Source organism: Haliotis asinina, chromosome 5, assembly GCF_037392515.1.
Source record: "Haliotis asinina isolate JCU_RB_2024 chromosome 5, JCU_Hal_asi_v2, whole genome shotgun sequence".
NCBI lineage: Eukaryota > Metazoa > Mollusca > Gastropoda > Lepetellida > Haliotidae > Haliotis > Haliotis asinina.
Genome location: NC_090284.1, coordinates 35,413,755 through 35,557,933, shown reverse-complemented (window position 1 = coordinate 35,557,933; position 144,179 = coordinate 35,413,755). Strand labels below are relative to the sequence as shown.

At 41.9% G+C, this 144,179-nt stretch overlaps 3 protein-coding genes across 6 annotated transcripts; 1 reads left to right on the top strand and 2 right to left on the bottom strand.

Moving 5' to 3' along the window:
* Positions 1-45,131: 45,131 nt before the first annotated feature.
* Positions 45,132-94,930, bottom strand: LOC137284242 (broad substrate specificity ATP-binding cassette transporter ABCG2-like). Of its 2 annotated transcripts, none has more exons than XM_067815976.1 (18): positions 94,710-94,930; positions 83,246-83,472; positions 82,156-82,215; positions 79,148-79,262; positions 72,914-73,066; positions 66,851-67,008; positions 65,611-65,762; positions 65,309-65,416; positions 60,001-60,061; positions 58,612-58,720; positions 58,411-58,476; positions 55,389-55,474; positions 52,587-52,676; positions 52,249-52,373; positions 51,250-51,404; positions 51,065-51,154; positions 49,726-49,787; positions 45,132-46,873 (listed from the first exon to the last, which is right to left on the bottom strand). In XM_067815976.1, the coding sequence occupies exons 1-18, from the start codon at positions 94,728-94,730 to the stop codon at positions 46,723-46,725; spliced, it is 1,989 nt and encodes a 662-aa protein (XP_067672077.1). In that variant the 5' UTR covers positions 94,731-94,930; the 3' UTR covers positions 45,132-46,722. The 2 variants fall into 2 exon arrangements, with proteins under 2 accessions (XP_067672077.1, XP_067672076.1); XM_067815975.1 differs by lacking the exon at positions 94,710-94,930 and adding an exon at positions 87,382-87,463.
* A 5,654-nt stretch (positions 94,931-100,584) lies between these two features.
* Positions 100,585-122,004, bottom strand: LOC137283451 (uncharacterized). 3 transcript variants are annotated; one of them, XM_067814950.1, is made up of 14 exons: positions 121,811-122,004; positions 120,375-120,452; positions 119,061-119,120; positions 118,069-118,199; positions 116,486-116,590; positions 116,097-116,195; positions 109,743-109,905; positions 109,358-109,460; positions 108,688-108,822; positions 108,306-108,446; positions 105,269-105,403; positions 103,458-103,649; positions 102,628-102,871; positions 100,585-101,296 (listed from the first exon to the last, which is right to left on the bottom strand). In XM_067814950.1, the coding sequence occupies exons 2-14, from the start codon at positions 120,445-120,447 to the stop codon at positions 101,189-101,191; spliced, it is 1,689 nt and encodes a 562-aa protein (XP_067671051.1). In that variant the 5' UTR covers positions 120,448-120,452; positions 121,811-122,004; the 3' UTR covers positions 100,585-101,188. The 3 variants fall into 3 exon arrangements, with proteins under 3 accessions (XP_067671051.1, XP_067671052.1, XP_067671050.1); XM_067814951.1 differs by having other exon boundaries at positions 121,824-121,844; XM_067814949.1 differs by lacking the exon at positions 121,811-122,004 and adding an exon at positions 121,676-121,783.
* A 934-nt stretch (positions 122,005-122,938) lies between these two features.
* LOC137284929 (WD repeat-containing protein on Y chromosome-like) lies at positions 122,939-129,966 on the top strand. The gene is made up of 5 exons (XM_067816980.1): positions 122,939-123,034; positions 123,065-123,178; positions 123,528-124,962; positions 127,155-128,899; positions 129,598-129,966. Exons 1-5 carry the CDS (start codon positions 122,939-122,941, stop codon positions 129,964-129,966), a joined length of 3,759 nt encoding a protein of 1,252 aa, XP_067673081.1.
* The last annotated feature ends 14,213 nt before the right edge of the window (positions 129,967-144,179 follow it).

Genomic DNA, 144,179 nt, shown 5'->3' with positions numbered 1-144,179 from the left:
GATGTTTTGGTGTACTCATGTATGCCGGTGTCGGTGCGCAATGCATTGATGGATGTGATGGTGGTGTCTCATGTACATGTATAAGGGTGGTGGTGGCCAATGCATTGGTGAAAGTTGTGGTGTACTCAAGTATACCGGTGGTGGTGCGCCATGCATTGGTAAATGTTGTGGTGTACTCATGTATGCCGGTGGCCTTGCGCCATGGATTGGTGGATGTGATGGTAGTGTCTATTGTATGAGGGTGGTCTTGCCCCATGCATTTTTTATATGTTGTTATGTACTCATGTATGCCGGTGGCGGTGGGTCATGCATTGGTGGAAGTTGTGGCGTACTCATGTATGGCGGTGGCCTTGCGCCATGCATTGGTGGATGTGATGGTAGTGTCTATTGTATGAGGGTGGTGGTGCCCCATGCATTTTGTATATGTTGTGGTGTACTCGTGTATGCAGGTTTCGGTGCGCCATGCATTGGTGGGTGTTGGTGTACTCATGTATGCCAGTGGTGGTGCGATAGGCATTGGTGTATGTGATGGTGGTGTCTCATGTATATGTATGAGGGTGGTGGTGCGCGATGCATTGGTGGATGTTGTTGTGTCCTCATATATGCCGGAGGTCGTGGTGCACCATACAGTTGTGGATGTTGTGGTGTGCCCATGTATCCCGGTGGTGGTGCCCCATGCATTGGTGGATGTGATGGTGGTGGTTCATGTACGCCGATGGTGATGCCCCATGCATTGGTGGATGTGATGGTGGTGGCTCATGTATGCCGGTGGTGGTGCCCCATGCATTGGTGGATGTTGTGGTGTGCTCATGTGTGTCGGTGGCTGTGCGCTATGCATTGGTGGATGTGATGGTTGTCTCTTATGTATACCTGTTTTGTGCCCCATGCATTGGTGGATGTTTTTATGTATTCATGTATGCCAGTGGTGGTGGACGATCTATTAATGGATGTTGTGGTGTACTCATGTATACCGGTGGTGGTGTGCCATGCATTGGTGGATGTGATGGTGGTGTCTCTTGTATATGTATGAGGATGGTTTTGAACATTGCATTGGTGGATGTTGCGGTGTACTCATGTATACCGGTGGTGGTGTCCCATGTCGGTGGCGGTGTGCCATACATTGGTGGATGTGATAGTGGTGGTTCATGTATGCCGGTAGTGGTGAACCATGCATTGGTGGATGTTGTGGTATGCTCATGTATGTCGGTGACAGTACACGATGCATTAGTGGATGTTGTGGTGTACTCGTGTATGCCGGCAGTGGTGCACCATGCATTGGTGGATGTTGTGGTGGTGTCTCATATATATGTATGAGTGAGGTGATGGCCCATGCATTGGTGAATATTGTGGTGTACTCAACTATACCGTTGGCGTTGTACCATACATTGGTGGATGTGATGGTGGTGGCTTATGGATGCCTGTGGTGGTGCCCCAAGCATTGGTGAATGTTGTGGTGTACTTATGTATGCCGGTGGCGGTGTGCCATGCATTTTTGGTATGTGATCTTGGTGTCTCATGTATGAGGGTTGTGGTGCCCCATGCATTGGTGGATGTTGTGGTGTACTCACGTATGCAGGTGGTGGTGTACCATGCATTGGTGGATATTGTTATTTAGTTATGTATGCAAGCGGTGGTGCCCCATGCATTTTTGAATTTTGTGGTATACTTGTGTATGTCGGTGGTGATACACGATGCAATGGTGGATGTTGTGGTGTACTCACGTATACCGGTGGTGGTGCGCCATCCATTGGTGGATGTGATGGTGGTGGCTTATGGATGCCTGTGGTGGTGCCCCATGCATTGGTGGATGTTGTGGTGGACTCATGTATGGCGGTGGTTCTAATTCATGCATTGGTGGATATTGTGGTGTACTCATGCATGTCTGTGGCGCTACTCAATGCAATGGTGGATGTTCTGGTGTACTCGTGTATGTCGGTTTTCTTGCACCATACAATGGTGGATGTTGTGGTGTGCTCATATATGTCAGTGTCGGTATGCCATGCATTGGTGGATGTGATGGTGGTGTTTCTTGTATATGTATGAGGATGGTTTTGACCATTGCATTGGTGGATGTTGCGGTGTACTCATGTATACCGGTGGTGGTGTCCCATGTCGGTGGCGGTGTGCCATACATTGGTGGATGTGACAGTGGTGGTTCATGTATGCCGGTAGTGGTGAACCATGCATTGGTGGATGTTGTGGTGGACTCATGTATGCCGGTGGTTCTAGATGATGCATTGGTGGATATTGTGGTGTACTCATGTATGTCGGTGGCACTACACAATGCAATGGTGGATGTTCTGGTGTACTCGTGTATGCCGGTTTTCTTGCACCATACAATGGTGGTTGTTGTGGTGTGCTCATATATGTCAGTGTCGGTGTGCCATGCATTGGTGGATGTGATGGTGGTGTCTCTTGTATATGTATGAGGATGGTTTTGACCATTGCATTGGTGGATGTTGCGGTGTACTCATGTATACCGGTGGTGGTGTCCCATGTCGGTGGCGGTGTGCCATACATTGGTGGATGTGATAGTGGTGGTTCATGTATGCCGGTAGTGGTGAACCATGCATTGGTGGATGTTGTGGTGTCCTCATGTATGCTTGTGGCGGTACACCATGCATTGGTGGATGTTGTGGTATGCTCATGTATGTCGGTGACAGTACACGATGCATTAGTGGATGTTGTGGTGTACTCATGTATGCCGGCAGTGGTGCACCATGCATTGGTGGATGTTGTGGTGTACTCATGTATGTCGGTGGCATTGTCCCATGCATTTGTGCATGTGATGGTGGTGTCTCATATATATGTATGAGTGAGGTGATGGCCCATGCATTGGTGAATATTGTGGTGTACTCAACTATACCGTTGGCGTTGTACCATACATTGGTGGATGTGATGGTGGTGGTTCATGTATGCCGGTAGTGGTGAACCATGCACTTGTGGATGTTGTGGTGTCCTCATGTATGCCGGTGGCGGTGTGCCATGCATTTTTGGTATGTGATCTTGGTGTCTCATGTATGAGGGTAGTGGTGCCCCATGCATTGGTGGCTGTTGTGGTGTACTCACGTATGCAGGTGGTGGTGTACCATGCATTGGTGGATATTGTTATTTAGTTATATGTGCCAGCGGTGGTGCCCCATGCATTTTTGAATTTTGTGGTGTGCTCATGTATGTCGGTGGTGATACACGATGGAATGGTGGATGTTGTGGTGTACTCATGTATGACGGTGGGGGTGTGCCATGCATTGGTGGATGTGATCTTGGTGTCTCATGTATGAGGGTAATGGTGCCCCATGCATTGGTGGATGTGATGGTGATGTCTCATATATATGTATGAGTGAGGTGATGGCCCATGAATTGGTGAATATTGTGGTGTACTCAACTATACCGTTGGCGTTGTACCATACATTGGTGGATGTGATGGTGGTTCTTTATGGATGCCTGTGGTGGTGCCCCAAGCATTGGTGAATGTTGAGGTGTAGTTATGTATGCCGGTGGCGGTGTGCCATGCATTTTTGGTATGTGATCTTGGTGTCTCATGTATGAGGGTAGTGGTGCCCCATGCATTGGTGGATGTTGTGGTGTACTCACGTATGCAGGTGGTGGTGTACCATGCATTGGTGGATATTGTTATTTAGTTATGTATGCCAGCGGTGGTGCCCCATGCATTTTTGAATTTTGTGATGTGCTCATGTATGTCGGTGGTGATACACGATGCAATGGTGGATGTTGTGGTGTACTCATGTATGCCGGTGGCGGTGTCCCATGCATTGGTGGATGTGATCTTGGTGTCTCATGTATGAGGGTAATGGTGCCCCATGCATTGGTGGATGTGATGGTGGTGTCTCTTGTATATGTATGAGGATGGTTTTGACCATTGCATTGGTGGATGTTGCGGTGTACTCATGTATGCCGGTGGTGGTGTCCCATGTCGGTGACAGTGTGCCATACATTGGTGGATGTGATAGTGGTGGTTCATGCATGCCGGTAGTGGTGAACCATGCATTGGTGGATGTTGTGGTGGACTCATGTATGCTGGTGGTTCTAGATGATGCATTGGTGGATATTGTGGTGTACTCATGCATGTCGGTGGCGCTACACAATGCTTTGTGGAATGCTCATGTATGTCGGTGACAGTACACGATGCATTGGTGGATGTTGTGGTGTACTCACGCATGCCAGTGGCGGTGTGCCATGCATTGGTGGATGTGATGGTGGTGGCTTATGGATGCCTGTGGTGGTGCCCCATGCATTGGTGCATGTTGTGGTGGACTCATGTATGCCGGTGGTTGTACATGATGCATTGGTGGATATTGTGGTGTACTCATGCATGTCGGTGGCGCTACTCAATGCAATGGTGGATGTTCTGGTGTACTCGTGTATGTTGGTTTTCTTGCACCATACAATGGTGGTTGTTGTGGTGTGCTCATATATGTCAGTGTCGGTGTGCCATGCATTGGTGGATGTGATGGTGGTGTCTCTTGTATATGTATGAGGATGGTTTTGACCATTGCATTGGTGGATGTTGCGGTGTACTCATGTATACCGGTGGTGGTGTCCCATGTCGGTGGCGGTGTGCCATACATTGGTGGATGTGATAGTGGTGGTTCATGTATGCCGGTAGTGGTGAACCATGCATTGGTGGATGTTGTGGTGTCCTCATGTATGCCGGTGGCGGTACACCATGCATTGGTGGATGTTGTGGTATGCTCATGTATGTCGGTGACAGTACACGATGCATTAGTGGATGTTGTGGTGTACTCAGGTATGCCGGCAGTGGTATGCCATGCATTGGTGGATGTTGTGGTGTACTCATGTATGTCGGTGGCATTGTCCCATGCATTCGTGGATGTGATGGTGGTGTCTCATATATATGTATGAGTGAGGTGATGGCCCATGCATTGGTGAATATTGTGGTGTACTCAACTATACCGTTGGCGTTGTACCATACATTGGTGGATGTGATGGTGGTGGCTTATGGATGCCTGTGGTGGTGCCCCAAGCATTGGTGAATGTTGTGGTGTACTTATGTATGCCGGTTGCGGTGTGCCATGTATTTTTGGTATGTGATCTTGGTGTCTCATGTATGAGGGTAGTGGTGCCCCATGCATTGGTGGATGTTGTGGTGTACTCATGTATGCCGGTGGCGGTGCGCCATGCATTGGTGGATGTGATGGTGGTGGCTTATGGATGCCTGTGGTGGTGCGACATGTATTGGTGCATGTTGTGGTGGACTCATGTATGCCGGTGGTTCTAGATGATGCATTGGTGGACATTGTGGTGTACTCATGCATTTCGGTGGCGCTACACAATGCAATGGTGGATGTTCTGGTGTACTCGTGTATGCTGGTTTTCTTGCACCATACAATGGTGGTTGTTGTGGTGTGCTCATATATGTCAGTGTCGGTGTGCCATGCATTGGTGGATGTGATGGTGGTGTCTCTTGTATATGTATATGGGGATGGTTTTGACCATTGCATTGGTGGATGTTGCGGTGTACTCATGTATACCGGTGGTGGTGTCCCATGTCGGTGGCGGTGTACCATACATTGGTGGATGTGATAGTGGTGGTTCATGTATGCCAGTAGTGGTGAACCATGCATTAATGGATCTTGTGGTGACCTCATGTATGCCGGTAGTGGTGAACCATGCACTGGTGGATGTTGTGGTGTCCTCATCTATGCCGGTGGCGGTGTACCATGCATTTTTGTATGTGATCTTGGTGTCTCATGTATGAGGGTAGTGGTGCCCCATGCACTGGTTGATGTGATGGTGGTGTCTCTTGTATATGTATGAGGATGGTTTTGACCATTGCATTGGTGGATGTTGCGGTGTACTCATGTATACCGGTGGTGGTATCCCATGTCGGTGGCGGTGTGCCATGCATTGGTGGATGTGATAGTGGTGGTTCATGCATGCCGGTAGTGGTGAACCATGCATTGGTGGATGTTGTGGTGTCCTCATGGGGCACATGTCTCAGTGTCATGTATGCCCCATCCATTGGTGGATGTGATGGTGGTGTCTCTTGTATATGTATGAGGATGGTTTTGACCATTGCATTGGTGGATGTTGCGGTGTACTCATGTATACCGGTGGTGGTGTCCCATGTCGGTGGCGGTGTGCCATACATTGGTGGATGTGATAGTTGTGGTTCATGTATGCCGGTAGTGGTGAACCATGCATTGGTGGATGTTGTGGTGTCCTCATGTATGCTGGTGGCGGTACACCATGCATTGGTGGATGTTGTGGTATGCTCATGTATGTCGGTGACAGTACACGATGCATTAGTGGATGTTCTGGTGTACTCATGTATGCCGGCAGTGGTGCACCATGCATTGGTGGATGTTGTGGTGTACTCATGTATGTCGGTGGCATTGTCCCATGCATTTGTGCATGTGATGGTGGTGTCTCATATATATGTATGAGTGAGGTGATGGCCCATGCATTGGTGAATATTGTGGTGTACTCAACTATACCGTTGGCGTTGTACCATACATTGGTGGATGTGATGGTGGTGGTTCATGTATGCCGGTAGTGGTGAACCATGCACTTGTGGATGTTGTGGTGTCCTCATGTCTGCCGGTGGCGGTGTGCCATGCATTTTTGGTATGTGATCTTGGTGTCTCATGTATGAGGGTAGTGGTGCCCCATGCATTGGTGGCTGTTGTGGTGTACTCATGTATGCAGGTGGTGGTGTACCATGCATTGGTGGATATTGTTATTCAGTTATGTGTGCCAGCGGTGGTGCCCCATGCATTTTTGAATTTTGTGGTGTGCTCATGTATGTCGGTGGTGATACACGATGGAATGGTGGATGTTGTGGTGTACTCATGTATGACGGTGGCGGTGTGCCATGCATTGGTGGATGTGATCTTGGTGTCTCATGTATGAGGGTAATGGTGCCCCATGCATTGGTGGATGTGATGGTGGTGTCTCATATATATGTATGAGTGAGGTGATGGCCCATGAATTGGTGAATATTGTGGTGTACTCAACTATACCGTTGGCGTTGTACCATACATTGGTGGATGTGATGGTGGTTCTTTATGGATGCCTGTGGTGGTGCCCCAAGCATTGGTGAATGTTGAGGTGTAGTTATGTATGCCGGTGGCGGTGTGCCATGCATTTTTGGTATGTGATCTTGGTGTCTCATGTATGAGGGTAGTGGTGCCCCATGCATTGGTGGATGTTGTGGTGTACTCACGTAAGCAGGTGGTGGTGTACCATGCATTGGTGGATATTGTTATTTAGTTATGTATGCCAGCGGTGGTGCCCCATGCATTTTTGAATTTTGTGATGTGCTCATGTATGTCGGTGGTGATACACGATGCAATGGTGGATGTTCTGGTGTACTCATGTATGCCGGTGGCGGTGTCCCATGCATTGGTGGATGTGATCTTGGTGTCTCATGTATGAGGGTAATGGTGCCCCATGCATTGGTGGATGTGATGGTGGTGTCTCATATATATGTATGAGGATGGTTTTGACCATTGCATTGGTGGATGTTGCGGTGTACTCATGTATACCGGTGGTGGTGTCCCATGTCGGTGGCAGTGTGCCATACATTGGTGGATGTGATAGTGGTGGTTCATGCATGCCGGTAGTGCTGAACCATGCATTGGTGCATGTTGTGTTGGACTCATGTATGCCGGTGGTTGTAGATGATGCATTGGTGGATATTGTGGTGTACTCATGCATGTCGGTGGCGCTACTCAATGCAATGGTGGATGTTCTGGTGTACTCGTGTATGTCGGTTTTCTTGCACCATACAATGGTGGTTGTTGTGGTGTGCTCATATATGTCAGTGTCGGTGTGCCATTCATTGGTGGATGTGATGGTGGTGTCTCTTGTATATGTATGAGGATGGTTTTGACCATTGCATTGGTGGATGTTGTGGTGTACTCATGTATACCGGTGGTGGTGTCCCATGTCGGTGGCGGTGTGCCATACATTGGTGGATGTGATAGTGGTGGTTCATGTATGCCGGTAGTGGTGAACCATGCATTGGTGGATGTTGTGGTGTCCTCATGTATGCCGGTGGCGGTACACCATGCATTGGTGGATGTTGTGGTATGCTCATGTATGTCGGTGACAGTACACGATGCATTAGTGGATGTTGTGGTGTACTCAGGTATGCCGGCAGTGGTACGCCATGCATTGGTGGATGTTGTGGTGTCCTCATGTATGCCGGTGGCGGTGTACCATGCATTCGTGGATGTGATGGTGGTGTCTCATATATATGTATGAGTGAGGTGATTGCCCATGCATTGGTGAATATTGTGGTGTACTCAACTATACCGTTGGCGTTGTACCATACATTGGTGGATGTGATAGTGGTTGTTCATGTATGGCGGTAGTGGTGAACCATGCACTGGTGGATGTTCTGGTGTCCTCATGTATACCGGTGGCGGTGTGCCATGTTTTCTTGTATATAATGTTGGTGTCTCATGTATGAGGGTAGTGGTGCCCCATGCATTGGTGGAAGTGATGGTGGTGTCTCTTGTATATGTATGAGGATGGTTTTGACCATTGCATTGGTGGATGTTGCGGTGTACTCATGTATACCGGTGATGGTGTCCCATGTCGGTGTCGGTGTGCCATACATTGGTGGATGTGATAGTGGTGGTTCATGCATGCCGGTAGTGGTGAACCATGCATTGGTTGATGTTGTGGTGTCCTCATGGGGCATATATGTCAGTGTCATGTATGAACCATGCATTGGTGGATGTGATGGTGGTGTCTCTTGTATATGTATGAGGATGGTTTTGACCATTGCATTGGTGGATGTTGCGGTGTACTCATGTATACCGGTGGTGGTGTCCCATGTTGGTGTCGGTGTGCCATACATTGGTGGATGTGACAGTGGTGGTTCATGTATGCCGGTAGTGGTGAACCATGCATTGGTGGATGTTGTGGTAGGCTCATGTATGACGGTGACAGTACACGATGCATTAGTGGATGTTGTGGTGTACTCAGGTATGCCGGCAGTGGTGCACCATGCATTGGTGGATGTTGTGGTGTACTCATGTATGTCGGTGGCATTGTCCCATGCATTGGTGGATGTGATGGTGGTGTCTCATATATATGTATGAGTGAGGTGATGGCCCATGCATTGGTGAATATTGTGGTGTACTCAACTATACCGTTGGCGTTGTACCATACATTGGTGGATATGATTGTGGTTGTTCATGTATGCCGGTAGTGGTGAACCATGCACTGGTGGATGTTGTGGTGTCCTCATGTATGCCGGTGGGAGTGTGCCATGCATTTTTGTATGTGATCTTGGTGTCTCATGTATGAGGGTAGTGGTGCCCCATGCATTTTTGGATGTTGTGGTGTACTCACGTATGCAGGTGGTGGTGAACCATGTATTGTTGGATATTGTTATTTAGTTATGTATGCCAGCGGTGGTGTCCCATGCATTTTTTAATTTTGTGGTGTCCTCATGTATGCCGGTGGCGGTGTGCCATGCATTTTTAGTATGTGATCTTGGTGTCTGATGTATGAGGGTTGTGGTGCCCCATGCAATGGTGGATGTTGTGGTGTACTCATGTATGCCGGTGGCGGTGCGCCATGCATTGGTGGAAGTGATGGTGGTGGCTTATGGATGCCTGTGGTGGTGCCCCATGCATTGGTGGATGTTGTGGTGTACTCATGCATGTCGGTGGCGCTACACAATGCAATGGTGGATGTTCTGGTGTACTCGTGTATGCCAGTTTTCTCGCACCATACAATGGTGGTTGTTATGGTGTGCTCATATATGTCAGTGTCGGTGTGCCATGCATTGGTGGATGTGATGGTGGTGTCTCTTGTATATGTATGAGGATGGTTTTGACCATTGCATTGGTGGATGTTGCGGTGTACTCATGTATACCGGTGGTGGTGTCCCATGTCGGTGGCGGTGTGCCATACATTGGTGGATGTGACAGTGGTGGTTCATGTATGCCGGTAGTGGTGAACGATGCATTGGTGGATGTTGTGGTGTCCTCATGTATGCCGGTGGCGGTACACCATGCATTGGTGGATGTTGTGGTATGCTCATGTATGTCGGTGACAGTACACAATGCATTAGTGGATGTTGTGGTGTACTCATGTATACCGGCAGTGGTGCACCATGCATTGGTGGATGTTGTGGTGTACTCATGTATGTCGGTGGCATTGTCCCATGCATTCGTGGATGTGATGGTGGTGTCTCATATATATGTATGAGTGAGGTGATGGCCCATGCATTGGTGAATATTGTGGTGTACTCAACTATACCGTTGGCGTTGTACCATACATTGGTGGATGTGATGGTGGTGGCTTATGGATGCCTGTGGTGGTGCCCGAAGGATTGGTGAATGTTGTGGTGTATTTATGTATGCCGATGGCGATGTGCCATGCATTTTTGGTATGTTATCTTGGTGTCTCATGTATGAGGGTAGTGGTGCCCCATGCATTGATGGATGTTGTGGTGTACTCACGTATGCAGGTGGTGGTGTACCATGGATTTGTGGATATTATTATTTAGTTATGTATGGCAGCGGTGGTGCCCCATGCATTTTTTAAGTTTGTGGTGTAATCATGTATGTCGGTGGTGATACACGATGCAATGGTGGATGTTGTGGTGTACTGACGTATGCCGGTGGCTGTGCGCCATGCATTGGTGGATGTGATGGTGGTGGCTTATGGATGCCTGTGGTGGTGCCCCATGCATTGGTGGATGTTGTGGTGGACTCATGTATGCCGGTGGTTCTAGATCATGCATTGGTGGATGTTGTGGTGTATTCATGCATGTCGGTGGCGCTACACAATGCAATGGTGGATGTTCTGGTGTACTGGTGTATGCCGGTTTTCTTGCACCATACAATGGTGGTTGTTGTGGTGTGCTCATATATGTCAGTGTCGGTGTGCCATGCATTGGTGGATGTGATAGTGGTGTCTCTTGTATATGTATGAGGATGGTTTTGACCATTGCATTGGTGGATGTTGCGGTGTACTCATGTATACCGGTGGTGGTGTCCCATGTCGGTGGCGGTGTGCCATACATTGGTGGATGTGACAGTGGTGGCTCATGTATGCCGGTAGTGGTGAACCATGCATTGGTGGATGTTGTGGTGTCCTGATGTATGGCTGTGGTTCTAGATGATTGATTGGTGGATATTGTGGTGTACCCATGCATGTCGGTGGCGCTACACAATGCAATAGTGTATGTTCTGGTGTACTCGTGTATGCCGGTTTTCTTGCACCATACAATGGTGGTTGTTGTGGTGTGCTCATATATGTCAGTGTCGGTGTGCCATGCATTGGTGGATGTGATGGTGGTGTCTCTTGTATATGTATGAGGATGGTTTTGACCATTGCATTGGTGGATGTTGCGGTGTACTCATGTATACCGGTGGTGGTGTCCCATGTCGGTGGCGGTGTGCCATACATTGGTGGATGTGACAGTGGTGGTTCATGCATGCCGGAAGTGGTGAACCATGCATTGGTGGATGTTGTGCTGTCCTCATGTATGCCGGTGGCGGTACAACATGCATTGGTGGATGTTGTGGTATGCTCATGTATGTCGGTGACAGTACACGATGCATTTGTGGATGTTGTGGTGTACTCATGTATGCCGGCAGTGGTGCGCCATGCATTGGTGGATGTTGTGGTGTACTCATGTATGTTGGTGGAATTGTCCCATGCATTTGTGTATGTGATGGTGGTGTCTCATATATATGTATGAGTGAGGTGATGGCCCATGCATTGGTGAATATTGTGGTGTACTCAACTATACCGTTGGCGTTGTACCATACATTGGTGGATGTGATGGTGGTGGTTCATGTATGCCGGAAGTGGTGAACCATTCATTGGTGGATGTTGTGGTGTCCTCATGGGGCATATATGTCAGTGTCATGTATGAACCATGCATTGGTGGATGTGATGGTGGTGTCTCTTGTATATGTATGAGGATGGTTTTGACCATTGCATTGGTGGATGTTGCGGTGTACTCATGTATACCGGTGGTGGTGTCCCATGTCGGTGGCGGTGTGCCATACATTGGTGGATGTGACAGTGGTGGTTCATGTATGCCGGTAGTGGTGAACCATGCATTGGTGGATGTTGTGGTGTACTCAACTATACCGTTGGCGTTGTACCATACATTGGTGGATGTGATAGTGGTGGTTCATGTATGCCGGTAGTGGTGAACCATGCATTGGTGGATGTTGTGGTGTCCTCATGTCTGCCGGTGGCGGTGTGCCATGCATTTTTGTATGTGATCTTGGTGTCTCATGTATGAGGGTAGTGGTGCCCCATGCATTGGTGGATGTGATGGTGGTGTCTTGTATATGTATGAGGATGGTTTTGACCATTGGATTGGTGAATGTTGCGGTGTACTCATGTATACCGGTGGTGGTGTCCCATGCATTGGTGGATGTGATGGTGGTGTCTCATATATATGTATGAGTGAGGTGATGGCCCATGCATTGGTGAATATTGTGGTGTTCTCAGCTATACCGTTGGCGTTGTACCATACATTGGTGGATGTGATGGTGGTGGCTCATGGATGCCTGTGGTGGTGCCCCAAGCATTGGTGAATGTTGTGGTGTACTTACGTATGCCTGTGGCGGTGTGCCATGCAATTTTGGTATGTGATCTTGGTGTCTCATGTATGAGGGTTGTGCTTCCCCATGCATTTTTGGATATTGTGGTGTACTCACGTATGCAGGTGGTGGTGCACCATGCATTGGTGGATATTGTTATTTAGTTATGTATGCCAGCGGTGGTGCCCCATGCATTTTTGAATTTTGTGGTGTACTCATGTATGTCGGTGGTGATACACGATGCAATGGTGGATGTTGTGGTGTACTCATGTATGCCGGTTTTCTTGCACCATACAATGGTGGTTGTTGTGGTGTGCTCATATATGTCAGTGTCGGTGTGCCATGCATTGGTGGATGTGATGGTGGTGTCTCTTGTATATGTATGAGGATGGTTTTGACCATTGCATTGGTGGATGTTGCGGTGTACTCATGTATACCGGTGGTGGTGTCCCATGTCGGTGGCGGTGTGCCATACATTGGTGGATGTTGTGGTGTCCTCATGTATGCCGGTGGCGGTACACCATGCATTGGTGGATGTTGTGGTTTGCTCATGTATGTCGGTGACAGTACACGATGCATTAGTGGATGTTGTGGTGTACTCAGGTATGCCGGCAGTGGTCCGCCATGCATTGGTGGATGTTGTGGTGTACTCATGTGTGTCGGTGGCATTGTCCCATGCATTTGTGGATGTGATGGTGGTGTCTCATATATATGTATGAGTGAGGTGATGGCCCATGTATTGGTGAATATTGTGGTGTACTCAACTATACCGTTGGCGTTGTACCATACATTGGTGGATGTGATAGTGGTGGTTCATGTATGCTGGAAGTGGTGAACCATGCACTGGTGGATGTTCTGGTGTCCTCATGTATGGCGGTGGCGGTGTGCCATGTATTTTTGTATATGATGTTGGTGTCTCATGTATGAGGGTAGTGGTGCCCCATACATTGGTGGAACTGATGGTGGTGTCTCTTGTATATGTATGAGGATGGTTTTGACCATTGCATTGGTGGATGTTGTGGTGTACTCATGTATACCGGTGGTGGTGTCCCATGTCGGTGGCGGTGTGCCATACATTGGTGGATGTGACAGTGGTGGTTCATGTATGCCGGTCGTGGTGAACCATGCATTGGTGGATGTTGTGGTGTCCTCATGGGGCATATATGTCAGTGTCATGTATGCCCCATGCATTGGTGGATGTGATGGTGGTGTCTCTTGTATATGTATGAGGATGGTTTTGACCATTGCATTGGTGGATGTTGCGGTGTACTCATGTATACCGGTGGTGGTGTCCCATGTCGGTGGCGGTGTGCGATACATTGGTGGATGTGACAGTGGTGGTTCATGTATGCCGGTAGTGATGAACCATGCATTGGTGGATCTTGTGGTAGGCTCATTTATGTCGGTGACAGTACACGATGCAATAGTGGATGTTGTGGTGTACTCAGGTATGCCGGCAGTGGTGCACCATGCATTGGTGGATGTTGTGGTGTACTCATGTATGTCGGTGGCATTGTCCCATGCATTCGTGGACGTGATGGTGGTGTCTCATATATATGTATGAGTGAGGTGATGGCCCATGCATTGGTGAATATTGTGGTGTACTCAGCTATACCGTTGGCGTTGTACCATACATTGGTGGATATGATTGTGGTTGTTCATGTATGCCGGTAGTGGTGAACCATGCACTGCTGGATGTTGTGGTGTCCTCATGTATGCCGGTGTTGGTGTGCCATGCATTTTTGTATGTGATCTTGGTGTCTCATGTATGAGGGTAGTGGTGCCCCATGCATTTTTGGATGTTGTGGTGTACTCATGTATGCAGGTGGTGGTGAACCATGTATTGTTGGATATTGTTATTTAGTTATGTATGCCAGCGGTGGTGCCCCATGCATTTTTTAATTTTGTGGTGTCCTCATGTATGCCGGTGGCGGTGTGCCATGCATTTTTAGTATGTGATCTTGGTGTCTGATGTATGAGGGTAGTGGTGCCCCATGCATTGGTGGATGTTGTGGTGTACTCATGTATGCCGGTGGCGCTACACAATGCAATGGTGGATGTTCTGGTGTACTCGTGTATGCCAGTTTTCTTGCACCATACAATGGTGGTTGTTATGGTGTGGTCATATATGTCAGTTTCGGTGTGCCATGCATTGGTGGATGTGATGGTGGTGTCTCTTGTATATGTATGAGGATGGTTTTGACCATTGCATTGGTGGATGTTGCGGTGTACTCATGTATACCGGTGGTGGTGTCCCATGTCGGTGGCGGTGTGCCATACATTGGTGGATGTGATAGTGGTGGTTCATGTATGCCGGTAGTGGTGAACGATGCATTGGTGGATGTTGTGGTGTCCTCATGTATGCCGGTGGCGGTACACCATGCATTGGTGGATGTTGTGGTATGCTCATGTATGTCGGTGACAGTACACAATGCATTAGTGGATGTTGTGGTGTACTCATGTATGCCGGCAGTGGTGCACCATGCATTGGTGGATGTTGTGGTGTACTCATGTATGTCGGTGGCATTGTCCCATGCATTCGTGGATGTGATGGTGGTGTCTCATATATATGTATGAGTGAGGTGATGGCCCATGCATTGGTGAATATTGTGGTGTACTCAACTATACCGTTGGCGTTGTACCATACATTGGTGGATGTGATGGTGGTGGCTTATGGATGCCTGTGGTGGTGCCCGAAGGATTGGTGAATGTTGTGGTGTATTTATGTATGCCGATGGCGATGTGCCATGCATTTTTGGTATGTTATCTTGGTGTCTCATGTATGAGGGTAGTGGTGCCCCATGCATTGATGGATGTTGTGGTGTACTCACGTATGCAGGTGGTGGTGTACCATGGATTTGTGGATATTATTATTTAGTTATGTATGGCAGCGGTGGTGCCCCATGCATTTTTGAAGTTTGTGGTGTACTCATGTATGTCGGTGGTGATACACGATGCAATGGTGGATGTTGTGGTGTACTGACGTATGCCGGTGGCGGTGCGCCATGCATTGGTGGATGTGATGGTGGTGGCTTATGGATGCCTGTGGTGGTGCCCCATGCATTGGTGGATGTTGTGGTGGACTCATGTATGCCGGTGGTTCTAGATCATGCATTGGAGGATGTTGTGGTGTATTCATGCATGTCGGTGGCGCTACACAATGCAATGGTGGATGTTCTGGTGTACTGGTGTATGCCGGTTTTCTTGCACCACACAATGGTGGTTGTTGTGGTGTGCTCATATATGTCAGTGTCGGTGTGCCATGCATTGGTGGATGTGATGGTGGTGTCTCTTGTATATGTATGAGGATGGTTTTGACCATTGCATTGGTGGATGTTGCGGTGTACTCATGTATACCGGTGGTGGTGTCCCATGTCGGTGGCGGTGTGCCATACATTGGTGGATGTGACAGTGGTGGTTCATGTATGCCGGTAGTGGTGAACCATGCATTGGTGGATGTTGTGGTGTCCTGATGTATGGCTGTGGTTCTAGATGATGGATTGGTGGATATTGTGGTGTACCCATGCATGTCGGTGGCGCTACACAATGCAATGGTGTATGTTCTGGTGTACTCGTGTATGCCGGTTTTCTTGCACCATACAATGGTGGTTGTTGTGGTGTGCTCATATATGTCAGTGTCGGTGTGCCATGCATTGGTGGATGTGATGGTGGTGTCTCTTGTATATGTATGAGGATGGTTTTGACCATTGCATTGGTGGATGTTGCGGTGTACTCATGTATACCGGTGGTGGTGTCCCATGTCGGTGGCGGTGTGCCATACATTGGTGGATGTGATAGTGATGGTTCATGCATGCCGGAAGTGGTGAACCATGCATTGGTGGATGTTGTGCTGTCCTCATGTATGCTGGTGGCGGTACAACATGCATTGGTGGATGTTGTGGTATGCTCATGTATGTCGGTGACAGTACACGATGCATTTGTGGATGTTGTGGTGTACTCATGTATGCCGGCAGTGGTGCGCCATGCATTGGTGGATGTTGTGGTGTACTCATGTATGTTGGTGGAATTGTCCCATGCATTTGTGGATGTGATGGTGGTGTCTCATATATATGTATGAGTGAGGTGATGGCCCATGCATTGGTGAATATTGTGGTGTACTCAACTATACCGTTGGCGTTGTACCATACATTGGTGGATGTGATGGTGGTGGTTCATGTATGCCGGAAGTGGTGAACCATTCATTGGTGGATGTTGTGGTGTCCTCATGGGGCATATATGTCAGTGTCATGTATGAACCATGCATTGGTGGATGTGATGGTGGTGTCTCTTGTATATGTATGAGGATGGTTTTGACCATTGCATTGGTGGATGTTGCGGTGTAGTCATGTATACCGGTGGTGGTGTCCCATGTCGGTGGCGGTGTGCCATACATTGGTGGATGTGACAGTGGTGGTTCATGTATGCCGGTAGTGGTGAACCATGCATTGGTGGATGTTGTGGTTTGCTCATGTATGTCGGTGACAGTACACGATGCATTAGTGGATGTTGTGGTGTACTCAGGTATGCCGGCAGTGGTGCACCATGCATTGGTGGATGTTGTGGTGTACTCATGTATGTCGGTGGCATTGTCCCATGCATTCGTGGATGTGATGGTGGTGTCTCATATATATGTATGAGTGAGGTGATGGCCCATGCATTGGTGAATATTGTGGTGTACTCAACTATACCGTTGGCGTTGTACCATACATTGGTGGATATGATTGTGGTTGTTCATGTATGCCGGTAGTGGTGAACCATGCACTGGTGGATGTTGTGGTGTCCTCATGTATGCCGGTGGGGGTGTGCCATGCATTTTTGTATGTGATGGTGGTATCTCATGTATGAGGGTAGTGGTGCCCCATGCATTTTTGGATGTTGTGGTGTACTCACGTATGCAGGTGGTGGTGAACCATGTATTGTTGGATATTGTTATTTAGTTATGTATGCCAGCGGTGGTGCCCCATGCATTTTTTAATTTTGTGGTGTCCTCATGTATGCAGGTGGCGGTGTGCCATGCATTTTTAGTATGTGATCTTGGTGTCTCATGTATGAGGGTAGTGGTGACCCATGCATTGGTGGATGTTGTGGTGTACTCATGTATGCCGGTGGCGGTGCGCCATGCATTGGTGGATGTGATGGTGGTGGCTTATGGATGCCTGTGGTGGTGCCCCATGCATTGGTGGATATTGTGGTGTACTCATGCATGTCGGTGGCGCTACACAATGCAATGGTGGATGTTCTGGTGTAATCGTGTATGCCAGTTTTCTTGCACCATACAATGGTGGTTGTTGTGGTGTGCTCATATCTGTCAGTGTCGGTGTGCCATGCATTGGTGGATGTGATGGTGGTGTCTCTTGTATATGTATGAGGATGGTTTTGACCATTGCATTGGTGGATGTTGCGGTGTACTCATGTATACCGGTGGTGGTGTCCCATGTCGGTGGCGGTGTGCCATACATTGGTGGATGTGATAGTGGTGGTTCATGTATGCCAGTAGTGGTGAACCATGCATTGGTGGATGTTGTTGTGCACTCAGGTATGCCGGCAGTGGTGCGCCATTCATTGGTGGATGTTCTGGTGTACTCATGTATGTCGGTGGCATTGTCCCATGCATTTGTGGATGTGATGATGGTGTCTCATATATATGTATGAGTGAGGTGATGGCCCATGCATTGGTGAATATTGTGGTGTACTCAACTATACCGTTGGCGTTGTACCATACATTGGTGGATGTGATTGTGGTGGTTCATGTATGCCGGTAGTGGTGAACCATGCATTGGTGGATGTTGTGGTGTCCTCATGTATGCCGTTGTCGGTGTGCCATGCATTGTTGTATGTGATCTTGGTGTCTCATGTATGAGGGTAGTGGTGCCCCATGCATTGGTGGATGTGATGGTGGTGTCTCTTGTATATGTATGAGGATGGTTTTGACCATTGCATTGGTGGATGTTGCGGTGTACTCATGTATGTCGGTGGTGGTGTCCCATGCATTGGTGGATGTGATGGTTGTGTCTCATATATATGTATGAGTGAGGTGATGGCCCATGCATTGGTGAATATTGTGGTGTACTCAGCTATACCGTTGGCGTTGTACCATACATTGGTGGATGTGATGGTGGTGTCTCTTGTGTATGTATGAGGATGGTTTTGACCATTCCATTGGTGGATGTGATGGTGGTGGCTTATGGATGCCTGTGGTGGTGCCCCAAGGATTGGTGAATGTTGTGGTGTACTTACGTATGCCGGTGGCGGTGTGCCATGCAATTTTGGTATGTGATCTTGGTGTCTCATGTATGAGGGTTGTGGTGCCCCATGCATTGGTGGATGTTGTGGTGTACTCACGTATGCAGGTGGTGGTGTACCATGCATTGGTGGATATTGTTATTTAGTTATGTATGCCAGCGGTGGTGCCCCATGCATTTTTGAATTTTGTGGTGTACTCATGTATGTCGGTGGTGATACACGATGCAATGGTGGATGTTGTGGTGTACTCATGTATGCCGGTGGCGGTGTGCAATGCATTGGTGCATGTGATGGTGGTGTCTCTTGTATATGTATGAGGATGGTTTTGACCATTGCATTGGTGGATGTTGCGGTGTACTCATGTATACCGGTGGTGGTGTCCCATGTCGGTGGCGATGTGCCATACATTGGTGGATGTGATAGTGGTGGTTCATGTATGCCGGTAGTGGTGAACAATGCATTGGTGGATGTTGTGGTGTCCTCATGTATGCCGGTGGCGGTACACCATGCATTGGTGGATGTTGTGGTGTCCTCATGTATGTCGGTGACAGTACACGATGCATTAGTGGATGTTGTGGTGTACTCAGGTATGCCGGCAGTGGTCCGCCATGCATTGGTGGATGTTGTGGTGTACTCATGTATGTCGGTGGCATTGTCCCATGCATTTGTGGATGTGATGGTTGTGTCTCATATATATGTATGAGTGAGGTGATGGCCCATGCATTGGTGAATATTGTGGTGTACTCAACTATACCGTTGGCGTTGTACCATACATTGGTGGATGTGATTGTGGTGGTTCATGTATGCCGGTAGTGGTGAACCATGCACTGGTGGATGTTCTGGTGTCCTCATGTATGCCGGTGGCGGTGTGCCATGCATTTTTGTATGTGATCTTGGTGTCTCATGTATGAGGGTAGTGGTGCCCCATGCATTGGTGGATGTGATGGTGGTGTCTCTTGTATATGTATGAGGATGGTTTTGGCCATTGCATTTGTGGATGTTGCGGTGTACTCATGTATGTCGGTGGTGGTGTCCCATGCATTGGTGGATGTGATGGTTGTGTCTCATATATATGTATGAGTGAGGTGATGGCCCATGTATTGGTGAATATTGTGGTGTACTCAGCTATACCGTTGGCGTTGTACCATACATAGGTGGATGTGATGGTGGTGGCTTGTGGATGCCTGTGGTGGTGCCCCATGCATTGGTGGATGTTGTGGTGTACTCATGTATGCCGGTGTCAGTATCCCATCCATTGGTGAATGTTGTGGTGTACTCATGTATGCCGGTGGCGGTGTGATATGCATTGGTGTATGTGATGGTGGTGTCTCATGTATATGTATCCTGGTGGTGGTGGACCATGCATTGCTGGATGTTGTGGTGTACTCATGTATGCCGGTGGTGGTGCCCCATGCATTGGTGGATGTTGTGATGCACTCATGTATAGCGGTCGTTGTGCGATACACATTGGTGTGTGTGATGGTGGTGTCTCATGTATTTGTATGCTGGTGGTGGTGCGCCATGCATTGGTGGATGTTGTGGTGTTCTCATATATGCCAGTGGTGGTGCCCCATGCATTGTTGGATGTTTTGCTCTATTCATGTATACCGCTGATGGTCGACGATCCATTGGTTGATGTTGTGGTGTACTCATGTATACCGGTGGTTGTGTGGCATGCATTGGTGGATTTTGTGTTGTACTCACGTATGCCGGTGGTGGTGCACCATGCATTGGTGGATGTTGTTATTTACTTATGTATTCCATCGGTGGTGCGCCATGCATTGGTGAATGTGATGGTTGTGTCTATTGTATGAGGGTGGTGGTGCCTAATGCATATTGTATATTTTGTGGTGTACTTATGTATGCCGGTAGCGGTGCACCATGCATTGGTGCATGTTTTGGTGTATTCATGTATGCCGGTGGCGGTGGACGCTCTATTAGTGGATGTTGTGGTGTACTCACGTGTACCGGTGGTGGTGTGCCATGTATTGGTGGATGTTGTGTTGTACTCCTGTATGTTGGTGGCGGTGTGCCATACATCGGTGGGAGTGATTGTGTACTCACGTAAGAAAGTGGTTGTGCGTGATACATTGGTGGATGTGATGGTGGTGTCTCTTGTATAAGGGAGGTGGTGCCCCATGCATTGGTGGATGTTGTGGTGTATTTATGTTTGCGGGTGGTGGTCCGCCATACAATGGTGGATGTTGTTGTGTACACATGTATGTCGGTGTCGTTGTACCATGCATTGGTGGATGTGATGTTGGTGTCTGATGTACATGCATGAGGTTGCTGGTGGCCCATACATTGGTGGATGTTGTGGTGTACTCTTGTATGTTGTTGACGGTGTACCATGCATCGGTGGATGTGATTGTGTGCTCACGTAACCCAGTGGTTGTGCGTGATGCATTGGTTGATGTGATGGTGGTGTCTCTTGTATGATTGTGGTGGTGACCATTGCATTGGTGGATATTGTGCTGTATTCATGTATGCCGCTGATGATCCACGATCCATTGGTTGATGTTGTGGTGTACTCATATATGCCGGTTGTGCTGTGCCATGCATTGGTGGATGTTTTGTGTTGTACTCACGTATGCCAGTAGTGCTGTACTATGCATTTGTGGATGTTGTGGTGTATTCATGTATGCCGGTGGTGGTACACGATGCATTGGTGGATATTGTGGTGTACTCATGTATCTCGGAGGTGATGCCCCTTACAGTGGTGGATGTGATGGTGGTGTTCTCATGTATACCGGTGGTGGTGTGCCATCCATTGGTGGATGTTGTGGTGTACTCATGGATACCGCTGGTGGTGTGCCATGCATTGGTCGATGTTGTGGTGTACTCACGTATGCCGGTGATGGTGCACCATGCATTGGTGGATGTTGTTATGTACTTGTGGATGTCAGCGTGGTGGATGTGATGGTGGTGGCTTATGTATGCCTGTGGTGGAGCCCCATGCATTGATGGATGTTGTGATGTACTCATGTATGCCGGTGGTGGTACACGATGCATTGGTGGATGTCGTGGTGTACTCATGTATGCCTGTGGCTTTGTGTCATGCATTGGTGGATGTAATGGTGGTGTCTCATGTATATATATAAAGTGGTGGTGGCCCATACATTTGTGGATGTTGTGGTGTGCTCATGTATGCCACTGTCGGTGCCCCATGCATTGGTGTATGTGATGGTGGTGTCTGTTGTATATGTATGAGGCTGGTGGTGACCATTGCATTGGTTTATGTTGCGGTGTACTCATGTATGCCGGTGGCGGTACGCCATGCATTGGTGGATGTGATGGTGATGGCTTTTGTATGAATGTGGCCCATGGTGGTGCCCCATGCATTGGTGGATGTTGTGTTGTACACATGTATTCCCGTGGTGGTACATGATGCATTGGTGGATATTGTTTTGTGTCACTGGCGGTGCGCCATGCAGTATTTTTTGTGATGGTGGTGCCTCAATAGGCCGGTAGTGGTGCGCCATTCATTTGTGGATGTTGTTGTGTCCTCATGTAAGAGGGTGGTGGTGTCGAATGCAATGGTGGATGTTGTGGTGTACTCCTGTATGTCGGTGGTGGTGTGCCATGCATTGGTGGATGTCATGGTGTGGTCACGCATGCCAGTGGCTGTGCGCCATGCACTGGTGGATGTTGTGGTGTACTCATGTATGCCAGTGGTGGTGACCCATGCATCTGTGGATGTTGTGGTGTACTCATGTATGTCAGTGGCGGTGTGCCATGCATTGGTGGATGTGATGGTGGTGGCTCATGTATGCCGGTGGTGGTAAACAAAGCATTGGTGGATGTTGTGGTGTGCTCATGTATGCAGGTGGCTGTACACGATGCATTGGTGGATGTTGTGGTGTACTCATGTATGAGGTTGTTAGTGCAAGATGCATTTGTGGATGATTTGGTGTACTCATGTATGCCGGTGGTGGTGCCCTATGTCGGTGGCGGTGTACTCATGTATGAGGTTGTTAGTGCAAGATGCATTTGTGGATGATTGTGGTGTCTCATGTATGCCTGTGGTGGTGCCCCATGCATTGGTGACGTGGGGTCCTTGCATTGCTCACGACATCACCTCACCATGACAAAGTAATATTTTCCCCTAGGTCATGGTGTGAAAAATATGAACTCTGATATTTTCGATCTCGTAGCTCACGGGCGAATCTGGTAGAAATATTAATATTAATTCTTCTGCTGGAGCAGATCATCCAGGTATCCTTGGTGCTGTAAGTTGGAGACCCACTTGCGTTTAACTCGAATCAGCTGTTTTTGTTTCCTGTTTACTTCTAGAGTGACAGCATGTTATATGGAAAAAGATGGCCGCCATTGCAGTCTTACTACTTATACATACCAGAGGACTAAGTTTGTAAACAAGTAAACAAACAAACCAATGTAACAATGTAGCAAGCAATTCCTTTGATGTCAAATGTTTTATACAGTATCGAAAAAGACCTAAATTCCAATAGTATGGTTTATGAAAGCGTCATTTGCCTAATCATCCAAAGTGTTAGAAAGCTATTCTTCACGGCCCATAACTGCGTCTAAGCTCTGTCTGTACAGGGCCCAGGAAGCAGGGGTACACCTGCCCCCTATAATTTTTTTACAGGTTACTTTTTATGCATAAACGTATTGATTTAACATTCTTTTAATGTTGATAGTGCTCCCTTAAATGAGAAATGATAAATTCTGTCCTGTTGTAGCTATTCAAAGGGGTCTGACAGATAACTCTTGATCACTTTTGATACATTCAGAAGCTTACAATTAACTCTCCTCTTCACTTTCGTTCATATCATATGTTACATCATGTCAGAACTGGAGTCCTCTAAAAGCTAAAGCTGTTCGGGCAACAATCACATGTCATACAAAAAGACATGCCTCTGTGCTCAATAAATCAGTTCATCTGCATTGATATAGATCTCTCTGCTGGCAGTTCAACTAATCCACGGGGAGCAGCATCTCTCGACATCAGGATAAGATGGCCATCATAAATGCTCCAACCATGGTCAACTGGTGAAGGAATATGATAGGCTGCAGATACTGTTTCCAAACATGCACTCGGTAGTTTACTTGCTCAATGTGATATTCTAGACTAGATGGTGGTGGGAGCTTTTCATTGAATGTCTTGTCTCATCTACAGACATCACTGGATTGTTTGGTACTAAAAGTCTGTGCGATCTGGTAATGTTGATAGGCTTTTGTATTGTAAGTTCTGGTTTGTAGATATTATAATACGCCCGTGTACTGATGCATTTTTTGGACTTGTTTCTTGATGTGTTGGCAGTGTATGGCAAAAACAAGCACTACGCGGCGATAAAGACGGGCAGATTCGATTTCCATGGACAACAACCGTTCTTCGAGTTCACAACTTTCAAAAACAAAACAAAACAAACAAGTACAACTGGACCAGCTGGGCGGATTACGGTGTTTAATGTCATCAATCCTAACATGGAACAGAACCAGATCCTCGAACACCAGCGTTGTTGCCGCAGATTGTGTGTCTAAATTGACCTTGATCAAATTTGAGATTTGAACAAGGTCAAAAGGTAACTGAAGCCCGACACGTAAAACCAGAGATAAAAAAACTTTTTGGAGAAAAAACAACAACTCTGGAACCGTGTTCCCTCAACGTATGCAACGCTACCTATTCTACTGGAGGGTTTACAGTAGTAGACACGCAGAGTACATTGTCACATCCACATCCCGTCCCAGAAGAATCTTCTGTCCATGGAACGTCTTCTTGGCAGTCGTCCTGCCTCTGGGGGACTTCAGGGTCCATTTCCGCCCCCAGGACGATGGGCATCCATGCTCCTGATAATAAAGGAAAACACATATTACACCATTGGTACTGTGTGTATAAATGCAAAATATATGACTACACGAGAAAATATCTAAAACATGAAACTCAAGTTGTGACTTTGCAGTAGACGTCATGGGAAACAAGGAGGCATTTTATGTTTTCTTCAAAAGACCGTTTGAAAATACACAGTTGCTTCCGTGTGCGACGGTTCTACTAATAAAGGTAAATAGTATTCTGCATCTGTTATACTTCCCACGCAGATTAAGACTGCATGAGTGTTGTTTTTACACCGCTTTTAGCAATATTCCAGCTATATCACGTTGAGAAGCAACAAATATATTCTTCACACATCATTCCCATATGGAAAATTGAATTAGGGGTGTTTGGAGGGTCGTGAGCTGACGCTTTAACCATTCGGTTATTCGACGATCCCCTTACATTTAAATGCAAAACAAATATGTCGGGACATGAAAACAAAATTTAATCTAAATATTAAACTGAAATATTGAAATACTTTACCAGCAGTCGGCCAGTACACTGACTTTCAAAGTGACCATCCGGGACTTGCTTTGTCTCGAACTACCTATTGAAGGACGGAATGGTGGGTTAACACTAAGTTATACTATCTATAGATAGCATCGTACAGGGCATGCACGAAGGGGGCCCTATCTACACTAACCCCTAATCTACCAGTCAAGTGCAGTCAGCATTGGGTCTACTGGGGGTGCTGAAAAGACTGGGGCCACAGAGTGTGCCAACCCTAAACTAGCTGGGTTGCTGTAACAACCATCCTGACTGTACAGTCAGGCCCTAGCACCGAACCTACTCCATGTACGCTCGGCAGGGGGCTACGCGGAGAGCAGACGTACTATGGAGCCACCATGAGACAAAAGCTCATCCCATCGGTCCCTCGGAAAGCCAGTGTACTAAGTCCAGGTGGATGGGTTTAGAGGGACACAACACCAAATCCAGAGTGTGCCAGGGTTCCTGCGTCTGAAAGAGATGAGTCATGCATATGTTTAACACAGTTTAGAAAAAAACAAACTTCAATGTTATGGTTAATAAACGCTATACATTCCTAAACTATTTGATGAAATAGCAGTATCCAAAGTATTAGAAAACAATGCTTCACGATCGATAACTGCCTCTAAGCTCTCGTAGTAGCTATTCAAATGGTCTGTCAGATAACTGTTAATCACTTTTGATACATTCAGAAGCTTACAATTTGTTCAGTTTATCTGGTTTGATATAGATCTCTTTTTGATGGCATACTGACTTTATTGCATTTACTGTGTCAGTTCAACCAAACCATGGGGAGCAGCATCTCTCGACATCAGAACACAAGAATAGGGATACGCTGACCATCACAAATGCTCCAACCATGGTCAGCTGGTTAAGGAATATGATTGGCAAACATGCACTTGGTTGTTTACTTGCGCAATGTAATATTCTAGACTGTTGGATGTTGGTGGGAGCTTTTCATTTAATGTCTTGTCTCATCTACAGACACCACTGGATTGTTTAGGACATACATTGAAGTAAAGGTCTGTGCGATGTGATCTAGTAATGTTGATAGGCTTTTGTATTGGAAGTTCTGGTTTGTAGACATTAGAATACCCCCGTGTATTGATCTATTGTTTGAATGTTGGACTTGTTTCGTGATGTGTTTCTGTGTTGGCGGTGTTTAGCAGTGTATGGCAGCGTATGGCTAAAAACAAACACTCCTACAAGGCGATAAAGTCGTGCACATCCGATTTCCATGGACAAAAACAATTCTTCTCGAGTTCACAAGTTTCACAAACAAAACAGCAAAACAAACAAGTACAATTGGACCAGCTGTGCGGATTATGTTTTATTAATGTCATCATTCCCAACATGGTACAGTACCAAATCCTCGAACATAAACACCAACATTGTTGTAACAGAATGTGTGTCTAAATTGATCTTGATCAAATTTGAGATTTGAACAAGGTCAAAGGTAACTGAAGCCCGACACGTAAAACCAGAGATAAAAAACATTTTTGAGAAAAAAACTCTGGAACCGTGTTCCCTCAACGTATGCAACGCTACCTATTCTACTGGAGGGTTTACAGTAGTAGACACGCAGAGTACATTGTCACAAAATGTCCGAACAGTAAAACATCCACATGCTGCTCCAGAAGAATCCTTGATCCACTTCTGTCCATCAGTCCATGGAATGTCTTCTTGGCAGTCGTCCTGCCTCTGGAGGACTTCAGAGTCCATTTCCGCCCCCAGGACGATGGCATCCATGCTCCTGATAATAAAGGTAAACATATTTTACATCATTTGTACTGTGTGCATAAATGCAAAATATATGATTCCACGAGAACATAGACGTAGACGTCATCGTACACAAGGAGGCACTTTATGTTTTCTTTAAAAGATCGTTTCGAAAAACACAGTGGCTTCTGCTAATAAAGGTAAACAGTATTCTGTATCATAATTTATACTTCCAGTACATATCAAAACTGCATGAGTGTCGTTTTCACACTGCTTTTACCAGCATACCAGCTATATCACGGGGCAAAACAACAAATATCGGCTCCACTTATCATTCAGATATGGAAAATCGAAATAGGGTTGTTTGGAGCGTCATGAGCGAACGCTTTAACCATTCGGTTATTCGACGATCCCCTTACATTTAAATACAAAGCAAATATATCGGAACGTGAAAAACAAAATTTCATCTAAGTTTTAAACTGAAATAGTGAATGCTTTACCAGCAGTCGGCCAGTACACTGACTTTCAAAGTGACCATCCGGGACTTGCTTTGTCTCGAACTACCTATTGAAGGACGGAATGGTGGGTTAACACTAAGTTATACTATCTATAGATAGCATCGTACAGGGCATGCACGAAGGGGGCCCTATCTACACTAACCCCTAATCTACCAGTCAAGTGCAGTCAGCATTGGGTCTACTGGGGGTGCTGAAAAGACTGGGGCCACAGAGTGTGCCAACCCTAAACTAGCTGGGCTGCTGTAACAACCATCCTGACTGTACAGTCAGGCCCTAGCACCGAACCTACTCCATGTACGCTCGGCAGGGGGCTACGCGGAGAGCAGACGCACAATGGAGCCACCATGAGACAAAAGCTCATCCCATCGGACCCTCTGAAAGCCAGTGTACTAAAGTCCAGGTGGAAGGGTTTAGAGTGACACAACACCAAATCCAGAGTGTGCCAGGGTTCCTGCGTCTGAAAGAAATGAGTCATGCATAAGCATCAGTAATCACATTTCTCTCGGAAGTAGATTGGATTAACAACAGCGAGTAAGTGTGGTTTTCTGCCGCTTTGGGCACTTTTCCAACGACGGGCCTCATAAGTAGGCGTGGGACATAGTATTTAAGTGAGGACTCGAACAATGGTACTGAACATGACGTGCCAACACTTGAACAACCAGGCTACACTACCACTCCGTTTACATGCAGAAACCAGTATCAACCTTTCCCATCTATACCTAAATGGCTGTGACTATGCTTGTCGTAAGAGGCGACTAACGGGATCGGGTGGTCAGAGTCTCTGACTTCTTGGTTGAAACATGTCATCGGTTCCCATTTGCGCAGATCGATGCTCGTGTTGTTGATCACTGGATTGTCTTGTCCAAACTCGATTATTTACAGACCGTCACCTTATAGCTGAATATTGTTGAGTGCGACGTAAATCTAAACTCACTCACTCCTAAATGGCTGTATACTATGAGAGAATTAGTGTGCACTATATATGAAACAAATATTTTCTTCCAAAATGAGTTGAAAACACCTGCCTGTCTGGTCCTCTGTCACCCTTCCGAAGAATCCATGGTCCACGTCTATCCATAGAATATCTTCTTGGCAGTCGTCCTGCCTCTGGGGGACTTCAGGGTCCATTTCCGCCCCCAGGACGATGGCATCCACGTTCCTAATAGTAACGATAACGAATAGGTTAATGTTTCATATCACTGATACTTACTACATAGATAATAAATATTAAAAGCATATGCTTTTTGGTCAGGAAAACGCTGTAACCTGAAACACAAGTTGTGCTCATGACGTCATTGTCAACAAGAATGTATTGTATGTTGTCTTCAAAAGATAGTTTGGAGAACTTGCCTTCCTGGTAGTCTGGTGGCTTTGTGGTCGTTGTCCTGCCGCCAGAAGAGACCTTGATCCACTTCTGTCCACGGAATATCTTCTTGACAGTCGTCCTGCCTCTGGGGGACTTCAGGGTCCGTTTCCGCCCCCAGGAAGATGGCATCCCTGCTCATAACAGTACAGAGAATATAGTTTACATCGCTGGCACTTACTGTGTGCATAAATGCAACTTATATGCCTACACGTAAAATCTCAAACATGAAACTCAAGTTGTAGTTTTGCAGCAGACTTCATGATAAACAAGGATGCATGGCATGTTATGGTTTATTCAAAAGATTGTTTGAAAGGAACAGTTGCATGCGTAAGCAACGGTTCTACTTAAAAAGGCAAATAACACTTTACATAATTTATGCTTCTCACACAGATTATGACTGCATGAGTGTCCTTTTACACCGCTTTCAGCAATATACTAGCTATATCACGGTGAGAAAAACAAATAGATGCTTCACACATCATTCAGATATGGGAAATCGAAATAGGGTTGTTTGGAGCGTCATGAGCGAACGCTTTAACCATTCGGTTATTCGACGATCCCCTTACATTTATATACAAAGCAAATACGTCGGGACGTGAAAAACAAAATTTCATCTAAGTTTTAAACTGAAATAGTGAATGCTTTACCAGCAGGTGGCCAGTACACTGACTTTCAAAGTGACCATCCGGGACTTGCTTTGTCTCGAACTACCTATTGAAGGACGGAATGGTGGGTTAACACTAAGTTATACTATCTATAGATAGCATCGTACAGGGCATGCACGAAGGGGGCCCTATCTACACTAACCCCTAATCTACCAGTCAAGTGCAGTCAGCATTGGGTCTACTGGGGGTGCTGAAAAGACTGGGGCCACAGAGTGTGCCAACCCTAAACTAGCTGGGTTGCTGTAACAACCATCCTGACTGTACAGTCAGGCCCTAGCACCGAACCTACTCCATGTACGCTCGGCAGGGGGCTACGCGGAGAGCAGACGCACAATGGAGCCACCATGAGACAAAAGCTCATCCCATCGGACCCTCTGAAAGCCAGTGTACTAAAGTCCAGGTGGAAGGGTTTAGAGTGACACAACACCAAATCCAGAGTGTGCCAGGGTTCCTGCGTCTGAAAGAAATGAGTCATGCATAAGCATCAGTAATCACATTTCTCTCGGATGTAGATTGGATTAACAACAGCGAGTAAGTGTGGTTTTCTGCCGCTTTGGGCACTTTTCCAACGACGGGCCTCATAAGTAGGCGTGGGAAATAGTATTTAAGTGAGGACTCGAACAATGGTACTGAACATGACGTGCCAACACTTGAACAACCAGGCTACACTACCACTCCGTTTACATGCAGAAACCAGTATCAACCTTTCCCATCTATACCTAAATGGCTGTGACTATGCTTGTCGTAAGAGGCGACTAACGGGATCGGGTGGTCAGACTCTCTGATTTCTTGGTTGAAACATGTCATCGGTTCCCATTTGCGCAGATCGATGCTCGTGTTGTTGATCACTGGATTGTCTTGTCCAAACTCGATTATTTACAGACCGTCACCTTATAGCTGAATATTGTTGAGTGCGGCGTAAATCTAAACTCACTCACTCCTAAATGGCTGTATACTATGAGAGAATTAGTGTGCACTATATATGAAACAAATATTTTCTTCCAAAATGAGTTGAAAACACCTGCCTGTCTGGTCCTCTGTCACCCTTCCGAAGAATCCATGGTCCACGTCTATCCATAGAATATCTTCTTGGCAGTCGTCCTGCCTCTGGGGGACTTCAGGGTCCATTTCCGCCCCCAGGACGATGGCATCCACGTTCCTAATAGTAACGATAACGAATAGGTTAATGTTTCATATCACTGATACTTACTACATAGATAATAAATATTAAAAGCATATGCTTTTTGATCAGGAAAACGCTGTAACCTGAAACACAAGTTGTAACTTGCTCATGACGTCATTGTCAACAAGAATATGTTGTATCTTGTTTTCAAAAGATAGTTTGGAGAACTTGCCTTCCTGGTAGTCTGGTGGCTTTGTGGTCGTTGTCCTGCCGCCAGAAGAGACCTTGATCCACTTCTGTCCACGGAATATCTTCTTGACAGTCGTCCTGCCTCTGGGGGACTTCAGGGTCCGTTTCCGCCCCCAGGAAGATGGCATCCCTGCTCATAACAGTACAGAGAATATAGTTTACATCGCTGGCACTTACTGTGTGCATAAATGCAACTTATATGCCTACACGTAAAATCTCAAACATGAAACTCAAGTTGTAGTTTTGCAGAAGACGTCATGATAAACAAGGATGCATGGCATGTTATGGTTCATTCAAAACATTGTTTGAAAGGAACAGTTGCATGCGTAAGCAACGGTTCTACTTAAAAAGGCAAATAACACTTTACATAATTTATGCTTCTCACACAGATTATGACTGCATGAGTGTCCTTTTACACCGCTTTCAGCAATATACTAGCTATATCACGGTGAGAAAAACAAATAGATGCTTCACACATCATTCAGATATGGGAAATCGAAATAGGGTTGTTTGGAGCGTCATGAGCGAAAGCTTTAACCATTCGGTTATTCGACGATCCCCTTACATTTAAATACAAAGCAAATACGTCGGGACGTGAAAAACAAAATTTCATCTAAGTTTTAAACTGAAATAGTGAATGCTTTACCAGCAGTCGGCCAGTACACTGACTTTCAAAGTGACCATCCGGGACTTGCTTTGTCTCGAACTACCTATTGAAGGACGGAATGGTGGGTTAACACTAAGTTATACTATCTATAGATAGCATCGTACAGGGCATGCACGAAGGGGGCCCTATCTACACTAACCCCTAATCTACCAGTCAAGTGCAGTCAGCATTGGGTCTACTGGGGGTGCTGAAAAGACTGGGGCCACAGAGTGTGCCAACCCTAAACTAGCTGGGTTGCTGTAACAACCATCCTGACTGTACAGTCAGGCCCTAGCACCGAACCTACTCCATGTACGCTCGGCAGGGGGCTACGCGGAGAGCAGACGCACAATGGAGCCACCATGAGACAAAAGCTCATCCCATCGGACCCTCTGAAAGCCAGTGTACTAAAGTCCAGGTGGAAGGGTTTAGAGTGACACAACACCAAATCCAGAGTGTGCCAGGGTTCCTGCGTCTGAAAGAAATGAGTCATGCATAAGCATCAGTAATCACATTTCTCGCGTTTGTAGATAGGATTAACAACAGCGAGTAAGTGTGGTTTTCTGCCGCTTTGGGCAATATTCCAACGACGGGCCTCATAAGTAGGCGTGGAACATAGTACTTAAGTGAGGACTCGAACACTGACACTGAACATGACGTGCCAACACTTGAACAACTAGTCTACACTACCACTCCGTTTACATGCAGAAACCAGTATCAACCTTTCCCATCTATACCTAAATGGCTGTGTACTATGAGAGAATGAGTGTGCACTGTATATTAAACAAATATCCATGAAGATGCATATTTTCTTCCAAAGAGATATGGAAACACCTACCTGTCTGGTCCTCTGTCGCCCTTCCGAAGAATCCTCGAAGTCGTCCTACCTCTACAGGATTTCAAGACTTTCTGTGCCCACGACGAATATTTCACGTCACTATAGGTGGGTGCTCAAACTCCAAGCGTGCGTTTCGCTCGCTTACGCAACCTAATCCCAGTGGCCGAACCCGAAACAAAGGATTAGAGCTATTGAAAGCACCTCCATCAATCACAAGTGTTTGCACAGAGGCATGTTTCCTTATTTAGCGTGAGCCAAGACCTGGTGATATTTATTATTGAAACAAAACGAAACAAAATTTTCTTGCATTAATTACAGATTTATTTATGTAAGACAATATAGCTAAAGCACAATCAACGGCTAATACAATTACAGGTATAACCCATTGTAAATTTAAAATTACAAGTTAAACCCAAAGTGACATAGGTGTATGGAACATTCAATGTAAATGAATTAAAACAAACTGTTATTCTCACTCGTGTTATTCTGCGATTACAGTCCGTTTGCCGTGAAAGCGTACCGATGAATGTCTCTTTAAACAAAAACGTAAATCGAATAAAATGAAATGACGATGGCAAATTTCTTATAATTTTATACCTTGCCAATTGAACAATTTCTCAGAATTTTATTCAACTTAAGATGAAAGTTGTTAAACAAACGATCATAATTTCAAATCACTTTCTTTGTATTACAGGGGGTTTGGGGTGCACATTAAATAAAACGTCGAGAAGTTGGGTTGGTCTAAGTTAACGTACCGCGCGTGCACGTGTTTCACTGTTCTAACTGCTGCGCTTACCTCCTTGCAAAACAAACCAGTAATAACGATTTGAATCTACAATCGTTTGTCAATCTACAACTTTTATCCTACGTTGAATAAAATTCTAACACTTAAACTTTCAGTTGCAAGATAAAATGACGTGGATTCGAAATATTAATTTCACTGTGTCTGGTTTACGTTTTCTTTGAAATAAAAAAAATCATCTCAATATCGTACACCACAATACATGTAAATGAGACACCACCATTACATTCACCAATGCATGGCGCACCACCACCGGCATACATGAGTACACCACAACATTAAGCAATGCATAGGGAACCACAACCGGCATATATAAGCCACCACCATGACATCCACCAATCCATGGCGCACCGCCACCGGCATACATAAGTACACAACGACATCCACCAATGCATCATGTACCGCCACCGGCATACATGAGTACACCGCAACATCCACCAATGCATAGGGCAAAATTCCCAGCATAAATAAGCGACCACCATCACATCCACCAATGCATGGTGAACCGCCACCAGCATACATGAGTACACCACAACATCCACCAATGCATATTGCACCAAACCCGGCAAACATGAGTACACCACAATATTCACCAATGCATGGCGCACCACCACCCTCATACATGAGACACCACCATCATCTCCACCAATGCATGGGGCACCACTACCGATATACATGAGTGCATCACAACATCCACCAATGCATGGGGCAGCACCACCGGCATACATGAGCCACCACCATCACATCCACCAGTGCATGGCACACCGTCACCGGCATACATGAGACACCACCATCACATCCACCAATGCATGGCACACCGCCACTGGCATGGGGCAACACTACCGGTATACATGAGTGCATCACAACATCCACCAATGCATGGGGCAGCACCACCAGCATACATGAGCCACCAGCATCACATTAACCAGTGCATGGCACCATGCCACCGGCATACATGAGACACCACCATCACATCCACCAATGCATGGCACACAGACACTGGCATGGGGCACCACCACCGGTATACATGAGTGTATCACAACATCCACCAATGCATGGGGCACCACCACGGTCGTACATATACATGAGACACCACCATCACATCCACCAATGCATGGCATACCGCAACATGCATACATGAGTACAACACACCATCCACCATTTCATCGTGCCCCACCACCGGCATATGTGAGTACACCACAACATCCACCGATGCATGAGGCACCACCACCGGCACACATGAGTACACCAAAACATCTACACTTGCAATGGCCACCACCAACCTCATGCATATACATGAGAAACCACCATCACATCCACCAATGCATGACGTACCACCACCTTCATACATGAGCATACCACAACATCCACCAAAGCATGGAGCACCACTTTCGGTATACATGAGTACACTACAACATCCACAAATGTATTCAGCACCACGATCACCGGCATACATGAGTAGACCACATCATCCACAAAAGCATGGGGCACCAGTACCTTCATACATAATTACACTACAACATCCACCTATGCATGGGGCACCACCACCGGCATACATGAGCATACCACAACATGCACAAATTCATGTTGCACCACAACCGGCATACATGAGCTACCACCATCACATCCACCAATTCATGGCGCACCGCCACCGGTATACATGAGTTCACCACAACATCCACCAAAACATCGTGTATTGCCACCTGCATACATGAGCACACCACAACATCCACTAATGGATCGTCCACCGCCACTGCCATACATGAATACACCACAACATCCACCAATGCATGGGCCACCACCGGCATACATGAGCCACCACCATCACATCCACCAATGCATGGTGCACCACCAGCGGGATACATGAGTACACCACAACATCCACCAATACAAGGGTCAAAACCACCCTCGTACATTTACATGAGACACCACTATCACATCCACCAATGCATGGTGCAACGGCAGTGGCATACATGAGTACACCACAACATCCACAAATGCATGGCGCACTACCAACGTTCTACCACCATCACAACCACTACTGCATGGCGCACCACCACCCACATACATGAGCACACCACAACATTCACCAGTGGATGGGACACCGCCACTGGCATACATGAATACACCACAACATCCACCAATCCATTAGGCACCAAAACCTTCATACATGAACCACCACCATCACATCCACCAATGCATGGACCATCACCAACCTCATGCATGAGTACACTACAACATCCACCAGTGCATGGTGCACCGCCAAAAGCATACATGAGCACACCACAACATCCACCAATCCATTAGGCACCAAAACCTTCATACATGAACCACCACCATCACATCCACCAATGCATGGAACACCGCCACCGACATACATGAGTACACCACAATCTTCACCAATGGATGTGGCACTACCAACGGCATACATGAGTACACCACAACATCCACCAATGCAGGGGCACCACCACAGGCATCCATAAGCCACCACCATAACATACACCAATGCATGGCACAAAGCCATGAGTAAACATGAGTACAACGCCACCGACATATATCAGTACACCGCAACATTGACCAATGGATGGGCCACCGCCAACGGCATATGCATGAGTACACTACAACATCCTCTAGTGCATGGTGCACCGCCAAAGGCATACATGAGCACACCACAACATACACCAATGCATGGGACACCACCACCCTCATACATGAGACACCACCATCACATCCACCAATGCATCGCTCACAGCCACTGGCATACATCAGAACAAAACAACAACAACAACAATGGATCGTAAACCGCCACCGACATACATGAATACACCACAACATCCACCAATGCAAGGCGCAAGGCACCAGCATACATGAGGACACCACAACATCCACCAATGCATGGGACACCACCACAGGCATCCATAAGCCACCACCATCACATCCACCATTGCATCGTGTATCACAACCGACATACACGAGTACACCACAACATTCAAAAATGCATTTGGCACCACCGCTGACATACGTGAGGACACCACAACATCCACAAATGTATGGCGCACCACAACCACCTTGATCTATGAGGACACAAGAACATCCACCAATGTATGGCGCACCAACATCGGCATACAAGAGTACACCACAACACTCACCAATGCATCTGCCACCACCACCCTCATACATATACATGAGACACCACCATCACACCCGTCAATGCATGGCAAAGCGCCACCGACATACATGATTACCCCACAACATTCACCAATGCATGGGGCACCACCACCATACCTGAGTACACCACAAGATCAATCAATGGATCGGTCACCGCCTCCGGCATACATGAATACACCAGAACATCCACCAATGCATGGGGCACCACTGCAGGTATACATAAGCCACAACCATCACATCCACCATTGCATGGCGCACCGCCACCAGCATACATGAGTACACAACAACATATGGTGATGGTTGTGGATCATGCATGCCGGTGGTGGTTAACCATGCATTGGTGGATGTTGTGGTGTGCTCATGTACGTCGGTAGCGGTGTGCCATCCATTAGTGTATGTGATGGTGGTGTCTCATGTATGCTGGTGGTGGTGTCCCATGCATTGGTGGATGTTGTGGTGTACTCACGTATGCCGGTGGTGGTGCACCATGCATCTGTGGATGTTGTTATGAACTCAAGTATACCAGCGGCGGTGCTCCATGCATTGGTGGATGTGATGGTGGAGGCTTATGTATGAATGTGGTGGTGTCCAATGCATTGGTGGATGTTGCGGTGTGCTCATGTATGCCGGTGTCTGTGCCCCATCCATTGGTGAATGTTGTGGTGTATTCATGTATGCCGGTGGTGGTGGAACATGCATTGGTGGATGTTGTGGTATGCTCATGTATGGCGGTGGCGGTGCGCCATGCATTGGTGTATGTGATGTTGGAGGCTCATGTATGCCGGTGGTGCTGCCCCATGCATTGGTGGATGTTGTGATGCACTCATGTATACCGGTGGTGGTGCCCAATGCCAATAACGGTGTGAAATGCATTGGTGGATGTGATAGTGGTGCCCCATGCCAGTGGCGGTGCGCCATGCATTGGTGGATCTTGTGGTGTATTCATGTATGCCAGTGGCGGTGGACGATCCATTGGTGGATGTTGTTGTGTACTGATGTATGCCGGTTTTGGTGTGCAATGCATTGGTAGATGTTGTGGTGTACTCATCAAAGTCCGTGGCAGTGCGCCATGCATTGTTGGATGTTATGGTGGTGGCTTACATGCATTGGTGGATGTGATGGTGGTGGCTCCTGTATACCGGTGGTGGCGAACCATGCATTGGTGGATGTGATGGTGGTGGCTCCTGTATACCGGTGGTGGCGAACCATGCATTGGTGAATGTTGTGGTGTCCTCATGTATGCCGGTGGCGGTGCGCCATGCATTAGTGGATGTTGTAGTGCACTCATGTATGCCTGTGGCGGTGCGCCATGCATTGGTGGATGTAATGGTGGAGGCTCATGTATGCCGATGGTGCTGCCCCATGCATTGGTGGATGTTGTGATGCACTCATGTATACCGGTAGTGGTGCCCCATGCGAGTGGCGGTGCGCCATGCATTGGTGCATCTTGTGGTGTATTCATGTATGCCAGTGGCGGTGGACGATCTATTGGTGGATGTTGTTGTGTACTGATGTATGCCGGTTTTGGTGTGCAATGCATTGGCAGATGTTGTGGTGTACTCATGGATGTCGGTGGCAGTGCGCCATGCATTGGTGGATGTGATGGTGGTGGCTCATGTCTACCGGTGGTGCTTCCCCTATGCATTGGTGGATGTTGTGATGCACTCATGTATACTGGTAGTGGTGCCCCATGCCAGTGGCGGTGTTCCATGCATTGGTGGATGTGATGGTGGTGGCTCATGTATACCGGTGGTGCTGCCCCATGCATTGGTGGATGTTGTGATGCACTCATGTATACCGGTAGTGGTGCCCCATGCCAGTGGCGATGCGCCATGCATTGGTGGATGTGATGGTGCTTGCTTACATATGAATGTGGTGGTGCCCCATGCATTGGTGGATTTTGTGGTGTACTGATGTATGCCGGTGGCGGTACACAATGCAATGGTGGATGTTGTGGTGTGCTCATGTATGTCGGTGGCGGTGCACCATGCATTGGTGGATGTGATGGTGGTGTCTCATGTATATGTTTGAGGTTGGTGGTGGCTCATACATTTGTGGATGTTGTGGTGTCCTCATGTATGACAGTGTCGGTTGCCATGCATTGGTGGATGTGATGGTGGTGTCTCTTGCATATGTATGAGGATGGTTTTGACCATTGCATTGGTGGATGTTGCGGTGTACTCATGTATAACGGTGGTGGTGTCCCATGCCGGTGGCGGTGTGCCATACATTGGTGGACGTTGTGGTATGCTCATGTATGTCGGTGACAGTACACGATGCATTAGTGGATGTTGTGGTGTACTCAGGTATGTCGGTGGCATTGTCCCATGCATTCGTGGATGTGATGGTGGTGTCTCATGTATATGTATGAGTGAGATGATGGCCCATGCATTGGTGAATGTTGTGGTGTACTCATGTATGAACGTGGTGGTGCGCCATGCATTTGTGGATATTGTGGTGTACTCATCTATACTGTTGGCGTTGCGCCATGCATTGGTGGATGTAATGGTGGTGGGTTATGGATGCCGGTGGTGGTGCCCCAAGCATTGGTGGATGTTGTCTTGTACTCATGTATACAGGTGTCGGTGCCGCATCCATTGGTGAATGTTGTGGTGTACTTATGTATACCTGTGGTGTGCCCCATGCATAGGTGGATGTTTTTGTGTATTCATGTATGCCGGTGGCGGTGGACGATCTATTAGTGGATGTTGTGGTGTACTCATGTATGCCGGTGGCGGTGTGCCATGCATTGGTGAATTTGATGGTGTGCTCACGTAAGCCAGTGGCTGTACGTGATGCATTGGTGGATGTGATGGTGGTGTCTCTTGTATGATTGTGGTGGTGCCCCATGCATTGGTGGATCTTGTGGTGTATTCATGTATACCGGTGATGGTGGACGATCCATAATATTGGTGGATATTGTGGTGTACTCACGTATGCGATGGTGGTGCACCATGCATTGGTGGATGTTGTTTTCTACTCATGTATGCCAGCGGCGGTGCGCCATGCATTGTTGGATATGATGCTGGTGGCTTATGTATGCCTGTAGTGGTGCCCCATACATTGGTGGATGTTGTGGTGTACTCATGTATGCCGGTGGTGGTACATGATGCTTTGGTGGATGTTGTTGTATACTCATGTATCCCGGTGGTTGTACACGACGCAATGGTGGATGTTGTAGTGTAGTCATGTATGTCGGTGATGGTGTCCCATGCATTGGTGGATGTGATGGTGGTGTGTCATGTATATGTATGAGGGTGGTGGTGACCATTGCATTGTTGGATGTTGTGATGCACTCATGTATCCCGGTGGCGGTGGCCCATGCATGGGTGGATGTGATGGTGGTGGCTTATGTATGCCGGTGGTGGTGCCCCATGCATTGGTGGATGTTGTGGTATGCTCATGTATGCCGCTTGCTGTGCCCCATGCATTGGTAGATGTTGTAGTGTACAAATGAATGCCGGTACTGATAACATCTTTATACCGTACAGTATATTAAAAATATATCTCAGCTCAAACGTTGGTGAAAAGCTGTACGCATTATTCGTTGATTTTGCAAAACCTTGTGGAATAAACTATGGGGGTTTCGCACGGTCTTAGTAGTGGAATGAATAAAATGCTGAAGAGTATATACGAAAACGTTAATGTGTGTGTAAGGAATAAGCACGAATTATCTGGACCTTTCTATTGGTGAACTAAGTGTTAGAAAAGTCTGTATTTTGAAGCCCTCTCCTTTTTTCAATTCATTTTTCGTTAATGAATTGACAGTGCGCATATGTGACACATGTAAGAATGGGATCCAACGACACCCAGATACAATACAAGTGTTTCGGCTACTCTTTGCCGATGATGATGTATTATTTTAGTAATGTTAGCGTTTTACAGAAACAAATAGTTGAATTAGGAAACTTTTCTTGCAAATATAAATTGCGTGTATACAGAGACAAAACAAATTATTGTCTTTACGAAAGCAGGGAAACTTTTTAAATTAAAATAATGGTATTATAAAGGACATTTCTCCAAAGTACCAGTGTTTGTAAATACCTTGGCGTATATTTCTCTAATAGTCTTTCCTGGTCCAAACACAAAAACAAGCGTCAGTACAAGCCTTGAAAATTTAATCGGTGCTTGTAAAAATGCGAGATCTGTAGGGGTAACGTTCTTTAACACATTCTGTAAAGCGCTCGATATGAAGATAAGTCCAATACTCCCATACGAGGGCTGGTCAAAAATACGAAGGGTTGAGTTCAGAGTTGACAATTATGGTTGACATATTTTCGGGAATCACATTTCGAGTTCACACAAACAAAATCACCAAAACGGCTACCATTAAGATTCCCCAAAGTCAGGATTGTGTGTGGTCTCCATGGGCATCGGTGGGCGCGTTGCGTCGTCTGCATATGGAATGAATTAACCGGCTGATGAAGGCCATAGGCACTTGGGTCCATACTCTGCGAAATGCAGAACGAAATGCGAACAAAGTCCAGCCGCAGTTGTCTGACTTGGTTGGAGGTCATTCGGTCGTCTTTTAATCGCGTCCCAAAGGTGTGCTATTGTACGCCATTCCGGACCGAGTGCAAGCTATTGTAGGGGTTTGCTGGAATGTTGTCTTAGGAAGTCCAATATTACCCTAGTAGTGTGGGCACGAGCGTTGTCGGGCTGGAGTAAGTGAGTGAGTGAGTGAGTGAGTGAGTGAGTTTAGTTTTACGCCACACTCCGCAATAGTCCAACAATATGACCACCGATCTGCGCAATTGGGAACTGATGACATGTGTCAACCAAGTCAGCGAGTCCTGACCACCCGATCCCGTTAGTCGCCCCTTACGACAAGCATAGTGGCTTTTTATAGCAAGCATGGGTTTCTGAGGGCCTGTTCTTGCCCGGGACCTTCAGGGGGCTTTTGATTGTGAATTAAAGTGAATTAGAGCGCGTGCTTTGAAAAAAAAGGCTATCGGTGTGACATCATAAAAGAGATGATGAGGAGGACACGCGTAAAAATATGCACCTTGGTGAATTTAATAGGACATTCTGTGTCAAGAATTTACAGAACTTGAATAAACCTATGCCAGAATGATATATTAGGAAAATATGATAATTCATATATTTTCTTTGCTATTAATTCTAAATCAATTTCAAAAGGTGATTGAAGGATAGGTCTACTCTCGTTTAGCTTTAATTGGAAGCTACATGTTATTATGTGTGCATAACTGAGTAAACCCAGCAAATATTTATAGTATGAATGGTACATTTTCTTCGATTAAAATCTCAGCAACATTTAAAAACGGACTGAAATAATTAGATACATAACACATATTTTGAATGACAAACACAACAACCGTTTTCTTAAAACTTGAGGAATCATTTAATTTATGCTCCTTGTTGTGAGGGAGTCTAGTTTTACAATACACTCAGAGCTATTCCTGCTACATGACAGCGGTCTGTATACAACTCAATCTGGGCCAGACAATACGGGGATCAACACCATGACCATCTATCCACGCAAATGGGATACCATGACATGCTTCCGCCAAGTCAGTGAGTCTGACCCTCAGATCCCGTTAATATACTCTTACGTCCAGCTTAGGTTACTGACGATCAATTTTAACCGGGATCTTCACGAGTGCTAGATACTTGCTGAGGTTTTGAAAGTACCCACAGTATTGTCCTTTATACTGCCTGTCAGAACCTCCAGTAATAACGGTATGTTTGCAGCTGAAATTACTAAACATCTACTTTAAGTATTTCATGTACTCTAATAGTAGGTGATTCGTGACTGTATCAACCGTCTTAAAAGATTTACTTCACATCAGATGGTTTTACATGTCGTTGGGGTAATTGTCATAAAATCATGTGCAATTCGACATTCTGGTAAGTGAAAAATTGCCCGTTGAAGCAAATCATCTCAAATGTTCACGTTGACGTGAACACAACCGTTCAAAATACTGGATTTCTTTACTCAGAATATCTTCTGTTACAGTTAAGTTTTGTTTGGAATAGCATTCTCGATAAGCATGATACTCGCGTTCTTGTTCAGTTCTTACTATCTCTACTTAAAAACAGTAGGAGCTAAGTGCAACGCTTCTAAAAATGGGTGTACTCAAGGTGAGTTCATTCAGTTTGCAACAGATCTGTGAAGTGAATACTGCTGACTGTCAATCAGGTGACTGACAAGGTTACCTAGGTGTTCATGCGCTGAAAGGAAATGGTTCTCATATGTTCTTTGGTAAGCAATTCGTTCAGACTTTGCTGTCTTGGACAATTCATTTACAATGTAAAATGAATGACTAGATTGTGTCATTCTCTGTTTTGAGTCATTGTCACCCTCATTCTTATGATCAACCTGGATCCCAGACTCGAAACTGTATTTGCTCAACTTATGTGAGTGTGAACGCTCAGACAAAGAAGTGCAATGTCGGCAAGCCACATGTACAAGGTTAACCAGAGTCAAGAGATCTACACTGGTTGAATTTGACAGATAATATTGGATTTAATGTGAGAATGAGTTCCGCCCTGTGCCATCTAACCAGGTCTGCTTCAATTAGTTCCATGAGGTTACAGCAATTAAATAGTTAAATATCTTTGGAAATAAATACACTCTTAGTTTGGTAAGCCAAAACCTAGCGTCATGGACAAATACCGGGAGAGCAAAGGTGCCACTTAGTTTCTTAATTAAACTCCTACTGGCTTTGGAGTATACTACCATGGAGAAAGCTCAAGTTAATAAATGCACATCTCTATATCTTAAAACAGCGCGGGGCCCTAGTTTATATCCTGTTCCTCGGTCTGTGAAGAACGCAGAGAGACACCAATACTTCTTATGGATTCACCATATCTTGTAATCATGCAATAGCACTGTTTCTGTCGTGAACGCTTAATAGTTTGCGTTGTGGCATGTAGAAGAAAGTGTGAGGCTTTAATGCCGTTTGTAATTCTTTTAAAGGACACGTTGCCACAAGCTGCTTGGGAAGTCTGTCTGTCTTCCGCATGCACCAGTCTGTTGTGTTTGGACTTTTGAATCTAACACGTTGCTGGTGTGTTTCAGCACCCTTGTTTTTCGCTGTTTTTGAAAACGTTTCATTTCACTCAACCTCAACGATTATTGAATCAGCTGCGTCACTTCAAGCCCTAAGATGTTGCTGAAAGTGCCCATTAAGCATACAAAAAGTTGCATTTACCTTAGAGTATAAATGGCCATAACCTCAGAGTATAAATGACCATTACCTCAGAGTATAAATGATCAAAGCACGGTTAAGTGTATGTATGCCTATCAAATATTAGTGCATTCCCAAAGTTTTTTGTTTGTAGCATATAACTATTGTAAGACAGAACGGCGAAGGGAACAGAAACAAACATCGAGTGTACATGAACCCATGGGCCCCGAGGGACCAGTGAACAACGTATTTATCTAACTGAATATCTCAGTGTTAGTTCTGAGCTGTTTGAATCATGGGTATCTGATCGAACACTTCAGCCACCCTGAATCGACTGATTCGAATCTTGCTTTCTTTCCCGCAGGTATTGTCTTAGTAAAGTTGCTTTCATGAGACAGTAAGAAGAACTAAATTCCATGTTCCTAAAGTTATCTATTTATTTTCAGTCTTTCATCTATTGTATTAATCAATTCATAGGAATTTTCAAGTCAATGCATTAGTTCCGTGTGTCCTCCTTGCACATACATTTGAGTATTCTGAAAATTTCACCTTTTTACTTATGACTAAACATAGAGTAATTTGACTTTTCCAGACCATTTCTTAGAACCTCGTGTTCTTTGTTCAAATATACATTAAAACACCCATAAAAAGCACATGTGTGACTTAATATGAGATTTTAAAAGAATATTCACCGAAAATCTTCACTTTTCAAGTTTCTTGGCGACAAATAGGACTTGTCATATTTCAGTGGAGACATTACTCAGTAATGTCTGTTACATTTCTTTTGATGGTTTTGTGGTATTTTGATTGGATTAAAGGGAGATAACAGTGTTTGATCAAATGTCTTCGAGTGTCGAAATGAAATCTGGATCACTTTAGCCGCCACTTTGTACACGTGTGTTCCCAGTCCCTCTATCTGCATATGGCATACTTTCACTTCTTTAGTTTTCTTGAATTTGCCATGCACAAGATTAAGTGAGTTTAGTTTTACCCGCACTCAGCAGTATTCTAGCTATATGGCAGCGGCCGGGACCAGACAATCCAGTGATCGACAGCATGAACATGAACATCGATCTGTGCAATTGGGAACCGATGATATGTCAACCGAGCCTGACCACCCAATCCCGTTGGTCGCCTCTTACGACAAACTGAGTCGTCCTTTACAGCAAGCATGAGTTGCTGAAGGCCTATTCTACCCTGGACCTTCACGGGTCCCATGCACAAGAATTATTAAATGGTGTTTGTTCTTGCAACAAGCATGGACTATCGAAGACCAAGATATTCACGTGATACTATTGTGGAAGTTTTGTGAATATATCTTGCATCTACCATTATGATGCTGAGTGATGCTGAGTGAGTGAGTGAGTGAGTGAGTGAGTGAGTGAGTGAGTGAGAGTGTTCTTTCACGTCACTTTTATCACAATTCCTGCAACATCACGGTGGCGGGTACCTGACTTCAAAGGAGCAAATCTAACAAGTTAGCCTTTGGTCACAGTTCGCTGTAACAGGATATATTATACGTATGCTTCAATAGGAACCATAACGGGCAGTCAACTGAAGTATTTTGTAAATGCTCGAGAATGAATTCTGTATGATAATACAGGAAAGGATGTCTAACAGGCTGTTATCGAATTATTGAGTATGTACCAATGCACCCAAAATGGCTCCGGTGGTATGGAAAGCTATCCACAGGCAAGAGTTCATCCGGCAGACCAAAGAAAGGCTACAAAGACACGCTGAAGGGTACTCTCAAGAAGAAGTGGTTTATTCTCATGACTCACATGTAGTGACATAGTGCACATACAGATAATCAACAATGTGATCAGTATTAAATAAGAAAAATGGGAAAAGGGAAATATAAGTTGTTCACTGGTCACGAAGGGAGTATGGGTTGATGTACCCTCGATGTTTATGTACCCTGAGCGCCAACAACTTATAATATATCCCTTTTCTGAAATTTTCAACAAAATGATCTTCATACAAATGACAATCAAGTTCAGATTGGGAAATATTAAACGTCGACTACTTAACCCAGACATTTACATAACTTGATGAATCAACTGTTTAAAATTGTTAAATTGCTTCCCGATGAACGAAGTTAAAGGAACAGGGGAATCTAAATATACTTGTTGAATGCACGTGACTGTCACATGGAATATTTTCGGAGTTACATTCCTTGCTTTCATTCACTCTTTTGGGTGCAGGTACGTCCGCCCATGGTCCACGAGGACCTGTGAACAACCTATTTATCTCACCGAAGACCTCAATGTTAATTCAGAACTGTTTGAAGCATGGAGTGAATCAAACGAATCGAATCTTGCATCTTGCTGTTTTTCCCCCGCACGTAAATGTCTTATTACTGAAATGCCACATAATCGATAACCCTGCATCATGCGTGATTCAGTTTTATTTGAGATAAAGAAGTACCCCGAAGTATGGAATGTATTGCCATTGGAACCTGGGTACATATATGAACTGAGATCTCATGCTAAACAAACACAAATGTGAAACTGTAGTCTCACCTTTTATCCAGTGGGTTTGTTCAAAACTCCATCTCCACCAAGCAGAAAATGGGTACCCAGTGGGATCAGTCATGTAAATAAAGGAATGTGCTATTGCAGAAGCTTTTTTCACTATTTTACATCAGTATTCATTCAATGCCTAAGATATACCATATACATGAGCATAATGCTTCCGGTCATAAGTGTTACTGCAGGTGTTTCACTCCTGACAACCAGGTCATGACATAAGCTGGTAACTTTCACTCAAGGGAGCTAAACATAAACAAAAATACATTCTGTAAAAGTGAATACAAATATCTCTAATTTTATTTCTGTATGCAGTTCAAAGAGGATTTGCTAAGAAAGGTGCATACAAGGGTTGACACTCCAATGTCAGGTATAACCAAATATCACATTACGCTTCCTAACAAACAATCTCAACTATTCATTCCACAAAGATGGAAGATACACCAACCAGACTGACTATACAAAATTAACCAAATAATGTTGGAACAAACTGCTGAATAAACAAAGAAGCAAAAGACAAGAAAACTATATTCATGTGTTATATACTATACAGTTCCACTGATGAACCATTATTGTTGACAGCAGCATATCTGTCCCTGAGGAAAGTAAGATGAGGAGTTATGTCTGTCAGGTTATACGTGTCTTAAACAACATGCTTAGTCTTGTATGCTGCTGTATACTAAACCACTTAACCCCACATCAACACATGAAAATATATAAAAACTATACAGTCCTCTGATTAGGTCCACCCGTACATTTTAAGTGGAGCTTCTGTTTGTATTGCCACAAAGGTGCTCATTCTGGAAGCTGTATTATTTGAGCTTCTTGAGTCGACGCAGCTGTATATAGGACAGAATTAGAAAGACAAAGGCGATAGCTGCCAGTGCCACCTGGGGTACCCACAAGTCCCATGTTGTCTCGTAGGCGATACCTTGCTGACTGAGATACTCGTCCCCTGTTGTACTGTGTGAAGAGACACATCCATTGACATACATGTGATAAACATACACATTACCAGGTGAACAGGATATCCATGTTCAGCAGTTTAAAGAATTGAAAATTTCAACAATAAATTGTATATTTAGACTCATCCTATCTCAAGGTATGCACTTCTCTCTCCTACTTCGCTCATGTCATGGAAACCTGCTGTATGCTAGGTTGAATAAAATCTTATGCCTCTCTTACCCCATCTCTCCACCACTCCCATTCCAGGACATGTCAGACATCCCTGTAAAGCGTGTGAAGTGTGTCATATAATAATCTATGATGAGGGGAAAGTCAGGTGGGAATCCACTGCATGAGATAGGATAAGCATTATAAATATACAGTTTCCAAATTTTCCCCAAATTTCCAAATTATTAAACTTCTCCCATCTCAAGGTATGCATTTCTCCCACAGTTTGACGGTGGGCTGCTGAGTACTTTGTGTCAAACGTACTACAACATCATCTGCCTGAAGAAAGCAGTACCTCCTGATATGCATACTCCAGTACATGTGATGAGTTGCTTCTCAATGATAAACCCCTTGACTTACATGGCACAAAAACTCTTGGGAGAGGGCAGTCCTGAATCAATGTTGCTTCAACTATTGTTCAAGGCAAAAGGCTGTTGTTTGGCAAGTAAGTCCTGCCACCCTGCAGTTTCTCACAGACCTTAATCTGATCAGCCCCTGCTTCAAAACCATTCTCCACACACATGATGGAATGTGGTGAAACTTGCTTAACATTCAGTACCATTGAATCACTCCGAGATGAGAAAGGGCAATGTTGGGCGTGAAAGCATGGAGTCTTGAAGATCTGAGGATGCAGCTTCCACTCTGTTGTTGATGGCTGAGCTGACTGGGACAGCGAGTCTGCAATGACATTCTGCACCCCTGGGATATGCCTGAATGCTTCTGCAGGACAAGGAAAACTGGAGAGTAAAATACAATGAGTGTTGGGAGACGGGCTGAGCAATTCCACCATAAGGTTTGAATTGTTGCTCTCAGAACGGCTGACTGGGTTACGGGATATCTTCTTTGAACCAAGTGGAGCGTCAAGGGAGGGGAGCCTAGTAGAAAAAAATGAAATCTTCTGGAAAGTGTCAACAGAACGAATAGGTCATCCAGAACCCTCCATTTGTATGTATAAATGTCAAGTATTTTGCTGACTGCAGAAGTTCCTAGACGTGTACATGTGTTGATGTGAGTAAGTCACTGCTTGGAAGATCCTGCCACATGTGTCTGGTTGGACTGGATAGTGCTACGGGATCAGGTAAGTGTACAGATGCTTTTGGCACCTGAGATGGCTCAGGTAGGAGGGGTGACCTCGAAAATGATGATGACGAAAGTAGGTGCGGATTGTTGAGGAAGTAGAGCACTAGGTGTTGTTGTTGCAGAGGTATTCCATCTGTAGTTGTTGGAACTTCAGAAGTTCCACTGACATCCGTAGCTGAGCATCTTGCTTGACCTTGAAGCAGTCTTCTCAGAAGGACAGATTAAGGGGTACCCAATCCCTGAATGCTCTCAGATATGAGAAAAAATGGGCCACCTGATCCCAAACCAGCTGGAATTGTTCTCGCATCATCGCCATGCCTCCCCTCCCGATGTAGGCTTGTGATGTGAAGTCGTATGAGTGACCACCATAGCAACTGCCTTTGAGGCTGTGAGGATCATGTTGAACAGAGTCAATATTTTGCAGACTTCAGAATCCAGATGGGAGAATTCCTGATCCTCCACCATGAAAAGAGTGTAGGTACGCCGTTTAGTCCCCAACAACATGATATCATCATCATTGGGATGTAATCAGCGCAGAAGGTTGAACTGGGAAGTGGCAAACCATCCCTAACTTTCTGTAAAGTGTTAAAAGCATCATCCAATGATGCAGCCAAGGTGGGAAAGTGATCGTCAAATAATCATCGGGTTGTATGTCAAAGGAGGATAGCAGTTCTACTGGTGACCTGCTCCTTGGTAGTTTCAAATTATCAGCTATCCACATAAGAAGTTGTGATGTCTCACAGCATCTACACTACCACTTGGAGCTCAGACTGCCATTCTGGATGATTGAGAGGTTATCATGAGAGCCACTGGACATGACTGGAAAGTGAAGTATGAAGCACAACCACTCAAGTGGGAGAATCCGCAGAATCAACATCATAGATTTTCACTTGTGTCCAAATAATCCTCCTCTGCTGAGGGTGAAGAATGCCAAGCTGATATAAATGAAACATCCAGTTCACACTGTTTCGATGTTAAGGGACCCTCAGATGGTCTCTGATGATCCCTGTCTGCCACTCGCCTGCTACCAACTCTGCGATAGGTAGTAAATGCATCATCATCTAAGTTAGCACAGCATGGGTTGCTGAAGGCTTATTCTATTCAGGGGTCTCTAGGAATGGGAACGTTGGAGAGCGATTGGGTGGGTGAGTCCAGAAGATTTCATTCAAATTAGCCTACAGCATGTTTTCATGCAATGGCTTAAGTAGGAGAGTGAAGTACATAGTGTGAGATAGGATAGGATAAAAAATCTGGTTTTGATGGTAGACTGCCTTTTTCTACTATGATATGACTGTTCCCAGGGTAGGTGTTATATCACACTGGTCACACACTAGTCAGTTGGTGGGATTTGAAATTTACATACATTGCTGGAATATCGCTATCACAAGAAATATATTTTCATTACAAATAACTTCACAAAGTGAGGTGGATGTGACAAATGCCAAGTGCTTGTGACAAATCAAGCCTCAGTTACTTACATTTTAAGCTGGGAGACAGTTTGGGTACACTTACTTGTTCTACACAATCTAATGTTTTATAGATTCATAAAGTAATATACTCACCAAGTACCATTTGGCCCCATGTCACAGAAAACCTCACCAGAGAGCTCATTGATGCTGAGAGCCTGGAACAGCACACACAAAGTGATCATTGGACAAGGACTCAAGTGCACACAATGTGATCATTTAAAAAGGACTAAGGACACACAAAATTTCATCATTCAACAGGGACTCAAGTACACACAAAAAGATCATTCCACTGGACTCAAAAAATGATCATTCAACAGGGACTCAAGTACACAAAATGTGACCATTTGACAGGGACTCAAGTTCATTAAAGGTGTTCTTTCGACAGGGACTCCAAATACACAAAATGTGATCATTCAACAGGGACTTAAGGACTCAAAATGTGATAATCTGACAAGGACTCAAGTACACAAAATGTGATCATTCAACAGGGACTCAAGGACTCAAAATGTGATCATTCCACAGGACTCAAGGACTCAAAATGTGATCATCTGACAAGGACTCAAGTACACAAAATGTCATCATTCAATAGGCACTTGATCACATACAAAGTGATCATTCAACAGGACTCACGTACACAAAATGCCATCATTCGACATGGGCTCAAGTACACACAAGGTGATGATCAACTAAACATTCATCATTGTGCACTCATATGAGACAAACAACTAAACATAATTCATCATTGAAACAAGCACTCACATAAGACATTCAACTAAAGATAATTTAGCGGTGAGACAAACACTCACATTAGACAATAAATCAAACATCATTTAGCAGGGAGACAAACACTCACATCAGAATAAAAAATGAAACATCATTCATCCGGGAGAGAAGCACTCACATGATACAAGAAACTAAACACCATTCTGCTGTCTCACCAAGGATGCGATGAACATCATGGTTAGGTTGAAACACACAGACAGGACTGAGTGTATGCAACAGCTTCACTTCAGGAGTGATGAACATCATGGTTAGGTTGAAACACACAGACAGGACTGAGTGTATGCAACAGTTTCACTTAAGGAGTGATGAACATCAATGTCAAGATGACCTGTATTCATGAGGTCCATGTATGCATTCAGATCAACACTATGGCTGGACTAGCTTGATTATGTGTGCTCCCTCTATACACGGGTATCCGCTGTGATCATGGGATCATCAGCGAGAATTGGAGGGAAGCTGGCATGGACATCAAGTCATGTTCACTGATGAAGGAAGGCCCTCAGGCCACAACAACCACTGTCACAACAGTTGCCAGAGGTCTCTCGGCTCTACTGTGAAGACTTGCCCTCTAGGTGACAAAACCTGGACAACATTAAACCTAGTGTTACTATCACTGCCTCTGAATACCACATATATTTATCATACTTACATCAAGACTGTATCTGAAGATACTGAGCCACTTCAGCCACACCAACCAATCAGCAATGGAGCTCAGGTTCACCAACAGTCCACTGAACAACTGAAACATATCACAGTCAGTTTATTTTTCCAAATCCTCATTGAAAAACTGTAATGAAGAGTATCACCTTCCTGGCTTTTACTATGGATGCTCACCATCATAAATACATAGCACAGAGCGATGAGGAGGTTGGCAATGGCGAAGATGCGGACACTGGCACTGATGGCAAATGCTAATCCTGAGGCTGCCAGTGATGTTAAAAATAGGTCCAGCAAAAAGTAGAAGAAGTAGCTAGCGGCATTTCTTAGACCTGCAATGTAGAAAGCAGACTTGTCATAACATCTGACAGTGACAAAGTAGGGAGAGGACCTGTTGTAACCTCTGTATCATAGATGTTCTGACAGTGACAAAGTAGGGAGAGGACCTGTTGTAACCTCTGTATCATAGATGTTTTGACAGTGACAAAGTAGGGAGAGGACCTGTTGTAACCTCTGTATCATAGATGTTTTGACAGTGACAAAGTAGGGAGAGGACCTGTTGTAACCTCTGTATCATAGATGTTTTGACAGTGACAAAGTAGGGAGAGGACCTGTTGTAACCTCTGTATCATAGATGTTTTGACAGTGACAAAGTAGGGAGAGGACCTGTTGTAACCTCTGTATCATAGATGTTTTGACAGTGACAAAGTAGGGAGAGGACCTGTTGTAACCTCTGTATCATAGATGTTTTGACAGTGACAAAGTAGGGAGAGGACCTGTTGTAACCTCTGTATCATAGATGTTCTGACAGTGACAAAGTAGGGAGAGGGCCTGTCGTAACACCTGTGTGGTGGGTGTCTAGGTAGTGACAAGGTACGGAGACTCTTATGAGCAAGGTGTGTACAGCTATAAGTGGCATCAACTTCATCGTCATGCACTGCACATGCCCAAGCCTAGATCTGCTCTCCCTTTCAGAAGTCAAATAGGTTTGCTCACTGCCACGTACCTGCATTACCTTCTTCTTGAAAACTTGTTCTTTGTGGCACTCCAACTTATCCTTGTTTGCCAGTAAGTAATATCACAGACCCAATGCAGCTTATTGTCAATAAGGGTTATTTCAAACATTAGAATGAACACAGCACAAACACACCAAGGATCTGGTTGAGATGCACCCACCTATCATCCAGTAGACAATGGCGGTGAAAAAAGTTACTGGAACCAGCCTCATGGGAATGACATCACAGAAGACTTTAGCCAGGAAGTAGGCCGACACACGATAGAAGCCACTCACATTCTCGTGCCTGTAATGGCAGAGTCATACTGTCAAACTTTGGATCACTCGTTGAAAGGGAATTTAACTGTAATTGGGGTTCTATTCTTTGTGTTTGAAACCAAAATAAATATGAAAATATATACAGAACAGTCATCAGAACTATACTCCACAAATGACTTCACAGCCAGTAGAATTATAATGACTTTAAGCATCAAGGAAGCAAAATATCTTTTAAGCTTACATGAAAATAGCTCTCTCTTTGATGAAGAGCTCTACTGCGGACAAGTTGCCAAACACCTGGTTCATGATGATGAAGAAGAACGCCCCCACTCTGGAAGCAAACCAAACTCAACCGGTACAGACTAGCTTATTATTTACAAATGGAATAAATATCCAAGACTGAAATGGATATTTACACATTCTGACATCTTTTTAGCAAAGTTGTAAATAAAATGACAGTTCTTACTCCGTGTACTTTGATAAATGTGAACAATAACTACACAATAATGAAACAGTCAACATATCTATATGGCAGGTCCAGTGTGAACACGATGAAGGATACTTTAATTAATGAAGTACAAAGTCATAATCATGTGGGTATAACACTTCACAGAGAATGTTAATGGAAAATACAAATCAATAAACAAATTCTCTAGAAAGTAAGTCCAAGAATAAACTGCTTACGAAGAGCTACAAGTACAGACTGACCAGAAATGTTCCATTTTTGACTACAACTGTTATTACTCTAGAATTTGCATTTGGATGCCCCTGTATTCCATTATTCTAGAATTTGCATTTGGATGCCCTGAAAACTATTTGTGGGCAATTCGACAGCATATATGCCTTTATCTTACCTGACACATAAATGCCACTGTCTGATTGGCTGAACACTCATCTATTACTTTCAAAGTATCCCGTGTACAAGCGAGGTGTATTGCAATATACCCTGCTGCCAATTGCAACTCATTCAGTACTTCATGTTTTTTTTTACCTCGAGTAACATCAAATGATGCATGATGCATGATGCATGATGCACGATGCACGATGCACAGAAATTATATATGTTTTGCGAATGGAAATTGATGGAAGGGAGATAACTCTAAATCTGTTTTCCTTGTGTCGTCTGCAAAATCAAGCAATGACTCTTTCCAATAAGTAAGTATTGAAAAAAAATAAAATGTTCAAATGTAGTTTAAGTGAATAATAAGAAGGGGAATTACATTGCGGCAACTTTACTCAGACAATACCTATGGGAAATAACAGCAAGATGCAAGATTTGAATGGTTTGATTCACACAGGTTCGCTGAAGTATACGATCCAATAGCCATGCTTCAAACAGTTCAAAATTAACAATAAGGTGTCCAGTAAGATAAATACATTGTTCACTGGTCCCTCGGAGACCATGGGTTGAGATATCCTCAATGTTTGAGGGTGCATCAACCCATGCCCCCCGAGAGACCAGTCAACAATTCATAACACCATCTCTCAGTCCATACAGAGAGACAATACACACAAGGGAGGGATCTAACGGCAGATGAAACAACATAGGCAAGTCTCCTGACTCACCATCTCTCAGTCCATACAGAGAGACAATACACACAGAGGAGGGATCTAATGGCAGATGAAACAACATAGGCAAGTCTCCTGAATCACCATCTCTCAGTCCATACAGAGAGACAGTACATACAAAGGAGGGATCTAATGGCAGATGAAACGACATAGGCAAGTCTCCTGACTCACCATCTCTCAGTCCATACAGAGAGACAATACACACAAAGGAGGGATCTAATGGCAGATGAAACGACATAGGCAAGTCTCCTGAATCACCATCTCTCAGTCCATACAGAGAGACAGTACATACAAAGGAGGGATCTAATGGCAAATGAAACGACATAGGCAAGTCTCCTGACTCACCATCTCTCAGTCCATACAGAGAGACAATACACACAAAGGAGGGATCTAATGGCAGATGAAATGACATAGGCAAGTCTCCTGACTCACCATCTCTCAGTCCATACAGAGAGACAATACACACAGAGGAGGGATCTAACGGCAGATGAAACAACATTGGCAAGTCTCCTGACTCACCATCTCTCAGTCCATACAGAGAGACAGTACATACAAAGGAGGGATCTAATGGCAAATGAAACGACATAGGCAAGTCTCCTGACTCACCATCTCTCAGTCCATACAGAGAGACAATACACACAGAGGAGGGATCTAATGGCAGATGAAACAACATAGGCAAGTCTCCTGACTCACCATCTCTCAGTCCATACAGAGATACAATACACATAAGGGAGGGATCTAATGGCAGATGAAACAACATAGGCAAGTCTCCTGACGCACCATCTCTCAGTCCATACAGAGAGACAATACATACAAAGGAGGGATCTAATGACAGATGAAACAACAGAGGCAACTCTCCTGACTCACCATCTCTCAGTCCATACAGAGAGACAATACACATAAGGGAGGGATCTAATGGCAGATGAAACAACATAGGCAACTCTCCTGACTCACCATCTCTCAGTCCATACAGAGAGACAATACACATAAGGGAGGGATCTAATGGCAGATGAAACAACATAGGCAAGTCTCCTGACTCACCATCTCTCAGTCCATACAGAGAGACAATACACACAAGGGAGGGATCTAATGGCAGATGAAACAACATAGGCAAGTCTCCTGACTCACCATCTCTCAGTCCATTCAGAGGGACAATACATACAAAGGAGGGATCTAACGGCAGATGAAACAACATTGGCAAGTCTCCTGACTCACCATCTCTCAGTCCATACAGAGAGAATACATACAAAGGAGGGATCTAACGGCAGATGAAACAACAGAGGCAAGTCTCCTGACTCACCATCTCTCAGTCCATACAGAGAGACAATACATACAAAGGAGGGATCTAATGGCAGATGAAACAACAGAGGCAAGTCTCCTGACTCACCATCTCTCAGTCCATACAGAGAGACAATACATACAAAGGAGGGATCTAATGGCAGATGAAACAACAGAGGCAAGTCTCCTGACTCACCTGTTCTGAATCCCTGCTGATGCAGTGTTATCCACATCAAAGTAAATAGCACCAACAATTACTCCAAAGATTATCATTACGAACACCTGAAAACACAACAAAAATCATCTTGGGATGACAAAGAAACTGAACATATGTCAGGTTTTGGATTACATTTCCTTAGGTCAGTACACATTCTAGTTATTTTATTGCACTGTGTCCCAGCCCTGATTTTTTTTAAAGGGGCACTGATGCGGAGCAATTTCCGTGGACTGGTGTAAACTTTTGTTATTGTTTTTCTCCCGTGAGTACCCGGATGATATCACAGAATTCGTGACTGGTTCGTGACCTCTGCTGCGCAGTCCGTAAGCGCAATTGATAGTTTAATTATAGACAGATCAACTGAGGTGAAGTCATTTGTACTTCATTACAAATGTATTATGAAAACAAATGAAACACTTTGAAGGTTAATCATCTGCCAGTGGTAGAAATGGTAAAAAACTATTAGGACGGAAAAATAACGAAGCCAATGCACGTCTCTATATTTTGTCTCATAACCCTAATTAGTTTATTGTCGTATTTGTATGATTCTGAAAATTAATAAAAGAACACACGATTTGCTTATACTCATAGTAAATTTCTAACATAACAGCAACATTTATACAGTGTATAGATTGCCAATGTGGATCCTATTTCACACACATACGCGATCTAGTGTGTGTTTTCTGTCATACAGATTCTGCTGAATGCTACAACAAATAAATTAAAACAAAATGCAAATAATGAATGTAAAACAGACTAATTTTATAGCAACAATGTCAGGCTACTACCTTGTTCAGGAATGTATCCATCAATATCCACGTAAAAGAAATCATATTCCATTCATCTGCAGCTGGTAAATAATCCTGCTCTATGTCGCGTGTCTTACAACTGTCTAGTTTGCGAAAAAGTTACACATCGTTTCACGTCATTCGTTGGTGAAAACTAGATAAACCTCTGATTGGTCTCCCAAGATAGCACACCTGGCAACTAATTGTATGATGTCCACTATTCTAAGTAATTTAGTTAACCAATATTGAGCAATCAATCAATCAACGCAAGGGTGGTTAATTCTTTGAAGGGAGGATGTTGTTTTTGCACTCACACTTTACGACAGGGTGTAGTCATCTACACACTCTGCCTTTTGACAAATCCGCTAGAAGATAAAAGTAATTAATCAATCAGTGTGTTATCGGTTAATCCTTTGATCGATGTTTGTTTTTGTAACTCAGCTGATAAACCCTCTTGCATCACTTACATGCACATATTACATAACATACAACACATTTGCCATTACAGACCTTAATTTATAATGTTGAGTATTTACTCCAGACAGGAGAAATGCCAAATGGGAACCTGTGTTGAGTAACCGAAGTGGTGTTGCTACTAATTATACCTGTTATAAATTCATGAATTGACCATCAATTTAAGAGAATGATGACAAATAACACGTGTAGGTTTACACCATCAAACGCGAGTTACAGCAAGGAAGATGTAATCTCTGTGTCGCAGCCTGAAAACACTTATGGGCCGAAACTGTTTTGAGGATACCAACGGAATTTCGTTACATAAGGAATACACACAGGCATTTGCTGTGTACTTTGGTAAATAGGTGAAATAAGTTTTTTTTTACGTAAGACAATTTTCAGATTTCTCTACCAAAGGCAAAGTCATCGTTTTTTTCTGTTTACGAATTCAAATAAATCAATTGTGTGTTTTATTATCATAAATAATAAACCATTGTAGCTACTATAGCTACCAGAATTTACGTATGCTATTTGCTATTACAGCTCAACCAACACTCAAAACTACCTAAATATAAAGCTTTGCAATCTTCCGTACTGAAACAAATGGCTTGCTACGTGCCTGTAGACATCATATTTGCATGTAACATGATTAAATATCGAGGTTAAAAACACAGAAATAGGATCAAATTGGATCAGTAAGTATACCATCCAAGCATCCGAAAAGAACTACACTGCTGGGATATATGGTTACGATCAGACAAGGAATATCATGGATATTTTAAACAAATGGCATGTGATGGGCATCCGGCCTCCTGACTGTTTAGGTGAAGAAATTCTGCTAATATGGACAGGAGCCCAGTTCCTTTGTCCGTCACGGTCGAAGGAGTGGGCGCTGACCAATTTGCGGTCTGCTTTCGTAATTAGACCGTTGGCGAGAAGCATTATTCGCTCCGCATCAGTGCCCCTTTAAAGCCACTCCACACCTAATTGCACCAAATAAAGCCAGCCACCTAACCCACACAGCCAACATAAGAAGGGAAGTAGGACAACTGGTAGTCTAGACTGCGAACTTTGTGTACCCCTCTGATAAGTTGCCACAGCTCCCACAGCTGAAAGCAATGTTTATACAATGCCACTTAGAAAGTGGTCAAATGTAACATAGGTTATATATCAGCACACAAAGTCATGGTGGCTAAGTGGCTAAGCAGCTGACTTTGTGTGCTGGCAACTAGGTTGCAAACTCTGAGGGTGTGGGTTCGAATCCCGGATGGGACTTACCCAACTAAAGTACTAGAATCTGTATATGTTACATCTGACCATTTTCTAAATAGCACTGTAAAATCAAAACTTATAACACTTATAAAACTGACATGTATGGAAGTTCATAACTGTTCCCCTATTCGAACATTCCGACAGGCACACTTTATCACATTACTGACTTAAGAGTTACATAAACGAGTAACATAGTAAATGTTCTGTCCCTGTATTGCATGTTTAGATGATTGCAACTCTCTTACATATTAACATGGTCTCATAGAGGTCTCACATTGCTTGGTGGAATTGGCACGGGTCATAGAGATGAGCCCCTCAGGAGAAACCCGAGAACAGATTAAGGGGGACTTTGGACTTGAAGCCAAGATCACAAAATCATTCTTTTTGTGCTTTACCTTCCAATAGAGCTGCCAGGTGACATTATCTTATTTATAACCCTTCTTGATGCCTTGAAAATATACCAAAATATATAATAAGGCTTTCACCTGCAATATGGATGTCTGGGGATTTCGGATGATATTTCTTATTGTTCTTCCCGAGACAACCATCAGCTGAAACATTAAGATCATTTAATAATTCTGTTTCTCATTTCAATCAATCATTTGTCATCAGAATATAAAAACACCAAGAAAAAAGTGTAAAATATACTCATTTATACAAAGCAAAATAAGGTTTGTAATCGGTACCTGATTGAAGAAAGATGTGGCATATGGCACTCGTGGCATCCGAACAATTGTGCCGTTCTCATCATCCTTCACATACTTGTCATAGATCTCCGTGACCTCATTCATCAGTCTGGAATAATGATGCATTAGTTAGGCCTGGTGAAAGTTATTTGCACCTAGAAGCTGGATTGTTGAACATGATTCTTTGTTCAGTGAGCAAGATAATGGGACAGGGTGACTGAACTATCTGCCTTGAAACTTGAAATTCAGCTACCATTGTGATTTATGTTGCCAACATTTCATTGCCATTACGACATAAAGCCAACCTAAGTTATAATTCCACTATCTACTTGTACAGCCTATTACAGTAAGTATTCAAGTGGGCCCCAGCTCCATTTCTGAATCTTCATTCTCACCATATGACACACAACAATGATATTGCAGACCCTGACTGGCATTATTGTGGACAAAGATGTCTTGTCACAAATGTTATGTTGGGGATAGTATTAGTGTGCTGGTGATCAGATGCTTGACCCTGAGGGTTAGGGTTCAAATCCTAGACGGGACTCAACCCAACAAAAGTAGTAGAATTTGTTCTCCACTGAGAGAGTGTCCCAAATATAACGTTACATCCTCTGAACACATGGACGATAATGTTAGGTCACATTGTGTGGATGCCATCAGTGATTTCTTACTCCAAGGTGCTAGCGGCTCTACACTTTCCTTTCCTTTAGTGCAGATCTCAATCCCATAAAGCATGTTTGGTACATGATGTGTTGCACAATATGCCACAGAAATCCTGACCCAATACATTGGAACAAGCCCTACATGAAAAAGGGAATGGAATACCTAAACACCTCATAGATGTGAGAGGGGAGGAGGGTGAGGGAGGTTATTGCAGTTGGCAGAGGTTACACCAGAAAATGAAATTGTACTTGGTTGTTAATACTTATGTGCTTTCCTACGAGGCTATAATGAAGAATCTTGAAAATGACTGCCTGTGCTAAAGTCAAGCGACCACAGTTATCAGCACTATAAAATCAGTGGTTTGTCATGTTTGCTCCTAGGAATACACTTTCCTTAGTCATTATTTCAGCATTCAGATTTACCATCCAATTATTCCTCACTATCTAAACATTCCCTGAGGCCACATTTATAGAATAATTTATTAAACCGAGATTTAAGTTCCTGAGCCATGTTGTATAGTAACAAACTGATAGTATAAAAAGATGTGCGTTTTACGATACTTTGTCACGTGTGTATTTCACACATTGGATAATGCATAAGATAACAGACTAAACCTTGGAATAAAACCTCTGTCATAAACAAATAAATCTTCATCACTGTTTGTATCAGTATGTATTTGTAACATTGTTCAGATGTTATTCAATAGTACTGCAATATGCTTACTTGTCATGCCACTGTGACTGTCTAAAATTCTCTACAAGAGTTTCCTGAAGATTCTTGCTTTCTGAAAAAAAGTAAGTTTACATTAAATATAAGAATACTAAGAGTTCTTGCCGCAAGAAGGAGTTAAATCATGCATCATTTGCTATAGTCAGCACTGAATGGTGCAACAAATGTAAATAACCTGACTACAGGACAAATAGAGAACTAAACAAGTGACACAGAAAAGGGCAGACAACGCTGTTGTGACAGCTTTGAAAAAACGGTGCATGTGTGGAGATGTGGGTGCATGTGTGGGTGCATATACATAATTGTGCAATGGTCGACACTTAGGTTTGTTGGACTGACTGACAACTAATATCAGTTACAATACATTTTCAGGTTAAATGTTTAATTTACCACAGTCACATTTATCCGCAATACAATAATAATAACAACAAAATTTCAGCAAACATTAATAAAAGTTCTGAATGATATTATTTACCAATAAAACAAAGGAATTCCAGGACTCTATACAAGAATACAACCAATGGGCATTTTACCAATGGTTTCCAAGCTTGATTGGGTACTTAGTATCAGTATTTTCATTACCTAGTTCATTCTGGTATTTATGTATTCTTTATTACTGTCATATTGTTGATAGTGTAAATCCTTTCATTTGGCTGACAGCATCTGATACACGTTTTTAAGTTGTTTCTTAATTACACACATTTATTTTATTCAAATCGTAACAGTAATAATTAATGCATATATTATCTTCAGACAATTGTAAAATTTGCTTTTTTTTAAAAGAAAAACCCAAACTCTTTCCTATTTTACACAAAGACCCAGATCCAGGATTATAGCAGTTATGTTTGAATTGGAATGTCATTTTCAGTTATGTTTGAATTGGAATGTCATTTTCAGTTATGTTTGAATTGGAATGTCATTTTCAGTTATGTTTGAATTGGAATGTCATATTCAATGCAGTGGCAAGTTACTGGAACCCCATTTTGAAGCACACTACCAAAAAGTGGGAGGCTAGTGCCGACTGGAATCCCTTGTATTCAAACTCAATCACTGAAGTAAGCTGATGTTAACAGATAAAGTTACCTGGCAACACAAGAAAAAGACTCAGCACCATCATTAATCATCAATAATGTAAGCTATGCAGTAGGCTGGCCCTGTGGTTGTAGAGAGAGACATCCCTTGGCTATGTCCATCCAACAGTTTGGGGTTCATACCCCATTTTCTGGGATAGTGTCATGCTTTAACCACTAAGTTTCACTTGAGTTTTAATGTCTTCAATCTGCTCTTTTTTTAACTTAAGACTGTAGTAATTGTTTTTTCTTTTTTTTTCTAATAATTTATTCATTTCAGTGAGGCAGTTACATAGTTACATCTTCAAACAAGAATATGGATGTACAAGAGATTTGTAACAATAATTGCACCATGTGTTACCCAAATCATATGAGAAATATTCATTTCAGAAAGGCTGTTACACAAATGCAATTCTCATTATGTGTGCATATAGATGAATGAGGATGCTATAGCGCTATCTGGCATAATATATTTTAAAACGTGTAAAGAGTCTTCATTTCGGCGAGGCGGTTACGTAATTACCTCAGTAATTGTATGGGAATATAGGTGTACATAGGTATTGACATGGTATTAGCATAATATATTTCTATTTCATAATGGCTTTGTATACATATTCAAATAAAATACATTCAATACGTGAAAAGCAGTTCTCAAAATGTCCACAGTGAAAAGGTACATTCAGGCTACATGATGTTTATGTAATAATATAGTGTAATATAGGTGTGGCCAACATAACATTAACATGGCAGGTACACTGGGCAAAAAGTTACATCAGACGTTAGCACCGTTTACATATCCAAGATACACGCGGTGGGCAATATATACTGCACACTAGAAACAAATAGCTATGTACATCAAATAGTAGTGTTAACTCTGTGGGCCATTTTTGCTGGAAATTCGTCATAGTGTTATTTTTCCTGGCTATGTATCTTTTTAACTCGCATAAAAAATTGTCAAGAGTAAGCTTTCTCTCAGTTATACTAGCTAGGTATATGAACCGTTTTCCAGCAAGAATGATATTATTAACAAAAGGGTAGCCAGTGTTAATCCCTAATAATATTACAAAATCTGTGAATAAAATGTTAATATTAACAGTATTCTTAATATAGAGACTTAAGTCATTCCAAAAGGTCCGAACAATATCACAAGATGCAAACACGTGTACAATGTTTTCAGATTCTCTTTCACAGAATGTACAGCAGTCATTATCTATTACAGTATCTTCATTTTTATCAGTTCTTTCAGGTATAGATAACTTTATGAATAAATCTATACTGAAAAGGTAACAGTTTAATGTCTTTTGTACACTTTCTATAGTTTAGAAAAGTAGTGTACCAGGATGTATAAATATTTGTTAAAATTTCCCATTTCTTGCAAACTTCAGGCAATTTATCTGTTCCAATCAACTTATCATAAAGGATTCTGCAACCTTTGAAGGGTGTAAGCAACGTTAAAATCACTTCATTGATACCAAGATTCTGGTTTCCGACTTTATGATTGCTTATTGTAGTTCTCCAAGTCCAGGGAATATTTTTCAATAGTCTATTACAATCTAAAAAGGTACCCTTAACTGGGAATCTAGCTTTAAATTCGCTAAATGATAGAAACCTGTCAGAGTTACAAATATCTTTGATCTCGGTAACACCCATTTTAAACCAGTTACAAATCTAAAAAGAGGAGACTGCAAACTGATGGTTCAGCCATAGCGGTTCATAAAGTATTTTCTGAAAATCATCTGGACTAATTTTGAAAGAAGATCTGTATTTCTTCCATGCCTGAAAAACATCTTTCCAATATGGGTTATCCACTTTCATGAACTGATCAATATTAGGAATGTTGCAGGGGTTGTTACAGTTAGCTCTAGATAAAGATCTTTTTAGGGTGGCTATTTTGAGTGAGTCAATAAAAGAGGTAATATCTGTCATCCTAATTCCTCCTTCCTTATAGTCTTTTTTCAGTGTTACTCTCCTTATTGTATCTGGCTTTCCGTTCCATACAAAAGAGAACAACCTTTGTTCCAAGTCTTTAATAAATGTTTCAGGTGGATTGGGTAGAGCCGTAAATATATGAACCAGAGACAAGAGAGCTAGAGTTTTTATAACAGTAATTTTCCCCATAAGAGTCAACTTCATTCTTTGCCAGTTTCCTAAAATCTTCAAAATTGAAGTCAGTCTTGTTTTTAGTATTGATGACCCATAGATCCTTCAGGTTGGCATTCAGAAATATACCCAAAACCTCAAAATTTTCAGAAACCCAGTCTAACGTGAATTCCCTGCAGATGATATCCTTACAGTTGACCACAGGCCCTAGCCATATTGCTTTAGTCTTTTCCACATTAATTTTCAAACCTGAAATTTTATAAAATAGAGACAGCGCGTCTTTAGCAGCCTTGAGACTAGTATCAATGCCATCCAAGAATAGTTGAGTATTGTCTGCGTATTGACCTAATATATATTCCTTACAATTCAACACAATACCCTTGATATCTCTGTTCTCATGAATCATAATTCCTAAAATTTCAGCAACAAAGAGAAAGAGGTACGGTGAAATTGGATCACCTTGACGTCAGCCTCTTGAGTTAGAAAAGAAGTCTGATAGGTGGCTGCTTTGAATGACACATGACGTTGTGTTACTTGTCAAAAGAGTGATCCATTTTAGTATATTTGTGCCAAATCCAAACTTTTTCATGACAGCATAGATAAAAGGTTTTGAAACAGTATTAATTAATAGCAAGAGACCTTTCATATTTTGTTTTCTTGTCTCAAAAATGATGTCATACAGAAGTATTATATTTTTGCTAATGCACCTACCTGGAATAAAACCAGTCTGGTTTTCTTGTATTAAATAGTCTAGCGTACATTTCAGTCTATTAGTGATATGAGCACTAATCAATTTATACACAGAGTTTAGAAGGGATATAGGGCGCCAATGTTCTAGCAGTTTTCTATCCTTACCTTGCTTAGGTATGCAGGTTATTATCCCCTTGTTCATGGTTTAAGATAAATGGTTATTTTTAAATGTTTGATGTACCTAACGGAGAATTGATTTACCCAAATCATTCCAGAAAAATTTACAAAATTCTATTGGATATCCGCCAATAACAGGACTTCTATCATTTTTCACGGACTTCAGAACATTCAGTATTTCACTCCTATTAATGGGTTTTTCTAATTTTTCTGTCAAGGTTGCGGGAAGACTTGGAACATTAAGTGTAGATAGAACTATATTGTGGTCTATCTTACTACCTTTTTCAGCATATAGTTCTTGATAAAAATGTCTTTGCCTAGCCAAAATATCCGTTTGATCACTGATTAACTCACCTTCATCTGATAGAAGACAGTTCATTGATTTACTGATAAAATTTCTATTTTCAAGATTACAAAAATATTTTGTAGGTTTTTCCCCTTCTTCCTGCCACAATATTCCATTTCTGATCTGAATACCTTTAATCTCTTGTTCCTTAATTTTCTCCAGTTCCAACTTATATTTAGATAGCTCTGACAGAAGAGCTTTGTTAATGTTTTGGAAGTTATTACGAATTGTATCCTCAATATCAATTATTTTAGCTTACAGATATTTTGTTCTGTCTTTTTTCTGTCTCTTCAAGAAGGTACTGTAGGAGATTGATTTGCCTGTAATGTTCATCAGCAAAAAAAGACTATACTTAGAACTAAATCATTATCGTCAATATTCCTTATATCCTCGCTGCAATTACTTAGAGCATATTGCTCTAATTTTATCTTGGTCTTAACTATATTTATATACTCTTCATCTCGAAGAAACAAGGTGTTAAATTTCCACTTCTATTGTTGTTATTCGTGAAAGTAAGTGTAATAGCTGAATGATCAGATTTGCATCCCAGATGAATTTGAGCATCTACAGTGATATTGCCTATGTCCTGGGAGACTAGAAAGAAATCTAGTCTGGCTTGCTGTCTAGGATTTCTTTTCCACCAAGTGTATTTCCTTGTATTATCTTTTAGATCACGCCAGATGTCTATCAAATTGAACTGCTCAATTTTCTCTAAAATTATATTTCTAGCATTTGGGTTGTTAGTGTGTTTGTAATTCTCAAGATCAACAGTTGGGTCAAGTACAACATTCAACAAGACTGTAGTAATTCAACAAAACTCAAATGTGCACCATTTTGAAGTCAACACCTACTCACTCTCACAGTGCTTTATGTCTTACAGTGGTCACCAATATCTGTAGCTAGCAAAGATTCCACAAACCATTTTCTTTCTTGTCTGGGGCCTCAAAGTTATCAGTGGTATTGTAGTCGCCGTTGAGGACGTCCAGGAAGAAGTCCGGAGGGTTGTTGTGTTCCTCACAGATATAACCTGGATGAAAGAAATCTCATTTATAACTGCTCTCTGACTCCATGACAGTTCTAAATTGAAAAATATTTTCTCATGGAAATAATACAGAAATTGACATGCATGAACTGGTTAGTATGCTCTGCTTCTAAGAGCTCAGCAGACATGTAAGTAGAATGTTCGATATGAATCCTGAGTGACAGGAAGCTGGGACATACCTACTGACTGGAAGTACTCGAGAGCCTCAGGTGCAGCGCCATGGTAGACTACCTCACCCCCTGACAGCAGCATCAGGTTGTCAAACACTTTGTATATAGAGAAGCGAGGCTGGTGGATCGAGAACACGATGGTACGACCCTTCAGGGCCAGTCTGAAGTAAAAAAAACCCTCTGGTTTAAGGAAGAAATGACCAAACTATCTGGATTGTTATTAATGTACAATTTCTGTTGTTCCAGCATACAAATGGTATTTTTAATACCAATACTATCTGATCAAAGAGATAGCCATTTAGCTGTTGGTCTATTTGGGGAAATGCATCATCTTAACTAATGCTAATGCCACAAAGTCTTCAACTTTTCCCCGCCATGGCAAAGCAACCTGCATGAATATGCAAAGAAGTTATGATTAGGTATATAGAAGAATGGAAAGAGAGTAATGAAAGGTTTTTAAAGTTGAAAGGTGCACAATCACCAATTTCTGTCTAGTCATACATGTTGCCATGGAAATGCAAAAATATTTTAATAAGAATTCCAAATACCACTAGACCAAGCTTTAATATTCCAAGTTTGGTGAAATAACGAACAGTTCAAGAGTTCTACTCCGTAAAAGAGCACTACCACTAATTTCAGTTGAAGTCAAAGTTGTTGCCATTGAATTGCAAAAAATATTTTATTCAGAATTCCAAAACTATCAAAAGGCACCAATACACAAATAGTCCAAGTTATGTGCCATGTTTGGTGAAGAAACACTGAATGGCTTTAGAGTTCTGCTCCGGAAAAGAGCAATATCACCAATTTCAGGTGAAGTCAAACTTGTTGCCATGGAAACACAAAAAGTGTTTTTATCTGAATTAAAAAATTACCAAAAGGCACAAGTACACCAACACACCAATCTATGTGTCAAGTTTGGTGAAGAAATAGTGAACAGTTTCAGAGTTGGGTCTCCAGAAAAGAGCACTAACACCAATTTCAGTCAAATTCACACTTGTTGCCATGGAAACACAAAAAATACTTTATTCAGAATTCGAAACTATCAAAATGCACCAGAACACCACCACACCAATCTAAGTCTCAAGTTTGGTGAAGAAATAGTGAACAGTTTAAGAGGTCTGCTCTGAAAACAGACAGACAAATGGAGTGCATTTCAATACCCTCCTCCCTGCAAAACGCATTGCAGGAGATAAAATTAGGAGGTTGTGCATGCATTCATCTAGTCTGTGTCATCTTCGTTCCCTCTCACCTTCTAAGCAAGTACATGACTGCATTAGCCGTGCTGGCATCCAGGCCTGTGGTTGGTTCGTCCAGGAACAGCACGGGAGGGGAGATAATCAGCTCCATACCGATGTTTGTTCGCTTTCTCTCACCCCCAGACACACCCCGAATAAACTCATTACCAACCTAAATGAATGAATGAAAATTTTAACAATACACTGTAATATTTATAATACGGCTCCTATCTCATGGTATGCACTTACTTACTTCTACTTCGACCATGGCATGGAAACATGCTGTTGAATAAGATCTGCCTCACTCCCATCTGAATATTCCCCACTGCTCCCATTCATGAACACATCTATATCCTGCCAGACCTTACATTAAGGCTTAATCTGGACAGCCCCTGCTTCGAAACCATTTCCCACACACAAACGCTGAAAGGGTGTGAAAGGGAAGACAACTCAGTATTTAACTTGTTTAATGTTCAGTACAAATCAGTCATCCTAAGATGAGAAAGGGATTTGGACGTGGAATACTTTGAAAACCCCATAGGTAATCTGAAATAAACACCTTACTGACATAATTGCTGAGAGAGTAGAGGTCAGAAAGTGGAATGTTGAAATTTCCAAATTTTTCAACTTATCCTATCTCAAGGTATACATTTCTCCCACAGTTTGACGGTGGGGTGCAGAGTACTTTGTGTCAAACGTATAAGTGTGAAGCGGCATTGCACAGTGAGGCCTGGAGAAAGCACTAACTCCTGATATGCACACTCCAGAACATGTGATGAGTTGCTTCCCAATGACAAACGCCTTGACATACACAGCACAAAAACTCTTGTGAGTGGGCATTCCTGAATCAATGATACTGTCAGCTGCAACTATTGTTCAAGGCTTACGGATGCAGTTTGGCAAATAAGCCCTGCCTCCTTGTAATTTCTCTATGACCTTAATGGTAGACCCTTGCTTTGAAACCATTCTCCAGACACACTGCAAGGCCATTAAAGGGACAACCTGGTTTCAACTTGTTTAACATTCAGTACTAATCAGTCATGCCAAGATGAGAGGGGAGCTCATAAGCGAAATGCTTTGAAAATGAACACTTTACTAACTGCTCAGAGAGCAGAGGTCAGTAAGTGTAGTGGCGAGCCCTCTCTGCATGATGTACAAGACTGGCCTCACAGTCTATAGAGTCATTGGTATGACAGTACAAACATGCATCTGCTATGCCAGGTAAGGTGATCTGTGCCCAAGAAATTAAAAGTAGAACCAAACATCAATATATTTTATAGACGTACAAGACCAACATATAGCAGGCTGACACAAGTTGGTCTGCCAAACAGACCAAACTGGTGTAGACCCTCCACATTAATAACAGATATATCTCGGAGATAGTAAGAGGTGAAGTCCATATTGACTTCCAGGAGCAACATTCCATGATGGTGTCAAGGGAACAGTTACTCTGCAGCACCTTTGTTGAAGCCAAGGCTCTTATTATGCGCGTTAGCAGTAGTAAGCATTGGAAGGTCAGTGTAGACATAGTAGCCTAGGATGGTAGACCTTACCCAAATTTGTTGTATGCGAGACTTCTTCAAATGAAGATGTAGACAATGGAATAAAACGCATACGACAGTCTTGAGATGAAGCAAGATTCACTCATAGAGCCCAGACACGGATGGAGAGAATGAGTGTGTGCGACTGTCCTGGCAACTGATTGTTTGCAATAAGGTCCCACAATAAGCCAAGGAAAACATTGGCATGCCTTTTCGTTTCAAAACACACCCAGTTGACAGTTCCTAGATGCACGCAGCAGTGTTTGCAATACTTTAATTTACCAGTTGTCCATTGGGCCTGCTGCTATCTGCAGGCTTTAAAATATACAGGCTCTGAATGGAATCTGCAGGCCCATTTGGAAACCAATAAAAACAGACTACATTGTACACATTTTCACACTGTTTCTACAACATCAAGTGAAGCCTATGGCACACAGAGCAGTTTCTATTTGTAAGACAGGCGTTGACATTCCTACATCAAAACATAGTACCAGGATGTGAAACTTATCACAACATAATGAATCGTGGATGATTCCTGAACGTTATTAAAGAAAAGAAAGGGAAACATTCCAGCTGAAAAGTAATTGACAGATAATGTACTTGATGCCATTAGAGCCTGCACATATTTGAAACTGCCAGTCCAGTAGAATAACAACCGTCGCTGGTCCGGTGATTATTTTGAACGCTGGCATGCAGCAGTTGCAAGTGCTGTAAGGAAAAAGGTTTTGAGGGTGATTATCTCGAAATCTTTTGATGCCAAAGGTTCATATTCCTCTGAGAACAACCACAAGATCGCAGGGTGGATGCTGGAATTTTTGAGTATGGTACAGTAGAGACTGGAGTGCAGGGACAGAGACTTGAATACCCAAGGCTGTGACTATTATCGTATGTCCTGGCACTTGGACTAGAAGACTGAGGACAAAATAAACATCACGCATTTTCACTGAGATAAGAGTCCTACAAAACATCTAAGAAGTCCTTCTCCGGTGAGGAGCAAAAGAGAACTCAAAGCGCTATTCTAAGATGCTTCGGTTAAAGATCAAAGGCGCCAACAATACTTTATCAGATGATAATGCACACTTTTTGCATTACGTCACAATGTGTTGATGTCGCTGCACCATTCCAGTCTGCCCCCTTGTAATCAAACTTGTCAGTTGTCATCGCCTTGTACAGCCTCCCACAGTAAACAGCTTCGACGCATCCCGTTTCTTGGTTTGCAGTTGCATCAAACAGCTAACATCACTGGTGGAAACATTATGTTTATGTTTTCTGAAGGATAAAATGCCTCATAGTTCGACTAAAACTTTTGCAGAGTCACGTTCATGTTAAGTGTTCAGGACAGTCATATAACATCCAACTACTGTCATTCTCTTTCTTGTCACCCACAGGTGTGGATGTGTGTCTAAGCTCTGTCTGCCACTCATCCTTGTCTCTCATCATGGAAAAGAATTGAAGAGGAAATACTGTGTTTGCATTAATAGCATTTATCACAAGGTTGGTTTTGTCTGTTACAGGTCATAACCACTACAAGCTCATTTCTTGTCATGACTAAATTTACATCAAAGACTCAAGGAAATTTACGTTCCTAGTCTTCAGTAAATGCATTTTGTGTAAATTGAGAAAAAATCCTGAACAAACTATGTGTTTCTATATTTTTGTGCACTAACAAACATAACCAGTAGACTTTGATAAATGAAGCTAAGCAATTATTTTCGATAATCAATCGGTTAAATCATCACCTGTAAGATCTTAACCACTTCCCAATTCTTCTCAAGTCAAAGAGAGAAGTGCATACCATGACATAGGTTAAGTTAATCAATTCATATGATCTCATCAATAGCCACCTATATACTCACAACCTCATGACCAGCCCTAGGTGTCAGCTACAAACAATGGTGTTAATTTCACCCTGGTGTCAGCTATAAACAATCCTGTTAATTTAACCCTGGTGTCAGCTATAAACAATGGTGTTAATCTCACCCTGGTGTCAGCTATAAACAATCCTGTTAATCTAACCCTGGTGTCAGCTACAAACAATGGTGTTAATCTAACTCTGGTGTCAGCTACAAACAATGGTGTTAATCTAACCATGGTGTCAGCTACAAACAATGATGTTAATCTAACCCTGGTGTCAGCTAAAAACAATGGTGTTAATCTCACCTTGGTGTCAGCTATAAACATTCCTGTAAATCTCACCTTGGTGTCAGCCATAAACATTGCTGTTAATCTCACCCTGGTGTCAGCTACAAACAATGGTGTTAATCTAACCCTGGTGTCAACTATAAACAATGCTGTTAATCTCACCCTGGTATCAGCTACAAACAATGGTGTTAATCTAACCCAGGTGTCAGCTACAAACAATGATGTTAATCTAACCCTGGTGTCAGCTACAAACAATGGTGTTAATCTAACCCTGGTGTCAGCTACAAACAATGATGTTAATCTAACCCTGGTGTCAGCTATAAACAATGATGTTAATCTAACCCTGGTGTCAGCTACAAACAATGATGTTAATCTAACCCTGGTGTCAGCTATAAACAATGGTGTTAATCTAACCTTAGTGTCAGCTACAAACAATGGTGTTAATCTAACCCTGGTGTCAGCTACAAACAATGGTGTTAATCTAACCCTGGTGTCAGCTACAAACAATGATGTTAATCTAACCCTGGTGTCAGCTACAGACAGTGATGTTAATCTCACCTTGGTGTCAGCTACAAACAATGCTGTTAGTCTCACCTTGGTGTCAGCTACAAACAATGCTGTTAATCTCACCTTGGTGTCAGCTATAAACATTGCTGTTAATCTCACCCTGGTGTCAGCTACAAACAATGGTGTTAATCTAACCCTGGTGTCAACTATAAACAATGCTGTTAGTCTCACCTTGCTATCAGCTACAAACAATGGTGTTAATCCAACCCTGGTGTCAGCTATAAACATTGCTGTTAATCTAACCCTGGCGCCAGCTACAAACAATGATGTTAATCTCACCCAGGTGTCAGCTACAAACAATGGTGTTAATCTCACCCTGGTGTCAGCTACAAACAATGATGTTAATCTCACCCTGGTGTCAGCTACAAACAATGATGTTAATCTAACCCTGGTGTCAGCTACAAACAATGATGTTAATCTAACAATGGTGTCAGCTATAAACAATGATGTTAATCTAACCCTGGTGTCAGCTACAAACAATGATGTTAATCTAACCCAGGTGTCAGCTATAAACAATGGTGTTAATCTAACCTTAGTGTCAGCTACAAACAATGGTGTTAATCTAACCCTGGTGTCAGCTACAAACAATGGTGTTAATCTAACCCTGGTGTCAGCTACAAACAATGATGTTAATCTAACCCTGGTGTCAGCTACAGACAGTGATGTTAATCTCACCTTGGTGTCAGCTACAAACAATGCTGTTAGTCTCACCTTGGTGTCAGCTACAAACAATGCTGTTAGTCTCACCTTGGTGTCAGCTACAAACAATGCTGTTAATCTCACCTTGGTGTCAGCTACAGACAATGCTGTTAATCTCATCTTGGTGTCAGCTACAGACAGTGATGTTAATCTAACCCTGGTGTCAACTATAAACAATGCTGTTAATCTCACCCTGGTATCAGCTACAAACAATGGTGTTAATCCAACCCTGGTGTCAGCTATAAACAATGGTGTTAATCTAACCTTAGTGTCAGCTACAAACAATGGTGTTAATCTAACCCTGGCGTCAGCTACAAACAATGGTGTTAATCTCACCCTGGTGTCAGCTACAAACAATGATGTTAATCTAACCCTGGTGTCAGCTACAAACAATGATGTTAATCTCACCTTGGTGTCAGCTATAAACAATGCTGTTAATCTCACCCTGGTGTCAGCTACAAACATTGCTGTTAATCTCACCCTGGTGTCAGCTACAAACAATGATGTTAATCTCACCTGGGTGTCAGCTACAAACAATGGTGTTAATCTAACCCTGGTGTCAGCTATAAACAATGCTGTTAATCTCACCTTGGTGTCAGCTACAGACAATGATGTTAATCTCACCTGGGTGTCAGCTACAGACAATGCTGTTAGTCTCACCTTGGTGTCAGCTACAGACAGTGATGTTAATCTCACCTTGGTGTCAGCTACAAACAATGCTGTTAGTCTCACCTTGGTGTCAGCTACAAACAATGCTGTTAGTCTTACCTTGGTGTCAGCTACAAACAATGCTGTTAATCTCACCTTTGTGTCAGCTACAAACAATGCTGTTAGTCTCACCTTGGTGTCAGCTACAAACAATGCTGTTAGTCTCACCTTGGTGTCAGCTACAGACAGTGATGTTAATCTCTCCTTGGTGTCAGCTACAAACAATGCTGTTAGTCTCACCTTGGTGTCAGCTACAAACAATGCTGTTAGTCTCACCTTGGTGTCAGCTACAAACAATGCTGTTAATCTCACCTTGGTGTCAGCTACAGACAATGCTGTTAGTCTCACCTTGGTGTCAGCTACAGACAGTGATATTAATCTAACCCTGGTGTCGGGTACAAACAATGCTGTTAATCTCACCCTGGTGTCAGCACACCGAGTCAGCCCCAGTTCGTCTATCACAGCATTCACACGGGCATCTCTCTCCATCTTTGTAGTATCCGAGGGTAACCGCAAAGCTGCTGAGAACTGGAAATTCTCTCTCACTGTCAGCGTTCCCATGACGACATCATCCTAAGTTTGAATTGTAAAGCTAAGTAAACAACAGTTGACTTTTAGAAGAGATTTGCTGAAAGGTCTTATTGATGACGTTGTTCACACCTAAGACAAGGGCCAGAATCTGCATCACCATAGCTCCAATGGAGACACAAGAGTGTTTGTACCGGTAACAAAAATTAGTTAAGTACTAAGTGAAAAGGTTCGGTGACCTGTTGCCATTTAGCTAAATTAGATACAAATTAATGTGACCCACACTCACTAAAATAAACTATCAGTGCTAAAATACTGCATATTGTATACTGTATAAATTGTCATTATTTTGTTTGTCAAACCTGAACATTTTCATGGGAACCTGCATTCGTCAATAAATGTCCTCATGGGTTAGACAGAGGGGTATTCCCTGACCCTTGTACTGACATGCTTCATGAGCCGTCACAGTGGGTTAGATAGAGGGGTATTCCCTGACCATTGTACTGACTTGCTTCATGAGCCGTCACATTGGGTTAGACAGAGGGGTATTCCCTGACCCTTGTACTGACTTGCTTCATGAGCAGTAATTGTGGGTTAGATAGGGAGGTATTCCCTGACCCTTGTACTGACTTGCTTCATGAGCAGTAATTGTGGGTTAGATAGGGAGGTATTCCCTGACCCTTGTACTGACTTGCTTCATGAGCCGTCACATTGGGTTAGACAGAGGGGTATTCCCTGACCCTTGTACTGACTTGCTTCATGAGCAGTAATTGTGGGTTAGATAGGGAGGTATTCCCTGACCCTTGTACTGACATGCTTCATGAGCCGTCACAGTGGGATAGATAGGGAGGTATTCCCTGACCCTTGTACTGACTTGCTTCATGAGCCGTCACAGTGGGTTAGATAGAGGGGTATTCCCTGACCCTTGTACTGACTTGCTTCATGAGCAGTAATTGTGGGTTAGATAGGGAGGTATTCCCTGACCATTGTACTGACTTGCTTCATGAGCCGTCACATTGGGTTAGACAGAGGGGTATTCCCTGACCCTTGTACTGACTTGCTTCATGAGCAGTAATTGTAGGTTAGATAGGGAGGTATTCCCTGACCCTTGTACTGACATGCTTCATGAGCAGTAATTGTAGGTTAGACAGAGAGGTATTCCCTGACTTGCTTCATGAGCCGTCACATTGGGTTAGACAGAGAGGTATTCCCTGACTTGCTTCATGAGCCGTCACAGTGGGTTAGACAGAGGGGTATTCCCTGACTTGCTTCATGAGCCGTCACAGTGGGTTAGACAGAGGGGTATTCCCTGACTTGCTTCATGAGCCGTCACAGTGGGTTAGACAGAGAGGTATTCCCTGACTTGCTTCATGAGCCGTCACAGTGGGTTAGACAGAGGGGTATTCCCTGACTTGCTTCATGAGCCGTCACAGTGGGTTAGACAGAGAGGTATTCCCTGACTTGCTTCATGAGCCGTCACAGTGGGTTAGACAGAGAGGTATTCCCTGACTTGCTTCATGAGCCGTCACAGTGGGTTAGACAGAGGGGTATTCCCTGACTTCCTTCATGAGCCGTCACAGTGGGTTAGACAGAGGGGTATTCCCTGACTTCCTTCATGAGCCGTCACATTGGGTTAGACAGAGGGGTATTCCCTGACCCTTGTACTGACTTCCTTCTTGAGCCGTCACAGTGGGTTAGACAGAGAGATATTCCCTGACCCTTGTACTGACTTGCTTCATGAGCCGTCACAGTGGGTTAGACAGAGGGGTATTCCCTGACCCTTGTACTCACTTGCTTCATGAGCTGTCACATTGGGTTAGACAGAGGGGTATTCCCTGACCCTTGTACTGACTTCCTTCATGAGCCGTCACAGTGGGTTAGACAGAGAGATATTCCCTGACCATTGTACTGACTTGCTTCATGAGCCGTCTTAGTGGGTTAGACAGAGGGGTATTCCCTGACCCTTGTACTGACTTGCTTCATGAGCTGTCTTAGTGGGTTAGAGAGAGGGGTATTCCCTGACCCTTGTACTGACTTGCTTCATGAGCAGTAATTGTGGGTTAGATAGGGAGGTATTCCCTGACCCGTGTACGGACTTGCTTCATGAGCCATCACATTGGGTTAGACAGAGGCGTATTCCCTGACCCTTGTACTGACTTGCTTCATGAGCAGTAATTGTGTGTTAGATAGGGAGGTATTCCCTGACCCGTGTACGGACTTGCTTCATGAGCCGTCACATTGGGTTAGACAGAGAGATATTCCCTGACCCTTGTACTGACTTGCTTCATGAGCAGTAATTGTGGGTTAGATAGGGAGGTATTCCCTGACCCTTGTACTGACTTGCTTCATGAGCCATCACATTGGGTTAGACAGAGGCGTATTCCCTGACCCTTGTACTGACTTGCTTCATGAGCAGTAATTGTGTGTTAGATAGGGAGGTATTCCCTGACCTGTGTACGGACTTCCTTCATGAGCCGTCACATTGGGTTAGACAGAGAGATATTCCCTGACCCGTGTACTGACTTGCTTCATGAGCCGTCACATTGGGTTACACAGAGAGATATTCCCTGACCCTTGTACTGACTTGCTTCATGAGCCGTCACATTGGGTTACACAGAGAGATATTCCCTGACCCTTGTACTGACTTGTTTCATGAGGCGTCACATTGGGTTAGACAGAGGGGTATTCCCTGACCATTGTACTGACTTGCTTCATGAGCAGTAATTGTGGGTTAGACAGAGAGATATTACCTGACCCTTGTACTGACATGCTTCATGAGCCGTCACAGTGGGTTAGATAGGGAGGTATTCCCTGACCCTTGTACTGACATGCTTCATGAGCCGTCACAGTGGGTTAGACAGAGGGGTATTCCCTGACCCTTGTACTGACTTGCTTCATGAGCAGTAATTGTGGGTTAGATAGGGAGGTATTCCCTGACCCTTGTACTGACTTGCTTCATGAGCCGTCACATTGGGTTAGACAGAGGGGTATTCCCTGACCCTTGTACTGACTTGCTTCATGAGCAGTAATTGTGGGTTAGATAGGGAGGTATTCCCTGACCCTTGTACTGACATGCTTCATGAGCCGTCACAGTGGGATAGATAGGGAGGTATTCCCTGACCCTTGTACTGACTTGCTTCATGAGCCGTCACAGTGGGTTAGATAGAGGGGTATTCCCTGACCCTTGTACTGACTTGCTTCATGAGCAGTAATTGTGGGTTAGATAGGGAGGTATTCCCTGACCCTTGTACTGACATGCTTCATGAGCCGTCTTAGTGGGTTAGATAGGGAGGTATTCCCTGACCCTTGTACTGACTTGCTTCATGAGCCGTCACAGTGGGTTAGATAGAGGGGTATTCCCTGACCCTTGTACTGACTTGCTTCATGAGCAGTAATTGTGGGTTAGATAGGGAGGTATTCCCTGACCCTTGTACTGACATGCTTCATGAGCCGTCTTAGTGGGTTAGATAGGGAGGTATTCCCTGACCCTTGTACTGACTTGCTTCATGAGCCGTCACAGTGGGTTAGATAGGGAGGTATTCCCTGACCCTTGTACTGACATGCTTCATGAGCCGTCTTAGTGGGTTAGATAGGGAGGTATTCCCTGACCCTTGTACTGACTTGCTTCATGAGCAGTAATTGTGGGTTAGATAGGGAGGTATTCCCTGACCCTTGTACTGACTTGCTTCATGAGATGTCACATTGGGTTAGACAGAGGGGTATTCCCTGACCCTTGTACTGACTTGCTTCATGAGATGTCACATTGGGTTAGATAGAGGGGTATTCCCTGACCCTTGTAGTGACTTGCTTCATGAGCCGTCACATTGGGTTAGACAGAGGGGTATTCCCTGACCCTTGTACTGACTTGCTTCATGAGCCGTCACATTGGGTTAGACAGAGGGGTATTCCCTGACCCTTGTACTGACTTGCTTCATGAGATGTCACAGTGGGTTAGATAGGGAGGTATTCCCTGACCCTTGTACTGACTTGCTTCATGAGCCGTCACAGTGGGTTAGATAGAGGGGTATTCCCTGACCCTTGTACTGACTTGCTTCATGAGCAGTAATTGTGGGTTAGATAGGGAGGTATTCCCTGACCCTTGTACTGACTTGCTTCATGAGATGTCACACTGGGTTAGACAGAGGGGTATTCCCTGACCCTTGTACTGACTTGCTTCATGAGATGTCACATTGGGTTAGACAGAGGGGTATTCCCTGACCATTGTACTGACTTCCTTCATGAGCCGTCACATTGGGTTAGACAGAGGGGTATTCCCTGACCCTTGTACTGACTTGCTTCATGAGCCGTCACATTGGGTTAGACAGAGGGGTATTCCCTGACCCTTGTACTGACTTGCTTCATGAGCAGTAATTGTGGGTTAGATAGGGAGGTATTCCCTGACCCTTGTACTGACTTGCTTCATGAGCAGTAATTGTGGGTTAGATAGGGAGGTATTCCCTGACCCTTGTACTGACTTGCTTCATGAGCAGTAATTGTGGGTTAGATAGGGAGGTATTCCCTGACCCTTGTACTGACTGGCTTCATGAGATGTCACAGTGGGTTAGATAGAGGGGTATTCCCTGACCCTTGTACTGACTTGCTTCATGAGCCGTCACATTGGGTTAGACAGAGGGGTATTCCCTGACCCTTGTACTGACTTGCTTCATGAGCAGTAATTGTGGGTTAGATAGGGAGGTATTCCCTGACCCTTGTACTGACTTGCTTCATGAGCAGTAATTGTGGATTAGACAGGGAGGTATTCCCTGACCCTTGTACTGACTTGCTTCATGAGCAGTAATTGTGGGTTAGATAGGGAGGTATTCCCTGACCCTTGTACTGACTTGCTTCATGAGATGTCACAGTGGGTTAGACAGAGGGGTATTCCCTGACCCTTGTACTGACTTGCTTCATGAGCCGTCACATTGGGTTAGACAGAGGGGTATTCCCTGACCCTTGTACTGACTTGCTTCATGAGCAGTAATTGTGGGTTAGATAGGGAGGTATTCCCTGACCCTTGTACTGACTTGCTTCATGAGCAGTAATTGTGGGTTAGATAGGGAGGTATTCCCTGACCCTTGTACTGACTTGCTTCATGAGCAGTAATTGTGGGTTAGATAGGGAGGTATTCCCTGACCCTTGTACTGACTTGCTTCATGAGATGTCACAGTGGGTTAGGAAAGGAGATTTTTCATGTGTTACTAGCTGTCATAATTATGTAGACTAAATAGGGTGGTGTTCAATGAACTGTATACTTCCATGTGTGGGTGTGGGTTAAAGGTCAAAAGGTTAGGGGGAAATGCACCTCAGAGAACATTTTGTGGGGATGCAGAGGTTAAAAAAGTCCCATCGCTCTGAGCCTGGGATGACTCCGTTTTCATTTCGGACAATAACATCATGGTATCTTACTTGTCTTGTGCCACTTGATAATTTCCACTTATGGTTTCAAACTGCAAATAAACTTGGATTTCATGTCATATCTGCCCAAAATGTAGCCATTAAATTTCGCAATGATAATGAAGTACAGTATCTTTGTTTGCTATTTATCACTTTTTCTTAAATTGTCCAGTAAACATTAACATCAAATACCATATTGATTTATTCTTTCATAATTATATCATAATGATTATGTCATAAAAATCTGGGCAAGAAGAAAATTTATTAGGACAAGGTTGCTTTCTTAAAGTCACTCACTCTGTGGCAAGCTGCTTTTAAAAGATTATGAACCCCTGGGATGTGTGTGTGTGCGTGCGTGCATGCACCCCTCTGGATCCATCACTGGTATTCAATGTACCATACACTTTCATGCGTCACAAACCTTATCAGTAAACATGATAGGAAGGTATTCTATGAACCTTGTACCCGCATGTTACACAAGCCATTGTATTTGCCAAGATAAAGAGGTATCTTAGTGATAAAATGTTGGATAACAGTCCTAACCTAGCTATTCCCCTATAATACCTAGCTGTAAGAAATACATGTTTACCTCCAGCATTTAGAGGAAGATAAGAACACTTTTTATTGACACAGTGGTAAGAGCTATTGATAGTTCAAACATCAATATCAAGCTACAACAAATTGCTACATGCCAGTGTTTCCTATCACGTACCTACCCCGCAGAGTACCTACCTGCACAACATATCCCACCATGCATTTGAAGTTGTCAGGGGGTGGGGCACCATCCAATAGCAAGTTACCTCTAAGGCCAACTGGGTCTTTTCTGCCGGCCAACACATCTAGCAGTCTGAAACAATCACGTCTAAATATGGCACACATGTCATCAACCACGTTCCCTCATATCAAAGCGTTTATCCGACATTTCTGTCAATACGTGCACACGCAGTCCAAAATTACTGTAATCCATCATGGACTATGCAAATTTGTAATTTAGTTACTTCAGCACAGTCATGTATACATAAGTTTTATCACGACATTATTTGTAACATACTTATGGAGAGAAAGTGAAAGTTAGTTTTTTGAAAGGACCTGTTTCCAGTCTCTGCAGCACACAGAAGTATTGAATGTGTGCCCTGATGTTACATATTGTGGACACTAATCAAGTAATTATCACTTCATCAACATAAATATTCTGAGATGATCAGGGCTTGTAAAATGATGGATAATTGGAAATGTCATGAACATTGTGATATGGATAATATTGTACATTAATGTTTGTGACAGATAAAAACTTTAAAGGACCACTAAACTCAATTTTTTGGTACTCTTTTTATCACTGCATATGAAAGACTTTTGGTTAGTCATAAACAAAACACCATTTTCTTTTAAAAAAAACTTGTGGTTAATTAATACCACGCGCTTAAAAGTTGCAAAAAAGCCGTGTGCTTCTCTCTCGCCCGCAAACGAAACCGCAGACAGGTTACGTAACTCTCGTCGCCAGAGCCCTACAGTGACGTCATAGCAGGAACGGTTTCCAGTTAAATGTATAGAAAATGTGTAGTAAGCTCGTCATTTTCCTGATTTCTTGACGTCACCAAAGACATGCCAAATTGTTGTGTTGCCGTCAATTGTTCCTTGGGGTCGGGTGATGGTGTAACTATGCACAGATTTCCTCCAGACTCTGAAGTTTGTGCTTAAATTGGTTGTTAGTGTGTGAGAAGTGAGCTTTGTGGAAGCCTGTGGTGTATACTAAATCAGATGGTTCGCCCCCTACCACGCTTCCAGGATAGAAAATGGAGTTCAAGATTCATCGAGTTTATAAAATCAAGACTGCTTACTACACATTGTTGACCAAAAGGATTTTGCATGAAACGAGGTTGTGGTCGAAGTGACAAAATTATCGTAAGTAATATTATATATTGACCCCTTATATTGACTGATTCCTAGAGTGAAATTGTTATGTTATAAGCAATGTCATGTAAACTCCTAAAGTCCATCAATAAAATACATATTTTACTATGAGTAGAAAGTAATTGTCCTTTTGTAAGTCGGTGAAAACAAACTTAAATAGCATTCATCCCAAGACCAGACACCGCCATTTTTGAAAATCGTGAAGTCAAACTCATTTGAATTAATGAGATTATGTATGGTTTGTTCTCATCAACTTAGAAAATCAAAACTACATAAATATGTATTTGAATCATTACCAAAAGGAGTTGGCATGACACAACCTGTAACATAACCTAAGCGAGGTTGGGGTTGAAGTAAAAATACTGTGCGATAAATTTCTTCACTTGCTAAATTTACTTGGTTTCTAACGTTCACTCACCAGTATGTAGACACTTGTCAATAAACGTCTTTATACTTGGACTCATAATCCTAATTACTTTATAATCATACTTGTATGCATTTTGAAACTTAATAAAAAGAAGCGATCTGCGAATGTATAAGAGGAATGTAATATGTAGACATTTCATAGTTTTCCTATATGAATCATAATTCGCATCCACACCCTAGTGTATGTCGTCTGATGAAAACAATGATTCTGTTGAAAGCTACGACAACGTATTAAAAACAAAAATGCAAATATTATAATTAAAGTTATAGGAGCAATGTCAGGCTATTACCTTCTTCGAGGAATGTATCCATCAATATCCACAAAAAACAAGTGATATATAATTCATCTGCAGATTTCCCAAGTGATGTGTCTTTTAACAGTCTAATATACGAAAACGTGATGTATCGTTTCAGGTTTTTCACATTGCGGTATAGTTTCATTGATTACCCAAGAAAGCACACCTGGCAACTAATTGCATAATGTGTGTCATTCTTTTTAAAAAGTTATTTACTTAGCCAATAATGAGCAATCAATGTATTGGCGGTTAATCCTTTGAAAGAAGGGTGTTGTTTTACATAGACACAGACACGACAGAGTGTATTCAGTATAGATTAGTAAATGTACATACATAAACACTACCTTTTGATAAATCTCCCATTTAAATCCCCATAAAATTAATTAATCAATCAGCATGTTATCGGTTAATCCTTTGATCGATCCAGACAAAAGAAATGCCAAATGGGGGCCTTTGTCGGGTAATCTAAGTGGCGTTACCACTAATTATACCTGTTATAAATTCATTAACTGAGCATCAAGTGAATGATGACAAATAACGTGTAGGTTTATACCATTTAACACAGATTACGACTTCGCAACACCAAGTGATTTTGACAGAATCGTCTATGAAAACAAGGGTTGTAACTCAAAATCTATGCAAAGCAGGAGACAAAACTAAATGATAGTAGATTGTGAGAACATATAGCTTTCATTTTTCTCCACAGCTTTCGTGATTTCAGGTTTGCACAAACCTGTAAACGAAATAGTTCAACCCCTGAAATGTAGATGAATACTGCACAGACCCTCATTTCTATACCCACTATTACGTCACGGAGACGCGCCACTCTGATTGGTTGAAATTTCGTTTGCGGCCGAGAATTGTGCACTGTTGACAAAAAGGTCTATTTAAGGTAATTAAAGATCGAAATGAGCATTTTTAATGACAGGGTTTCATTTATAACGATGTCAGCAAGTGATTTTGCGTTTGTACCCTATTAGAGTATATGTGGCCTTTAATATTCTCATACAATATGCAGTTTTAGGACTTTCATGGTCTGTTTCTAAATTATTCACAGGGTGTTCTTTTTTGTTTGAACATTGCTCAAGACCTGACAGAAGTACTCACGATGACTTTCCACTTCCAGTTGGTCCAAGGATAGCATTCATGCCTGGCTTGAAGATGCCACTGAAACAATAGTGAATGAGTATGGTCTTTAGCTGCTTTTAGCAATATTCCAGCAAAATCAAGGCGAGGGACACCAGAAATTGTACACATGTGGGAATCGAATCAGGGTCTTCAGCATGACAAGTGAACACTTTAACTATTGGGCCACTCTACCGCCCCTCCACAGAATGATATCAATCCTATCACAGTTGCAGGAGAATGTTTCAATGAAACAGATTTAACTTGCACAAGAGGCATATTGACATTTTAACCAAAGTTAACAACACAAAACAAAGATGCACTCTGATCCCATAAAAATATCAAAATTTAAACAGAGATGCGTAACCTAGTGTAAATGGATACGAATCACAGATCTCTGATTTTACATGCAAAGTGAAATTTGTGTCAAATCACAAAAAGCCACATACAAAAATGTTGTGGTTCCAATTACACGGGATTTTTTTCAAAATCGTTTTTTTCAAAAGTAAAGTACAAACCAATAGACACTTTTATCAATGTGTAACTGTACAGTGTGGTGACAACAATATTACACACATTGATGGCACCCGAGTGCCACGCCTCCTGTCATGACATTATCATCAGACTGTGACAGAGCATGAAATGCAGGTGTCCTACCCCAACACATGGTCATGGTAACCCCGGTTCCTTGGAATTTTTACTATTCTCAACTTAACAGTTAATTTAATCAAGTTTGTGGCCATCATATCCACTTGCTCTATCAGTATGACCGATTTCCCTCGGTGCCAGGGGAATAAAACAATTGTATCTGAAAGCCTATTTATTCATACCATTTTAAAAATAATAAGAGTTAGTCCAGTAACTGGAAGCACATTTTCAGGCCTAGAACACATGGGATAGCCATGAAGTGTTGCAAATTGAAAATAAAAGAATAAAGAGTGTTCAAAGACCGTTGTAGAGTGAAACACTGAGGAAAGTTTGGACACAAAGTGGAAAGTGCCGATCTATAGAAACGAACAAGTCTGTGTTTATCGTTAACTAGGGCGACAACTGATATCCTAACCAAACTTACTTTAATCCTTTTAAAATGGTCTTCATTTCTGTCCTGCCGCAGCATGCTTTCGTCTTTACTGGTACAGAGTAGAAACAGTTGTGGATGGAGATCACAGAGGACTGAATGTTCTGAGAGCCGCTCAGACGAAAACCTGCCTCAGGGTCGAGGGTTGCACTGCCGTTGTCCGTGGTTCCATACCGTACAGACACACTCCCGTCCACAGGTGACTTGGAAATGAGCGCTTCCTGTCGTATAACGGGAGTCACTTTAATCAGTGTTGGTGCCGCAGAAGCTGTTTTTGTATCATCCATTGGGTCGAGTGGACGTTCTGATTTGACCAAAGGCCTTACCCTGAACCGGCAGGCCACGGGTAAGTCGATTTGGTTTGTAGGGGTGTCAACGCATATCAAATTTGACAACTTATCAGAATTCACTGAAGGGACTCTGTCCCCTTTAATGCAGATAATACAAGCCTCCACCACTATATTACAACTTACACACGCGTTGGTGGTTTATAGAGAGTAAAGAACTGCTTGAGTACGGATTGACAAGCAGGCATTAACCCAACCGAAAACACAATCTATTCACACCGACGGGTAGGCCTAAAACACTGTTGTTTCGCACGTGACGTAGGAATCTACAAATGTCCACCACCCAAGCTCTTGACAAGTGTTAACTGAATACTGTTTGGTATGTCATAATTTGATTTAGTGGGTGAAAGTTCCTCCCGTTCCCTTTTCACAAATAATATTTATAAACTTATTAACGAAGTCTAACACAACAATTACTAGAGGACTCGCACAAATAACTAAAACCCAATAAACTAACTACACTATACATGGGGCTGAACCACTTACTGTTACCTCTGTCAATCTGCGGAGGAAAGGAGATAGGGGAACGGAAGGGACTCTTTCCCATTTAGTACTTTAGTTATATTTATAACACGTATGCAACCTAAAGTTTACATTTTAAATTATCATTTTTCTTCGGCGTGGTTGCACGTGCACCTCCAAGGGATTTTCACCGCTGATGCGTGATGAACACCTCATGCATGACATCTGACGGCATCCCACTACTTAAACCGCACCAGCCTTTCGTCACGTTATATTAATAATGTTATCCCGCATTCTATTTCATTTGCCTATCCTCCCAACCTATATGATGTCACTACGGTCTAATTCTAGTATCATTCCATTCCCCACCCCACCCACTGGTTCCCCAAAAACAATATATATATTACAACTGAAATCACCTCTACCTGAAGATACACGATTGAAACATGTAGGAGTTGCATATGCAAAGTGAATGACAACCTCCACCCCCAAACTGCAATTACCCCCACCCCCACTTCTCAGATAATGTGTACAAGATTGATGACCAACAGCCGCCCGCACCCCAACCTGTGTTAAAATAATCATCACCACCCCTAGCCACTGAGACAGGAGTAGTAGTTCTTCGGTGGACGAGTCCACTTGCCTGTTGCACCCGTGTTGTACACTGATAGCATATAAAACCCCTATCTGCCCGTGCTATTTGTAGAGTGATAAACTTGACGGATAAATCTCCAGTCGCGTGAAAGCAACGAGTCCTGCAGTGTTAGTTGGCACGCCTCTATATGTGCTTGTATGATATATATTCTTGTTATTGGTTGCTTCCTATAGAGACACAATGTGCCACTGCACTAGCATATAATCAATCTGTCACATATTTCCACAACGCAGGGCAATCGTATCGGTATAAATTAAAGACATAGATATATAAATGTGTATGATATAATATATTTGAATATAAAATACGAAATATGTATGAAATTATACAGAAAGTAAATCCTACGCTTAAATATTTAGTGGTCAATTGCTATGATTATTTGAATAGGTATTATCTAAATGTATGTATGACAAAACATTTCTGAAAATATAAAGAACAGATATCATCATAATTATCATATCACAGCAAGGGGCCAGTATATATAAAAATTAAGTGGGCTTCATCTTCATCTCATAGTATTGTTGTTTAAAGGCTTTGATATATATTTGTGGACATACGCTTGGCTGCCTAAGTAATACTTCCTGTCGTTGGCTTTACACTTTCCCAAGACCCCACAAAACAGAGTATACTGACGCCCCGTTACCCGTACTGTTCGTTACTCTGTCCACGGATACCGCCCCAACCAAGCCCTTGTCTCTTATAATTAGTCTTAAAAGGTATATCTTGGTATCAGCAATGCTTCCATCCTACTCAAACAGGGGTAAGCTGGATCGACGCCTTTACTATAAACATGGACTGTACGAAATGAATCTGAACTTAAATAGGGGCGGTACCCCGGAACGACCCCAAAATATTCTCTTTTGAACCGACAAATGAAAAGGAAGAATGATATCAGCTGGTTATTGCCACTACTTCAGAGTGCTGTCTTTTCTTACTGGTGGCTATTGATGCGACCCCTGTTGTCCATCAAGCAAGACGGCATTGCACATACTGTGCCTCTCTGCTTTGTGCTGACGTTGCTTGAACTATACTCGGGGGCACACATTGTGTTGCCTTTTGAGCCAAGTGGAGGACGCACCATTTGTTTCCAGAGGTGATTAATGAACATTAGACTAAACATTCAATCTGCAGTATGAATCATAGTAACAATTTAAACTCTTTCTCGAACACATGAACTACCAAATGACAAAAACGATAAATTACCCTATCACGAACCAACAACACAAAACACCTCCCCCCCACCCCACCCCCACCCCCCCAAAAAAGAATAAGAAAACAAAACAAAAAAACCAAAAAAAAACAAAACAAAAACAAAGCAAAACAAACAAACACACACACACACAAAAAAACAAAACAAAAAAACCCAAACAAACCCAAAACAACCCCCTCCCCCCGAAAAGAAAACAACAAAAACAAAACAAACACACAAAAACCAAAACCAAAAAATCAAACAAACAAAAAAATAACCCAAAACAAAACAACAAAAAAACAAACAAAAAACAAAAATAACAACCCCACCCCCACCCCCCCCACCCCCCAAAACAACAACAAAAATACCCTCAAAAAACCAAAAAAAAAAACCATGGCTCTTCGGCTCGGGAGCCAACGCTTTGACCGCTATATAGGCTACCCTACCACTCCCCCTCACTCTATCGTATACCATTCAAAAACAGTAGGGGGGATTCCATTTTGCGAGCATACCACTAGCCAATGCCAATGCATATGAACAAAAGTAATATATATCCATTCAGATGAAACATTTCCAAAGGAATGGAATGCTAGTAAATTGTTTGTGACATTTTCCCTTAATTTCTCTTCATCTTCTGTTTCCTCTTTAGTTTCATCGTTTGCATTTTATCAATCTTGTAAATCCAGTATCCTCTACTTCTTTTAAATGCTATATATGAAAAACCAAAACGAACGAAAGAAAAAAATCAAAACAAACCAAAACAAACGCGCATCAAGTATGACACATGTTTCAGTGGAAGTAGGTCATGTAGAAGGTCACATGCGTATCTTGTGCCGACCTAACACGATATAAAGCCGCTGCCAGTCGCGTTAATGCCAGTTGGTTATACAAGGCAGTAAGTCAGGAGGGCTATTGTGTAAGAGGTTGCAGAAACCGATTACCTATCGGTGCTTGTCGCGGTTTTCACAGACCGCAAAGGAACCAGCCAGAGGCCCCCAGTGACCAACGCTTTGTCTCTGTTATATGTATATATTTCATAGATATATAAAAGGAGCCCCAGAGAGATTTAGTACGTGGGGAAATTTAGTCTTGCTTCATCGAAAGCTTCAACACTGCATGCAGAAAGGGCTGAGCGGAAGGGACAATATGTGAAACCAGAGATCATATACTCTATTATATGGTCTCTGTCATACCATACACGGGGAAGTGGCTACCGACCAACGCGGAAAAGAAAGACACAACCAGGTGGCAACCCTCTCGTATCACATTTGCTCTACACGTGTTTTAGCTGATTTTGAGTACATGATACAGCTAACGCATCATCAATTGCAAGTGTCCTATCACAATCATGCAAAAACACCTTCTAACATCTGCACCGCGCGGTGTCACCGGTGTCATTTTTCTGTAGTCTATAGTCATTACATCCTCGTGTTTACACAAAGCATGGGAGGTGCGGATAACTGTGTGCTCAACTCACATCATGTACTGGTGAATATAGCGGGGCCAAGTCTTCCAGTGAATTCGAATCCCGCGAAGAAGATGAATCCATGACAGTGATGTCCATGATTATACTCTTTGTAATATGGCATATGCAGTATGAGGAAGTCGGGACCGGCAGTTAGAGCGCTGCTCCCGAGCTGCTATGTACACAGACCTATTCACTTCACCAAAGCAGTGAATACTGAAACAAACCATCGACAAAACACGCGCTCCAAAAATCAATATATGAGTCAAAAGCTTCATGGGAGTTTCATAACAGGGAGATAACAGTGATTTTCGACCAAATGGTTGCGAGTTTCAGAATGAAATCTGGATTATTTTAGCTGACACTTGTGATGTACACGTATCCCCAGCTGCTCTATCAGCATACAACATATTTTTGTTCATACAAGAAGCATGGGCTAACGTTATTGAAGACCTAGATCTTCATGGAATACTATTGTGAACATAGCTTGTAACTATCACTATGATGCTAACGGAGAGAGTGAGTGAGTGAGTGAGTGAATTAGTTTACTGTTACGCCAATTTTAGTATAATTCCAGCAATATTACGTCAGGTGATACCCGATGGCTTCAAAAGGAACAAATCTATTCTAAGCCTCTGCTGACATTGTTCACTGTGGACTACAGACCTGTGAAGATATTGTACGTACGCTTCAGTAGCTATTACAACCGAAAGGGGCCGAGTTGAAAGAAGTACATCGAAAGTGCTCGAGAGTGCATTCTGTTAGTTAACACAGCATGTAGAATGTTTCACAGGCTGTTGATGTTGAACTATCGAGCATGTACCGATGTACCCCAAAATGGTTCTGGTGGTATGAAAGGAGACTGTCAAGCATTGTGACACTGGCCATTCCATCAGGCAAAAGACCGCTGAGGGCCGTGCCGTCTAGAGCTGCATCGTGAGTTCCGGAGTGTCTGTTTTTGAAGAGAGATGAATCAGGACAAAGAACAGAGATACCAGGAATGGAAAAACCGAGAGAGCTCCGACTCTCAACCAGGTTCAACCCCTGTCCTCACTGTAACAGACTTTTCTGGGCGAAGATCGGCCTCACGAATCCTCTCCACAACCCGGTCGATATACTGCACATGGCAACATCCTAACGCTCTTGATTTGAAAATCCTTGTTCCCATGTATCAAGTTTATTGAATCGACCCTGTCCATAGAAGAGTTAACACATAGACTAGTTGGAACATCAGCTACTGTCATACATAACGTCAAGTTGCCACGATATTGTCACATCGATCCTAAGCAGGCTGCAGGCAACCATGCACGAATACCTGATTACTTGCCAAGGCGACTTTAAATCACCAAAAAGCAAAACATGCCAGGCAATCAGCTGGGTGGCGACCAACGTGACGTAGATATCAGCCTTACTCACCCATTATCATACCTTTGGTTGAGTCCAGATTCCGGTTCAACAAGCTGGCTGCACAACATGTTCTTCAGTGTTCTAGAACCCCAGGCTTTCCGTTCTGAGTGGCGCTTAACTAGTCCACAGTTTTTCCAAGAAGACCCGTGAAGATTCGGGTTCAAACATATCTTCAGTAATCCATGCTTGTACGAAGCGACTATAACGGGATCGGGTGGTCAGGCTGGCTGACTTGGTTGACACATATCATCGGTTCCCAACCGCACTGATTGATGCTCATGATGTTGATCACTCGATTGCCTGGTCAAGACTCAGTTATTTACAGACAGCCGCCATACAGATGGAATATTGCTGAGTGCGGCTTAAACCTAAACTTGCTCCCTCTTCGAAGCAAGTATAGAGCGGAGATCATCCCGTCAACGCAGATCTGGATTAAGTACGATGACCACATTATTGCGACCTTGAATTCAGGTGACAAGGTAAGAAGGCATGGACTGGTGTGCGTGTGTGTGTACGTGCATACGTGAGTGCGTGGTAGTGAATGTAGGTGTGTCTGCGTTAGTGTTTCATGTAGGTATGGATAAATGAATGACAGACGCGTATTTTATGTCCTTTAAGAATAACCACAGTGCCGTTTAGGATGAACTGGATTTGGCACTTATGCGTTATTTTGATGTATGTTATTTACATATAGTTTTTTTATTTAAATGTACTAAATGAAACAAAGTGACAAATGTGCTTTTGCGTTTCGGTATTTTGTAAACTGAAATGTTGCACACTCGAGATGCCGTAATGATGGTGGGGTACGGTGACAAGCCTGAATTTTTATTGCATAACCATTCAATTTAGAAGAAGGGATTGTTGTTATGTACATTAATATGACTCATGTTTAATTTACACAATTAAAATTAAACGTCCAATACCTATACGGTATTGAAATAGAGTTGGGTTGTTTTCCTGACAATGTTTTACAGTTTTTAGTTTGAATTCTCGCTGCTTTTTGGTTTGTTGCTTAGTGGGCCTCCTGCAGCAAAGTGCAGAGTGGGTGCCTACCTCCCGAAGGAGAGCTCCACTGACATTGTTCTGTGCCAGCTTCTCCATTGGGAGCTTGTCGCCAGGATCGATCACCATTGTCGATATTGAATCACTCTGGTTGAGATGCGACATTTGCATTTTCGCAGGTATTGTGTAGTGCTACTGCAGCTGAAGCTAATATCGGAAAAAAGTCCACACTAACATCAATTCTTTCCAGAAATCTTCTCCAATGACCTTTGAAACAAAAGGTATTGCGATCGCCATACGAGCACTGCTGAGCCTAGCTGAAGTAAGTGAAAAGGGATGAGTCCTACAGAGTCCAACCTGGAACACACAGGATAGGGTAGGGTAGGTCCACATTCAAAACCCACTTGCATATCAAAATCATTGTTTTCACCACCTACAGGTTGAATCCATTCTCCTGATGTTGGATTGAGTGGATTGAGCAGCCTTTAGTTCCGAGTTTGTGAACAGTCTGGCATCATGGACGTGTCATCCAATACAGACGTCAGTAAGCCTGTAGCGGTCATCACATCACGTAGTCTGCATAGCTATACTTGGCCCAATGACTGGGACGTGAGTGGCATCTATTGCACCGGGACAGACCTGCTTGAGATCATAACATTCTGAAGCCTCTGGCGACTTGCTTGAGGTCATAACATTCTGAAGTCTCTGGCGACCTGCTAGAGGTCATAACATTCTGAAGCCTCCGGTGACCTGCTTGAGGTCATAACATTCTGAAGCCTCTGGCGACCCGCTTGAGGTCGTAACATTCGGAAGCCTCTGGCGACCTGCTTGAGGTCATAACATTCTGAAGCCTCTGGTGAACTGATTGAGGTCATAACATACTGAAGTCTCTGGCGACCTGCTTGAGATCATAACATTCTGAAGTCTCTGGCAACCTGATTGAGGTCATAACATTCTGAAGCCTCTGGCGACCTGCTTGAGGTCATAACATTCTAAAGCCTCTGGTGACCTGATTGAGGTCATAACATACTGAAGTCTCTGGCGACCTGCTTGAGATCATAACCTTCTGAAGTCTCAGGCGACCTGCTTGAGGTCATAACATACCGAAACCTTTGATGACCTGATTGAGGTCATAACATTCTGAAGCCCCTGGTGACCTGCTTGAGGTCATAACATTCTGGAACGTTCACAACGTCGGGAAACACCTGTTGGCACATACCGTCACAAACCTAACAGATGATTAGATACACATGTAGACTTATAAATTCCTAACAGATTCCCAACGGCACATATACAGAAGTGGCAAGGTAATACAGGGTGACAGCTATTCGGTGCTCTGGTCAAAGCTTGATAGACACAGGTAGGGTTGCGTCTGAATGGGCTGAAGTTTCTGACAAACATCATGGAAGATAACTCTTATTATTCTTAAAGTCTCTTTCCATTGTGCTTCACCATATGCTTTAACGGATACGCTCAAGCAGTTTACACTTCTTGGCTATATCTCTGAAAGAAGGCGACGTAGCAGCTTGATAGAATCTATATCGCTGTCACTGTTGGCATCGAAGTATGTAGCTGACTGGGCTATAGCTTCCTGTTTCAGCAATCATCTGGGGTGGAAGTCAGTCAGAAGGCAAATGTCTAGACAGTAACCCAGAACAGAAACAACTCGGAGACAAACGATTGTTTGAATGAAAGATTTGTCGTGCCAGTCCTTTTCATGTACTTAACACGTGACATAAGGTCAGACACATAGGGATATGGCCTCTCAATACATATTTTGAGGCTTGGTTAATGTCACCAAAACTGTTCTTCACGACACAGCATTCTACGCGTTAAATGCACAAGCTGCTCCTAAGTGTGGAACATGTTAACGAAACGTACTTCATATATATTATTGTATGACAACACCAATGGTTTTTAACCCCATTGAAGAGATTTACATTCATATCGTAATTATGTGTGTATAATTAGTTTGACTGACCCTCTGTACCCATCCGTCAGCGTTCAGGTTGACCGCGAGTGACAACTCCGAGAAGGATACAGAACGTTTATAAGAAGTGGCGTGTTCAACCAAAATGGCATTCACCTTGTCCATGAGAACTATAGTCCTATTATAGAGGCAGACGACACATCAGACGCGCTGATTCCCCCTTGAACACGTGCAACACGACTAGGTTGGTGTCAAGCCCCACGTCACTGGAATTTGAGGTGATGAGGGATTTGAAGTTCAATGGTCGAACCTAAGTCGATTTCTTTCGTTGTTACCGATGTTTTATTTGGCGCCACCGAACGTGTGTTTGGCAACAGACACGCACAGTACCTCAGCGCCAGAAGGTGAGTGAGTGGGACGTTATTACATGCACTAAGCGGAGGTTATACCAGATATAGTGCTCGGCTATTGATAGTTTGAGTTATCTTGCACGTTCCATTAAGCAGTCATGTTATGCGTACTATAGATTGTGATGACATTGACACAAACTTTACATTTGTCTGGGATGAATCGAAGACAGACTTATTTACTGCATAACTGAGACAGTTGCAGCATATCAATTCTTTATTACGAAAACTGCATTACGTATATTGCCATGACGAGGCGATTACAGATTCTTTACATTGTCTTCTTCATTCAGCTTCTAGTATGAAAAGATAAATGAAGCATTTTGATACTGACACGAGTAAACCTAAATTAAATAAGGCTTGTTGAAAAGCGAGGGTAGAAAGCAGGAAAGCTCCGAGAAAGTTTAGACGATGTCGCAGGGAATATAAACGTAAAGGTTACTCCAGACTTAGAAACATTATAAATAAAGCTTCTTGTTGAACGTTCAAACATGATATCCAATCGTAAAGACCTGACCGACTTAATAAATCACTAATCTATTTTGGAAAAACATACGTTCTCTGCAAAGTCGCTCTTCCCCATTGTCTTTTTAAGAATAAAGGAACGTGGAAATGTTTTAGAAACAGGGATTCGTGGGGGTAAAATATATGATATCGTAAGATCGATGTATTCCAGTGTACAATCATTTGCTCGCTGTGGTAATGGTGTAAATGACTTTTTCGATTGTCCTGTCGGTCTGCGTCAAGGATGTGTTTCAAGTCCTCTACTTTTCTTCCTTTTTAATGAACGAATTGCATCTAGATATCATGACGTCTGGTAAACATGGCATCCAACTGTTCAGCGATGTAATTGAACATTTCATGTTATCATTTGCTGCTGATGTCATTTTTATGTCCAGTACCGCACCTGTCTACAAAACCAACTCGATATACTGCGTATACAGATAAATGGCAGTTGAAAGTCCTTTGTCGGCTAAAGAGATTTTTTTTTACAGATAAACGTACGAATGTACTTAACCTGGCGAGCTGAGCAAAGAAAGCTCCTTTACAACTTCACTTTGTTGTTCCTATGCGCGGTACTTTTGCACCGTATATTAACTTCAAGTTGTTTGACTGTCAGATACAACCGATTTTATTGTATTTATCTGAAATATGGGGTTTTAAAGAGTATTTCATGTATACCATAGAAAAAAACCATTTGCTTGCCTATGGAAGTTTCTAAATGTTGATTTGTCAACACCAAATGCTATGGTTTATTGTGAATGAGGGAGATTCCCGTAGAACATCATCTTATTGTCGTCGTTTAAGATATTGGTGTAACATTTTTTAATATGCTCGAACATCGTTTACCTAAAGCCTTCAATATGCTTTTACATCTTGATTATCTTATAAAGAATAACATATTCGACCCTTACTATTTAGATATGGTTATGGTTGTATTTGGTTATCATAGACAGCTGGCAATGTAAACGTTTTTTTAGACAGTTTTGTTATTGATACGTTTAAGCAGGAACGGCATTCAACTATCAATGAAAGTTCTAGATATGATTCATATCGTCAGTTTAAGTCGTTGCTTAGCCAGAGTGCTACAGAAATGCTCGCAGTGCTTTTGTACGTTTAGATTAGGGATTTACGATTAATTGATGGCATGGAAGATATGTTTCTATGGCGACCCCATATATTATGTCAATTCTGTCACATTATCGAAGACGACTTCAATTTTATGTTTATTTGTCCTCTGTATGAAAATCTAAGAAATAAGTATCTGCCACAACTGTTTCTATCTCAAATCAGTGGCAACGTATTGTCTTCCTTACTTTCTGCAAAGAGCCTGCAAAACAACAGAATGTAGTCCTATTTACCAAAAAATTCATTTTTGTGTAACTCTTTTATATATGGGCCTATGGCCTTTCATACAATAAAGAATTGAACTGATAGGTTGCTTTGCTATGGTTGAGAGTGACATATTCACACTATAGAAATCGTGGAGTGCTGCGACACATTTCCAATGAATATATATATACACATGTATACATCATAGTAACTGCCTTGGTTACACAATTACTTAGAAACGCCTTTGTTACACAAGTAGTGACAAACCACCACAGTGGGAACACATCAGTGTTCCTCCTTCCGACCTACAGTCAGCCCCTAACCTTGTGGGAATGCAGAACACTGACTGTCACTTCCTGTCGGTAAACACCGACTATATCTGGGGTCTCAGTGTATACGGGCCATAACACCCTCCCACTCCGCATGTCGGATTGCCACAGTTCAATCAAGTTGGAATTTATAAAGATCATATTGTTCTGTTATTACTTAAACCGTTACACAGCTTCCTAATACGAACGGTTATGTAACCCTGATGTGTGCATTTAGTAACATAATCTGTTTTCAGATTTGTGTCATTTCAATCACTACATTGGTATGTCACACTTTGAAACGTATAGGGTGACGAGACCCAGTTATGTTACACCGAGAATTTCCAGTCGGGTCTCTGAACGGTAACCCGTCACGCTGTGTCGACAAACTTACCCTCCTGTGAATGAGCACTATAGGCAGGGGCCGGCGTTATGCAAGTTGTTTCAACTCACCGTTGATGACGATCCTTTCATGCTGACGATCGAACAGTCGCTCTGATCAACTTTCACACATGACAGAGCAGTACAAAGTTATCACGCCGTGACATGACATCAACTGTCAGTATCGTGGACACTTGCACTCTGACCCTGGTGGACAGTTGCTGCGTGGAGGTCAGTTACTGTCGCAATGCAAATACTGACACACACACGTGACCCTCTACGGTTCAGCAGTTCAAACGTTGTAAGTATTTACGTACCACGTGGTTTGACGAGGCTGTCAAGCGTTCCAATATCAGTCACGATCACCTGTCGTTACACACCCCTGCAGCGAAGGCACAGCTAGAGACGGGTTTGTCCCGGGTGTATGTATGTGTGTGCGTGTGTGTTTAAATAAATGTTGTCTTTGCTTTATATATGCCATATTTTGTTCACTATAAGAAATGCACCACTTACACAATGTCACTTGTCCAGGGCCATAGGTAGACCATGTGAGTAGGGGCGCAGCATTAATTTTTATGGGTCAAAGTATTGACATAAGATTCATTTAAGGTTGATAGTGCCCCCCTAGTTAACTAGGGCTGTGATGTCATTAATACTTTAGAGTTGATCACTGGATTGCCTTGTCAAGTTCAAGTATGTTTATTCTTGCCTTTAGGCCGTTGGCCTATCTACATGTACATTGCAATGCATTCTTACACAGTTTTGACAAAAATTATACATTCAATGACGTTTGACTTCTTCTAAGGCTATGTAACATATATTTACATACTTTGAGCATTAATGTATCATTGTCTGTCGTCATGAGGAGCTTAAACTTGAACATATTTGGGTTTCTACAAAAATACAATGGGAAATATAATTTTCTTAAGTCATAATAATGTTCACACACAAGTAGAAAATGATACTCGTATTCCATGTCAGATTCACACAGTGGACATCTTCTTAAACAATAATCAACATTCGACCATCTGCCTTCATTTCCGTTTAAATGTAGTAAACCAGCTCTTAATCTTGTGTATAAGGTGCGTTATGTCTTTATAGTAATGGCAGTTAAGTATTTTTCTGGAGATAGAAGACTTTTGTACTCCTTATATGATCCATATCTTATGCTGTTTTGTAGAACTCCATTCCAAGATTGATAAAATATGTTTATAGCAACATCTTTGAAGCGTCGAAGAAATATCAACTTATTTTAAACTATTGGCTAATCCATACAAAATCAAATCCATGGTTAAACAACAAAAGACGTATTGATGAAGCATAGTTTGTGTATGAATGATTATCTAAATTAACCAACATGTCATATCCTTTCGTAGGTATTCTATTATTGGGCATATCAATAAACGTTAACCAATATTTTACAGCCCGACATAAGGCACTGATATATAGTGGATATCGGCCACATTCGCCGTACGCTACAGCATTTGGCGTTTGTCGACCAACATTTAGAAATCTTTTACAAGCTCTACATTTTCGATTTTCTTAAATCTAATTAGTCCCTTACACCTCAGAGCCGTATGATAAAACAGGTTCAACCTGTGAGTCAAATATTTTTTTAAAATACACTGAGGTCAACAGCTGCAGTATTCAGGTTTTCAAGTTATGGAGAATTTTAATCAGTGCACGTTAACCTCGGAAAGCTAGATCAGATGCGCATAGTCATTTTAGAGGTAGAAGAAAAAATAATACCATGATACCAATATGTATTAACAGGTGAGATCATTTAATTTTTATAGAACCATTTTTCACATTTTGCTGAACGACTACCCCTTCTAAATACAACAATCTTAGTTTTATTTAGTTTGACCTTTAGTCCACAAGTGTCAGCAAAGTTTTCTAAAACATTTAGTTGTCTCTGTAATCCAGAGATGGCATCGGATACCAGAATGACATCATCAGCAAACATCAGATTGTCCACACCTGATTGTTTACAAACCGTCGCCATGTAACTGGAAAATTTCTGAGTGCAGCGTAAAACTAAACTCACACCGTCATTTACCTTTGTTGTCCAGCATCCATCCTTTCTCGGACACCTATCTGGTCCTCTTTGTGCACCTCTACCTCGCAATAAACAATGAACTGTGTCAAAATGTAAAAAAACAGTTTGTTAAACACCTTTTTTTCTTTTTGGTTCATAAATTCTGAAAATGCCTCACGGAGTTGGTCCGGTGTTTTGATTATGATCAGTGTTTCATTGAGGATGATATTTTTATTAGTTTTCAAGTTAGAGTGCAATTCTTCAGCCCTCTTTTGAGCCATATGGACAATAGTAACTACCTAATATAATAACGACCTGAACATATTTACATATACGTAAGGATACATACAATGTAATCTATTTGTAACGTTAAACAGTCTATGGTGTACCTTTAGAAGTCAACACAACAAACTTTAAATACACGTCACAATACCTTATGACATAATTTGTGAAAATTTGTTGCAAAACACACTGGCGAAACAATACCCCATTGCAGTAAGCTCGGCCCCGTCTCTGATATCATATACCAGTCGGTGCAGGTCAAACAGCCTGTTGCAGGGTCATCGATAAGCTCTTCCCAGGGGTGTCGTCAGGTTGCACAACAGTTTAGATATTTGACTGAATGTTGTTTGCAGTATGAAAATTTTGTTTTAATGTTCCCTGAGTAATTAATCATGCATCAATCAAACCAGTCTTGATAATCTGAAACGTTTCTTAACTGATTCTTGAATAATGTGAACGAGTTTTGTTTACACCGCTTTTAGCAATATTCCAGCAATATCCCGTTATTATAGGTTTGCTTTATTCAGTTTATTCACTGGCTTAATGTAGGATTACATAAGACTGTATTGTCATAACAGTATAACCTTTTCCACATCAACATTAATGTCCTCAATTTGCACAATACAATTGCAACACAAATGCACACGTACATGCACGCGCACAGACATACAGAGAAGGAACATACAATAACGTATATAAGTATACTAACACTTCCTTCCAAAAAAACCCAACAAAACAAAACAAAACAAAAAACCAACCAACCAAACAAACAAAAAACAACAAACAAACAAAAACACACACCACACACCCCACCCAAAAACGAAAAAAACCCCCTAAAAAACAAAACAAAAAAACCCAAACAAACAAAACAAAACCCCAAACATACTAAACAAAAACAACAACAGATTCATGAAAATATTTATTGATATTAATTTCATTTTGCTTGAAAGCCCAAGCCTGGAAATAATCCAGAATAGGCACAAAGTGTATTTAAGATTTTCTTTACATTGGGTAATCATTGAGTTTTCTATTACTCAAATGAAAAACATCCTGCTGCCTTTGACTTACTCAAGCTTATACACGATTTAAAACTTTGAAGGGAATCTGATTCCCAAGTTGTGAAGATGAAGGGAAGAATGATTGAGTGTAGAGACTTGTACGGGAATAGGACACGGAAAAATCGCAGATATTTCTAAGATAACATTTTGTCCTGGATTCAACAGTTTAGGTCATAATATCACACAGGCAGGATGGAGCATCTGTGTTGTAGATATTAAAGAATAAAGACTGCTTACGACATCTTCTTCTCACTGTTAACCTGCTTCATAACTTAGAGTATCTCTAGTAGTATATTTTGGTAAACCAGTAATTGTCCTGGCGGCCTAACACTGAATGGCTTTAAGTTTATCGGTAAAATCTATCGAACATTCATCCCACAATGCACAGGCATATTCAAGATGTAATCTTATGAATACAATATGGATCTTCTCTAGGCTGTCTCTGTTCAACATGAACTTTAATTTTCTCATTGCTGAAACCATCAAGGACGTTGTTCTTGCGATGTTATCAATATGGGTATTCCATGCACAGTCTGAAGGAAATGTTACTCCAAGACGTTTATGAGATTTTCCAAACGTTCACACTGATTCAGAATTCAGAATTGCATTATTCTTAAGACTGAGAAGTAAATTAGCTTCTGCTTTGTTGGGATTGTATGCCACAAGCCAACGACTTTCCCAGCACGATCAGTTCTGTAAGTTCCTATTAAGCATATCTTGCATATATTGTGATGAGCCTTTAAACAATCTCAGGCCGATCGTGGCCGGTGGTCCGGGCCTTTTGAGTCGCGGGACTGATCAACATGTGGGAGCCATCCACGACTGTCGATGTAGGTCTCCTGTATTTGAATCCAGGTGTTGTCACCAGGTTCATCTACCACTATCCACCTCCGGTCCATTCTGAAACTTAACTTGGCCTGCAGGCATTTACTTTCTTAGACTGGCGGTCTTCTGTGCCCGTCAGATTTGGTAACGTCAGAACGTGATGAAATACAAAACGGCAGGCTGGAAACACCTTTGTCGTGTATATTTGTGCTTCAATGGTCCATGGAATAACGTGAAGCTACTGAATCGACCGTGTACAGCACAATAACAACAGTTCAAAATGCTGGCGTTGCACACAGTGAATATAGATCTTTAGGAGTGAGTGAGGGACTTTAGTTTTACGCCGCATTTTAGCAATATTCCAGCAATATCAAGGCAGGGGACACCAGAAAATGGGCTTCATTGCACCCTTTTGGGGAGTCGAACCGGGTCTTCAACGTGACAAGCGAACGCAACCACTAGGCTACCCCACCGCCCCAGATCTTTAGGAAAGTGGAAAGGGGCAAGTGAGTCAGTGAGTTGCTGATACCTGACTGAATGTCCATCTGTCATGCTGTGGTGCCTAATCTAATGAATGAGATGACTTTAAACTAAACCTGCAATATGCATCTGAAAATGAAATTACTACACGGCAGTTCTTAACAAACACAGTGTACTCGAAATGGTAGTGAAATGATTTTATGATTTATGATCTAAGACACAACTCCTGACAATGTTATCTTACAGTGTAGATTCTATTCATGTTATCTTATGATGTAGAGTATGTTTATGTGATCTTACCGTGTATAGTTTATTCATGTTATCTTATGATGTTGAGTTTATTGATGTTATCTTATGTGTAGAGTCTATTGATATTATATGTTTATCTTAAGTAGAGTCTATTCATGATATCTTATGGTGTCATGTTATCTTATGGTGTAGAGTTTATTCATGTTATCTTATGATGTTGAGTCTATTCATGTTATCTTATGGGGTAGAGTTTATTTGTGTTATCTTAATAATATGGTGTAGAGTATACTAGTATTCATCCTATTTTATAGTGGAGTTTACTCATGTTATCTTATAGTGATTATTTGTTATATTATGGTGTAGAGTCTATTGATGTTATCTTATGTGTAGAGTCTATTGATGTTATCCTATGTGTAGTCTATTGATGTTATCCTATGCGTAGAGTCTATTGATGTTATCATATGGTTATTTTACATAGAGTCTATTCATGATATCTTATGGTGTAGAGTTTATTCATGTTATCTTATGGTTTAGAGTTTATTAATGTTTCCTCATGATGTAGAGTTCATGCATGTTTTTTTACGGTGCAGAGTTTATTAATGTTTTCATGGGCCAAAGATTGGTGTGTTTATGTGAGAGCTAAAGCTGCGATCATGTTATGCAACACATATGGAATGAACTTTGCAGAAATATTCTTTACATATACAGCTAAAGACAATACATGTAATTGTTTTTATATGTTCTGTTCCGTTTCTTAATTCATTACTTTTATCAATCTCTAAATTACTTTTATTCATGAAGTTGTGTCTTTGACCAAATTCTAAATGTATTTGAATACTCACGTGTGAAAAGCATAATTATATTACATCATTTGTGAAGGTAAGAAGCTTTGCTTTTAACATAAAAGCTGTTTCATCACCTTTTTCTCTGGCTGATGCCATGAGCATACAATATTTCTGCATGGTAAATTGTTGAATCTACTATGTTAAGTAAGAAATCAATATACTCAGAAACATTTTGATGATATTTTTATTGCATTGCACAATTTCTTTATCCTTTCCTCAGAAACAAAGTCAACATATCAAGTAGATGTTTACTATCACAGAATCTGTCACATTTCAACAAACAGTATAAAATCTACTGCATGTTAGATCAAGGCATATAAAATATTTATAAAATTGTACATGCATTATATGCTATCTTGGAACACTCATGAATTTGCTTATTCACCTGACACATCCATGTATGAAATCCTACCTTCTCTTAACACATCTGCATATAGTCCGTAAATAGTTTAATTACAGTTTAGGACTCAAACAGGTGGGCACCTCTCTGAGGGTAAAATACCAGCTTGTCACATGGACTTTTTTTATTTATTAGCTTACAGTGTGTATACATAGATCAACCTGCAGGGCATCCATGGTTTCACTCCCATATGTCTCTTTTTCAGACTATTCATGGAAAACTGTTGGTGAGTGAGTTTAATGGCATTGTGGACACTATTCCAGTCATTTTCTATTTATATAACAGTGTGTCTGCAGCTAACTGATGACTTACCTGTATGTCAGGGTCAAAAACATTGATGTATAGTTAGAATGTTTAACAAACATTATACAATATCAGGAAAGTGCACTTCTTCTTGTAGTCATTATCTTAATAATACGGTTGTTGTCCCCGATCTTCTCATCCTTTTTCACTGGCCTTTTCTTCCCTTCACTGTTTATTGTCTGGGAACAGTAAGTTATAACTACAAGCACGTTATGAAAATACATCAGTCATAAAATCAAATTGTGCAGTCATACATTAAAAGAACACAAATTTTTTCAATTGTTTAAAAGACAGGTTTTGAGGCACATGCAATCTGTGCTAGACCAACTTGATCGAGACCATGGAGATGTGCCTCAACTTCCTGTCACATACTTCATCACTCTGTGGTATATGTGCATAAGACTTGCCAATATTACAAAGTGCTCAGCAATAAAAAGGCCCAAAACATTGACAGGTAGGCTATGATCTCAGTCAAGGGGGCCATTATGTTACTGTTAACCTCCTTGGCTAAGCTATTAATACATTTTATTGATAAGAGCATCACACCAAATCTGAAAACAACCAATTAGTTATATTCAGATATGTATTTCAAACTTATGACAAAAAATCATTTTCTGTAATGTCGTTTATGTTGAGATGCATCAAAGGGTAAATGGTCAATCTCATTAAAACCAGGTCTTTAATTTGGATTTGATCAAAGCAGAAGACTTTCTAATCTGTCAGTGGGTATTCTAGACATCATTTGAACCAGCATTTCTGATGATACATATTTCATCAAATTGAAAAAAATACTTCAGTTGCAGACTAGGATAAAGCTTTTTTTCACAGAGCTCAAGGAGCCATTATTTCAGCATGATCTGTGCACAAAAATGGGCAGAAATGTTAATCATGTATAAGAAGAAGGCTATTTGCTTGATACTTTTACTTTTTATTCAGAATATCAAAGTTATTAAACTGAAACATCTGTGAAATAATACTGAATTGTTTCTGTGAGTCATAATTGCTGATGTTGAAATGAAATCTCAGAAGTTTGTCTCCCAGATACACTTGAAAATTTTGTCCACATGTTCTAAATATTAAAATTCAACATACCATGTTTCTGTCTATTTCTACATGCAGACTCTTATTGCAGTTGTAACCAGGACTTAATCCCGGTTTGATTGAAAAATGATAATGATTTGTTTTAGTAATGAATAATAAATATTAAGTAACTTGCGTATCTGGTATTTTGTATGTATACATAATTTGTATATTAACTGTTTATATAACTATAAAGTGAAACTGTACGTGAGAACAGGGAGCGCAGACAGTCATGGATTAGCGTTATCAATTTGTTGTCTATGTAACTGTTTGATTAAAATCCACAAGAAGTATATTGAAGTTGGGTGTTTCAGAATAAAGACTTGATTACAATATAATAGGAGGTGGAAAGAAGTTGTAAAACAGCCTGGATACATAATGGCCTAGTGATGTATAGTGATGGTCAAGATGTGTGATGATGTTAACATACCTCTGCTCGGACAAAGTCCCCAGTGAGAAGGTTGATGGGATAATGCAGCATAATGGTGTGCAGCTGGTCAACTGTTGTGCCTGGCTTCAGGGATATACAGTCTCTCAAGATGACACTCTCCCCATCACCATGACCTTTACCTATTGAGCGCAGTGTGTCCAAACACTGCACTGGGAAGGCGTATGTTGGTTGTCTGAGACTAACAGCTTTACACAGAGCTTGCTGGACATTGGTGGAGCCATAGCTGGGAGCAAACACAAAGTCACTGTAGAATGTCATGTCATTCAATGAAACACCTTTTGAAAGAAGCACTTCTCACAAATATACTGCAACATTACCACATGACATCATCTGTTGTTCATGATGCAACACAGAGATAATGCTTCAGGGTTTACTGTGTCATTACGGTTGATTAGAGGCTGACATGGTGTTTTGGTGGGGTTGACTAGTGGATGAGTGAGTGTTTGTTGGGTTACTTTGGTGTGACATATGTTACATTTGGGATGACACTTTCTCAGTGTAGCACAGATTGTAGTACTTGTGAGGGGTCTGTGAGTTACATCTCAGAATCAAACCCGCGCTCCAGTATGATACCTAATCGTCTCAAAACAAAACCAGTATTTAACCTTACCCAGCCATTGTAGCTCCCACAAAATACAAGTCTGGAAAATGGTAGTTGTGATCATATACTTTGCATACTCCTCTGACAAGTGTAAATTAGCATGCTTCCCCTGACTGAAAGCTAGGAATATATGTTACATCTAACCTCTTTCTGATATTGTGTATTTGCTGATTTTTGAAGGGCTGACATTTATAGAGCGCATTCTCACATATCTAACACATTCTCCTTGATGTGCTGCAGAGTGACTCTGAGTTCCTCTGAGACGTCCCTGCTGCAGACTGTGAAGGAGTTGCTGCCGTAGGCATAGTCAATGACTCCTGCTTTGTGAAGGTGCTCTAGCTGACACTCACTGCGAGCACTCACAGGTATACATGGCAGGCCAGGATACAAGGACTCCAGTCTGAAAGTGCATATTACAAATTACAAAAATAATGTACCACAAGTATCACAAAAATTTTCCCTTCCACTGGACCCTTCTAGCACACTAGGGCTCCTTTTCAATTTATACAGAGTTATTTTTGTTGTATCAAAGGTTCAAACAATGTTTGTTGGATACAGTTTTACTCATTTCATTCCCCTTACTGATGTCAAGCAAGTACAGAGTGAAAAGTACCATATCTTGCCATCTGTGGTGTTCTAAAGAATGAAAATAGGTATTTTTTCTGTCAGATCCTGTTTGGATAACATTTCAGAAAGGTAAAAGCAGCTAAAGCATGCAACAATAGCAATTTTCTTTCAAAAGAAACTGATCAAATGCATAATTACACAACCATGTAAACAGTCTCTCACCATTGCCAACTCTTAACACATGCAATCAGGGCAACAAACATTCAGGCAGTGAATACTGATGACTGGAAATATAGAAATATATCTTGATTCTTTTACTAGTAAAACAACTGAAACAAACATTGTCACTACAGTGATATAATCTGACAAGGTGAAATATTAAAGTCCCTTTGTGATTGTGAAATGAAGGTCAAGATCCCAATAAACTAACTGGGATCTTTGCTATACTGTGATGAACCTAGGTACCAGATATAAAAAGAGTCTAGTCAATGGTTCTTAAGATAGTACAATTCGTACGTATGTGCGGACGGACAGAGCCTAATACTGTGTCCCTGCTTCATGCTAAACGTGCAGCAGGGAATAACAACATCTTATCCTCCAAAACATCATTTCTTGGTTTACAAACCTGTAAGTGTAAAATACTTATGAAGATCAGGGGTAGAATAGGTCTTCACCAACCCATGCTTGTCACAAAAGGTGACTATGCTTGCCGTTGTAGGCGACGGTTATCAGGGAGTCAGGTTTGCTGACTTGGTTGACACATGTCATCGGTTCCCAGTTGCACAGATCGACGGTCTGATCTAGACTCGACTATTTACATTCCATATAGCTGGAATATTGCTGAGTCTGGCATAAAACTAAACTCGCTCATTCATTGTTATTGTGAAATGATTGTCAGAAAAGGGCTATTACAGAAGCATTGTTTATTCCTCATAAACGTATTTGAAAATGTGCAGATTGTAAAGCCCATGCTGTTAATCTTCAGTATACATTGCAAGAATGCACGCAAGCATTCCTCACAATAACAAGAAGAGATTTCCTCATAAGACTTTGGGCTGGTGTCGCATCTATTAACCAACTTCTGATATTACCTACCACTGGATAAAAGATGTTCAGAGACTTGATCAACTTCTATTTGGATTTATATCTGCTCAAATACAAACTATATTTGTTCACAATGACATTCTTAAATAATGATATAACCTATGCCTGAAGTTGACACATGTATAACCTGGACGTTCCATGGAAACTGACCTGTTCGTTTAGACACAAATCTAGAATTCTCTATAAACCCTATCCCACCCACACACCTCTGTAAGTTATCCGTGGCAGCATGGCTGCAAATCACCTGAACTTTGTCACACTTATAACCTGGACATTCCCTGGAGATTGACCTGTTTGTTTACAGACACAAATCTAGAATTCTCTATAAGCTATCTCCCACCTACACACCTCTGTATGTTATCCATGGCAGTGGGGGAATCACACTTGTTGAGGACGACCAGCATTGGGAAGCGAACAGCAAGGAACTCTGTCACAATACTGTGCAACATGTCATCGCTCCAGGATGATATTCTGGACAGCTCCCTGGAAAAGTGGTCAATGACTTAGCCGTAATAAACTCTACGTAAACCAGCAGCCAATCAGAGGGCAACAAGAAAACAATTAGCCAGGCCATAAACAAAAGGACATATGGTTATCAAAACATGTGATTCACAGGAGAGGAGAGCTATTTTGTTTCACTACACTTTGAAAATAATGCATCTCTATGCATAGACCTGAACCGACGAAATAATTGAAAATTTCTATACTATAAATTGTATATTTATATACTTATCCTATGCACTGTGTTAACTGGCCATTGCCATGTTCTTTCAAGCAAATACAGGTGCTATAAGACATGGAATCTGATTGGTTGATGGGATGTCCTGATGTGACTATGTCCCTCACTGAGGCTTATGTATGTTCCATTCTGCCTCAACTGGGAGTTAATGGATCATTTTTAAACTTACTTAGACATACTCACAGTATGCACCTCTCTCTGCTTCTTCTTCGACCATATGTGGAAGCATGCTCTAGGATAAGCTGAATCCAATCTTGTGGCCTCTAAAACCCCTTACCTCTGCCCCGACTCAGCAGGATCTGTCAGTCATCTCAATAAGTGTGCAGATCACTCTGATGATCATGTGACATCCCATTACTCTTCTTGTCTTGGAGATTTTAGTAATCTGTGATGCAGGTCAGGTCAGGTGGGTAACCATCACATGGGATAGGATAAGTATATACATACACAATTTATAGGTAAAATATAAGAAGGTCAGCGTAGGCGTAGGTATGAAGGATGGTGTGGGAGAACGATGCCCTGGAGTAAACGCTCTTGACCCATACTGGATTGACACACTTGAATAAAAAACTGAAAGGAAGTGGTGCATGGGCAGAAAACTCCAAACTAACAGGTGTTGAACTTGATATCATCACTGGAATAGGAGGGATCGCTGTAGACAAACTCGCATGACAATAAGTCATTTTAGGTAAGATAATTGCTGATCTTGAAAATACAGACACAGTGTCAGTAGTCGCTGACAAAGGAGTATCAGGTGTTTGAGAAAAAAGTCACTAGAACTGTTAATCAAGACAGTATGAAGTTCTACTTCGTGAGAGGGGAAGTCATGCTGTTCCTATACTGGGCTCGAAGTCTGGGTAGGAGTAACCAAATTCTTGCTGAGGTAGGAATCCGAAATCTTCATATGGTGGTAACTGTAGGCACGAATGATCTTGCTTCAAATGTTGAGATGATAATGGACCCTTGGAAAGTCTCTGACAATCCCTGTCTGCCACTCGACTTGTGCCCATTCTGTGATAAGGGAGAATGCTTCATTGTCCAAAAAGGCACAATAACAGCAACGGTGAGACTCGTCACACCATCTGATACAATCAACACACAGTGAGTGAAGATCAGTGTTATCTCTTCAGGGAAGATCAATTACTTTCTCCATAATAAAAAGTAGAGATCAGTGGCAGACACAGAGTAACACACATTCACACTTGAAGGTGACAAGAAAGAGAATGACAGTAATGGGATGTCACATGATCATCAGAGTGATCTGTACACTTATTGAGATGACTGACACATCCTGCTATCTGAGTCGGGGCAGAGATAAGGGGTTTTAGAGGCCACAAGATTGGATTCAGCTTAACCTAGAGCATGCTTCCACATATGGTCGAAGAATCAGAGAGAGTTGCATGCCATGAGATAGGCATGCAAGAAGGCTTTGAAAATAACTGTCCATGCCCAGTTGACAGTATATATGCTTTGTAAATCCTGCAATTGACAAAGGACAAGGTATGATAGAGGCCCTTATTGGCCCACAACATGTCATGATTATCAAAATTTTACAACACGATAATTTTAGCATAAAAAGGGCTAAATTAATTGTTGAAGTTACCTCCAGTTGCATTTTTATGTTGTTAGTGTTGTTAGTTTTCCTCTTTGAAGACCTCAAAGTTAACATATTTTACAATATCTTCTAGAAACCTACATTTTCTGATTTTCAGAGTGATAGAAAAGTATGAGCAAAAGCGTGACCCATTCCAATTTTTCACCACATATGAAGAGAGTAAATTAGAATGCACACCTAAAAGATTGTGGTGGGTCACGCTTTTGCTCACATCAAAATCTTTAAAATTGCCCCATACAACATCTCAAAAAATAAACATTGACATAAAATAACATCTTCAAAAACAATCCATCACATTTACACATCTGTGCCATGGTACATTATATTTTAAATGGTTTGTGCTCTAAAATACACATATCAAACATCTTTATTAAAATTTTTAATATCATAAGGCACTCGCAAGGCTGATTTATGAGAGGTAAACACTGGTTTTTGGTTGATGGTCTCTGCTACAAAAGTAAGAAGATTTGGGGACACAACTGGCAAGTAATTGACTTAACAATGTTTTGCAACCCTAATTGGGCCCCTTGAGGTTAAAACATTATGATTGACATTGACATGTTTTCCAGCATGAGTACCTGTCGCTAAACTGCTGTAATTTGTATGTAAATAAAATGACAGTTGTAAATAAGTCATTATGGCACAGTGATATTTCAGACTTCTTGTTACTTTTCATGGGAACATGAAACCCATTTTGGGCCCCTCTGCAGTGAAATTACACCTCAGATCATGTAAAATGTAGCATTTTTATGCAAAGCTAACTTGTCTCTAAACAATTAACATGTTTTCAGCCACTTCTGTTAGTGGGCCAAAAACCACCCTTATCATTCCTTGTCCTTTGTATGGTAGGAACTATTTTGTTTGTGGAACTGATGTTGATTTCATTTCACAATTTTGATTTTACAAATGTATAAATTTGCTCATCAGGGATATATGTTGACAGAAATGCCAATTATGGAATCATCTTAGTTCTACTTTGCAATGGTAAGTGTAGATTGTAAACTTGATTTGGTATTGCTGAAAAAACTTACTTGTCTCCTATCCCTGCCTTATCAAGTACATCATGTATTGTGGCCTTGGTGGCATGGTAGCCTGTAAACATGTCCACCAGTTTTTGAGGTCGGCGTTTAATTGCATCCCACTTGTCCATGATGTTCTGATAGATCCACTGACTGCAACAGAAGGGTTACTTTACACAAATGCACAGTGTTAGTAACAGAATGAGTGATTGCAACTACTGATAACACAATAGGAATAAGAATAGTTAAGAATTCTGAGAAATAAATATACATTGTATAGCAAGCGCCACATCTGAAAAACATGAAAACCTTTTGATTGTATTCTTTCAGCTTCTTAAGTTTCATGATAGTATTTGGTAGAAGACTTGTGGACTGTTTTAGAAGAAAGTCTCACTGTAGTTCTTGCTCTATCCACAATACATCTCTACTGGGGTCGTACTCCTCTGCCTCACGCCCCTTTTCATCAGTCTTCCCTGAAACATCCAGGATGTGGACCAGGACATCAGCATCAAGCAAGTCATTCAGGAACCTGTAGAGAGCATGCACACTGCAGTAAGTCTGGTCAACACACCTATCATTGTATCACAAGCATCAGCACATGCATCCTGGACTGCACCAATTGTTTACTATTATCCACGATTATCCTCTGTGGCTGACAAAATCTCTTACTTAGATAATGTTATGACATCACTGTCTCCACAAAATTGGCTACAGCCCTGTGACCAAGTATCGCCCCAGGTTCACTATAACCCATTTTGAATCAGACCCAGCCATTTCTGTTGAGCAATTCACATACTATGATATTCTAAAGAACTGTCACATTTCCTAACTTGCAAAAGGAACTGTCTAAAGCATTTTGCACATGATGATATCATTTTCCTGTGGAGGATGCCTCCAACACCAAAGAAATTTAGGTACTCCAGCAGAAGAGTTTACCTTGCAGGAAAATAGTTACACCTCATCCCCAGAGCAGTCCATCATCAAAAGCCTCTGAACAAGTCACCCTTTGTAGACTTCCAAAATGCCATGGCATTTTCCATGTGTGACATTGGTGAGTGACCTACCTGTTCCCCCTGCCAAGACCCTCCCATGCTCCAGGCACCAGGCCTGCCACATCCTTCAGCAGTACAGGCACATTGCGGTCCCCACACACATTGTGGCCATGAGCTGCAGCAACAAAACCAGACATCGCCACTTATTTAAAAGAAACAACAACATACCAGTGTATAAGATTCTTCCCCAGATAGAAAGTCCAATCAGATGGGTGAATGTCAATATATTATTGCCATACGTTTTGTTCATATTCAGCTATATGCAATATTCATGATCATACAGTTATACTATATGACAAAGTAACAATACTGACACCAAGAGAACCTTGTCACAATTACACGAAGATATTCAGCTGGTTATGGTAGTACTAGTGTAGATGCTGAACCAGTCATGTACCTGCTGCACACATCTTCTCCAGTCTTCTACAGGGACAGGGGATTGAGTAGAAAGCCTTGCCAATGTTGGGTTCTATAGTGGTGAAAGGGTGAGCCCCTGTTTTAGCCAAGTCTAGAGTTGTAGTTGCATTAAAGAAGGTGGACTTTCCAGCAGATGGCTTTCCCTGAGTTATAAAATATTAAATGACTGATTGAACTACTGAAAGTACCATTTCATGACTTAAATGCACAAATACAATCAGTGGGATTTCTGTATGAATTCATTCCTAAGGATGATTCTTTTTGGAAAACTGATCAAAATCAGCAGCTAATTTATTACATTGTAAGAACTTAACATTTGAAATTTTAACTATAAATTGTATATTCATATACTTATCCTATCTCACGTTATGTATCTCTCTTCCTCTCTTCGACCCAGTGTGGAAACTAAGCTAAGTTGAATCAAATCTCAAACCACTCGACCTCTGCCCTTGCAAACAACGCCTGTCAATCATCCTGCACACGCAGCCGATCACGTGACGTCCTCCACTTGTCATTCTCTTCTTGGAGCTCCAAGTAATCTGTGATGCGGGAAAGGAAGGGTGGGCATCCATCGCGTGAGATAGGATACGTTGATAAGTATATAAAGATACAATTTATAGTTAAAATTTCCAAATTTTTAAACTTATCCTATCTCACGTTATGCATTATCCCACAGCTGGCTGGAGGGCCGCAGATTACCCTCTGACACACTGCACAGGCGAGGATGCATTCCACAAGGAATTCAACGCTTCAATGACATGATTGCTCAGAGAGTAGAGGTCAATAAGCGGAGTGTCGATCATCTCTGCACATGCACTAGACTGCCCGCACAGTCTATCCAGCAATGGGTATGACAGAACACCATGCCCTAGTTCCCTAGGTGAGAACGATCTAGCCCATTTGAACAAAGTACATAAGATATGGATAACATCGATATTGTTATAATGTACATAGCAAGACTGAGAACACGGAGATGCTTATCTACATGGACGGGTCGATGATACCTGCTGCGCCAGGACCAATGGACCGAATTGATGAAGGCCTTCAACGTCCGTTACTTATACATCCATTAGGTAATGAGTGGCAAATACAGTATCTGACTTCCAAAAGCAATCTTCCATAATGGCTTGCAGTGAACAATTGCTATGGAGCGCCATGATGGAAGCGAGTGCATGTGGCTCATGAGGCTTTGCGGACAAAGGTGGTGGCAACAGGATGAAAAGCCTCTTGCATAGTCTATGGCTGTCCTCAGAGGCAGCTAAGTATATCCTCAATGCCCGAACTGAGGTACAAGGATAAATCTTCAGTGTCTTCTGGACCCAGGATAGATGACAGCGGAGGGATACTGAAGGTATGATCTGGCTGTCCTGGTAACTGTTTCTTGTCAAGGAAATCCCACCTTAAGCCTAGGAACACTCTAGCATGTCGAGACCTTTCAAAGCGTACCCGTGAAACATCCAACGCATTTAACTCGGATATACGCGCAGATGTAGCCAAGGCCAGAAGGAAGGTCTTGAAAGTGACATGCTCAAAATCTTTCCCAGTCAATGGTTCATATTCATTCGATGTGAGATGAGCCAAGACAACAGACAAATCCCAAGCCTGGGCTTGAAACTTCCGTGATTGATCCGCCAATTTATACGATCTAAATAGAGACTGGAGTTCAGAGACAGTAGACAACTTTACTCCCGACACTGCTGCAATAACTGTTTTAAGTGCGGCTAAGTAGGTAGATAACCTATCACCCTTCAACTTCCTAGTAGACCGTAGGTGTTGAAGATACTCTGCAACAGTCTGTGGCGATTCTGTCGTGGGAGACAATACGACTCAAAATTCTTCCACTTGTCATCATAAAGCGACCTCGTGGATGTGCAATGCACTGTAGTAATGGCAGTAGTGACACATTTAGAATAACCTTAGGCAATTAATGACCGATGCAAATGCGCCAAACATGCAGATGGAGTGTTAATGGAGACCAGTGTAGCTGGTCGGAGTGCGCATGCACTAGTAGATCTGACTGAACGGGAAGTGGCACTGGATCTGGATCAGCTAGCTCTTGAAGATCTATGAACCAGCTCCTTGTCGGCCAAAAGTGCACGACCAAAAGCAGTGTCATCTGCCAAGTCGAACATAACTTGAGAAGTACACGTGGAAGAAGAGCCGCTGGCGGAAACATGTAAGCATTGAGACCATCCCACGGAATTGCGAGGGCGTCTAGTCCCCAGGCTAACAGATCTGGAATTAGAGATACAAACAGCGGTTGTTGATGATTGAATCTGGTGGTGAACAGGTCTATAGTCAGCTCAGTCAGCAGGAGGCAAACAGCCCTGAACACCTCTGGATGCAGCTTCCATTCTGTTGGGGACGGACTCTTCGGACGTGACAGAGAGTCACATTCTTTATCCCTGGAATGTGATTGGCTCGAACCACTATGCTTAATGAGTCTACCAGGTTGAAAAACTGTTGAGTCCTCCTCAGAAGTTGGGTTGACCCCGTCGATCCCATCCGACTGATGTACCAAACGACTGCTGCATTATCTGACCTTATCATGAGAGGCAAACCTCTCAGGTGCTCTCGCCAATGAGTGATAAAAAAATTACTGCCCTGAGTTCCAAGACATTGATGTTGCATGCGCGATCCACATACAGGTGGTGAAACAGCACGGCTCTAAACAAACTCTGCCGCTAACATTTGATTCTTGCATCCACCATAGTAGATGAGAAGCTCCTTGGGTAACATGATCAATGCGGACAGGTTGCCCTTCCTGATATGAGGAGCAAAAAACATTTCCAAGGGTCGAAGATGAGGTTGACCCCTGAAAGTGAGAGCCTGAGTAGACGACAGTAACCCCAAAAGCTCCTGCCATTGCCGGGGCCTCCTGGGCTCAAGGCAAGAGGAATCAGATGTAACATATTGTCGAACTTCTCCCTCGGCATAAAAAATTTGCTGAATTGAGTGTCAAATACTGCCCCGATGAACTGCAGACAGCATGTAGGGGTCACTTCCGACTTCTTTAGATTCACCAATCAGCCTAAATGGCGAAGAAGCCGCATTGCAAACTCCATGTGAAGTAGCAGAATGCCAGCGTCTTATCGAGCCTGTATGCAATCATCTGTATAAGCCTTGTACACAAACCCCCTGCGATGCAGAAATTTGGTGAAAGGCCTTGTGACCCGTGTACATAGCCACGGGGCCAAAGAAATTCCAAACGGGAGCACAAGCCATTGGTAGTGAATGCCCTTGAACACGAATCACAGAAACTTCCGATGTGTCAGGCAAATCGGAATGTGCAAGTAGGTGTCCTGCAAATCCAAAATGACCATAAAACCTTCCGGTTTGATAATAGTCTAAAGCAACGCTACAGATACCATTCGGAAGCAACGCATCGAACCCATACTGCTGTCGAGAGAGCGGCGCTCTCAGAGTACAGCGTCGCACTGGAGCGATATGGTTGAGGAAGCACTGATCCGAGACTGCCCTGTCATAGTGGAAGCGCCGCTTTAGAGTGAATCACTGAATTGACCATAAGTGGTTGAGTGAGCGCCGCGTCCAAACAAAGCTGTTGTTGACAGCGCATCATTTCAGAGTGAATAGAAAGCGTTCGCATGAAGTGGATGGGAAAACGCCAAATCGTTTCCACCCTTACCACTTAAGTGAATCACCGAATCGGACTCAGTCGGCTTAGCTGCAACCACATCATGCCTTTGAGTGGTAGACCAAATGACTAGTGAGTTTGTGAGTCAATGGATCGGTCGGGTGAATCGATGAATACTGCGGTATCGTCACAATAGACGCCGGACGCAATGAAAGTTGTGGTTGTGATTAAACCACCACACGCGGTGGCGACGATGACTCGCCCACGTCCCACGAGGCCTCCGAATTACTAGGACAAAACAATTGTCTCAAATTCTCACTCAGGTATGAGTTCGAGGCCTCATTCAAATAAGCTTCATCTGCTGATTTTGAAGATGATGGTCTAGCAACTAATTTGTGTTGTTCTTTCCTCGGCTTTTAAGAGCAGATTGCCCATCTTCTGCTCGCCGACAATCTCTATCAGACAACCGCCTAATAGCTACCTGCTGATACAGAGAAAACTCCTTGCCGTCTAACCCTTTGCAATACGTATGTAACAGTGCGTTATTAATGCTGTAATTCACAACATAATTCACAAAAATCATTCATCACGTATTTCATAGACATCAATATCTGTTCAATGTTGAATGTCACCTCTGTATATCTTCACCTTTTTCTTCTGTTTCTGGAGCCTTGTCAACAAGGATTTCCCTTCACTTCCTCTCTGTTTTTAGCCAGGTAACCCATTCTTTGGGAGTTTCCCTTTTCTATTAATAGGACACATTAAAGACTTCCTTTGATGTGCTACCTATGTTCTTATTGGCTATTGTGCCCTCTGTCCTGACTTCCTTTGGCCACCTGTTTCCCACCTCACTTCACTGGTTGTTGCTGAGGTGGAAACATCAATTCGTTTTCCAGGTATGGCCAATTTTCTAATCTGTTTCCATCTGCCTCTTTACTTCACAATTCCCTATAAAAAGGTGTAAAATGTTTTTTGAACAATAGTAAAATATAATAAAAAGTAATATTTAATCAATAATTCTACAAGTTGAGGAATATATATTACAATTAAGGTAAACTGTAAACATGGCTAGGACCATGTGCTTTTGAATGTTTGAACAACTTTATGCAGGTACTTTCAAAGGATATTGAATAATTTACTGTGATATATACACTAGTAGACATTACTGTGATAATTTGAACTATTTAATATTTAAATTATTTACTTGGTTCTGAAATTTTATGACTTCACTGGCTATTGCTGAGGTGGAACATCATTTTGATTTCCAGGACAGCTTCATTCTCCAACAGCTTCATTCTCCATTAAATAAATCTTCACCATCACTACCATTGCCTTGTGTCTTCTTGAGCAGCAGCCCAGAGCCGAACTAACAAATACACGGCTACACGTACATCCGTTAGACCTATCTACAAATGCCTATGCAATCCACACATAAGTTGTGATGGTCTGCCGCTGAGAAGTTTCTAATACATTGACTGCAACGCCAGACTTCATGATAAAAGCAGACAATGTATCACCTGAAGACGTACTACGCTGTAATTGTAGTTTGTCAGCGATCCACTCAAGCAGTGAAGACGTATCAACTGCCCTCACTGCTGAAGTAAGCACATGTAGAACTGACATAGAAACAAGAGATGCACTCCCGCACCCCACACTCCTGAAAACGCTTCCACTCAACCCAGCATGTTGAGGAATCGAAGCGGTGATTCCACTCAGCACACATGTAAACAAAGTACTACTTGCCATCGGTGAATCGAAACACGCCGATGCACTGGAACAAATCAGTTGGGGAATCACACAAGGAAGCGCTGAATCATGCTGGTGAATAAACGATGCTCCAGAACAGATTGTTGATTCACCCACCAGAGGTACGATGAATGCTGTTGCATTGTGAATCGCTGTATTGATTCCAAGAAGGTGGAGCGAATGCCACATCATGTTGTTGAAACGATTCCCCGTGAATCGAATTGCTACTACGCATAGGATGGGATAACGCTCTCAAATGATTCTCTTTGTCCGACTCTCTCAAACACTCTGGGATGTCACGATCTTGTGTAGAGGATCAAAGCACATTTGAAAGGGTAAAAGAATGCCGATCCATCTGCTGAATCGATGAGTGCTCCGGAATCGTAACGACATTGGGCGGGAAACGACTGGTGGTTGAGAAAGCACTACCATACATTGTGGTGACGAAACTACACTAGCGTCCCATAAACGCCCCGACGAAATAACTGTCTGAGATCCTTACTTAGATAAGAATGTGATGCCTTGTGTAAAAGTCCTTCATCTGCCGACCTAGGTGCAGAATGCCGTGCCACAAACCAAGGGCGGTCTTCTTTTTTTGCCTTGTTAGGCGCTCAATAACCATATTCTTCTCTTCGCCTATCTCTATCTGATGTCCTCCTCTTATTCACCTACCAGTACAGATCAAATTCATTGTCATCTAATCCATAACACAAACTACATCTCGATGACCTCTCACACAAGCCAATACAGTCGACACAAGAATTGTGCAGATCTGCCGACGAAAAGTTGCAGTTACATTCACCACAACGCTTGCGTTTTAGAAGTATTCTTCTCTTTAGAAACGCCAATCGTCAATCACTAAATCAAGCTATCAATTCTCTCGCAAAACAACATGTCTAGCCTGTGGTACGACAAGAAAGAGAATGACAAGTAGAGGATGACCTTGCTGTTATTGTTTACCTATTTGCAATTTAACACTTGAAAACTACTGACCAGCAGGCCAATAACAAAGTCCCACCGTCCTCCTGCAGCCCTGGCCTCTGTCAGAATACGCTGTGGACTGCTAGTGGAGACACCATCCTCACTTGGCTCCTGTACAGTGACCAATTCATTTTCAATTTTACCTTAAATTAATATATTTTAGTAAAATACTACAGGTTTTTGGTGTGGGTAAAGCAAAAATCCTATATTCTAGCAGGACAGAGTCAACAGTCACTTTCTATGGGTGTAAGTAATTGGTTTATGAAACAATCACATTGCAGTTGGATCATGATCAGTTGGTATGTTTCTGTAGACCATTCAAAGTGACTTCCTTTTCCTACTTTGAGTCAACTATGTATCACAGGATAAACCTGTCCTCGGTATAGCTGTAACAGACATACCTCATCCTGCTCCGATTCTGGGGACCGCTGAACATTGTCTGTGATCCACTGTTGGGCTTCATCCACGAGGGTGAACACCATGGCCATCCCAACACTGTCCTCTGCCTGTAACCATGACAACACAAACAACATCACCAACCGACAATTCCTCCATGACTACAGTTTCAGTATCAATGATTTGGTTCAACATTACCATGTAACCTTAAAAGATCTGAAAGATCAGGTGTATCCATACATCAGTCATTTTAAACTATACTGGCGATGTACTATTGTTTAACAAACTACTTCCACATCAAAACTCCACAAGATCTAACATAAACTAAATCAGATGACATATGAAGTGTACTTTCAAATAAGGGACTTATCATGGATCATAAAGACCATACATCTATGGGCTTTAATCACATTATTTTTATTATTGGATATTTATATAGCGCACATATCCATGCAACTAGTGCTTGCTCAAGGTGCTGGTATTTGTTTCCCCAAATCATTGGATGTCAATCTCAAAGTCACATTGTACTATCAGTCTCAACACCCTGGGGACTATACAACTCTTGCTGCCACTAGGCACATCGAGTTTATTGTGGCTCCATCATTCTAACGAGGTACACAATTCACAGCTGGGTGGACTGGGACACAAGGTCACAGTGCTTTGTCCAATGTTACTGCACGTTGCTGTACCAGCAACTAGGCCTAGGGTGTTCGCATGTATTCATGTGGCCACCATCTGGTCATATACAGATTTGTGGGATCTTTTGAGTGCACACTTTGGGTTGCGACAACACTGAAATTGTCTGCACACATTACTCCAAGGTTTTTTCCAAGGCTCAATCCCGACACCTAAACCTTGCTGAATCACTAGCCTGGAGCTTTAGCCAGTTCGCCACATGGAGCCTATGGTCCACCAAGCAAGAACTTATCGAATAACACACATCTTGTTCACAGTATTGTTTTCAAATGGAAATGTCACAAGTTTCAACGAGAGTAAATGAGATCATTGCCACTGCAGTTTGCCATGGCCAAACTATAACACAGCAGCCTATTGTTAACTGATTCTGTAGGGAAAATGTGAGCGTTTGAACACATACCCCTTCCAGCTTTTGAACACAGACTGCCACCAGTATGTGAGCTCTTGAACACATACCCCTACCAGAATGTGAGTTTCGAAAAACAATGCCACCAGAATGTGAGTTTATGTAAGGACTAGGAAAACCTCTGACTCTATCTGGACACATTGGTCTACTCGATATGAATACAATGAACAACTGTGTATTCTATATTCACACAATGACCTACCCTATCTTGTCACAATGACCTACCCTATTTTGGCAAAATGATCTACCGTATCTGGACACAATGATCTACTATATCTGAGCACAGTTATCTCCCCTATTTTGACACAATGTACCACCCAATCTGGGCTGAGATCCACTCCAAATAGGCACAATACTACACTACACTTAGGTGCAATCCCCCCCACATATACAAACAATAATCGTCTACATCTGGGTGCAATAACGCTCCACCTATAGGGCCACAGTACACCAGGGAAGCAAAATCTATTGTAAAATGACACATACAACTGACATGAGATGCCTTGCAAGACCATCACACTGGGTAGGGGAGAGTACTGCAGACCGCATGGGTATTTCTATCACTGGGACTTCATCTGGATATTGGGTGGAGAAAGTGATCCGCAGCCACACAGGACCTACAGTAGAATAACTGTATATCACTGTACATCACCATACATCACTGAATATCATTATTGCACATCACTGAATATCTTTATTGTACATCCCTGAATATCATTATTGCACAGAACTGTACATCACTGAATATCATTACTGCACAGTACTGTACATCACTGAACATCATTACATCATTACTGTACATCACTGAATATCATTATTGTACATTACTGTAAATCATTGCACATCACTGAATATCATTGTACATATTTCTGTCCAGGCAAAGGAGGACTTTGACTTTTAGTCCACACACAGTAATGGATAACACAAGTTTTGACATCTGGAACAATTTGAAATAATGTCTAGACTAATTAGTAATAAATGACCACCAGCAGCTCTGTCTAAGTTTCACAAAAGGCACTAATCGAAACATTTAGACCTTCACAGAAGTTACACTAAGATACATTCACTTCCAGTTGATGGTACAAATATATTTGGAGCATAACATTCTCTGGACTGAACTAATATTACATTTTTGACCTTAAAAAATTGTTTAGCAGAACATTTTTGCATTTCTCTTGCTCAATTTTTTCCTGATATCACTTAAAAACTGGCAGTCTGTCAAAAGGCCCTGCACAATATGAACAAAGTCTTGGTACTTGGTTAAATTTCTAGAGCATACCAGGAACCCATATGACCCCAAACACTTATGTATTTGATTGTTTAATGGGTGGAAACTGTCAGTAAAGATGAAGATGTATGGCACTCTGAAGTTGTAATGCTACTCAGTGACGGGTAAAACAACTGGTATCCAATAAATGCTACGTCTAATTTTGCATATGGAAAACATAATTTCTTGTATTACTAACTTAATTATTCACCTGAAAGTTCCACTTCTGTTGTCAATCTGACCATAAAACATGGAGGGTCCTGAGTTATATCTGGAACAGAATGGAGAAGCATTCATTGTTACTGTACTTAAATCATTTATGTCTCTCAGCAATACAATACAATAATTTTGTCAAGTGGTCTCATATCAGAGTAAACAATCTATTTACATTTGGATAAAGTCCTGTTAAACTTTCATATAACTCATGCACGTGACCACATCGATGGAAAATACTTACCCTGAATGTTACTACTTCAACCTACATGTATTTATGTTAAATGACAATACATGCAGCTATGGTGTAAAACATACATTTATGCTAATATCAGAACATGCTAATAAACATCATCGATCAAATCATACTTAATATGTCCATAAGCATCCATTATTCATCAGTTTCAGCAAGTGAGAAAAAAACCCATGTTAGGTCATTTCTTCTCAATGGAATAGATCAGACTTCTCAAAATTGGTAACAGTTCACAGTGATAACTGATCAGTGACATATTATCTCCAAAAGGAGAATTTCAACACATGTATTGATGTGTATACATTATGTGGTACATAAAAGAAGCAATGATAATCTGCATGAATATCATTTATACTTGTACAGGATCATGTATTCTTAGGGGTTTTTGGTGAATGCATCGGTTGGCATATGGTCACTAAATATTTGCGTCTGGTCCAAACAGTCCAGTGACTGATATAAACAATGATCAGTGTGACTCAAGTCAGCAATCCTGATCCTTGACTCGTTAGTTGCCTCAGAAGATGAGTATAACCAATATGCTTGCTTTGAAGTCCAGTGAGTAATACACATCAAATGCTATATATGTAAGAATGTCAATTATTACATTAGATTTGACATAAACGTTAAAGGTCATATAAATGTACTACGGAAGCGCTGAATGGACCTGATGAAATAAAATACTAATTTATACATGTTTTCTGTATGTTTTTCTAAAAAATAATTATTTGCTTTGTTTTCTTCCATAAATAGGTACATTTATAAAAAGATATATGTGGTAATCTCTCCTTGACTGAGACAAAAACAGATTTTCATGTGCAGGGTCCTGATCCAGAAAGCAATCAAACCATTATGAACTATCATAACTAATATAGCTCACAATGGGATGATGTAGTGCTACAAATGCTTCGTGACTCTGGCCGTGGAAGGTGACATTTTCCACCATTTGTTTGCATGTCAAGTGGATGAGCATTATTGTCAAGTTGGTTGTTAGATACCTGCATCTTACATTTGTGTCTGTAAATGGTAATGCCAGCTGCAAGTATTCTTTCCTTGAAATACCTGTAAAATCGTCTCCATAGATGGACTTCAAAGCTTCTATTTCATCAGTCTGTTCTTCTCTCTTCTCTGTCATATTTTCTGTATATTTTAAAGAGAACAGTATTCAGTAATCGATGAAATGCATGTAAACTTAAACTTACACAGTCCTTAACAGTTTCACTGGCAGACTTGAAGTTGGTGAGCAAATAAAAAAACAAACAAAAACATGAAGATCTTTATGGATAAGAACTTTGAACATAGCAATGTTTTTATGCATGTAAATTCTTCATGTTATCACATTGGAGTGACTACACTCAAACTTTGTCACAAATAGTGAAGCATCAAATCTTGTGATAAGCAGCAGATTAGCAGTAGCAGCAATAGGCACATAACAGCAGCAGCATATGTAAATGAATAATACCTTTACATTGGTGGAAATGTATGAATATACAAAATGTGTACCTATATCAAGAGCATAAATAAATAGCAAAGCAGCCTTCCCAGATCACCAGGTAAAGATTCCTAGCCATGAAGTCGAATTTGTCAACATTTACGTTATTGCAACCAAACATCAGAATTCACACAGCTTTTAACAGAAAATTCTCAGAAGCTATCGGAATCTGCCATCACAATCCATTGATCAACATTGACAAAAGGCATCATCCCATCCCATCTGGCAATGAAGATCTAATCAAGGAATAGACTAGTTTCACCTCTAATTACAACCCACACAATTAGTTTGTGACAATATTTTACCATTAGCCGTCTACCTGGCTTTACTATCTGTGTGCTGTCTGCTATTTATACTGTAATCTGGCCCAATTCCCCGTTCAACAAGGGAGTTAGTCAACTTAGTGTTATTGATATAAAATACTGAATGCAACTTTTTAATGAAGAGACTTGGGGCACTTACATCCAACATTATCTCATTCTTTACTATACTTCAAACTGCCATTTGAACATATTTACCTGTCGTTGTTGATATTAATCTGTTTCTTATCACAAGATAGATATCTATCATCAACGTATATATACACTGCCATACTTTTTAAGAGACAAGCCGATATGTATGTTTATATACAGGCACTTAAAAAAAAGTATTCGCACACTTGACGTAATTTCGATGGAATTATATGTTATTTCAGTGTAGCATAAATATTTTCATGAAGTGAGTTTACTAGTGGAATCACCGCAGCTCGGTGATGAAATCTACACGAAACTTTGGCAAATCACAAATGCTGTGTATGAAGTCATCAATACAATCCACCTAGATTCTAAATGTAGCTCTTGATTAGTTATATGCCAAGGGTTATGCAGCTCACCTTTGAATAGTTAAACGTCAGCAATGAAATGTGAAAGAATACTTCTTGGGAGATATTAACATTGTGTTGTGAAACCGTGCTCAACGTTAGTAAAAAGGGAGGTAACTGAACATAGCAGACGATAAACGTGTTTACATGTAATATTTACTCCAGTGACATCAGATTTGATCCCAGCGTTTACGTGCCACCTTTACGTATGCGCCAGTCATCGCATCATGCATGTTTATACATTCTGAAACTAAAACGTTTTTCCAAGATGTGGAATAACTTTTTTTGATAAGGAATAACTCATCTACACGTTGACAAATTTCTCACTGAGAGAGCGCTATAAGGGAAGCAACCCGTAATTTCCTTTCATAAGCGAGTGGAATACGAGTATCATATGACAGCTAACACGAATATGTTATGCACTCCCCCGAAATATTTCGCAAAATGTTCCGAAAAGTGCTTTTGAAATGTTTCATTCACGTTCCAGAAACAATTAAGACATATTTCTCAAAACGCATTTTAATGACATTTTAATAATGGTTTTGCAAAATATGCCCTGCATGCCTCTGAAAACATTTTGCTTTCAAATTAATTTGAGTGGTTCCCATTATATTTCAGCAAAATGTCTGTGAACATCTGGTTTACACTATTCAAATACTATATAATAACCCAATTAAGAAACCAATGACCCGTTAATTGTTTGCCATTTTAAAAATGTCGAGCACTAACTAATTAATATGTCTGAATAAATATTATTTTGGTGGTAACAAACTAACACATATAAACTGAAAAGGAGTGCGGAACCTTAGGAAATCTAGACATGTTTCAGTTAGAGCTTTAGCATTAATTACAGGGAGGGCTAGTGTTTCATGGACTGTGTATTTTTGCTGAATTTCCCACACACTGCATGCTCCGTATGATGTATTTATACACGAAAGCGTGAGTATTGTTGACGAAACTAGCCGAAATTACAGACCTTCACGAATCAACCCCGAGGCCAACAATAATATGACGTCATAGGGATCTTCCGTCACATAAGTCTTGGGATAAGTACGTCACAATTGTTATGACATCGTGGGTATTCCAAAATCACCATGACAAAAACAACAACCAACTATAGGTCGCCAGCCTATCATGGCGGACGATGTGTGCGTGTTACCATACAGGTATCAGAAAAGGCGTCTATCTACAGCTGCATTATATGTCACTTAAGGTTTTAAACTGCACGCGATGGAACATATGTAAGTCGAAACAGCTTTTAAGGGATCTATCAAAATGCGCCGTCTCTCCATTGCGCCAACAGCAGCACTGTCAACATCCAGACCCAAACTCGATCCCGGTGGACGAAGGAAATCGCTAGCACCAACAGTGGTAGGGATGAAGCCTCGAGGAACGACTGAGGACACTACCGACTCCCCATCTAGTAATTACCTCGGTAATCGGAAAAAAACTAGAGCGGGTGGCGATATCAACCTGAACGATGCCGCAGACAATGTTAAACTGAACAGATTGCAGGTAGGCACTCTTTTAAACGGAAGAACTCTATTTTAGTTAGTTTCGGAATTACCATTAGTGATTTAATGAAAAGCTGATATCAGTGACCATCAATATGTTATCTGAAATTCAATACCCCGAGTAATTATCCGATTTTTACATTTCAAAACATACACCAATAAATAACGCTGTAAATCGATTCTGTAATATGTCAAAATGGCGACATTTACAGTGAAGTCTTATTTTAAACCGTATTTCCCATCACGTTTGCTATGACTAGGATAACAGTGGATGGCTTAGAAAAAACAGGGTAAAGACAATATAACGATGTACAATGTGTAACTATAATAATATCTCAACTATTTACCAGATGATATTCACAAAGGCCAGTCAGGAGGGGTTGCCGGGTTTGACTCTAGATGAGTTCAAGGTCGCAATTCGGCAGACCTTGCACCAAGACATTAGCGACTTCGACCTTGATATGATGTTCATGAAAATGGACGCCAACTGTGACGGCACAATAGACTGGGAGGAGTACCTCACCTACAACCTCCTAGAATACAAGGAGAAGAACCAGATGATGCAGATGCTGAGAGAAAAGCCTTTTCCAAACGATATGAAGCAGATTCACACAAGGCACCACGAAATCATAGTCCGGATCTCATTCTACCCCCACCTCACCAAGAGAAGCACCAAGGTTGACCTTACTAATGGCAAGTATGCTACCCTCAGTAGAGACGGGGTGTTGAGCTTCTGGACTATTCAGATGAACCATGTACGGTCAATCCCAGCATTCAGCCCCTCTGACCGCAAAACACAGCCGTGGTATGTTGACATGGCGTGTCTATATAACAACAACATGCTTGCTGTCGCCTCCACAGACAGGGACATCACATTCTTCGAAATGTCGACTAAGAAGATGGTGAAGCGGTACATGATCACGGGGCTGGAGGACTGCGTTACGTGTTTGGATTGCCGAGCTGACCTAAAGGACAGGAAACACACTGTCCTCATTTGGGGTGATACAGCTGGCAATCTTTATTCGGTCAACTTTGAAATTCAGAGAGGAGGTGCAATGTTCGGTTCTCAGGAGCAGAAGAAAGACACAGTCAAGAAAGTCAGTTTTGCCGAGCTGCTCAGAGGGTATGTGCCAAACGTAAAAGCATACAAGCTAAGCAATGTTCACGATGATTGGGTGTGTAAGATCCAGTATGTCCCAGAGCTCAGCTGCGTCTTGTCATGCTGTCAGAGTTCCAACACTGCTCTTTTTATGGGAGACTTCGTCAAGAAGAAATCGCCAGCCTATTTCAAAGTGACGAAAGGTGTCCTCTGCTTTGACTACTGTCCCATGCATAATATCATTGCAACCGGAGGCATGGATTATAATATTCGCCTTTGGAACCCTTATGTCGTCAACAGGGCTATAGTCATACTCAAGGGGCATCTCAAACCAGTCATTCACACAGTCTTAAATGGGAGAAAAAACATGCTGATCAGTATTGATAAAGGAAAAACAATCAGAATCTACGACCTGAAGGATCATATTTGTCTCCAGTACATCAGTGGCCGTATGGTCAAGTTGGGGCCGTTCCCGATCTCTGCCCTCATCTTTAACCGGAAGTTGCAGCATCTGATTCTTGCTACCAGCGAGTTAGCTCTGTTGGAACACAAGGACGAGGACGAGAAGATTGCAGAAGTTATATCCCACACTAAACCGGTGGTCACAGCACTGTACAACCCCACTTTCAACGTGATGGTCAGCGCCTGTGAGGAGTCTGTGGTCAGCATATGGAATATCGACAATGGTGGGTATGGTAAAACTCCCTCTTAAATGTAAGTGTCGCTCCTGCCATGATTCCAAGTTGTGCTTGCCCATTTAATGGTGGTCAGGCTTGGTGAACTGCTTCATTGTGCTCATGCGTGACAGCAAGGAGTGATGCTCATGAATAGTGTAAATAATTGATATATTGGGTTGTTTTTACCTCTACTCGAGTAATTTACAGGCATTCGTCACATTGTTATATTGACGAGTAGGGACGTTGTGCTCTCGGCGCACTGGATCTACCTATTTCTGTACAATTTTACAGACATGTAAGATAAGACAAGTCCCTCACAGAGAAATTAGATTAACGTAATACTGGTATTCAAGCTTGAAAGAAATTACAAAATATACGATATTTTGATTTGTGTTAAAAAAGTCCCCCGCTCTGAATCGCACACAAATTAAACGTACTATGCGACGAAGGTGTTATAGACAAAGACAATATATTTTCGTGATTTCATGTTCTCGAGGAACCAGACTATTAAAAAGATCCGTAATGTAACCGAATACGTTTATGATGCTTCCCCAAATAATTATGACGTCGAACCATAGGGAGTAATTGTGAAATTGTTATCCCTATCAAACGTGTAAATTCACTCTTAGAATCCAATATGTCAGGTGTGTTTTGACTAAAGCTGCATCAGTAATGACGAAGTTCAAGCCTTACCATCAATTGTAGAAATAAAAATTAAACACCCAACCAACCAAACAAAAACAACAGTTTTATTTTACGTCCTGGTTTGTTTTTGGCGATATTGAAATATTGATTGAAATATATCACACCTTTGATCCGTTCATAGTACTTAAAATCTCATAGTACTGAAAGGAATGACGGCTGTTTTTAACATCTCTTAGAAACATATATAACGTAAACAGTTTCAAATCCTGCCACAACATTTTGTGTCAGTTTATCGAAAAACGATTGTGACAAATGCATTTATGTTTTGTCTATAAAAAAAACTTAATAACAGTCAGTGGCCCAGGGAGTTCATTAAACGCACTGCGTGCATATGTACTTAATAGTAAATATGTATCATTTTCTTTAATGAACATTAAAAGATATCCTTGTTAACTAACCTGTCTATGTGAAATTACAATACACAATATTACACGCCATAGGAAATACGGTCAAGCTGCAGTTTTTTTTTTATGTTTCATCTTTTATCACTTGAGTAAATATAACGAACTAAAAAAAACTCATTAATCATTATTAGTGTTACATAGCCCAGATGTACATTGATACTCCTTATGTCTGGATTAGTCCTCTAACCGGGCTGACATATAGCATATGTCCGTCCTGAAGCGCCAGTAAAATAATTGTGTTTGTGCGCAAGGTTCACTAGTCATTTTCCGTGATGAAAAGCGATCGTGGACCGAGGAAACACGGAAAGATTCATCTCTATCATTACAAAACGGAAAGAGAGAACAATAAAAGACACTCTACAATCCTTTGCATCTCGTTAACCTCATTAACAATCTTCACATTTCTGTAAGATTTTTTCCCCGCAAAATATATTACTGTATGAACTTCTGTCAGGTCTGTTTGGGGTCCACTGGTTATTAATAATAAGGTGTGTAGTCAGTTTGTAAGAGAAAACGTACCGATAAATTTCACTTTAAAAGAAAAAATAAATCGAATAAAGTGAAAGTAAGACTGCGAATCTTCATAATGCTACCCTGCCAATTGAACATTTAAATCTCAGAATTCTATTCAACTTAGAAGAAAAGTTGTTTAAGAAACGATCAAATAGCTATTATAGATTTGTGTGACAAGTGGGTAAGCACATTACATGAAACAACAACAACAACAACAACAACAACAACAACAAAAAACAAGTCGGGTTGGTCAGCGCTCATCACGTACCTCACGTACATTTGTTTCACTTCGCTTACCCCCTTGAAATGAAAACCAATAACACTGAGCGATTTGAAACTATCATCGTTTCTTAAACTGAAAATTAATTAGTGTTAATTTCACTATATTTGATTTGCCTTTTTGTTTAAAATGAAAGTCATCGGTACGATTTCACTGTCTCCAGACTATAGCTTTAGGTGTTGATAGTTGTGTTGTAGATGTCGGTGGTGGTTGTGGCGTATGCGTGTGCGTATGTGCGGGTGCGGAGTGTGTGAGAGAGAACTGATATAAATAATAACGTAGCGTATTTCTCCTTTCAGGAGAGAAGATAATGCAGTTCATTAACGCTCACAGTTCATTCGAGAATGGCGTCGAAATCCCCGTTGAAATTACAGTTATGACATTTGACACGGGAGGTCGCCGTATCATTACCGGCGCAAGGGACGGCAGTGTCAAAGTGTGGAACTTTAACAATGGTGCTTGTCTCCAGAAATTTCAAACACCTGACCAAAACGTTATAACGGGGATAGTAAGCTCCAAACACCGCATCTACGTAGCCGGGTGGGATAGGAAAGTTCATATCTACGTGGATGGTGGCGGTGAAGAGAGCCTGAAGACGTGGCAGACTCGACATAAAGAAGACATCCTCAATATTGCATACCTCAGTCCTAACATTATAGCAACCAGTTCTTATGATGGCGACATAGTCATCTGGGCACGTGACACGGGGCACATGTACAGTCGCCTCAACGCTCACCTAGGTGTACGGCCAATCATGGATACGTTTAATAGGGACAATATGAATGAGGCAGAGGAGGAACTAGACGTGTCAGAAACGCCTCATCCCAGCCAGCTATCATCCATGTCCACCACAGCTGATGGCAGGGCTTCATCCAGGAGAAGCAGCAGCAGCAGTCCGAGAAAGAGTCTCAGGTGGGGGTCACGACTGGGGAGACTGAAGGAGGAAGAAGATGGGTCAAACGAGAGCACCACGCCAAGTAAGATGTCTTCAACCCATTCATGCGAACATCCCCTTCTCCGTGCCCTGGACACTGAACAGATCAACAGCCCTTCTGGGAAGTTTAAACCGAGGAGCAAGTTCAGCAGAGATGAGTACGAAAATATCTGTCAAGCTTACGAGGCAGCGGTTGAGAAAATAATATTTCTGAATACACGTGAAGCTCTGGAGAAGAAGACGGCTGTTGTGGTAACAGCGGGGGCAGAAGGATGGGTTCGAGCCTGGTCTCTTCATCACCAAGGGGGACTTTTAGGACAGTTCTATGCATCTCACGTGGTAGGAGACAGCATTTCTACTATTGCAACTGATGCCCAAAACAGGTATTTGTTCACGGCCGACGTATCAGGCTATGTGAAAGTCTGGGACCTCGTCGGTTACTGCATAGACACAAAACTGTCGCAGAGAGAAGAAGCCAGACACTTAGACCGATTGAAGGAAAAGTTCACTTTTCTAAGGGTTGAAAGTGCATATGGGCAAAGCTTATTCCAGATAACGAGACAAGCGCGTATATTTAACGCCCGTCCTCCACCACTGCGCAGCAAACCCGAAAAGACAGTGAAAACGCCACGCCTGCTGAACTCATTCCGCGCTCATGTATGCCCAGTCAATAGCATCGACTTCATAGAGGACCGTGAACTGATAATTACCGCCAGTGTGGATTGTGCCATTAGACTGTGGACCATCTGTGGTAGATACATTGGAACATTTGGTGAGAAGTGGAAGAAGCTACCGAGGACGATGATCCCCGACAATATCAAAAGGAACATCCCTAAAGAGCTACGGCGAGCCGGTTCTGCCAAGACCCTCAGGGTCCTCAACGGAGGTGAAACCCCACACTGGGAGCTCGCTATGAAGATAGTTCGTCAGAGAGGCATGGAACAGTTGAGGACTCAGTTCCCACACCTGCAGAGGCGGGACTACAAGGTTTGTCCCGACAACGGTGAGCAGAAGATGGCGGGAAGCAACATCTTGGGCAAATCTTACAAGAGAAAGATCCGCCACAAACTCCCACCAGTACTACCCAAACTCATCGAGACACCGAGCACTGTAGGTTATACACTGTTTAGTTATTTCATAATCTCATGCGGTAAAGACTATATTTCATTTGGTCTACTATATGAAACGCAAATACCAAACGACTTGAATCTATACAGAGCAAAAACCCATTGGCGCAGAAAATGCCAATCGCTGGAAACGCTGAACATCCATACGAGGTTAACGATCGAGTGGTATGAAAACTTACCTTTTAGCGAAACTGACTGATTTTCTGTATGGGTGTCTCTACCACTGCTTATCTGAACAACAACTTTACTTCACAGTTTGTTAAGAAAAACGGTCAATGTTTCAATGGGCAGTTGAAATTGCAGATGCCATGATACATTTCCATATACCTTGTCGCCGCTGTTCCATTCGTAAAATATGAGGATCACCACACAGATTCCATATTGCATGAACTGTAACGAAGTGGATTGAGAGGCTATCGCACAATGTTACGACATAGCAACTAAACCCAAATACTCACCCACCCAGCACGAAACTGGCGGTGAGATATATAAAACCCAAATACTCACCCACCCAGCACGAAACTGGCGGTGAGATATATAAAACACAAACACTCACCCACCCAGCACGAAACTGGTGGTGAGATACATAAACCACAAAGAAGTCCATGGGGGAGTTTCCAAAGCTCATTTCGAATTTCCGAATGTATTCTATTTAAACTGATGGATTTCCCTACATTTCAGATTGCTGTGTATCACTCCATTCCATTTGTTGATTTGAGTCCCTTCGACCTTGTTCACCCTCCAGAGGTCATTGAAGAAATCAACAAACGCAGGCAGGTAGCCTCAATCAGATCGTCTGCCAAACAGAAAGGAGGTGTGATCTCAGCTTACAACAAAGTCATCACTAAACCTGCTGTGGGTTTACCAAAACAGGGGCCAAACAATCGTCTGAGGAAAATAATTAGTTTGCATAAGCGACAGAGAAGTCGGTGCGGAACTCCAGACACAGAGGATGTGCGAAGTACACTGACGAACTGTCCGAGTACAGTGACCTCGCCAAGTCCAGACTCGAGGTCCAGTCATGGGGTAAAGCTGGCGCAGATTGACTGACAGACCTCGTTGGATGTTTCCGGCGCACTAGAGTGTAATGGATGAATCGCTGATTTGGTTTTATCGTGTTAGCTGAGAACCTTCTTATTGCGAGATTAGGTGCTCAGGCAGACATACACAACGTAATATATACTTGACAAAACTTAATGTTTTATAACGCATATACCATAAGAAATATATCCGATTCTTAACAATATGCAACTACTTGCACATATGGAAGCTGAAACTACTGTAAATCAAAAGAATATATCATAATCATAAATCATAAGGACGTAAATAAAACAAACCGTTTTTTTTATTACGCCAGAATGAAGATTTATCAAGTTGTATAATTTAGTGTATTTTAGTATTGTATTTTCGATACGTTTAACCAGGTTTAGATAAATGTTAAATGCGTATATGACGCTTTTCACTCTTCACGTTTCGTATTGAGATAACAACTATGACACAGCTAGCTGCCCTAGGTTGCCTAACACAACACATGGATGTTGACAGCCATTCACGCGGGTTACAGAACAGTGAAATGTGAGTCCTATTCTATTTCCTGCCAGTGGTTTACTTAAAGAACTAGATTGCTGACTGTTGTCATAGTTCCTCCCGAAAGCATTATATTAGTAAAGACATTATCCTCTTATGTTTTTATTATTAATATTATTATATTATTTTTATATTTTTATTCACACTTTGTGTAATGCAGCACATAGGATGTTCTCCCGTACATTTTCCGAGTATAAACATCAGTGAAAACTAGCCCCGGTATGAGGGAGACTATAAGACGGGGAGTGGTCTCTCCTCGAAAAGTCTCTTAGGCTATGTCATGGCTCATCACGTCATAATGGCAGCAACTTAGTTTTTACGATCGAGCCTGTTTTTTTCAGCTGCTGATTACATTTGCTGAATGCTGTGATAAATGAAAACCTACATGTAAAAGATAAGTTACCTATTCTGTCACTTCATTTTTTTGTCAGTATTAGTACAGTAGATTTGTAGTGTAGTCGGCATATTGTAGCTCACTGGCTTACGTTCTCGGTACAGAGCGAAGAAAGACTAAATTCTATCGCCAAAAGCCTTTTGCACTTACTCGATTAATTCTTAAAAGGGAAATATACCTTCAGTTGAAAGGTATTTGCAAGTAGTAGTGATAGGTTTATAATGTTAGAAAAATTGTTAGGGTGTATTTCGGGTGAGTGAAAAATGTGACACATCGTCAATGTGATACGCCACTGATGCTTGACGGTTATAGTTCTGAAACTTGTTGATCTTGGAATTTGACAAAACTGGAAATGTCTTTACAACGCTTTGTCATAGTGTTAAACTTTGTTTTGAGAGGTGTATGACAGTGTCAGCTGAACACATGTGTTCTAGCTTTAGTTTTATGGGTTTTTTTTAACATGTTTGGGGAAGGATCACCGTGGTGTATCGTTTTTTCTTTCATTCATTCACAGATGTATTTCTTTCTATTTGTTCTTTTTCCTTCTTTTTCTTTCACATATAGTTCTCGCTTTTAATTCTTGCTATTAGTTATTCATTCCTACCTTCTAGTACAGATACAGATGACAGGCTGAAGCTATTCATGATGTGACTTACACATATCATTAGCTTAATGAATATATGATGATATTCACTCACTGAATCGAAATCGGAGTCAATTTTTCGAACTCACAGTGTTAGTTACGAATTAAATTGTGGTTAGAACAAATTCCCTTATCATCAACATCAACAGCAACAGTACCACACAAAGACACGTTGGTGTTGTCCTTCATACGGGTGGTTAAAGCGTTCGCTCGTCACGCCGAAGACCCGGGTTCGATTCCCCACATGGGTACAATGTGTGAGGCCCATTATCTGGTGTCCCCCGCCGTGATATCGCTGGAATATTGCTAAAAGCGCGGCGTAAAACCAAACTCACTCACTCACTCCTTCATACGGGACTACCCATAACTGCTCATGCAAGACTAAGTCATGTGTAAGAGGAAAACGATCAACTTACTGAAGTGCTAATTAAACCGTTACGAGATGAAAAGTCAGTCCGACACAATACCCAGTTTGTCTTAAGTTCGTGGAGAATGGTCAACTGCTAAAATCGCCTTGAACTGGGCTAAAGGCGAGGAGATGGTACTGGCTTATGCTAGAGAGTCTCAAATGTGTAAAATATTCTATGGACGAGCTGCCTTGGAATCTGCCTTGGAATGATGATGATGATGATGATGAAGATGATGATGATGAGATAAAATTCCAAATAATACGTTAAAGGTATTCAACTTCTCAACTTGTATTCAAAATGTCTTTCAGAAAGTGTTTAATTAACTTTAACATCGGTTTACCGGTATGGCAGTTTGATTAAATATTACCAATTTACGACAAAATTCCCAAGCCTTGTTTGAATTATGACTGAATTTTCTTAATGCATATAATCACATATTACATTAAAAACAACAGCGGAATTATTAGCATATTTATTAAATTTACGCAATTTCAAATAACCACTCTATACACTTTGACCAATCAATAATTTCTTCAGCGATACCAAAAGGGTTATAAATCTTGATAATAAGTGACAATTGCCAAGCAGGAAGAAAATGTATAATTATTGACCTTAATTTCCAATTCTGAACCACGATGAGAAGCCTGTGACATTTATTGATATTGTAATATCCCAATAAACACCGGTTATATTTGTAGAACAAAGCATATTATTAATATTCAAGAAGGTTGCGTGAGAGATAATTCACCTAATGACCAAGCACGTGAATCATGATGGATGAGAGCGGCTATCAGCCATAAACAGTTGGTATGATCAGCCACACGCTGGCGGTATGAATAACGGTACTCGAACGTTATAAAGTGATCTGGAGGGAGTGGTTCATGGTGAATACACTGATACATACATACACCCATAACACACAGACACACACACGCGCGCACGCACACACGCACACACAGATACATACAGACACACACAGACACACACACACACACATACTCCTACAAATGCAACCAACCTAACAAAGGCGAAACACTCAAAGTTTTCAAATTCCTAGTAAGAATGTAACTTCGATAAAGCTCATGACCGAACATCATGTTCACCTCCAGGAATAGTGGTTTAGAATCAGTAATGCTCTAGTTTCTTTCCCAGAATGTAGCGTGATCATTTGCTCTTCGCTGATTTTCCTGTGGTTTCCCATGTTATAAATTTAAGTCTTAACATCCTCACAATATGAGATCACATTCGTATTCAACGTGAAATATGTTAAAGCACCAACAGGCACACGATACTGACATTACGGAAAATGTTTTAAATTGAAAACTCCTACCAATATGCCAGAATTTAGAACCTAACATGTAGAACAATTTATATTGTCCGAACAGACTGCATTTTAAACACCGCCAGTTCGCTTGGTTTGATCTTTAGTTTGAAGAGTCCAACACTAAGTGCAGGCTCCGCGCTGAACAAATTTCCAAAATGAAAAAAAATCAAACTCTATCAATTTCCCTGGCACGCGAAACTTGCCGCTGGGACCACTTGAGCCAAGCAGAAAAAGGCACTGTCACGCGAGCCAAATAGCCCTCCAGGAAAATATTTCTTCCCGGGTTCCTTCCTTTGCCGACACATAGCCCTAACGGTAACCTTAGAGAAGCTTTCAGAAAGCAACCACTTAATTCTTGGGGTTTATAACGTGGAAACGTTCACGGGTGTCATTTTTATTGTACCAGCTTGCGTGACGGGGTATGGCTTTAGCTCTTTCACTTCATTTGTTTTGGACAGCTTGTTAAGTGCTTAGTCAAAACGTTAGGTTCATATGCCAAACATCACGTGCTAAAGTTGTCACATTTTACTCAGTTTTACTGACAGTTTTCACAAAATTTCACAAACAGAACTATTCGTTCCTTTACATTGGCAGACTGTATACAGATTTCGCTGTGTCTGCCTTCCAATCGCATCCTGCAAGAGTTTGATGCTATATGACGAGGAACCAAGTAATGTCAGCCATGGTATGAAAAATATACCTTTATAGATACTTTTATCCCCGAACCACTGTCGCCGATTACATGTTTAGTCGGATTCCCCAAACCATGTGAAACTCCCCCCCCCACACACACACCTTTCCCCCCAAAAAAAAATCCCACGTGGAAGACGTACAGAAATGTCTGTAACCCACAATCAACGTTAAAGATACAGAGTGATATCCTGAACTCACCACCAACGTGAAAGATATGTAGTGATATCCCTAAACCACAAGCCACGTGACATCCCAAGCCCACAACCAACATTACAGATACACAGTCCTTCCATAGCTTGCAGACATAAAGGATTAAAACGTTATATTTACCCCACCCTGTAACTCTGAATCATGAAATATCTCAGCAATCAACCGGGCTGATTTATTTTTTTAGAATGAATCTCGATCAAATCTTTGAAACAAAACCAACGAATTATAATCCGGTTGATATAGTTTCTACTTTTCAATGAAAGAGCATTTTCTTATAAACTCACATTTGTCTTAGAGCCATAGACTCATTACTTTAGATTATTTGCCAATACTTCTGACTTAGTTCCAAGGGTAGAGTTCAGATAAATGATGCTCAGAGCCCACGGCAAGACATGATCCTTAACCGTCTCAAATGAAAAACATCAAACGTCTAGACGGACTTAAACGTAGGTAAAACCCTCATACAGAATACCTGTTTCTCTCGTTTTATTACTATTTCCCCAGAAGAGTCTATCATTTCCCCAATATTTGTCCATAAATATGCATGAGGACAATTACTGTTTGGATTTAAGAACTTTTAACCCACACGCTGGTCAGTTTTCTTCCAATATTGTTGAGTTCTCCTTCCACTGATGTTGCGTTCACCATATTTAACTTTGCGTGTAACGTGGTGCATTAAAGATTCATCTGTACTAAACTACAATCATACTGATGCAGGAGTTATCATTTAGATAACAAGCCAGGCAAATGATATCTTCTGGTACTGCATGCTGCCACGCATAGCACCCTTTGGGCTGAGTAATGAGGTGGAATATTTTGTAGCTCAGAAAATTCTGAATAAATATACATATTCATTTAATTTGCTTTCAAACTGTTGCTCGGTACACGTTTGAAGATCAGAATAAAGAAGTTTGGTATTGTTTGATAAAAGGCAGTTTGGTTAGGATCACAAGACATCAGCGTAAAAATGATTATATTGCAAAGTCAACTATAAAACCAATGTAAAGGATGGGTAACCTAAACATACATACCCTGTGTTGTGACCTGTAACGGAATGTATCGGGTTTTCTTATGAACGATTTACACGATATCTTTTTTTATCTGGGACAATTATAAATGTGTATGTTCTGTGGAGTAATTGTTCTTGGGATGAACTAGTGAGTGTTGTATAACGCCACCTTTGGAACCAGTATTTCCATGATGTCACAGTTTGATGACGGGGAAAAGGAAAAGGTAAACGTAATGCAGGTCCGAGACGTTTAGACCCAAGAATCACCATGAATCAGCGATCTACTCGAGGAATCAAACCTATTGGTTCGGATTGCCCACAATACATAATCATCTGACGCAAATGACAAAACGTCGTTGGACAAAACATACGTTGAGGTTCCATGTATTTTTAAAGAATGCTGATGAAAATGTATGATGAATTATGAGCTACATAACATTATGTGCATCCTATGTGTATGCTCCATTCTAGGATGGTTGTCACGTGTGTTGTAATGATCTATTCGAACTGCTTTAGAAGAGAAACCAAAGTAAATAAACAGCATCTTTCCGAACAGTCGACAAGCAATGCAGACAGGATACATCCCTCCCTGTGCATCTCTATCTAAAACAAGGATTGATACGAGCTGCGCACAATTGCCTGCTATCATTATTTAAGCGACTTAATAACACAGCGATGGGAGTCTTAACAGACTTAATGGCCATTGACACGAACGTAACCGCCACACTAGTCATTCTTTTCTCCTGTTATTCGGTCCCAAGTGCCCAAAGAAGATTATTTTGAACGATTCCAGTTTGATATTAAGTCAATTTAGACCATAATCCCTTAACAATAGCTATTTGTACTAGTTAAGGGAAATGAATGGACCGATTACCCTAAGCTGATGAACCCTCTCAGTCTGAAGAATACGTTGGGGCAAGTCCTTGTTAGCAATGTTTCTGTGTCCACGAACTCTATGTATGCGTTTCTGTCACAAGATCATTTGTATCGTCCCCAGTACAGTTCCCACTGAAATACTATATGGTTCAATCGGACATTGGGAAAGTATCTAATTCAGAATGTTCTTTTCAAGTTTGAAAATTAATACAACGCAAATGTCATTGATACTGACTTGATGTTATGTGACATTTGTGCATATAGTAGCTAAGATGCCACATGCAGCATGAAAATTCCCTTAAAACGCCGATTATTGGGCAATGTACGGTTCCAACAGAACTTGGAATGTTTTGTTAACTAAAATCGTTAAAAAGGCAAACAGAACCACTTGACGTATGTGAAATCTTGAGGCGAAGGCATTTATCTTGTATAAAGTCATTCCAGAATTCACGAACAATTTCGAAGGGACTGAATGCCATCTGAAAAGTTATGATGAATTTCCTTCAAAACAATTTCGTTATATCTAATTAGATGATTGATCAAATTCTTTGCCAGTTACTTCGCTACTTGACCACTAATCCATTTATTTTAATGACAACACGTTTGGGGAACAAAGATATGATTAGAGCGTTAGCATTGCGGTTGACCTCCCTCTGATAGACTCAGGACAGAAGGTTGGGCATTGTTTCCATCGATCATGTGTAATGATACAGGGCATAGGATATAGGCGACGGAGATTGAGGAGCAGACACCACCCATCGAAATGCACTGGCCAAAGTTTCCTCCAGAAACTATTAAGTTGCAGACAAGAAGACACTCGATCCTTTTAAAATGGCCACCGGATTTAGTTGCCAGAACCGTTGTGATAAAGTTTGATGTCTCAGAGACTATTTTGTCTGGCTTTAAAACAGTCCATCCCAAATTAGTTGATAAGATTGGATTGTTTTTAAGCGTGACACTATGGAATGGTGTGAGTAAAACAGACCTGCCGACAGGCATCATGTGTGACTGTCTTGTTTAATGCTAATCAGTCGAGTTTGTGATTCCCATTCTGCACATCAATGGACAGAACCGGAACAAGGCGGTCGGGAAGGGAAGGTGTGTCGAAGACAGATATATTCAGTTTCAGAGACAGATTAACTAGACAGTCACTGAGGTAATGTCATAGACATATTCAACGTCATATACACATTCACTGTAGACAGTGAATGAAGTAGTGCCACAGACATATTCAGTATCATAGACACAGTAACAGTGGACAGTGAATGAGGTAATGTCATAGACATATTCAACATCATAGACATATTCACTGTAGATAGTGAATGAAGTAATGCCATAGACATATTCGGCGTCATAGACACAGTCACTGTAGACAGTGTGAATGAAGTAGTGTCACAGACATATTCAGTATCATAGACACAGTCACTGTAGACAGTGTGAATGAAGTAGTGTCATAGACATATTCAGTATCATAGACACAGTCACTGTAGACAGTGTGAATGAAGTAGTGTCATAGACATATTCAGTATCATAGACACAGTCACTGTAGACAGTGTGAATGAAGTAGTGTCATAGACATATTCAGTATCATAGACACAGTCACAGTGGACAGTGTGAATGAAGTAGTGTCATAGACATATTCAGTATCATAGACACAGTCACAGTGGACAGTGTGAATGAAGTAGTGTCATAGACATATTCAGCATCATAGACACAGTCACAGTGGACAGTGTGAATGAAGTAGTGTCACAGACATATTCAGCATCATAGACACAGTCACAGTGGACAGTGTGAATGAAGTAGTGTCATAGACATATTCAGTATCATAGACACAGTCACTGTAGACAGTGTGAATGAAGTAGTGTCATAGACATATTCAGTATCATAGACACAGTCACTGTAGACAGTGTGAATGAAGTAGTGTCATAGACATATTCAGTATCATAGACACAGTCACTGTAGACAGTGTGAATGAAGTAGTGTCATAGACATATTCAGTATCATAGACACAGTCACAGTGGACAGTGTGAATGAAGTAGTGTCACAGACATATTCAGTATCATAGACACAGTCACTGTAGACAGTGTGAATGAAGTAGTGTCATAGACATATTCAGTATCATAGACACAGTCACTGTAGACAGTGTGAATGAAGTAGTGTCATAGACATATTCAGCATCATAGACACAGTCACAGTGGACAGTGTGAATGAAGTAGTGTCATAGACATATTCAGCATCATAGACACAGTCACAGTGGACAGTGTGAATGAAGTAGTGTCACAGACATATTCAGCATCATAGACACAGTCACTGTAGACAGTGTGAATGAAGTAGTGTCATAGACATATTCCGTATCATAGACACAGTCGCAGTGGACAGTGTGAATGAAGTAGTGTCACAGACATATTCAGTATCATAGACACAGTCACTGTAGACAGTGTGAATGAAGTAGTGTCATAGACATATTCAGTATCATAGACACAGTCACTGTAGACAGTGTGAATGAAGTAGTGTCATAGACATATTCAGTATCATAGACACAGTCACTGTAGACAGTGTGAATGAAGTAGTGTCATAGACATATTCAGTATCATAGACACAGTCACAGTGGACAGTGTGAATGAAGTAGTGTCATAGACATATTCAGTATCATAGACACAGTCACTGTAGACAGTGTGAATGAAGTAGTGTCATAGACATATTCAGTATCATAGACACAGTCACTGTAGACAGTGTGAATGAAGTAGTGTCATAGACATATTCAGTATCATAGACACAGTCACTGTAGACAGTGTGAATGAAGTAGTGTCATAGACATATTCAGTATCATAGACACAGTCACTGTAGACAGTGTGAATGAAGTAGTGTCATAGACATATTCAGTATCATAGACACAGTCACTGTAGACAGTGTGAATGAAGTAGTGTCATAGACATATTCAGTATCATAGACACAGTCACTGTAGACAGTGTGAATGAAGTAGTGTCATAGACATATTCAGTATCATAGACACAGTCACTGTAGACAGTGTGAATGAAGTAGTGTCATAGACATATTCCGTATCATAGACACAGTCGCAGTGGACAGTGTGAATGAAGTAGTGTCACAGACATATTCAGTATCATAGACACAGTCACTGTAGACAGTGTGAATGAAGTAGTGTCATAGACATATTCAGTATCATAGACACAGTCACTGTAGACAGTGTGAATGAAGTAGTGTCATAGACATATTCAGTATCATAGACACAGTCACTGTAGACAGTGTGAATGAAGTAGTGTCATAGACATATTCAGTATCATAGACACAGTCACTGTAGACAGTGTGAATGAAGTAGTGTCATAGACATATTCAGTATCATAGACACAGTCACTGTAGACAGTGTGAATGAAGTAGTGTCATAGACATATTCAGTATCATAGACACAGTCACTGTAGACAGTGTGAATGAAGTAGTGTCATAGACATATTCAGTATCATAGACACAGTCACAGTGGACAGTGTGAATGAAGTAGTGTCACAGACATATTCAGTATCATAGACACAGTCACTGTAGACAGTGTGAATGAAGTAGTGTCATAGACATATTCAGTATCATAGACACAGTCACAGTGGACAGTGTGAATGAAGTAGTGTCACAGACATATTCAGTATCATAGACACAGTCACAGTGGACAGTGTGAATGAAGTAGTGTCATAGACATATTCAGTATCATAGACACAGTCACTGTAGACAGTGTGAATGAAGTAGTGTCATAGACATATTCAGTATCATAGACACAGTCACAGTGGACAGTGTGAATGAAGTAGTGTCACAGACATATTCAGTATCATAGACACAGTCACTGTAGACAGTGTGAGTGAAGTAGTGTCATAGACATATTCAGTATCATAGACACAGTCACAGTGGACAGTGTGAATGAAGTAGTGTCATAGACATATTCAGTATCATAGACACAGTCACTGTAGACAGTGTGAGTGAAGTAGTGTCATAGACATATTCAGTATCATAGACACAGTCACTGTAGACAGTGTGAATGAAGTAGTGTCATAGACATATTCAGTATCATAGACACAGTCACTGTAGACAGTGTGAATGAAGTAGTGTCATAGACATATTCAGTATCATAGACACAGTCACTGTAGACAGTGTGAATGAAGTAGTGTCATAGACATATTCAGTATCATAGACACAGTCACTGTAGACAGTGTGAATGAAGTAGTGTCATAGACATATTCAGTATCATAGACACAGTCACAGTGGACAGTGTGAATGAAGTAGTGTCATAGACATATTCATATTGCTGGGTGTTTTTTGAAAGGAGGTGAAACTATACTCACTCACTCATTCACTTCTTTGAGACACACTGACACACATGGCTATTTGGAACGGCCAAAGAGAAAACGGACACCTAATCACATATGTTCGCTTTTTCATATTTAGTATTTCCACTGACGTGCACGTGCAAGACCTAATACAGTTCCATTCACTATGACGTCAAGGCTTTGCAACTTTGATATCTCAGCTGATGTATTTTCGTTCTTAACAGTAGAACCTGTGCAACAAAAATAGAACACGTGCGTGCTTTAGATCGCCGACCATTCTTTAGGTGCGAGAAGTGCGCCATTAAACGAAGTCGAATGATTGTGTTGGGATATCTATCCATCAGGATTAGCCCAGAAGGCAGGCGAGTTTCCGAGTATCAGCAGCACGGCATGAGGTCCGACTGCACAGTGATGTTTACAGAGTCCCACCTTTGTCATGGAGTCCGACCGATGTGGTGTGTGCAGCTGTTCAGTCTATCCATCACTCATTCAAAATACTGGGAAAAGGTCTCCAGGTACTATGATTTTATTTTTCTCAGTAATAATCACAACTGACCGTGGTCAAGATAAGTGACTCACTTCTGCCCCGGAAACTGAATAAAATTGGCAACATTTCTGATACTCTTAAACCCCGTAAAAATCCGGGCTAAAATTGATCTTCAGTAATCCTTGCTTCCCGTAAGAATCTACTAACGGGGTCGGGTGGTCCTGCGGTAAATCTCATCACTTCGGATGTTTCGCAAACTCGGATTTCAGATATACGGACACCATGAACTGCGGGCTTTTCCTTAAGTTACTAATCACAGATGCCTATCAAAAACAATCTGAAAAGGAAGAAAAGAAAACAAAAAGAAAAAAGAAACGAAAACAAAAAGTGCCCCCGAAAACAAAACTACATTCTTCATTGAAAGTGACGAGGTTAGAGAATTGCTGGTGTAACCTGGCTCCTATAGCGATCAGATGATACTTATGCATGAAATCGTTTTCCTACACCTGTCAATCAAATTGTTTGGAACGAATTTAGTTGAACGAGTTATATGCTAATCACTAATGGCAATTCATCGATAACATTTGAGGCATCCTGGTTTACTACTTCACTTACTACGTGGTGAACAATTGTTTGTTTCAGATCTAATGTTTTCTGTCTTATTTACATCAATAAGAATCATATCCGTCTTCCTGTACTACACAAAACAAAACCCTTTTCACTACCACGGGTTATCGCTGAAGAAGGTAGATTACACGATTACAATCTCCATCTAAAAGTGAAGAAAATATGAGCGTATCCTGGTTTTCCGGTGACATCCTTCATAACTGCAGCACATGGCAATGGTCCTGCTCTCGAAATTAAAATAACTTTACCCTGAAGCTACTTAAAGAAGGTCGTATCTCATCTGAAAAGCTGCATTTCGTCAATACATCAGTGTTCAGTTACTAATACATTTTAATTGTGGTAATATTCATATTCCATTTACATATGGATGCTATTTTCTACATCCTGATCTAGGAGCAAACAAACCAATGATTAACCGCAATTTGATTGCTTGAACCCACTGAAATATGATCACGTTCACTGATTTTGATAAAACAGTTTGCGTGGGACGGACATTGATATACACATCAAAACTGAATTTCTTTGTGGTGAATGAAAGTCTCTCAAACTTTGCAAATTGAATTCCAAGCAGCAACGACTTCAGATATGAGTCTCCATTAAGTCAGCAAAATATTGGGATAGATTTTTCATTGAGGGACATACATCATACAGTCTTTTATTCACTCAAGCAAAAAAGCGTTTTTCCTGCGCCGAATATTCATCATAGAAAATGATATGGCTTGCCAGATATGGACATCTTTATAGTCTAAATCGATGGAAATCGGTATCATTTTTTGTGGATCAAACACTTATGATATTATTGCATAACCGAGCATTCCATCTATGTCAAAATATTTGGCTCGCTTCAGAGCGCCCATCCATCTATCCGGGCGCTGAGAAATCCTGGCCGCTGTGACGTAAACATGAAGGAATAAAACGCCTGCGCACTTAATCATCTCTCGTTTTTGGTTCTCATGATTCAACAGAAATCATGTTTACTTTATTCTCATTCTCATCGAATATTCAACCTGAGCTTCTTTACAGGGGTTGTTTTATTACGTCAAATTGATGTTGCCTTTTCTTTGGTTTAATGCACATTCTTCGACTCTAAATTTGATGAACAGAAAGTGGTCTTTTTAGTGAAAATTGGGATGATTTAGAAATCATTATGGATGGCTCTTACAAAGCATTCAAAGTTTGGTCTAAAACCAGATAATGTTTGGCTGATATTTAATCTGTGCTTTATGACCAAACGATATTTTGTAGTGAAACAAGTAATATAATGAAGTGGGTCCTTATATTGCGAGACGAACTTCATATATGCGCCTTCCGCGATGATGATGTAGCGCCATGGAACGCATTAAGCAGCTACGTTGAACACCTGAGGGTGGGTGACTAACGTTTCTAAGGTTAAATAGAGATTAGTTACCGAAAAGGCGAGCATAATACATACTTTCATTCCTATTATATGATATTATTGATACGGAAACACACGAAGTTAATAATCTCTTTATAACATTTATCAAACTATAAGTGAATATATATCCTTCTGAAACCCAGCAATTACAATTCAGTCGGACCTTATCTTAGTGTCAAATATAGATCATTCATATAGGTGACAGACCCAGTTTGAATCCATATATATGCCCCATGCATATTTAAGGGGTCCTCACGTGTGGAAACGAGGTCCAAGCTTGCCCAAAATATTTCCAGTGTCCATGCACGTGAACAATATTAAAATGTCATGTTCAAAGAGATATACAGTATAAAACGATGTCGTGGCAACCAGTCTGTAACTGAAACAATGCCTGTCATTTATTTGTAAACAAAAGCTCTGAAAATCAGTTAGAACCACATGATAAAAAAAGTACACGGTCCTCGTTTGTGGACTGGCAGCTAAAATTTTCAAGGGACGTGAATGTTCTAATTCAGACTTCTCAAGCTGTTCCATATATATACCATGATCAGGTCACAGTTCTGATTCTGAATCTGCTTCATTTTCTGATTGTACAAACGCAGGATCACCATAAGAATCCTCAAAACTTTCGGCATCTGAAGATTCTCTTCAGACAAACTTAAGTCAGAATCATCTGCAGGACATCTTCTGTATTGAGTCGCTTTGAACGTCTCTTTGGCCTACCTGAAATGGCAAATTATAACTGTCAAAATGAAAGATAGCACATTTTATTAAGATGAAAGAAAATAATTTCTGAACAAATGATTAGCATCTCATTTTGAAGATTGATCAGGAATTCATTTCGATCTGATGTCTGCATACAAGGACATTATTTTCTGATCTGAAACCCAATGTTCTCATCTAGGTTCATAAAACTTAATTGCAAATTTCATAAAATTGGCAAAGCTTTCCTAGTAAAGAAACAGTGTATATTCAAAGATATTTTAGTCATGTAATAATGCATATTGTTTTTTTTGTAAAATAGAGCAAATACCTGGTGAGGTGGACCTGCTGTCTGCTAGAACCACAATGGCCATCTTCTGTTTTACCTCCAGTATGGAGAGCTACACAGAATCACTTCCCGTGAAAGTACCATTTGACAGGCTGTTAGTGTCCACAAATGAGAACCGTGAGATTTTTTCGCATCCCTTGATTAAGCTTTATTGATTAAGTGATTAAATGTGTTGTTTGTTTGTCTTCAATTGAGGACATGGGTTTCCATGATGATATGAGGAGAATCGAA

What these genes read in the sequence shown, in the direction of transcription:
- LOC137284242 (XM_067815975.1), bottom strand. Translation starts at nt 87,453, where the DNA reads ATGGATTCATCTTCTTCGCGGGATTCGAATTCACTGGAAGACTTGGCC. An exon ending in TATATTCACCAGTACATGAT is followed by an intron (nt 83,473 to 87,381) that starts GTGAGTTGAGCA and finishes GTTATACGACAG; the next exon opens with GAAGCGCTCATTTCCAAGTC. An exon ending in CATTGTCTACTGGATGATAG is followed by an intron (nt 51,405 to 52,248) that starts GTGGGTGCATCT and finishes TCTACATTGCAG; the next exon opens with GTCTAAGAAATGCCGCTAGC.
- LOC137283451 (XM_067814950.1), bottom strand. Translation starts at nt 120,447, where the DNA reads ATGACAGAGAAGAGAGAAGAACAGACTGATGAAATAGAAGCTTTGAAG. An exon ending in TGGATAGAGCAAGAACTACA is followed by an intron (nt 108,447 to 108,687) that starts GTGAGACTTTCT and finishes CTTCTGTTGCAG; the next exon opens with TCAGTGGATCTATCAGAACA. An exon ending in AAGGAGAATGTGTTAGATAT is followed by an intron (nt 102,872 to 103,457) that starts GTGAGAATGCGC and finishes GTTTGCTCCCAG; the next exon opens with CTATGGCTCCACCAATGTCC.
- LOC137284929 (XM_067816980.1), top strand. Translation starts at nt 122,939, where the DNA reads ATGCGCCGTCTCTCCATTGCGCCAACAGCAGCACTGTCAACATCCAGA. An exon ending in AATCGCTAGCACCAACAGTG is followed by an intron (nt 123,035 to 123,064) that starts GTAGGGATGAAG and finishes GGAACGACTGAG; the next exon opens with GACACTACCGACTCCCCATC. An exon ending in CATATGGAATATCGACAATG is followed by an intron (nt 124,963 to 127,154) that starts GTGGGTATGGTA and finishes TTCTCCTTTCAG; the next exon opens with GAGAGAAGATAATGCAGTTC.